The sequence below is a fragment of the Sphaerodactylus townsendi genome, linkage group LG08 (assembly GCF_021028975.2).
Source record: "Sphaerodactylus townsendi isolate TG3544 linkage group LG08, MPM_Stown_v2.3, whole genome shotgun sequence".
Taxonomy (NCBI): Eukaryota; Metazoa; Chordata; class Lepidosauria; order Squamata; family Sphaerodactylidae; genus Sphaerodactylus; species Sphaerodactylus townsendi.
Genome location: NC_059432.1, coordinates 47778580 through 47908967, shown reverse-complemented (window position 1 = coordinate 47908967; position 130388 = coordinate 47778580). Strand labels below are relative to the sequence as shown.

The window sequence follows — 130388 nt, the reverse complement described above, 5'->3', positions numbered from 1 at the left end:
ACAAGGAGGGGCACCCAGACATGCAGGGGTGCCGTGCGGACATGCAGCGGGCGTCCAGTCTCGAAGGGGGCGTACGGACACGTGGGGTGGCGTCCGGACACGCAGTGAGGCATCCGGTCACACTGGGGAGGCATCCGGTCACACAGGGGGCATCGGGACATGGAGGGGGTGTCCAGACATGCAGGGGGCGTCCAGACAGGCAGGGGGGCATCTGGTCACGCAGGGGGGCGTTCAGGAATGCAGGGGGAATCTGGACATGCAGGGGGCATCCAGACATGCAGAGGGCCATTCGGTCACATGGGGGGTCATTTGGAAATGCAGGGGGCATCTGGACAAGAAGGGGGCGTCCCGACATGCAGGGGGGTGTCCGGTCATGCAGGGGTGAATCCGGACACGCAGCGGGCGTCTGGACATGCAGGGGGGCATCCGGTCACGCAGGTTGTGCGTCCGGACATGCAGGGGGCGTCTGCACACGCAGGGGGTGTCTGGTCATGCAGGGGGAGCGGCCGGACATGCAAGGGGGATCTGGACATGCAAGGGGTGTACAGACACGCAGAGGTGCCATCCAGTGATGCAGGGAGGGAGTCCAAGACACGCAAGGGGGAGTCCGGACATGCAGAGGGTGTCCAGTAATGCAGGGGGGCTTCCAGACATGCAGGGGGCATCGGACATGCAGGGGGGTGTCCGGACATGCAGGGGGGCATCCAGACAAGCAGAGGGGTGTCTGCACACACAGAGGGGCCGTATGGACATGCAGGGGGGCGTCCAGACATGAAGGGGGCATCCAGACATGAAGGGGGCGTCTGGACATGCAGGCGGGTGCTCGGACACACCAGGGGGTGTGCAGACACTCAGGGGGAGCCCAGACATGCTGGTGGGTGTCCAGTCACACTGGAGGGGACATCCAGACATGCAGTGGAGACATTTGGACATGCAGGGAGGCCATCTGGACATGCAGGGGGTGTCCGGACATGCAGGGGGGCATCCGGACATGCAGCGGGTGCGTCAGGACATGCAGGGGGTGTCTGCACACACAGGGGGTGTCTGGACACACAAGGGGTGTCTGGTCACGCAGGGGGAGCGGCCAGACATGCAAGGGGGGTCTGGACATGCAAGGGATGTACAGACACGCAGAGGCACCATCCAGCAATGCAGGGAGGGAGTCCAGACACACAAGGGGCAGTCCAGACATGCAGGGGGTGTCCAGTAATGCAGGGGGGCTGTCCAGACACTGAGGGAGGCATCCGGCCATGCAGGGTGGCCCTCCGAATATGCACAAGGGCCATCCGGACATGCAGGGGTGCCATCCGGACACACAGGGAAGCTTCTGGACACACAGGGGGCATACGGATATGCAGGGGGCATCCGGACACGCAGGTGGGCTGTCCGGACCTGCAGAGGGGCCATCCAAACATGCACAGGGGCCGTCCGGACACACAGGGAAGCGTCCGGACACGCAGGGAGGCCATCCCTGGACATGCAAGGGATCATCCGGACATGCAGGGAGGCCATCTGGAAATGCAGGAGTGACGTCTGGACACTGTGGGAGGCTATCTGTACACCCAAAGGGGGGAGTCCTGACAATCGGAGAGGCATCTGGTCACGCAGGGGGGGTGTACGGAAAAGCGGGTCCAGACGGCCCCCCTGCATGTGCGGCCCCTGAGAGTATTCGGACAGCCCCCATGCATATCTGGACGCCTCCCTTAGTGTATGGATGCCTCCCTCAGTGTCTGGCGCCCCAATGCATGTCCAGACGCACCCCTGGGTGTCTGGACAGAACCCCTGCATATCCGTATGCCCCCTGTGTGTCCAGAAGCTTCCCTGTGTGTCCAGACGGCACCCCTGCATGTCCGGATGGTCCCTGTGCGTGTTCCGATGGCCCCCCTGCGTGTCCGAATGTCACTCCTGCATGTCCTTCCACCCTGGGTTTCCCCCTGCGTCTTCCGACTCACTCCTTGCATGTCCGGACGTTCCCCCTGCATGTCCGAACAGCCCCCTTATGTGTTCGAATGTCACTCCTGCATGTCCAGATGCCTCCCTGAGTGTTCAGACACCCCCATTCCTATCCGGACTCCCCCCCTGTGTGTCCAGACAGCAACCCTGCATGTCCGGATGGCCCTTGTGCATATTCGTCTGAAAACACAAGGGGGTGTCCAGATACAGAGGGAGGGGTCTGGATACCCAGGGGGAGTCCAGACACTGAAGTAGGATTCCGGACATGCAGGGGGCCATCTGAACATGCACAGGGGCCGTCTGGACATGCAGGGGAGCCCTTCGGACACTCAGGGAAGCGTTTGGACATGCGGGGGGCAGACACTCGGGGCGGGGGTGGGGGTGTCTGGACACGCAGGGGGGCTGGGGCAGTCTGGACACACGGGGGGGGGCATCCGGAAATGCAGGGGGCGTCCGGATATGCTGGGGGAGTTCAGACATGCAGGGGGGTGTCTGGACATGCAAGGTGTGTACAGACATGCAGGCGGGCCGTCCAGGTACACAAGGAGGCCGTCCAGTCACGCAGGGGTTCCTGAGCTGTCCGAACATGCAAGAAGGCTGGGGCTGTCTGGACACGAAGGGGGGCATCCAAACATGCAGGGGGCGTCTGGACAGTCCCCTGCATGTCCGGAGGCCCTCCCTGCATATCCGGACAGCACCTGTGTGTCTGGACGCCCCTCGCGTTTCCGGACGCCCCCCAGTGTGTCCGCATGCCCCCCTGCATGTCCGGACGCCCCCTGCATGTATGGACAACACCCCTGCAGATCCGGACAATTCCTCTGCAGATCCGGACGGCACTTTTACATTTCCGGAAGCCCACATGCACATCCGAACGCCCCCTACGTCTCCGGATGGCCCCCCTGCGTCTCCAGATGGCCCCCCTGCATGTCCGGATGCCCCCTAAGTGTCCGGATGCCCTCCTCCGTGTCTTGACACACCGCCAGCATGACCGGACACCGCCCTGCATGTCTGGACACCCCCATGTGTGTCCAGATGCCCTCCGAGTGTCCGGACACCCCACGGCATATCCAGACGCCCCGCTGCATGCCCAGATGACCCCCATACATGTCTGGAAGCCCCCCTGCTTGTCTGGACGCCCCCTACATGTCCGGACTCCCCCTTGAATGTCTGGATGCACCCCCTGCGTGTCCAGAGGGCCCCCCTGCGGGTCCAGAGGCACCCCTGTGTGTCTGGATGCCCCTCTGCTTGTCCAGACGCCCCCCTATGGGTCCAGAGGCACCCCTGTGTGTCCAAACACCCCACGGCATATCCAGACGCCCTGCTGTGTGTTCGGATAACCCCCATACATGTCTGGAAGTCCCCCTGCTTGTCCAGACACTCACCCTGTGTGTCTGGATGACCCGCTGCGTGTCTGGACGTCCCCCCAAGTGTCCGGACACCCCACGACATATCCAGGCGCCCCGCTGTGTGTCCGGATAACCCCCATACATGTCTGGAAGCCCCCCTGCTTGTCCGGACGATCACCCTGCATGTCTGGATGACCCCCTGCATGTCCAGACGCCCCCAAGTGTTTGGACACCCCACAGCATATTCAGACGCCCAGCTGCATGTCCAGATAACCCCCATACATGTCTGGAAGCCCCCCTGCTTGTCCGGACGCTCACCCTGCATGTCTGGACGGCTCCCCTGCATTTCCAGACAACCTCCCTGTGTGTCCGGACGCCCCCATGTGTGTCTGGACGCACCCTGAGTTTCCAGACGCCTGTCCTCAGTTACCAGATACACCCTGCATGTCCGGACGCCCCCCAGCGTGTCCGGATGCACCCCCTGCATGACTGGATGCCTCCCTCCATGTCTGGATGCCACCTACCTGTCCGAACGCACCTCCCTGCGTGTCCGGATGCCCCCCTGCGTGTCTGGACGCCCTGCTGCATATCAGGACGCCCCCCTGAGTGTCCAGACACCCCACAGCATATCCAGACACCCTGTTGCATGTCCAGATGACCCCCATACATGTCTGGAAGCACCCCCTGCTTGTCCGGTTGCCCCCCTGGGTGTCTGGATGCCCCCTGTGTGTCTGGGCGGTTCCTCTGCATATCCAGATGGCACTTCTTCATCTCCGGAAGCCTTCATGCGTTTCCAGATGCAACCCCCTGCATGTCTGGACACTCCCCCCAGTGTGACCAGATGCCCCCTGCATGTCCGGATGCCCCTTGCATGTCCGGACACCCCATCTGCGCATCCGGATGGCCCCCCTGCATGTTTGGATGCCCCCTACATGTCAGGACACCCCCTGTGTGTCTTGACACTCACCCTGCGTGTCTGGACAACCCCCTGCGTGTCCGGACGCCCCCGAGTGTCCGGACACCCCACGACATATCCAGACGCCCCGCTGTGTGTCCGGATAACCCCCATACATATCTGGAAGCCCCCCTGCTTGTCCGGACGCTCACCCTGTGTGTCTGGACGGCTCCCCTGCATTTCCGGACAACCTCCCTGTGTGTCCGGATGCCCCCATGCGTGTTTGGACGCACCCTGAGTTTCCAGACGCCCGTCCTAGGTTACCAGATACACCCTGCATGTCCGGACGCCCCCCTGCGTGTCCAGATGCACCCCCTGCGTGACTGGATGCCTTCCTCCATGTCTGGATGCCAGCTACCTGTCCGAACGCACCTCCCTGCGTGTCCAGACAGCCCCCCTGCGCAACCACATTGCCCCCCTTCGTGTCTGGATGCCCCCCCTGCGTATTATGATGCCCCCTTGAGTGTCTGGACACCCCACAGCATATCCAGACACCCCGCTGCGTGTCCGGATGACCCCCATACATGTCTGGAAGCACCCCCTGCTTGTCCGGATGCCCCCTGCGTCTCCGGATGCCCACCTGTGTGTCCGGGCGGTTCCTCTGCATATCCGGATGGCACTCTACCTGTCCGAAGGCACCTCCCTGCATGTCCAGACAGCCCCCCTGCGCAACCACATTGCCCCCCTGCGTGTCCGGATGCCCCCTGCGTGTCTGGATGCCCCCCTGCGTATTATGATGCCCCCTTGAGTGCCTGGACACCCCACAGCATATCCAGACACCCCGCTGCGTGTCCGGATGACCCCCATACATGTCTGGAAGCACCCCCTGCTTGTCCGGATGCCCCCCTGCGTCTCCGGATGCCCACCTGTGTGTCCGGGCGGTTCCTCTGCATATCCGGATGGCACTCCTACGTGTCCAGAAGCCTTCATGCATTTCCGGATACAACCCCCTGCATGTCTGGACACTCCCCCCAGCGTGACCAGACACCCCCTGCATGTCCGGATGTCCCCTGCATGTCTGGACACCCCACCTGCGCATCCGGATGCCCCCTGCATCTCCGGATGGCCCCCCTGCATGTCCGGATGCCCCCTACATGCCTGCGTGTCTTGACACACCGCCAGCTTGACTGGATGCCCCCCTGCGTGTCCAGATGCCCTCATGAGTGTCCGGACACCCCCCGAGTGTCTGGACACCCCACGGCATATTCGGACGCCCCCCTGCTTGTCTGGATTACCTCCCAACATGTCCAGAAGCCCCCCTGCTTCTCTGGACACCTTCCTGCGTGTCCGGACTCCCCTTTGAGTTTCTGGACGCACCCCCTGCGTTTCCAGTTGGCTCCACTGCATGTCCGGATGCCTGCCTGCATGTCCGGATGGAATCCCTGCATGTCCAAACGCCCCCTGCATGTCCGTACGCCCCCCCCCCGCGTGTCTGGACACCCCCGAGTGTCCGGACACTCCATGGCATATCTGGACACCCCCCTGAATGTCCGGATGACCCCCCCACATGTCCAGAAGCCCCCCTACTTGCCCGGATGCCCACCCTGTGTGACTGGATGCCCATTTGCATGTCCAGACACCCTCTGCATGTCCAGACGCTCCCCCTGCATGACCGGATGCCCCCCTGCGTGTCCGGATTGTTCCTCTGCATGTCCGGACGGCCCCCCTGCATGTCCAGACATCCCCTGCATGTACGTGTTACAGCGCTTCCAGGGTCACTTTTATACTTCCAGACCAACCAGCTCTCGGCAGCGCAGAGGAACAGTAACAGGACCCAACACAGCGAGTGTAGTAAAATAATAAAAGAATTTATTGAGATGCTGACCTAAGTGTCAGCACCTCCGTTCCACAGCAACTGCAACTTCCTAGCACCTTTACAACACACTTTATACACTTTCTCCCGCCCGGGAATCCGGGAGGGTACAGGACACCTACAACCATTCATTCACAAATACACAGGAACCAATCAGAGTCCAGAGGGCAGTCCCTTCTTGAATTCCACGGTGAAACCCAGAGCGAGGCGATGATGTAGGCACAGGCAGGAAAAACACAAAAGAGTCCTTTGGGTGCTTGAGATCAGGAAACAAAACCTAAAGACGACGGCACTGTTATCTGCCTTCTGATGGGATTAAGGCAGACGGATGTGCTTCTTTCAGGGTTCCCTTTGTTAAATGTCCATTCTGGCTTTGTAAATGAAAGGGCCATACCCAGGTGGAGCAGGGGTGGTTTCCTGCCTGCGTTCCTGACTTGAGCAAAGGAGATTCCATGCAATTACAAATGCAAATGCAAATACAAATATAAATCCTATCCTCTAGCTAACACAATTTATTCCTACCTAACTTATAAAGAAATAGAATGTCGTTTCATCATTATTTAGAAAGCAAAAATCAGATATGGAATAATTTATTTCTGACACCGCTATCAACCGGACGGCCCCCCTGTGTTTGCACGCCATCCTGCATGTTTGGATGCCCCCTGCATGTCCGGATGCCCCCGCTTGTCCGGAAGCCCCCTGTGTGTCTCCGGACCCCCCTGTGTGTCTGGACACCCCCTGTGTTACTGGATGCCTCCCTGCATGTCCGGACGCTTACCCTGCGTGTCTGGATGGCTCCCCTGCATTTCTGGACAACCTCCCTGTGTGTCTGGACGCCCCCATGCGTGTCTGGACGCACCTTGAGTTTCCAGACACCAGTCCTCCATTACCAGACTCACCCTGCATGTCCGGACACCCCCCCCCCCGTGTGTCCGGATGACTGGATGCCTCCCTCCATGTCTAGATGCCACCTACCTGTCCGAACGCACCTCCCTGCGTGTCCAGATGCCCCCCTGCGCATCCAGATGTGTGTCCCGATGCCCCCCTGTGTGTCTGGATGCCCCCCTGTGTGTCTGGACGCCCCCCTGCGTGTCCGGACACCACCCCTGCATGTCCGAAAGCCCCCTGTGCTTCTCCGGACCCCCCTGTGTGTCCGGACCCCCGTGTTACTGGACGCCTCCATGCATGACCGCACACCCCCCCGTGTGTCCAGACATTCACCCTGCGTGTCCAGACAACTCCCCTGCATTTTGGACAACCTCCCTGCGTGTCTGGATGCCCCCATGCGTGTCTAGACGCCCCCTGAGTTTCCAGACGCCCCCCTGCCTGTCCGGACCCCCCCCCTTGGGTGTCTGGATGCCCCTCCTGCATTACTCCTCCCTCTGTGTCTGGATGCACCCTGCGTGTCCAGACACACCCGCTGTGTGTACGGATGCCCCCCTTCATGTCCAGACAGCCCCCTATGTGTCCAGAATCCCCCCGGCATGTCCGGAAGCCCCCCTGCTTGGCCGGACACACCCCAACTAAACATTCAAGAAGTGAATTCAATCTCTATTACTACTATACTTACCTGAACGCACTGAAGAAATTACTGCTGAAAACGTGGACTAGCGAGCAACGCGTTCTGCGAATGTGGTGTCTTCATCCATTTGCTGGAGCTGCTGCTGTCTACTACCACGATTGCCTTATGTACAATGTTTATGAGGTCTTATACAATGTTTATGATAATTTGTTACTTAGTACTGTCCCATTACGCTTCTTAGGTTGCCTAAGTGCCCTCATTGTATGTTTTGTTATTACATTTATATCCAGTTGCATATTACTTATAATATAATCACAATATATCTTTATGAATGGTGTATGACTTATCTATTGACTTTATACTCAAATTAATTGCATATACCAATTAGTTCATTGCTGGCCTCAGATTTTCTAGTATTGGTTTGACTGTATATATTTGCTTATCTGTTTGATCTTAAAATCTGCAGCAGCATTCCCTGCAAGCAAACGCCATAGGCAATCTTTCACTGCCTTATATCCCAAAATGGTTTTCTCCTTCTTGGAGAAATGGTCTCCCAAGCACCCTTTTTCAAAACAGTCCTGTCACGGACTGTGCTGAGCTGACTCTGACTTGGTGGCTTCCAAGGAAAAGCCTTAGGAGCAAGAAACATGGCCTGATGGAGAGCAGGAAACTTGGTCCATCTTCTCAAGAACTTGCCCCTGAGAAACCTGCAGTGGAAGGTTCTCCAGAACATGCCCTTGTGGATCTCACAGTGGGAGCTTCTCAGTCCACTCATACCCCAGGACAACTAAGCATTACTCCAAGACTTTGTCCACAAGCTTACCAGAATCTGTTTCCACCCAGAAGGAGCAGCAGAGGCAGAGAGCTTGTGTTATGAAAGCCCTGTGAAGGAGTAGTGCCAGACTTGCAGATTGTGCTTCACCTCCTAGGCTAGATCATGATGGATGTAACCCCCTTCAAGATTCTAGCTCTAGTTAAGCCTGGCAAGATGACTCCCAGAAAATGCTTGCAGAACATATGGAACTGCCGTCCTCACAGCCTATTTAGGCCTTGGGCTGGGAAGGGAAGGTCACTGGCTCCACTAACCCACTAGGTGTCAGCCTGTGTGCCAGTGCCAGCTCCTTACCTCCAATTCCTGGAAGCCAGTTCTCACTGATTCATCCAAACCATGCAATCTAGACCTGAGGACATTCCTCCAGAAGGCACATGACTGGGCATGCCTTGCAGAGCGTAGGAGATGTCCAGTTTCCCCAGAATTAAATGTTTGATGTGCACTGTAGTTTCCCCTCACTATTTACATTAGCAACAGGCTCTGTAAAACCAGTACTCTCAGTTTCTCCAATAATTTTAATGCTGTATATATTTGCCCTGGCTCTAAACCATGCACAATTTGTTACCATGTTGCCTGGGTAACTTTTATTCTCCCAGATCAACCAGCTCTCAGTAGCGCAGAGGAACAAAAACAGAACCCAACACAGCAAGGATTATTGAAAATAAAAATGAGTTTATTGAGATGCTGACCTACGTGTCAGCAATCTCCACCCCACGGCAACTAGCTGCCTAGCAGCTGTACAATAACTTTTATACACAGTCTCCCGTCCGGGAATCCGGGAAGGTACAGGACAACCTACAGTCATTCATACACAAATACATAGGAACCAATTAGAGTCCAGAGTCCCTTCTTGAATTTCATGGCCAAGGCTGGGCAAGGCGATGATGTAGGCACAGGTGGGAAAAACACAAAAGAGCCCTTTGGGTGCTTGGGGTCAGGAAACGAAACCTAATGACAATGGCACCCTTATCTGCCTGCTGGTGGGATTAGGCAGATGGAGGCTCTTCTTCCGGGGTCTCTATTGTCAAGCTTTCATTCATGGTTTTAGCACATGAAAAGGGACGTGCCCATGTGGATCAGGGGTGGACTGCTGCCTTGAGCAAGGGAGGTTCCACACAGATCCAAACACAAAACACAACTACAATTCCTACTTTCTATCTAATACAACTTATTCCTATCTAACTTATAAAGAAATAAAACATAATTTCACCTTTATTAGAAATGTCAGATCAGAAATGGAATAATTCATTTCTGACTCTGCTATCAAATTCACCACAAAAGGTTCAATATCGCCAACACTTTCACCTAAGTTCTTGAAGAATTCATAAAGATTATGAGCCTCCTCACAAATCAACACAAAGTGGATGTGCCCTTTGTGCAGATATTGGTTCTTGAACCACAAAATCGACAACCTTTCCATGTCAGTGTCGATTATTTTTAAGCTACTATGATTGAATGGGTGCAAATCTTTTCACATGCCACAAAATTCAAGTTTTTCTTTACTGATTGTTATACTTATGGAACATTTGAAACCCAGCATTTGTTCTCTATGTCATGGTTCATCCCCCTCTTTCAGTATTTTAGTGTGTCTAATTTTCACTCCGAAAATTAGGGTCCTAATTGCATCACTAATTAAAAGCATCGGTGTGCATCACTAATTAAGATGTCTGAAAACTTTATCTGTCCAGCTGGAGACCAGAGAAAAGGACATTGCAAAGTACATTCACAACATAATGGGCTGTTCCGCAAAGCACAAAAAAGATATCTGTAGGACCTTTTGAAAAGAGGTAACTGCCTCTTTTCACTTCACACACCCAAAATAAGACATCCAGGGGATGTCTTAAAAAGAGGTGGCTTCTGGTTTGCTTTCCAGACAGCAAAGGTGTCAGAGGGCAGAAGAGGCTGTTTCCTTCCTGACCATTTTGCTCTCTGGTCAGTTTCACACTCAGCTTGTGCCTGACATTTTGTGTGATGAAAATTGTGGTGATGAGAATCTCTTTACCGCCATTTGCTGAAGGTTGCCCCAGGACATTTGCTGTGCAGGCTCCACTTCTGGGTGTCTTTTCAGCCCCCAAAATACATAGTTGTACTCAGCTGGTCCAAGTGACTAAGATTCTCTTATGTGTGTCTGCATATCTTCAAAGATAGCTCATCCAAAATTTTAAAAACAGGAAAATTATATATTGGCTGAATCAGCAGGACCACCTGAGTACAACTATGTACTTTTCAGGTCCAGGATCAGAGTCTGGCAGAGCAAACATCCTTCAGCAAAAGGATGCAGGGAGAATATCTTTGACTGCACACAAAATGTCAGGAGTAAGTGTTACCCAAAATGGTGGGACGCAATGACCCTTTTTTGGTTAGACAGACAGACAGACAGACAGACAGACAGACAGACAGACAGACAGACAGACAGACAGACAGACAGACAGACAGACAGACAGACAGACAGACAGACAGACAGACAGACAGACAGACAGATAGATAGATAGATAGATAGATAGATAGATAGATAGATAGATAGATAGATAGATAGATAGATAGATAGATAGATAGATAGATAGATAGATAGATAGATAGATAGATAGATAGATAGCCTATGAGGTTCAGCTCACCATAAGAAACCAGCAGAGAAAATAGATTTCTTTTTCAATGGCTTTTATTGGGAGAATAACAAATGCAATAAAATAAATTCTCACTCACACAGTTACTGGGGTAAAAACACATGCATTCAAGATTTTCTGGCATATAATTTAGAGGTAAAAAATAGGTTTTGGATATATAGAGAGAAGGGATGGAATATGAAAGATTATACTACCAGTCTTGTGGATGTCTGGAAGCAGAGACCTAATGGCCAGCACTAGGCTCTAAGATGATCAGCTCTGATGGCCCAATATTATCAAACAGCAAGGTAGTGTGTGACAATATTGAACAACTGACTGGGGTCTCAGACATGCTTTTTATATGGAAAAGCATGTCTTGGGGTCAAGGAAATCCTCGAACAAAGGATTCCTCCTGCTGTTCCAGGTGAGTTAATGGTCTTGCATCAGACTATTGAGCTGATGGCTGACCCATTATCTTAATGGGTTTTGCCTGCTGTTGAACAATACAGATAATGACCCTTAATGACCCTGGTTCATGTTCTACCTTCTGACAACCCCTGGCCTCCCGTGTCCTCTCTTGAGATTGGGAAACTTATAAGCCAACTTAAACGAGGTAAAGCTGCTGGTCCTGACACTCTTCTTCCAGAGTTGTTTATAGTATTTAGGGAATGGTGGTCCCTTATATTGGCACAATTGTTTAACATGGTTAACCAAACAGGCATAATTCCCACTGTGTGGAGCTACTCAATTATCATCCCTATCTATAAGAAAGGTGACCCTAACAGTCCATCTAATTATAGACCAATCAGTCTTCTCTCGGTCTTGGGAAAACTTTATGCCAAATACCTCCTTGGGAAATTAACTGATTGGATTGTTGATAAAAATGTCTTAGGGAAGGAACAAATTGGATTCCAAAGGGGTAAGTCAACCCTCGACCACTGCCTGGTGTTAAGTTGCTTGATAACCAAATATAAGAGGAAAAAGAGCCCATTGTATGCAGCCTTTATTGATCTCCGGGGCGCATTTGATTCTGTTAATAGAGAGATTCTCTGGAAGAAACTCAGCAGCCAAAGTGTAGAGCCAAGGTTGCTTGAATTAATTAAGATCCTGCACACAAACACCTATTGCCACGTGAGATGTAACATGGAGGGATTGTTAACCCCAAAAATTCAAGCTACTAAAGGGGTGAAACAAGGTTGCGTATTGGCTCCTACACTCTTTAAGCTCTTTATTAACGATCTAGCTTCCACACTAAGTGAGGCCCAAGTACATAGTCCAACTCTGGGCTCAACTTCCATACCCCTGCTTCTGTTTGCTGATGACGCAGTTGTACTTTCGCGCTCACGAGTCGGACTAAGGAGAGCTTTAGAGTGTTGTATAGAATACTGCACACTCAATGATTTGCAACTTAACTTAGATAAATCCAAAATTGTGGTATTTACCCATAAATGGAAAGCCACCAATTGGCGGATAGGCCACAGTAGTTTCGAGCAGGTGCAGTCATATAAATACCTAGGGCTTACCTACCATCATAGGGCCTCCTGGACACTACATAGGAATCAGGCCATCTCCGCCGCTAAATTAAGTGCCTCAGCCATTATACGCTTCCTCTATGGGAAAGGCCGAGGATACATCCCTGCAGCGTTGAGAGCATTTAATGCCAAAGTGAGTCAACAAATCCTTTATGGGATCCCCATCTGGATAGGGGCATGAAGCAGAGAGGTTGAAAGGGTCCAGTCATACTTTCTGTATAAAATCCTTGGCTTGCCCCATTCTATTCCCTATGCGGCCCTGTGCTTAGAAACAGGCCAGCATCGGCTGGAAACTCTGGCCTGGTGCCGTACATTCAAGTTTTGGGCCAGGATTTGTTTTAATCGAGATGAACTGGACTATACATCCCAGGGACGCTCCATCCTCCACACAACCCAGTGGTGGGTTAAAATCGAAGCCAAACTTAATGAGTTGGGCATTTCCTTGGAGGACCTGCTAATGCTAACAGAGCAGGAGGTCTATGGGGCTATCAAGAAGAGACTTTTTGACAGAGAGTTTCAACAGATGCTAGAGGAAGCTAATAAAACCTGTTCCCCGATCTCTCTGGGAATACCTGTGGATAGATTAATTGTAGCCCAGTACCTTTATCTCCTGGTTGAGGCCCGGTGGCGTAGAGCAATCACCTTAGCTAGGTGTAATGCCCTGCCTTCTTCCTTTAGCCTTGGACGCCACCTTGGAATCCCGCATAAAGAAAGGAAATGCCCGTGTGGCATGGGTTCTGTGGAAACAGTATCTCATATGCTGTTGAATTGTCCTTTTTATGAGATAGGTAGGAAGAAGCACATAATCCCCTTCCTGCCTGGAAGTGAAGGCATTACAGATAAACAGAAGGTTATATATCTTTTAAACAGCCACAACTACGAGCTGTTGGAAGCGTGGCTAAATTTTTAAATAATGTTATTTTAACTCGTCAGAAATTGTAAAGTTGTAAAGGCTGTTATTATCTTGCTAAGTTAATCTTAAACAATTTATATGCCATTAAAGGTATTCGAAATCGACCCTTAATGACCATTACAATATAAGATGGTCACAAGGAGATGAGTCACAGGAAAGGTTTAACAAATATAGACAAAAGAGAATTGGCTTTGCCCAGGGTGTGCTGTTTTCCATATTCAAATGTTATTTTCTGAGTATGGGCCAGGCATGAAGTTGTGGGTGTGGGGGCGGGGGCAAGCGTGCCCTTTAGGCATGCTTGCCAGACACAGTCCCAATATTGAGTTTGTGAAACAGACTCTTATGTTTTAGGGCACTGTTATGCCAGGTCAGACAGGGCAGCATTCTGGGAGAATGACCACTGTCTCACCCTCCGCACTTCTACAGGTCTTAGGTTGACTACACAAGCTAAGGGTGAAATTGACCAGAGAGCAAAATGGTTGGGCAGGAAAAATAAGAGGCCTCTTGCGGTCTGCATTACACACAGCCAGGCAAAGGATGTCTTGCAGTCAGCTTGCGGGGGGGGGGGGGGGAGGCACTTTGAAGTGTTCTCCAATAGAGATACCTTGAGCTAAAATAAGGCATCCTGAGGATTTCTTGGGAAGAAAACTTTATGGAGTGCCTTCCCAGGACACCTTTTTTAGCGTCCCCAGGATATTTTATTTAGGCTGTGCAGAAGGAACCAGTTCTCTGCTCCTCTCCCTTTGCAAGCTTCTTGCAAGATCAAAGCCATAATCCCACACATTCACTGAATGTATACTATACCATTTACCAGGCTCACAGCAGTTAACTTGCTGTGATGGCTCTGCCTAGATAAACAGCAAAATACACAAAGCAGAGTCACCACTGGTCACGGGGAACACTCCTAGGGGTATGATGGCCTGGAGAACCATCTCTTCAAAGCTCTCACCCAACCATTCACCCACTCAAAACGAGCTGCTCTAGTCCCAGTGAGTTGCATTACTGCCCATGGATTCATCCAGCTGAAGCCAAGTACAGTGGTACCTCGGTTTTCATTGACTTCAGTTTTTGTTGGTTTCGGTTTTCGTCGACTTTTCCTGTGAAAAATTTGTCTCAGTTGCCTCGGTTTTCGTCGGTGTGCTCTCAGCCATTTCCTGCCTGTGATTTCCTGCTTAGTGTCTCGTGTGAGCATCCAGAGCCTGCTTGTTGACAGTGTGATCTTCCAGAGTGTGGAATCCATACAGAGCCTTAACTTTTCAAGTTTGGTGTTGGGGTTTTAAGGCAAGTGATTTATTTTTTGCAGTTTCTAAAGGAACTTTTCTGCAGTTTGTAAAGGCAAGGATTTGCTTTGAGTAAACCCTCATCCTGCTTATTTTCAGTTGCATGGCTAGGTGGGCTTTCTTAACTGTTTTGCACTTTCTTAACTGTTTTGCACTTTGCAAAGGAACTTTTCTGCAGTTTGTAAAGGCAAGGACTTGCTTTGACTAAACCCTCATCCAGCTTGTTAAATGTTCCTGTTACATGTTCAAATGTTCGGTTATTATGCACAGTAGTAATGAATATCCACTTAATATTACAGTTTGCTATTGTTTCCAGCATTAAACACTATGTTTATTCACAAAAACCATGTTTTTGGCATATTTTTTGAGTGTCAGAATGAATTAATTGGATTTACATTGATTCCTATGGAAAAGTTTGCCTCGGTTTTCTACTGTTTCGGTTTTTGTTGATTCTATTCGGACGAATTATCAACGAAAACCGAGGTACCACCATAGTTCATAACAGTGGTTTCCCTGCCTCGCTTGCATTTCCTGTGAAGCAGATGCTAAAGCACACCTTGGTTTTCCAGTTCCAGCTAGCTCACTCAGCTTCACTTCCAATCCTGCATGCCATTTCTAGGGTATGTTTTAAAGTATGGGCTATTTGTAATTCAGGCAATCACAACTCAGTGACTTCCTGTATGGATATATGCCCCGTTTGGATGATATTTGAATAAATAGTCACCAGGAACATCAACCTTGGTTATCTGTCCTGACACTGGGATAGTGCACCAGGGCTATAACTCTGAATAGAGAGGCTTTGCTGAATATTATAATGAATAGCCATTGTCTGATGCTTTTCTCCTTCCTTTTTTGTCTCTATTATTGTAAGAATATTTGTTTAGGGCTTTGGGGATGGTGGAAAAATAAAGAAATAGTATGGACTATTTAATCTAAACATTTAGATGAAGTCTTTGACAAAGGATTAATTTTTCTGGCATACTTGAGTAGGCCCAGTCACAACAACTGAGGCTCTTTTGGGAATTAATCTGATCTCTGTAAACATCTCTGACCCTAAGGGGTAGCCATAAGTCAACTGTGCTTTAAAAAAAATTCAATATTCATATAAAGCCCAATAAATGTCAAAAAAGTTGAGAAATGTAATTAAATCAAACATTTCCCTGTCAAGGAAGGTTTGCAACATAAACAAAAAAAAATTTCAGGGATATTCCCTTCTCTTTACTCCTTCCTGGTAATGAAGTCCTGGTAAGGAAGCACTTTGTATGATGTTGTGCCAGTTTAACTCCATACCTTGGGTGGCTACTATCCATCTTACTGCAGACATTGCTATTAGTGACACAGAGCTGATGGTGCTCATTTCCTTATCAAAATCTCATGGAACAACTCAACAGACAGGGCTGATACAGTGCAATACTCCTCTCTGCAAGGGATGCATAAATATTGGTTTAACAAACATATCATACTACCCAAGGGCTGCATCTCACCATGAAGAAACCCTAAAGGGATGGGGGAACTGTGAGAATGTCATGTCCCCAGTTGCTGGAACTACTTGCTGTCTGAAACATCATTCATGGTTATGGTTGTGTCATCCAACAAGGATAGACGCCAAGATGGACTTCACTGAAAATGCAATGCCAACCCCTTGCCAGATTTGCAACATTGACTTACAACTGCAGTGCCCAGAGAACATTTAGTTTCTTCTTTGAGGTTGCCAGATCACTTTATCTGTGTTGTTGCAACATTGCCAACTGTTTAATGGACAGTTGCCTAAACTGCACTTGTATCCCTCTCAGGGACATGCAGTGATAGGAACAGCAGTCTGTCAATGGCGCTTGCCATGGCACAGGAATGTAGCTGCAACAATGGGGAAAGAAATGGCCTTATGGTTCCTGTTTGGCACATGGATACTCTTCCCAGTGAGGTATTGGATATAAGACAGGATTGCTCTCTATTAAAACACCATTGTGTATTCTCCTATTGCTGTCCTAATAACTGCATCCTCTTTGCCTTGCAAAAGGCTGCTACTCCTTCCTTCTCTACTCTTGGATCGATGTTTTTGTTTGGGAGAGGTCTTTGGGGTTCCACCATCATGGTTCATGTCACGTGAGCTGTAGAAGCATGTGGGCCATGTGACTGGAGTGGCTGTGTTTCCTTCCCTGTGTGTGTGTCTCATGAAACAGAACATGATTGCAGATGAAAACTCAAACCAACATCTCTGGAGCTTCCCGGTCTTCTACTGGCTGGGTAGAAGACATGTGTCCTTGCAGCAAAAGTTGTTTTCTTCTCTTCTGTGTTCATTCTGCATAGGACAATGTGAGTACTGTTTTCTGGAAATAAGAGTGGGCAAATTCCTTCATTCTGAGCTAATAGTGAATATAAATGGCAGCCACAATGTACTTGAGAATGAATGCAAAGCCCTGAAGTAATTTACAGATATAGGGTAGAAAATGCTGTAACAAAAATGTTTTTATATTATCTTAGTTTAGTGACATATGTATGTGATTTGAAACAAGCTATGCAGCTTTAAAAAATCTCTAAGTACTCAGGGTCAACTTATCTCACATTAGAGCTGCTGCCAGTTACTTTGTAATAATATTCTTTTCATTGAAATATACCAATTATTATTCCAATGTAAGGCCCCTTCTCCTGAGAAAAGTCCTTTCTGCTAAGGTCAGCTTGAAGGGCCTGACACTGCTCATCTAGTGCTGCTGGCAATTGCCAAGTAACCATGGATTGAAACCTATGGTGCTCTTGCTGAGCAGAAACGACATTGGTCTTACCTGTGAAGGGTAATTCTCCATTGAGCGATTGGGAACATCTGGGTTCTTGCTAATCCACCAATCAGGGAGGCAGGGATTTGAATAAATTTCCCAGAATCCCTCCGTGCCTTGTCCGACTCCTCCTCTAGCCAGTTCAGGTTTCTCCCATCAGTAGTTTCAGACGTGTCGACTTGTAAGAACAACATGTTCTCCCTTAAGAGGAAAAAACTCAACTCCAGGGATAAAAAACAGTTAACTATAACTAGATGAACGTATATCAACAATCCCATCTTGATTCTGAAACAATCCAACAAGGGAGAAGAGTGGACGATCAATACGGAGTGACCATGTTAAAACTGGGAATTCAACTTATCTTGTAAACAATAAACTGAGGAGAGGATGTATGTTTTGAGATCTCCTGGGGGGGCAGATGTTCCCAATCGCTCAATGGAGAATTACCCTTCACAGGTAAGACCAATGTCGTTTCTCCATTGAGCGAGGGAACATCTGGGTGACCTCCCATAGCAGTGTCACTGTTGTTTAAAGGGTGGGATCAAAATCCTCTCCGATGATATGCTGTAGCACTCTGCGGCCATAATCTGCGTCTGCCGTGCTAAAAACATTCAGTCTATAGTGTCTTACGAACGTAGAAAGGGAAGACCACGTTGCCGCTCTACAAATCTCTGTGACTGAAATGTTGTTATTGAAGGCAGCGTTCGCAGAAGCATTGAGAACCGAATGTGCAGTGATCCCTACAGGCACTGTTAATTTTTGTGTCTTGTACGCTTCCCCTATACAGTCTCTAAGACATTTGCTGATGGTCTGTGAAGATAACTTTTGCCCTTTGTTATGGTTGGCAATGGAAATAAAGACTCTGACCGTCTAAAGTCCTGAGTTCTAATAAGGAAAGCCTTCAGCGACCTCCTAACGTCCAACTTATGCCAGTAAATCTCTTTGGGATGCTTTGGTGTTGGGCAGAAGGTGGGTAGGAAAATTTCCTGTCTCCTGTGGAAGCTGGAATTGACTTTAGGTATGAATGTAGGATCAGGACGTAAAACTACCTTATCCTTGTGAAAGATGCATAAAGTAGGCTTAACTGAAAGAGCAGCTAGCTCTGATACTCTTCTGGCCGATGTAATGGCCACGAGGAAGACTATTTTCATTCTAAGGTGTTTTAAGGAAATGTCCATTATGGGTTCAAAAGGAGGTGCTGTGAGTGCATGTAAAACAGTGTGTAGCCTCCATGTAGGGAAGTGGTGTTGTACCGGTTTTCCTTTCAAGGTTGCTCCCCTCAGAAATCTAACTATGTGTGGATGTATGGATGTGGGGTAAGACTCCAACCTAGGGACGACTGACGCTAAGGCTGCTACTTACCTTCGAAGGGTGTTGGCTCTGAGGCCTGAGTCCAGGCCTTCCTGTAAAAAACCAAGGACATCTTTGATAGCAGGCGTGGTCAGAGGCACACTCTTCCTCCAGCACCATCTTACGAATGCCTTCCAAGAAGTGTTGTATATTCGTTTGGTAGAAGTCCTTCTGGACGCAAGGATGGTGTCCATGATTGCCTGACTGTAGCCTTGAGCCTCTAAAAGTAGCCGTTCAACCGCCAGGCAGTCAAGCTCAGACGTTCTGGTTCTGGGTGTACAATGGACCCCTGTTGAAGCAGATCCCGTGGAAGAGGTAGGCGGATTGGTTTGCGTACTGACATCCTTAGAATATTTGCGAACCATGGCCTCCTCGGCCACCAGGGAGCCACAAGAATTACTTCTGCTCTCTCTTCCCTGACTTTCCTCAGTACTCGGGGTAACAATGGGAATGGAGGAAAAGCATATAGAATTCCTCTCGGCCAGGTGGACGACAAGGCATCCGTTGCTTCCGCTTTGGGATGGCTGAATCGGGACATGAACCTGGGCAACTGATTGTTGTGATTGGATGCAAATAAGTCCATCACTGGATGTCCTAAGGTGTGGGATATCATCAGGAAAATCTCCCTCTTCAGCTGCCACTCTCCCGGGTGAATATACTGCCTGCTCAGCCAATCCGCCTGTATGTTTAACAATCCCTTTATGTGTTCCGCACGTATGGACAATACGTGTGTCTCCGCCCACTGGAAGATTAGGACCGCTTCCCTCTGGAGCATTCTGGATTTGGAACCGCCCTGTCTGTTTAGATACGTTTTGGCGGCTACGTTGTCTGTCCGTACCAGGATGTGAGTTCGTTGCAACTGACGTTGGAAGTGCTGCAGAGCTAGTCGGATAGCTCTCAGTTCCAATACGTTGATGTGGAGTTGGGATTCCGCCTCGGACCATACCCCTTGGATGGGAACACTCTCCAACGTTGCGCCCCAACCGATCAGGCTCGCATCTGAGAAAATCTGCTTGGTCGAGCTGATCCAAAAGATTCTGCCCTGGTTGAGGTTGCATCCCTTGGTCCACCACAGTAAGCTGGACCTTACCGTTCTGGGTACCGTTACCTGTCTGTTGGATTTGTTGGTAATTAATTCCTGGAATGGACGGATGAATCTCTGTAACGGCTTGGCTCTGAACCTTCCCCATTGTATGGCCTCGGAGTATGCCACCAGTAGCCCCATCAGACTGGCCAGGGTCAGCACTGGGCATCTGTCTCTGGACAGCACTTGTCGAATCTTTTCCCGTAGAGTTCTCTGCTTCTCTGGTGGGACTAGAATTTTGCAGGATTTGGCGTCTATGAGGAAGCCAAGATGTTCTAGCCGCTGAGACGGTTGGAGGGAGCTCTTTTTCCGGTTGACTAAGAAACCGTGCTCCTCCAAGGTCTGGATAGTGAGACGACTGTCCAGTATGGCCTGATGTTGTGAGTCTGACCTTATGAGAATGTCGTCTAGATAAGGATGTAATCTGATGCCCTTTTCCCTTAGTAGTACTATCAGGTTGACCAGGACCTTGGAGAACACACGGGGGGCAGTACACAGCCCAAAGGGGAGGGCTCTGAACTGAAAGTGCTCTTTCCCTATCCCGAATCGTAGAAACCTGCGATGCCCCTCGAAGATGGGAATATGCAGGTAGGCCTCTGAGAGATCTACTGAGGTCAGGAATTCTTTGGGGTGTAAGGAATCCGCGATGGACCTCAAGTTCTCCATCCTGAAATGTCTTAATTTTACAAACTGGTTGACATATTTTAGGTCTAGAATGGGTCGCCATTCTCCGTTTTTCTTGGGAACTGTGAATAGGATGGAGTATACTCCTTTTTCCCTTTGTTCCTGTGGAACGGGTTCCACAGCTTGGATCTGCAATAAGTGGGCAATGGCTTGTGACTTCCTTTTTCTTTTGTCTGGGTTTAAGGGAAGAGGGGACAACAGGAATCGGCTGGGCGGCAGGGATGCAAACTCTATTACATAGCCTGAAGACACTATTTCTAGGGACCAGGAGTCTACTTGGGATGTTCTCCAAATGTGCTGGAACCGTAGAAGCCTGCCCCCCACCGCTTCGCTTATGGCGTCAAGCTTTGTTGTTACGTGTGTCCTGAAAGGAACGGTCAGTTCCCTGTTGTCTCCTAGGTGTGAAGCCCTTCTTATATTGTTGGCGACCCTGGTTTCAATAAGGACGTCTGAAATCTCTTTTGGATTGATTGAAATTCTGCTGAAAGGTTTGTCCCTGATAGGGACGAAAATTGGAGCCGGGATTTGTTTTCTTATCAAATCTACGAAAGGACTTAGGCAGCTGTTTTGGTTTTTCTTTTGGGTCTACTAAGAACTCATTAAGCTCTTCCCCAAACAACTTATGCCCCTGAAAAGCGCACTCTGATACTAGGGCCTTGGACTTCCAATCTGTTTGCCACGCCCTTAACCATAGGAGCCTGCGCGCAGCCACCGATGATGCCATAGCTCGGGCTGCAAAGGTCACTGAGTCCAGTGTTGCGTCTGAAGCAAAACATACTGATCTTAACATTCTATTAACTCCTTCAATTGATCTAGTCTCACTTTCTGGTAACAGCTCTAAAACCTTCCTTGCCCAGGCAATAGATGCTCTACAAACAATGGATGCTGTGGCAGAGGCTCTAATGACCATGGCCATGGCTTCATGGGCCCTTCGGCATAGTTGGTTGGCACGCCTGTCTTGCAGGTCCTTAATTTGTCCTCTACCATCCTTTGAGACTGCACCTGTAGATTGTAAGGCTGCCACGGGGCCATCTATGATAGGTACCTGCAAAATATCATTGGCATATGCTGGCAATGCATAAAGCTTGCGTAGAAAATTTGGACACCGCCTGTTTGCAGCTGGTTTGTCCCACTCATTAATGACCTGTGTTTCAAAATATTCAGGGAATGGAAACACCTTCTTTGAGTGTGCATCAGATGGAAAATACTTCCCATCTCCCTTATGTAAGGAAGTGGACTTTCTCTTAGATGTCCCCTCACTGCTCTTTGCTTCCCCTAGGTGTAATGCAGAAACTACCTTAGACAACAGATATTGGTAGTCCTCAGCCTTGAAAAAATGGGATGACTGTTCAGTGACCTGAATCTCTTCCAGGTCCTCAATGTCAGATAAAACTTCCCCCTCCTCTTTGTTTAAAGATTCTGCATCAGAGGAATCATCTGCGCAGAGCGCTGGACTCAGCCTAGGTTTTTTAAGGGCTGCTTTGGTTTGCCAAGTAGGATTAGGTCTCTTATTTTCTCTAATTGCTTGGCGTGGAGGGGAAGCCCTGGAGCTATTAGGGGGACTGGATGGCTGGTACATCTGCTCTCTATAAAGGGCTAACATTTCCTCTTTCATGGAGGCTTTTTCTTGTTGAAAAGCCCCTTTAACATAACTGAAAATCTCGTCCTTGAGATCTCTCAGTGAGAGCTTACCCTCCACCTGCGTTTCGCTCAAGGTTTGTTGATCCTCTGAGGGTGTTCTGGCAAGCTCTGCGCCCTGGCCTGGGACACCGAGGCACAGCGGGCTTCCCGGAGCGTTTTCTGCTCCGTCGCGCATGGCGGCGGCCATTTTGCGCGCCTCTTCCTTCTGGCGCGAAACGGCGTCTTTTTTCCCGCCCGCCTTGAGGCGCGAACCTACCTTTGTTGCGGCGGAGGAACGAGCCCTTTCAGGGCTGCTGCTCTCCTCCCCTGCTTGTTTGTCGGTTAGTCGGTGGCTGTTGGAGGTTCCGTCGCTCTCCTCCTCTGAGGAGAGCACAGTAGCGGCTTTGCGCGGCATCGCGCTTGCCTCCCTTCCCACTCGCTGCTTGCCTGCAAAGAGGAATTGCTGGGCAGAGCGAGGAAGAGCCGCCTCCGAGGCTTAGGCAATAGCTTAGCCTCAATTTGTATCAGTAAAGAACGAACAAGAAGAAAATAATAAAAGCTACCAGTGGCAGTTAAAGCCACTGCGACTGCTCTCCCTAAAGGCAGGGAACAAACTGGCTAGAGGAGGAGTCGGACAAGGCACGGAGGGATTCTGGGAAATTTATTCAAATCCCTGCCTCCCTGATTGGTGGATTAGCAAGAACCCAGATGTTCCCTCGCTCAATGGAGAACATACTTTCACTCAAAGAAGATGTCCACAAATTGTTGCATTCAATCTTGCTGCCATGGTTAGTTGTCATGGATCATTCCAGTGTAGCATGGTAAGGCGAGCCCTCATCAGATGAGGGGGATAACCCATATGTAAGTCCCTCCTTGGCAGACCCTTCCTCTGAGGCTGGTGTCTCAGGGCCTCCCTGAAGTGACCCCAAGCCAGCATTAGAATTGTCCCTGAGCCCCAGGATAGACCCATTCATGACTAGATCTGTCATGGTGTCCCAAAACATCTCTGGAGAAGAGGAAGCAAAGATCTGAGACATGGTCCAGATGCATGAGTGCATACCTGGTGCCCTAGGGCCTCCCCTCTGCTAAGGAAATGCTAGAGTCCAATAAGTCACCACAAGATCTGGGCCCCAATACTCCTCATAAGAACATAAGAACATAAGAACTAGCCTGCTGGATCAGACCAGAGTCCATCTAGTCCAGCACTCTGCTACTTGCAGTGGCCCACCAGGTGCCTTTGGGAGCTCACATGCAGGATATGAAAGCAATGGCCTTCTGCTGCTGCTGCTCCTGAGCACCTGGTCTGCTAAGACATTTGCAATCTGAGATCAAGGAGGATCAAGATTGGTAGCCATAGATCGACTTCTCCTCCATAAATCTGTCCAAGCCCTTTTTAAAGCTATCCAGGTGAGTGGCCATCACCACCTCCTGTGGCAGCATATTCCAAATACCAATCACACGTTGCGTGAAGAAGTGTTTCCTTTTATTAGTCCTGATTCTTGCCCCAAGCATTTTCAATGAATGCCCCCTGGTTCTAGTATTGTGAGAAAGAGAGAAAAATTTCTCTCTGTCAACATTTTCTACCCCATGCATAATTTTATAGACTTCAATCATATCCCCCCTCAGGCATCTCCTCTCCAAACTAAAGAGTCCCAAACGCTGCAGCCTTTCCTCATAAGGAAGGTGCTCCAATCCTTCAATCATCCTCATTGCCCTTCTCTGCACTTTTTCTATCTCTTCGATATCCTTTTTGAGATGTGGTGACCAGAACTGAACACAGTACTCCAAGTTCGGTCGCACCACGGCTTTATATAAGGGCATGACAATCCTTGCAGCCTTATTATCAACTCATTTCCTAATTGTCCTCAGCATAGAGTTTGCCTTTTTCACAGCTGCCATGCATTGAGTTGACATTCCCATGGAACTATCAACTAAGACGCCCAAATCCCTTTCCTGGTCTGTGACTGATAGCACTGACCCTTGTAGCGTGTATGTGAAGTTTGGATTTTTTGCCCCTATGTGCATCACTTTGCATTTGCTACATTGAACTGCATTTGCCATTTCTTAGCCCACTCACCTAATTTATCAAGGTCCGCTTGGAGCTCTTCGCAATCCTTTGTGGTTCTCACCACCCTACATAATTTGGTATCATCTGCAAACTTGGCCACCACGCTATTCACCCCTACTTCCAGGTCATTTATGAATAGGTTAAAGAGCACTGGTCCCAATACAGATCCTTGAAGCACACCACTCCCTACATCTCTCCATTGTGAGAACTTCCCATTTATACCCACCCTTTGTTTCCTGTTCCTCAACCAGTTTTTAATCCATAGGAGGACTTCCCCTCTTATTCCTTCATTGCTGAGTTTTCTCAACAGTCTCTGGTGAGGAACTTTGTCAAAAGCCTTTTGGAAATCCAAGTAGACAATGTCCACTAGTTCCCCCTTATCCACATGCCTGTTTACACCCTCAAAGAACTCTAGTAAGTTTGTAAGACAGGACTTGCCTCTGCAAAAGCCATGCTGACTCTTCCTCAGCAGGTTTTGCTTTCCTACATGTTTAATAATGTTATCTTTAATGATAGATTCTACTAATTTACCGGGAACAGATGTCAAACTGACTGGCCTGTAATTTCCTGGTTCCCCCCTAGACCCTTTCTTAAAGATTGGTGTGATATTGGCCATCTTCCAGTCTTCAGGGATGGAGGCAGATTTCAGGGATAAGTTGCATATTAAAGTGAGAACATCAGCAATTTCATGCTTGAGCTCTTTAAGAACTCTTGGATGAATGCAATCTGGGCCAGGGGATTTGGTAGCATTTAGTTTATCAATGACTGCCAGAATTTCTTCCTTGTCTACCACTATCTTTGCTAGTTTCTCGAATTCATTTTCTAAGAAGCTTGGTTCAGGTGCAGGAATTTTCCTCACCTCCTCTTGGGTGAAGACAGATGCAAAGAATTCATGCAAAGAATTCATTCAGCTTCTCTGCAATCTCCCTGCAATCTTCCTTGTGAGGAAGAGCCTAACGTGGAACCCAGCAACACAAGCTGCAGCCAGTGTGGGAATGGCTTGTTTTCACTCTTGCTGATGATGTCACCTGCTGACCTGCTTGGTATTGGTTCCTGAAACCTTGCTATTTGACCCTTGGACCAATTGTGATCGTGCATCTGGAATATGTGATCTGGACTGAGGCCTGGGACTGCCTTCTAACTTTGCTTTTAGATTGTGTTATCTGAATATAGACTTGGACTTTGAACAGTAACCTGAGAACTTGGGCTGCAACTGGGGGGTGAAGGGGGACACTGACGCACAGCATGTGTAGGTGTGCAAGAGAGAGGAAGAATGAGACTAGGCAGCTGAGACATGCAGGAAAGGAGGATTCAGTGAGTTGCAGCTGGTGCTGAGAAAGGGTCAAAGGGCAGATGGGGAGAGGACAATTGGTGGGAAAGCAGCAGCAAGTGGAAGGTTTAGCTCAAAGCAAAGGCGACAGACTCTGGTGCCACTGCCATGAACCTCCAGGTCACTCTTAAGGAATGAGTAACCCCATAAGATGCTAGTAGGGTGGATGAACTCAGAACCATTTTGGAAATAGTGTCAGTTTGCAGTATGTGCCTTCACCCTGGCATTGGTCCCTGTGCTGCCACTGCTCTCTCCTGCTTCCCCTACCTGCTCCCTCCACTACTGCCATCACAACTACTCTGTGTTCTCCTGTGTTCTATACCACATGTTGTGTGAGATTCCCTGATGGCAGGATTTGTGAGTATTTGCATGCATATGAGAGAGAGTGGACCATTGCATGTTATATTAGAGACACATGGGAGTGGGAGTGGGGGTGGGGGTGGGGGTGGGAATGGGGGTGGGGGTGGAATGTGTCTCCAGTTCTTCCACATCGTTATCTGTTTCCCCCAGATGTTTGCCTGCTACTGCTATTCAAGGTCATAGCTACTGAAGGGGGGGCAGGGTGATGAAACATCAGCACTAATAACTTGACTTCCTATCATATTCTGTCATTGTAGTCGGTACTGAAATTCTAGGGAAGTTAAAAAGAGTTTAGGACGCCAATTGGTTGGGAAAAGTTCAGTGTACCCTGCAAATCCTCCTCTCTTTATCCTGATGGGTGGGGAGAATCTTTAGCTCCCTGTCCTCTTCATTTGCCATAGTCTTGCCTGACTAACAGCCACAGCTTCTGCCTTACCAAGGGCTGGGACTCCCCTGTAAGTCCCAGAGTCCATTTCTCTTTTCCCCCTCACCTTCTCAGAACAGCCTATTTGAAGAATGGGCATGTACGCTGCAGAACAAGCCATCTCTGCTGGGCAATTGAACCTCTCCCCCAGTGGTGGGATTCAAATAATTTAACAACTGATTGTTTACAAGCACCATTTTAACAACCAGTTCTGCCAAAGTGGTGCGAACCTGCTGAATCCCACCACTGCTCCCCCCCCCACTCCCACAGCCTCCCCCTCTCTGTCTGCTGCCCAGAGCACTGCACTCCTTCACCCCACCCCTGTAGATCTGGTCTTGCCCGGCATGTCCTAAGGAGTACAGAGCATGTTCAGACTAAGGGATTAGTGGTTACTCTGTAGTACAGCTTTATATATACAAAATAATCACAGGGATATACAGACAGACTACTTTTTCCTCCATAGGAACTACCAACTGAGCCTATTAAAGGCCTTTCCGCATTCGATGACAAGGTCAATAAGAGATAATGCGTATGTTCCAAAGCAGCTTTACAGTCAATCTGTTCTACCATTATTTGGATTGCACTCTACACAATTGATTCTTATCTTCCGTTCCAAGAAAAGAAGACAAGAAACTATACTTCTGGACCAGGAAATGAATTTTTAAAAGCTTAAAATAACAAAACTGTAGTTTTAATGTAAGTAGGGAATTAACCGGGGAGAGGGGGGAGTGATCTCACACAGTACCTCCTTTACTCATTTATATTTAGGTAAAGAGATCAAATTGCATGGAAAACCCCTTCACATCCTTAACATTATATATTGTGAGGTATGTTCCATTAACTTTGCAGATAATATAATAAAAATGGACTCCATTCTGACTCTTAGTTGTTTATTACTGTTGCATGGAGGACGTCTATATGCATCAGGTAATGTTAATCTGCAATTTCTCTTTTTCTTTCTTGCAACCAAACAAAATAGCTTGTCCTGATTTAGTACCAGTTCATTTTTTTGAAAGTTAATTTAATATGGTGGAGTAATCTGCTTGTCCCTCTTTTCACTCAAATTAATGCTTCAGGAATTATTCCTGCAGTTTACCCCCAGGATTTAGGAGGGGTTTTTCAGTTTTGGATCATTGCCTCACACTCTATCATTTAGCTGACAAATACTCCACTTTCCCAGAAGAGTCTGTTTTTATGTAGCATTTGGGGATCTTAGGGCAGCTTTTACTCAGTTCCAAGTTGTTGTGCCTGGGCTAAACTGGCTTACACAACAATAGATAAAAGGCACCTGCGGCTAATTTGTAAAATGTATGAGAACTCAATGGCACGGTTTCATTGCAGATTGGAAGGCCAACTGGCCCCATTTCCCTATTAAAAGGTGTTAAACAAGCCTGTCTTCTAGCCCCTCTGCCCTTTATCTAAATGAAATGATTCCTTGTATCCAAAAATCAGCATTTCATGCACCTATATTGGCTGGCCATACAACCTCTGTTCTGCTGAATACAGATGAAATGGTGCTATTATTTAGATCTGAAGCTGGTCACTGTTAGGCACTAAATGTATTTATTGATTACTGTACTTAGGAGGATGGGCTATCTGTCAATTATGATAAATTCAAAATAATGCTCTTTAAAAAAAATGTTTTGCTTTAGGCAGGAAGGCTCGATTTCCAAAAGAGTGGAGATCAGATGTCACAATTTAAATACTGAAAATGTTTAGTTATAATTATATTTGAAAAGCTCATGGCCACTCAGACACGGAAGTTGCTAGGATTGATATAAATGCACATTTAATGGTGGGCGCGGGGGGGGGGGGGAAGGATTAATTCAAAAGGTGGCCAGTGTGTATCTGCAATAATTCAAGCTTTTAATGCTAAAATAATTCTTCAGGTTCTGTTGGGGGCAGGCTTTTGGATAACTGGAGTTTCTGAATCCAGTTCCTGCAACAGATGACAGGAGTGCCAAGTTGTTTTGCAGGAATTGCACTTACAGTGGAATTTGTGCAGCACTCTTTTGAGTCTAGAGCTTGGATTGTTGTTTTTATTAGCTAATGCAAGTTCTCTTTGCAGTACCCAATGTCCAAGGGAGATTCTTTCACCTTTTAAAGGAAGACAGTTTTAGAAGTGTCTAGCAGAGCTATGTATATAATAGGATTGACTTCCTTAGCCTTTCCCTAATAATGCTTAGAAGGCATAAAATAAAGAATGGCAAGACAGCATTATGAAATGAAAAGAGATGCAGAATTTCCCCCATATTGAGGAATGTGCCCTGACATTTTCATAATCCAAACAGCTGCTTTAAAAGAACCCTGTCTTTTTTAAAAAAATAGACTCCACTACCATATGAATGACATTTTGAAAATTTAGTGGTGTGCAGCCCCATCCAACAGGCCAGGCACCTGGCTATGGTGCTGCAGCCACACTGGCCCGTCACTTCCATGGAGGCTTCCCAGTGGCATGGGAGGCTTAAACTGAAAAAAAAAAGCCTCCCTGGTATCAGGAAGCCCCCACTGGCTTAATGAATTTATCCCACCTTTTCAGGGGCATAAGTCTAAAGCCGCAGGTGCTGCCACAATGAGGCCAATGGTAGGCAGGAAGCTCCTCCCCTGGCCACTCCCCTGGACCACTCCTACTGTGCTGGTGGTGGAGGTACAGGGATGCTGGTGCAGCATCCCACCCCCGGTTAGGGATTCGACAGCCACCGATGGATTTGCGCCCCCCCCCTTTGGATAGGACAATTAGTGGTTCATTCTGTGTCATGGATAGCCTCTACACTCTATTAAGAATCATATTTATTCATAGCCTGCTTGGTTTTGTGGATTAAGTGACAATATTCTTTAGTTTTTGTCCTATGATATATGGTTGAACTGCTTCAAAACTTAGCAACTTCAAATATAAAATAATACCTAGTTGACTCTTATAATATATAAAGGAATACTTAGTTTACTACTCTCATTATTATGGAGGGGGAAAGAGCCTGCCCACCCAGCCCCATACTATGCAGCTTGGCCAAGAACCACAGCTACCACATGGGCCAAGGCTGACTGCCTCCTTCTCTGTCTAATACAAAGAAGGCTAAGATGGGCATTTGTGGGGCAGGGCCAGGTGCATCCTTCGTTATGCCAGGTTGGGTGGGCCAGGGCTAGGGGTGTCCTTTTTTATGCCAGCAGGGACAACGCCAGACCAAGCATGTCCTTCCTCACTCTTCACCAGATGGAGCCACTGACACCTAGTGGTGGCAGATTTTCCCCACTTAATTATTTGGGCCATGGTGGTGCCAACAGGGGGTGGAAAAACTGGCAGGAGCAGCCATCCCGACCATTAGCCTATCCAGAACTTTCTCAGTGACATTTACATCCCAGCAAGACTAATGAACTGTTCATGCCCTCCAATGGCCTCATATTGACAAAAACGTGAAATTTTGACTGTCGGTAAACCACCTTTCATCAATTATTTATAATATCAATCTTCCCATTTTCTCTTCCAAAGAAAATCAGTTGTCGAGAGTATAAACTGTCACTTGTAAAAAGAATGATCTTTTTGCTGTTCGCAGTTGTGGGGGGGCAAGTTGTTTTTTAATTGAAGTTGTTATGGGACGTGAAATACCTGCTCCGTATATAACGTTACTTCCTATGCCGATACAGTTATCTCATGGTCTGATCTCTGAAGATTCCAAGATTAAAGTAAACGCCGTGTATAATAAACGGACTGCGCTATTTTTAAAACCGTTTATTATCGGTTTAAAGTATCGTTATATACAGAGCTTACTTGAATTTTGGAATCTCCAGAGACTGAAACAGGAGACAATTATCGGCATAGGAAAGTGAAACTGAATTAACAAAGAACTGGACATAATGTATTTAAAGGGATACTTTATTGCGACAGTTGTAGCGGAAAGCTACGGTTCTCAATATTAGAGTATAGAGAAAATAATGTTGTAATTGTATTGTATGTCAAATATACACATGCACTTTATTGTTTAATACACTAGATTGAGCACTGAAAGGCGGTGGTTGCAACGCGTTTCTTTTGTTGGTATTTCATAACGTTGCACCAGTTGCTATTGTAATATCTCATATGATATGCAATATGATACACATACCCTGTTTCCCCGAAAATAAGACATCCCCTGAAAATAAAACATAGTAGAGGTTTTGCTGAAGTGCTAAATATAAAGCATCCCCCGAAAGTAAGACGTAGCAAAGTTTTTGTTTGGAAGCATGCCCGTCGAACAGAACACCAGAGCATGCAGCTGTGGGGCGGAAAAATAAGACATCCCCTGAATATAAGACATAGCGCATCTTTGGGAGCAAAAAATAATATAAGACACTGTCTTATTTTCGGGGAAACACAGTAAGTACTATCACTATATGTAGGCTTTCTTATACTTTATAATTTTCTCAATTGGTGCCTACTTGACAACATAAAGTATTGTTTTCAATTACAGTTTTTTTTGTATTTCCCAAAGTAACTTCCTTGAGGCTAGTTGACGGATCCAACTCATGTGAAGGACGCGTTGAAGTATATCATGAAGGCAGCTGGGGAACAGTTTGTGATGATGGCTGGGGTTTACGTGCTGCAGCGGTTGTATGCAGGCACCTTGGATGTGGACAAGCAGTGTCAGCACCTGGAAATGCCGCCTTTGGTAAGGGTTCTGGTCAAATTTTGCTGGATAATGTTCAGTGCAATGGGACTGAACACTCCCTGGTAGAGTGCAATCACGCCCCTTGGAACATACACAACTGTATTCATAGAGAAGATGCTAGTGTCATCTGTGAAGGTATTAAGGCACTGTAACCACTTCATTTCTAACAAAGTACATTATCTTTGTACAGTTTGTTGTAACAGATAATACAGAAAACCTACAGAATTATATATTGCTTTCTGCACTTCTAATGAATACAATCTGTTTGAATTAAGTTACAAAACATTAACTTCCCTCTCAAAGCTTTGTTACTGTCAATTTATCTGAAATCTATCTCAAATTTTGGATCATCATCTGTCAGGGGAATGGAAATCCCCTATAGGAAAGTCTACTAATGTAAACATGAGTTTATCTCAGATTGCCACATTTGCTACACATTTGTATAACTGCAGACTAGAACTGGGGCAAAACACCCTGGAACATAAAGCTTGGCTTAGAGCCTTCAGATTTTGGCTCTGCCTTCACTACCTGCCATCCGAACGTTTCCTTGTCTCATTGACACTACAGGACACGCAGGCTAACCCCTGGTTTTCTCTAATTGAGAGAAAGATTATTTCCATCGGTCTGCCTATTGAATCACTCTACCTAATGTCCTATTCAGAAGCGTACAATAGAATAGAATAGAATAGAATAGAATAGAATCTTTATTGGCCAAGTGTGATTGGACACACAAGGAATTTGTCTCCGGTGCATATGCTCTCAGTGTACATAAAAGAAAAATACATTTGTCAAGAATCATAAGGTTCAGCACTTAATGATTGCCATATAGGTCTAGTAAGCAATCAGGAAACAATCAGTAGTAATGAAAACATAAAATGTAAAATCATAAAATAAAATAAAATAAAATAATATGTCAGCACAGGCTATAATCATACAGTCATAAGTGGGAGGAGATGGGTAATAGGAATGATGAAAAAAGTAGTGCAGTAATTATATAATAAGTATATAATAAATAGTTTAACATTATCGAGGGAATTATTTGTTTAACAGAGTGATGGCATTCGGGAAAAAACTGTTCTTATGTCTAGTTGTCTTGGTGTGCAGTGCTCTGTAGCGACGTTTAGAGGGTAAGAGTTGAAACAGTTTATGTCCAGGATGCGAGGGGTCAGTAAATATTTTCACAGCCCTTTTTTTGACCCGTGCAATATACAGGTCCTCAATGGAAGGCAGGTTAGCAGCAATTGTTTTTTCTGCAGTTCTGATTATTCTCTGAAGTCTGTGTCGATCTTGTTGGGTTGCAGAACCAAACCACACAGTTATAGAGGTGCAGATGACAGACTCAATGATTCAATAGACTCAGAGATCAGCTTTTAGATCTAGAATTTGCAAATTTACATCTAGCAGCCAAACGAACCTGCTCTCCAACACAACTCTTAATTCCATTTGAGTAGAGACATATGGCCTACTACCTCCATACTTTAATGAACCCACGCGCAAGGAGAGCCCTTACCATTGCGCAATTTAACGTTATGCCCTCTGCCCTATTAAAGGGTAGGGTCAGCAATTTAGAAAAATCTGCAAGGCTATGAAGTTGCAAACTTAATGTGGTTGAAACCCTGACTCACCAACTCTTGCACTGCACCAGATTTGATAACATCAGATCTAAATATACCAACTTAATTTTTTCTTCCAATCTGGGCTGCCTGATCTGACTAGGTTATCTCTATTGTTAAACAACTCGGACCCTGGTCTTTGTGAAGAGATCGCCAATTTCATTGCGGAGATAGTTGAGAGTTCTCAGTAGAACTTGTTGTGCTCCCTATGGGGCCTTTTTATCTATCATGTATTCATGCATTTGCTCGTGATTTATGTATTTCTTTCTGACTATGCCAATAAAAGCTTATGTATGTATGTATAACTGCAGACAGAAAAGTAACTCATATCACCTGTATACTAATAGTGAAGTTTGTCAAATCTGAGGATATTTGAATCTTGTGATTGGAGCTGTGAACAGGCAATACAGAGCTTTCTATAAACCTGAAAAATGCCCCAGGTTTTCAGAAAAAGGTGAACTCTAAAAAATAGGACCCAAAAAAGGTGTTTTTTAAAAACACCAAAATGGTAGGAGAGCCATGAAGACTGTGTCCCAGCACCCGCTTTCCTCAAACCCACCTATTTGAGGAAAATAGATTATAACCATAAAATTACGGCAGCAATGAGGGGAAATTCCTGAAGAGTCCCACATTTGTTGTGAGGCACAAGCCAGCTCCACCCATGCCTGGGCGTCTAGACCCCTGGCTTGCTCCACCCCAAACCTCATAAGGAGGTTCCGAAAAGGGGTTTAGCAAGCTGCTTACCCCAACCAAGGCTGAATTCCCTCTGAAAATTTAATGTAGATACAACCAAGTTTCAAAAGAATTGGCACCTTTTTATACAGGTTCATATCTTTTCATACCTTTTCATACATCCTCACTGCTGCATGTTTCTAGTGAAGACGTCTAGACCTGCCCCTTGGGGTGGTACCTGTTGTCAGGGGTGCAATTGTTAAGCTAGCAGCACCAAAATTTCAGAGTATCTTTAGGAGACCCTCCTGATGATATCACCCAGGATTGGTGAAGTTTGGTTCATGGGGGCCATTGGAAACAATGGGGGATGGGGCACCCTCTTTGGGAGTCCATAGCTTTCGACCCCCTGGACCAAACTCCACAATATAGGGTGATTTCCCACAGGCAATTAATCCTGGGATAGTCACCCAAAATATCCAGGTTTCCTCGCGATCTCCCCACTTCCGAATTGCGAAACACAGATCAGTCTCGTTTCTGGCACTCCCCCCCACTTATCACGGGATTTTCCTGGACCTGCTTGTATATGCACCTTTTTGAAAAAAAACACTCAATTGGGAGCTAACAGGATATCAGGGTTACACAATGAACCAAACTTCACCAAACCTGGGTGGTATCATCAGCAGAGTCTGCTACTAATACCACCCAGGGTTTGTGAAGTTTGGTCCAGGGGGTCCAAAGCTATGGACTCCCAAAGGGGTGCCCCCATCCCCCATTGTTTCCAATGGGAACTAATAGGAGATGGGGGCTACACATTTGAGGGTCCATAACTTTGGCCCCCATGAACCAAACTTCACCAAACCAGGTGGTATCATCAGGATGCTCTCCTAAATTGGTGCTGCTAGCTTAACAATTGCACCCCTGACAGTAGGCACCCCCCCCCAAGCGGCAGACCTAGACGTCTTCACTAGAAACATGCTGCAGTGAGAATGTTGGAACCTGGATGAAAAGATGCCGATTCTTTTGAAACTTGGTTGTATCTAAATTAAATTTTCAGTGGGAATTCGGCTATACAAGCAGATCCAGGAAAATCCCATGATGGGGGGGGGGGGTGGAGTGCCAGAAACGGGACTGATCTGTGTTCTACATTCGGCAGTGGGGAGATCATGAGGAAACCTGGATATTTCAGGTGATTATCCCAGGATTAATAGCCAGTGGGAAATCACCCCAAGCTTACCCCAACCAAGGATCAGTTCCCCATGCACAAACTGCCAAAGAGCTGGGTGAAGCCCTGCTCCCACCATACGCCTCTATTCCTTCAGTCAACAGTACAATTCCTCCCGCAGGCTATGAAGGCTTAGGTCCATGCCCCAATCAGACAGATGAACCCCATCCTCCTGATGCAAAGCCTCCATACAGTGTTAAATGTCCCAGTGCCATATTCACCTGCCCCCTATCCTGGATACCCAGCACTACACAGTCCAGCAGATCTTTAACCTGGCTAAGCCCACCTGTTTAGGGGCAACGGCCCCACAGCAGGCCCATCTTTCTAACAACTTGGACCAGAAGAGTATTGTGCCTGGCAACATGCCCATAGAAGCCGTTGCTAGGGTGCACCTGTGGGATGTTAGTGACCATTGAGAAACCCGTGAGGCAGGGCCTGTGCCCATTGAGTACATGACTGGCGCTGTTGCAGTCATTTGCCCCCGTTTTGCCTGAGTGGTTCCCCCCTTAGAGGTGGCAGCGTGGGACTGCACCCTTTTGTTCTTTGGTGCTGGAGCCATGACCGATAATTGTCAAAGCCACAGGGCAGTAAGCATGCAGTAGTGATGTGAAGGGGGGTTGCTAGTAAGCCCCATATAGCCCAACTACCAGACTGGCCACCCAGCCTATGGAGCATGCTCCCACAACCTTTTGGTTGTAACAAAAAAGAAAAAGGGGGTGGAGTTGCCGAGCACTTCCAGTGCCCAGTGTTCACAAAAGAGGCGAGGTAACCCACACACAGTGCTGTCCTCCTACAAGGAACAGTGAGGATGGAACTGGAGTGGCAGAACCAGCAAGCAGTCACCCTACCCCAGAGGTGTAGCTAGGGAAAATGGAGCCCAGGGCAAAATCTGAGTTTTGCTCACATACAACCCCCATATGGGCAACCACCCCACCATGACCAAAGGCTACCCTCCCCCACTACAACCAAAGAACGATTTTTGCGCCAGGTCATCTCAAAGCCACAATCTCATTATAGAACATGTCTCAACTCACAAATCTGAACCATGGGACACAGCAGAGACAAAAAATTGACAACATTTTCAAAATGCTTTCAAAATGTTTAACAACTGTTATAACTTGGGTGCTGTGTGGTTTCCGGGCTGTATGGCCGTGTTCTAGCAGCATTCTCTCCTGACGTTTCGCCTGCATCTGTGGCTGGCATCTTCAGAGAATCTGATGTTGGGAAATCAAGTGGAGTATATATATCTGTTGGAGTGTCCTGGGTGGGTGAAGAAACATTGTCTGTGAGTAACAAAGAAGGCAACCAGGTCAATAGTTGAGGGCATCTGAATAGAAGTAAGAGTAACAATGAAGTCTATAGCATGGGAGTAACAATGGAGATAGCAAGGTCACTGGTGGGAGCATCTGAATAGAAGTATCCTGGCCTTTGTTTCCTTTGTCTATGGTCATCCTGTGTTTGTGTGGAGCTGGTTAGACACTGTCTTGACTCTAGTATTTTTCAACACTGGCAGCCAACTGTTATAACATTTAAAAGTATTCTAAGTGTCATATGACTTAAAATGCTTTCAAAATGTTTTATTACTGCTATGAAAAATGATTTATTACCTCCCCCCAATTAATTTCTTTGCATTTCTCCCAAGCATTGCCAGAAATAATTGTCAATTTGGATTAATATCAAACCTGCCCAAATAAGCCACAGTACAAGCAAACCTGAATTTCCATCTCTTCCTCTGAATGCCTATTTCACACTTGTATCTTCAAGAACTTCAAGCATTGCAGATTCATCCTCTAATTGTTAAGGGTGCAACCCAAAGTAATCCCTGAAAGACCCAAAGGTTCTTCCCAGAAAGACGGGGGGGGGGGGGCGCTTATGTATTCTTTTGAATTTACATGGTACACATTGATCAGCCTGAGTAGTTGAGGCCAGAAGCTGCTGTGAGCTACTTGGGCACAAACTCAGAATCTACTTCCTTGACTTGCTCTTGAAAAATCTGTCTTGAGTGCTGAAACTGCACAGAACTTCCACATCCAGAGGCAGTAAACTTCTGAATACCAGTGCCAAGAGGCAACATCAGATTTTGGCCTCTATGCCTTTTTCTGTTGAACCTCGGGGAGTTTACTGTGGGGGGTTTACTCCAAGCATTCCAACACATCACTCTCTACAATCCCAGATGCAGAGAAATTAAGAACAGCTATGTGTTTGTGTCCCCTGCTCTTTCTTCTAGGCTCCTTTGTTTACAATTTAGACATCACAAACATTGAAGATATAGCTATTATTAAAATATGCTACATTATGTAGAACTAGGGTTGCCTGCTCCAGACTGGGAAATACCTGGAGATTTTCAAGGTGAAACCTGAGGAAGGGGAGTTCAGAGAGAGGACAAATTTCAGTGGAGTGCAATGTAGAATCTACCATACAAAGTTGCCATTTTCTCCTGGTGAACTGATCTTTGTACTGGAAATCATTTGTAATTCCAAGAGATCTCCAGCCATCACCTGGAGGTTGGAACAATATGACTTGCACTCCTTAGCTAACTATCATGTATCTGAAATTCATTCCACTATCTATAGTAAAAAACCACATTATGCACTAACTTTGAAAGTCACAGTATTATAAAATTATATGCCAAAAGTTATACCAAAAACAAAATAGCCACAAGCAACTAAAATAGCAAAGGGGAAGACTGGAAGGTTTAAAGATTGGTCTTTTTCAAGTGGAATCAAGTATGCAACACTTACATCACATACCTATATATGCATACATTTTTAAACTATATGGGTTGTACATAATATAAAAAACTACTAATTAAAACTTTGCAGGTTCAATTGTTCAAGTTTCGTGGCTGGATGCATTCTAGCATTTATCTATATATATAAACACGAAATACCACTCACTCACTGACTCATCAACAGACCTCAAAAACCACCGAAGCCACACACATTAAATTTGGCACACCTGTTCCTTACGTACTCCAGGTGCTCACTAGGAAAGGATTTCCCAGAATATTCACTTTCACTCAATTTATTACCTATTTACTGTTTTCACTGCTCATCTCTGGCCATCTGCGTGAACATTCTGAGGGCAAACCAACTGCTCAGTCCACTGACATGCTGCACCAACATTCTAAGGGTGACAGTTCAACACCACCAGCTTCATGTCCTTCACCAACTACGCTCTACCACCGCCCTCCACAATGCATGTGAACCTATCTGAAAACAAACACATCAGTCCACAGACAGGATTTGAGGAAATATACTGCATGTCACCCCAAAGTTCACAAACAGGCTGCAAAAAAGTATGCTGAATGTTACCCCAAAGTTAACAGACAGGATGTGAAAAAGTACTCCTCCACCCACCCTCACATTAACAACACCGCTACAGCCAAATACTATCAAAACAGATTACAAACCACACTATCACCTTGGACTACTAAACATTTGTCGGGTTTTGCATATGGACATCAGATTGCTTACTGTGGAGACAAGTTCATTACTCTTGGTCGCCGATCACCCTGTGCTTGGTGTCGTGCTCTGAAGTGGTGGGATGAGTCCCCAGGAATGTGCTGCAGTGGTGGTACAGTCCAACTCCCTGCCCTTCAACCCTACCCTGAACCTCTTCACAGCCTTCTCACTCATCAGCATCCAATGGCAGAACACTTCCTTTCTGCATCTCGAAAATACGATTGCTTCCAAATGACATCTTTTGGAGCCCACCAGGTGAAAGAGAGCAATTTCATGCCAACATTCAAAGTGCACGGACAGGTCTACTGAATGCTGAATGTCACCCCAAAATTCATAGAGAGGCTGTGATGAAGTATGCGGACTGTCACCCTGAAATTCACAGACAGGCTGAGAGGAAGTATGCTGAATGTCACCCCGAGGCTAACAGACAGGCTGTGAAAAAGTATTCCTTGACCAACCCTCACGTTAACCAGACCGCTACAGCCAAATACAATCAAAACAGATTACAAACATATTACAAACCACGTAGCGAAGCATGGGCATCCTGCTAGTTACCTTATATACTTGCATATAAGCCCCCCTGGACTTATACGCGAGAGACGGTCCCATTTAATTCTTGTATGGCATTCCCCCTCTCCCGTCTTCACTCTCCTCTGCCTTCTTCTCTGCCTCCCCCATCAGCTGCTTTCTCAGCCTCCCTCTCTGCTTTGCTCTTCTCTGCTTTCTCCTCTGCCTCCCCTCTTTCAGCCACTTTCTCAGGCTCCCTCTCTGCTTCACCCTCCTCTGCCTTCTTCTCTGCCTTCCCCCTTTCAGCTGCTTTCTCTGCCTCTGCTTTCTTCTTGGCGGCGGCTGGCCCCTGGCTCTGGGCAGGTGCAGCCAGTCGACCTGGGTGAGCTGGACAAGCTGCGGGATGGAGAGGTCAGTGGCAGAGACCTTGGGATTGGTGAGAGGCAGAGGACCCCCAAATAGCTTCTGACCATATCTAATTTTATTTTTGAAATGTACCAGCATCTGCTGCATTTCCCACCCTAGACTTATACTCAATAAATTTTCTCAGTTTTTTGTGGTAAAATTAGGTGCCCCGACTTATTTTCGGGTCGATTTATACACGAGTATATACAATAGATGATTTTGTAAACTCCTCGGATTATGCATCTACAAAGTTCATGCTGCCTGTGTGCTGTTTGCATCATACAGTTTTATAGTGCTAAACCATTACCTACAAAGAAATTATTTTCATACTCAATGCATTAAAGATCTCATGTAAATGCAATTCACAGATATCATACTGTGCTTATGCTGGAATATAACAGGTAAAAGCCACAAACTAGCTTTTGTTTTGATTAGCTCCCTCGTGAAGCCTCTGTAAAACTGAAACTAAAAGATAATCTTTTCTTTTAAAACGTACCAATGCAATTTTCAGAAGGGCATGCATGATCTCTTCTCCACTCTCCCAGATTGGCTAGGTCTATCCCAGTCTTTTCTCACCCCCCCCACCCCACCCCACCCTCTGAGGCAAAATAAAAACTAAAAGTGAATAAGAGCAAATGAGAAGAAGGCTCATTTGCATGCAGGCTCTGAGGATGCTGGGGGATAGTTTGGGGAAAATATATTTTTGGAGAGGCAGAAAAAGATGAGAGCAAATTACAAAATAGTGATTTTCAGATGCCCTGAAGATACTGGAAACCTGTGTAAAATGAAATTAGGACTCACCATAACTTGAAAGGTTCACTGATAGTGGAGACATAAATACCAAACTGAGTGAGTTTTTTTTAAAAAAAGAAGGAAACAGCAAGCGAAAGCAGATGAGGATGACTAGAGAGGGAGGAAGACGAGCAGGCAAGGAGGAGGATGAAGAGGACGAGGACAACCCAAAAGAGGGACACAATCAGGGGTGGGACACAATCGGATGATTTTGCGCCCCCAAGTGACTCCCATGGGGAGCGCTCGGGTCATTTGTCTCCGGATATCCCCATAGGAGCTTCGCCACTGCCCTACCCACGTGAATGGGAACAGATGTGATAATCTGCACGTTCTGGAAGGGGTGGGGCAAAGAATGCCTGGTTGTGGCTGGCCCTGCCTTATAAGAAGAAGGGGCAGCGTGCAGCTGACATCAGGAAACTGCATCCTGATGCCGGCCCATGGCCAATGGGCCGGCCCATGCCCAGTCTGGCCAGAGGTTTCACCGCCCCCACCAGCCAAGAATGGGAAAAGATGCACTGCACTTCCCCTGGCAGCAATATCGGCCGTGGTAAGTCACGGCTATCAGCAGAGTTTAAAGCGGAGTCCCTCTGGTAAGATGAGAAGATCTATAGTCTTTTTGCAGTCACTGCAACCTCCTAGCACACTTGGAAAAGAATACTCTCCATGCAAGATGTTCTTTCCATAGGAAGGTTTTACTTTAGCAGTTGCAAGGTTACACAAGTCTATGCTATACAAGACTATAAGACTATATACTTACCTGGCAGGGGAGACACCATGATCACTATAAGACTATACAGAACTCTTCAGCAAGAACAAAGTTGAGCACACGCTGAACTTAATACTCTGAACTTAGACTCAGTCGCTGAGTTCTGCATATACGATGCATTGCATCTTATACATTCATCAAGGATACTTTTTCCCCGCCCCAGCAACAGCCTCTCATTGGTCTATAGTTACAGTTGAACTCACCAATCATGTTAAAGGTTAACTGTAGCTTCTTGTCACTAGACTGACTGTCTCCGGCCTTTGCTGTTGGCAAACTTCTGCTGATTAGAAGATGAACCTTTTGTGAGCCTTTATATATATATATATATATATATCATGACAGCAGCTGCTCCTTTATAGGCTTCAGTTTCTTTCAGTAAAAAGCTCAGTGGGGAGGGCTGTGGAGTAGGGAGTATGGTTGCCAGTTTCAGTTCCAGGTTGGAAATTCCTGGAGATTTTGAGGTACTATCTATGGAAGGCAGGATTGTGGAAGGGGGACCTCAGCCAGATGTAATGCCTTCCTCCTTCCAAAGCAACCATTTCTTATAAGAGCAGGTGAGGGTGTAGATCACCCAGAATTATAACAGCTCTCCAGATGGCAGAGATCAGTTCTTCTGAAGAAAACAGCTGCTTTAGAGGGTGGTGTAACAAACTTAGTCCATGAAATCAGAATCTTCATAGAAACAAGACAATCTTTATTGAAATGGCTAGATTGATTCAGAATGCTTGCGAGAACTGATTATCAAAGTACAGAAAGACTTCAAGAGAACTCTGGCCCAGCCCACTCAGACACATTCACACGCCAGGCCAGTCCAGTCTGGGAAAAGCGCCAAGCAGAGATAACACAAAGTGAAACATTGAAACCTCAGCAAGTGTGAGAGTAATAACCATTGGCATTCCAATCTCCTCTTCATATGCCACCTCCCATAAGGCCCCCCTCCACCTGGTTGATCAGGGAATGCCTTATGAAACGCCTTAACCAAACGTAGAGCTTTTACATCCAAGGCATAAACCCATTGGTCATACCCCGGGGGAAAACCCACCCACGAAATGAGATACTGTAAGCGATTGCGATGCAAGCGGGAATTGAGGATGGCCTCCACTTCATAGTGTTTCTCGCCGTCAATCATCTGAGGAGGCAGGCAAGCAGGAGGGCCATGCCAGACATTTGAAGCGGGAGCCCTCTTGAGCAAACTAGAATGAAAGACAGGGTGAATTTTGCTAAGCACACTAGGCAATTCCAAACAAGCAGTTACATTATTTATCACCTGAACAATTCTGAAAGGTCCAATGTACTTGAAACCCAACTTTGTGGATTTATGAATCAATCTGAGATTCTTATTTATTATTATTATTAGATTTTTATACCGCCCTCCCCCGGAGGGCTCAGGGCGGTGTATTTATTTATTATTAGTGGACAGATAAACCCAGTCATCAACTTTCAGCTCCAAGGGCTTTCTGCGTTTATCAGCCTGCTGCTTTTGCAAGTCTTTAGCCCTTTGCAAGCACGAAGGGTGGGATCCCACCCATCCATGATATTCTGAATCCAGTTCTGTAAATTCGGGGGCGCTGTAGGCGTCACCCCCCAAAAGGGCAGGGCTTAGCAGACAGTCCATTCACCACCTCAAAGGGAGGCTGACCAGTGCTGCTATGCACAGCATTATTGTAGGCATATTCCGCAAAAGGCAAGAGGTCGACCCAATTATCCTGATGGTAATTAGTATAGCAACGGAGGTACTGTTCCAGGGTCTGGTTCATACGTTCAGTCTGACTGTTTGATTGGACGTGGTAGGTGACGTCAGATCTGACTCCACCCCCAACAACGAAAGAAAGGACTTCCAGAACTTAGAAACAAATTGCGGACCCCGATCGGAAATTATCTTATCGGGAGCGGAATGTAGCCTATAGATGTGTTGAATAAATTGCTTCACCAAGGCAGGGGCCAAAGGAAGCATGGCGAACAGAATGAAATGGGCTTGTTTTTAAAAAAGGTCCACCACCACCCTCAGCACTGTTTTGCCTCTACTATCTGGAAGATCCGTAATGAAATCCAAGGAAATGACCTGCCAGGGTTGGTCACCAGCAAGTATCAGCTGAGGTAACCCTTGTGGCTTCCCGGGAGCTGACTTCGCTCCTGTGCATGTAGGGCAACCCTGCACATAAGCCTCAATGTCCTTATGCATAGTGCGCCACCAAAACTGCCAACGTAAGAGATGCAAAGTTTTCACAAAACCAAAATGTCCCGCTGACTTGGCATCATGGCTCAGTCACATGACATCCGAGCACAGCAGAGGTGGGACATACAGGCAGTCACCACACCTCCACAACCTATCCTGCAAAGTCAAAGACAACCCGCCCTCCTCAGCTGGGACTGGCTGTTTACCAGCGTCTTGAAAGGAGAGAAGCAAAGAGTCCGGAGGTGGAGAAAGTGGTGGGGGTGTTGCAGCTTGCTGTAGGTGTGTCTGGGATCTGGTGACAGCCAAACGCAACTGGGCGGGTGTGAGAACACTACAGTGCTCCAAACATAACTCGGGGCCCAGGCCTGCCTTGTCTGGAAGGCGGGACAGTGTGTCAGCAAGGCGGTTAGATTTGCCAGGGAAAAAATGAACTGAAAAAGTGAAATGGGAAAAGAAATCCGCCCGATGGATTTGATTAGCAGAGAGCCGACCAGGAGTGGACAGGGCAGACAAATTCTTGTGATTAGTCCACTCCTGGAATGGATGAGCAGCCTTCTCCAACCAATACCACCAAGCAACCAAAGCTTGCTTGATCGCCCCGCCTCCTTATCCTCCACAGTCCAGTTCAATTCAGGCACCAGATACTTCTTGGAGAGGTATGCACAAGGGTACAGTCACCCATTATCATCAGCCTATAGAAGGGATGCCCCAAAGGCTTTATTGAAGGCATCTACATGCACAATAAAAGGGTCAAATAGGATCAGGGTGCCTCAGGATGGGTTCAGAAGTGAACGCCTTCTTTAACAAGTCAAAAGAGGCTTGGCAGTTAGGCATCCAGAGCAAGGGGGCTCCTGGCCAGGAGGTGGAGGGGTCCTTGCCCTTGGTCTTTAATAAGTCAAAATTAAGCAAACTGAGGAATAAAATCATGATAAAAGTTTGCAAAGCCCAAAAATGATTGCAATTGCTGGCGGGTCTTGGGGGTGTTAGCAAATATACCCGTGGCCAGTGAAAGGCCTGTTACCGAAAGCAAGAATATGCAGACTTGGCACTCTGCTGCAACTCCACGATAGCAAAAACACCACAGGAAGCAGTTACTCTTCTGTGAAGTGAATTTATCTATAGTAAAGCTATATACAAAAAACTAATTACATAATTATAGAATAAATGGACAGCATGCTTCACTTAACTCAATAAACCCTACCAACATACCTGTTCAGACATTTATACAAGTACTGACCAATGAGCAAAAAGTCAGGTAGTCCTGTTAGAACCGGTTTGCTCTGGCTTTGTACAGCTCTCTGCTTCTTGCATCAGCCAGACGAGCTGTCATTTAGATCATTCTGATCTGCCTTAGCACACAATATGCTCAGTGATGTATTCAATACTCTGACAGGGGGCAGGCCACTGAACAACAGCTGACACCTTAGCAGGGTCCATTTCCAACCCAACAGCTGAAACTCTGTAGCCCAAAAAATCCAACTGCTTTTGGTGAAAGGCACACTTGGACAGTTTGACAAAGAGGCAATTGTCAAGAAGTCTCTGCAATACCTTGTGGATCAATTGAACATGATCCTGTTCATTCTGTGAGTAAATAAGAACATAGTCCAAATAGACCACCACCCCTTGAAATAACAAGTCCTGCAGCACTTCGTTGATCAATTACATGAACACCCCGGGGGCCTTGGAGAACCCGAATGGGAGCACTTGGTACTCGTAATAACCATACCGGGTATTAAAAGCAGTCAAATGTTCAAAGCCTTCAGCTATTCGAACCCAACAGTAGGCCTCTCCAAGATCCAGTTTGGTAAAAAACTTCCTTGAACCCAGGGCTGCCAATAAATCTTTGATCAGGGGCAATGGATACTTGTTTGACATTTACACAGCATTCAAACCACGATAGTCTGTACAAAGTCTGTGAGTCCTATCCTTTTTCTTTACAAACAGGACAGGAGCTACAAATGTACTTCTGGTTGCCTTCCTGATGAAGCCCCAAGCCAAATTCTTATCCAGAAACTCCCAAAATGCTTCATACTCAGGGGGACTCATCTGGTACAGTCTACCCTTTGGCAATTTGGCGCCCGGAATCAGCTCAATCCAGCAATCAGTTGCCCGGTGGGGGGGGTAACTGATCACATTCTGACTCCTCAAACACCCTGCTTAAATCCATATATGGAGCTGGGATGGGAACTTCCACTGCAGAGCCTGCCATAGGCAGGTCAGGTGTACCGAGTTCTGGGGGCTGATTTCCCATGTGGTCCCCGCAATGTGGGTCGGTGAAATGAACCAGTCGGTCGACCCAATGGATTGTGAGGTTGTGATCTCTCAGCCAGGACATCCCAAGAACTATGGGGTGTCTCGCAGTAGGAGCAATAATGAAACTATTACATTCCTAGTGTTCCGAGCAGCGCAGAAGCACCTTTTTGGTGTGGTAGCAAGCAGGTGCACCCCCTAATGGGCTGCCATCCATTTGGACAAAGGGGATGGGGCTTTTTAGCAGGAACAGTTCCAAGGCCAGCTTCTCGGCCACCTCGGGTCTCATCAAGCAATATGAACACCCAGAGTCCATTAAAGCACAGGCAATAATCCGAGTATGCTTAGATGGGTTGGACAAGTAGGTATCAAGAATGAGGGGGGGAACACCTTCACTCACCCATCCATTGGCATTGTTGTCCGGACCGACCACCACATCTGTCACTAGCGCTTGGCCGGTACCCCCCTCCTCGGAATCCAAGGAGGATGGATCAGTACCCACTGCAGCCTTGGCGCAACCCAACTTTGGTTTAGAAGGCTTGGCAATGGCAGGCTTGCTTCCAGATTTAGGCGGAGCAGCTGGAGCAGGCTTGGAGGGACAACTGCCTACCAAATGGCCCTGACCCCCACAGTAAAGGCATAAGCCAAGGTGACGTCTACGGTCCGAAACTGATTCAGCTGGACCTGGTGGGCATCTAACAGGCAGCTTTCCGGCCACTGCTGATGGAGCGGGCCGCTGACTCGATGAGGAACAGGCATCCAGCATCTTCAAGTGCTTCAATCATGCTGCCACATCTCTAGCCAGATTGATCCATTTCCTCAGGTTGCGGGGCACAGTGTTCAGCACTATCCAATCACGGATCTCAGCATTGAGAGCTATTTGAAACTGCTCCACCAGCATACGGTCCGGCCAGTCGGCGATCTTGCTGACCAGCACCCAAAATTGGCTGGAGAGGGACTTGCAGCTCTGCTGTAACAACCAAATGTCATGGGGGTCCTCAAAGTGATGGCAGAGAGCCTTAAGAAGATTCCATAGAGAATCCAATTCACCGGTATCACGATTGTGGAGCTCCACATACCATTCATTAGCAGCACCATAAAAACCTGAGCCCCCATCCCAAACCCGTTCCCTTTCCATTTGGGCATCAACCTGGATCAAGAAGTATGGCAACTTGACCGGGTCGCCATCAAAATGGGCCAGGAGTCTTGGGCGGTTGAAGCCAGGTGGGGGGTGTGGGAATGTGGTCATCCCTGCATCACGTCGGCCAAGCAAAGTTTGCAAACGAACCAGTGGTCTTCCATCAAGCAGGACCTGTGGAGGTGGTAGGCGCCCTCCTGGAACATACTGGAGAGCCACCAACCGTTGTTCGGCTGCCACCGCACATTGGTACTCCTGGTGCAGCAATTCTTGTTCTCATTGGTAGTCTTCCCAAGCCCAAAGATGACAACGATCCATTTCAGCTTGACTGTCAAGGCGGCCAAGATCCCTGGCCACCTGCTCATAGTCAGGCATTTCCCAGAGGCGATCATCCACATTGGCCCTCAGGACAAGGGTAGACCGACGAGGGGGAGAAGCGGCCATCTCAGGCTGCCCCCAGCCGCTGCAAGTGGGGGTCCAGCCCGTGGCTCTCATTCAAAGACGAGTGGAGTAATTGAAGAACCATCCCCTCAGACTCCCATCCATCCACATTTGCCAGCAGCAGGGTTGGTTGGTGGGAACCTTGAGCCCTGTATTCCATCTCCAACTCCAACTCAGTGTGGAATGCTCTCAACTGCATCTCATGGAGTTGCTCTTGCAACCGTCAGATGACTGTGGCCTGGTCCTCTTCAGTCGGCTGCTCATTTGGTCGGACCCCGGACTGCAGAAAGCGCTGGAGATCCGCTGTTTCCTTGAAATGTCGGCCGATGGAGCACTCTCTTCACTGACAGTTCCTGAGACCTGGTCCAGGGTGAGGAACTCAGATCCCACAGTGGACGGGTTGAATTTCGGAGTCAACAAGCGATTCTCTGCCAGTTTGTATCCCGCTAGGCCACTGGCTGCAAAAAAGCCTGTTCGTGTAGGTGTTCTGTCCATGGCAGCCCCACCCCTCCGGGGTCATGGTGCAAATTGGCAAAACTCCACAGAGGTTTGTAATCCACAAGCGGCTGAGGGGGGGTTCTCAGGTTCAACCCCCCCCCATTGCATGTCCAAAGATCCGCCCCCCCCCCCCGTTTGTGGCTTTTTTGTATTTTAAAGTGTTGTTTCAGTTTTTGGCCTACAGGGGGCGCATTTTAGACTAGCAGCACCAACATTTCAGGTTATCGTCAGGTGACACACCTGATGATACCAGCCAAGTTTGGTGAAGTTTGGTTCAGGGGGTCCAAAGTTATGGAACCTCAAAGGGGGTGACCCCATCCCCCATTGTTTCCAATGGGAGCTGGTAGTAGATGGGGCTACCCCTTTTAGGGTCCATATCTTTGAACCCCCAGAACCAAACTTCACTAAGCCTAGGTGGTATCATCAGGAGTGTCTCCTGCTGACACCACCCAGGTTTGGTGAAGGTTGGCTCAGAGGGTCCAAAGTTATGGATTCCCAAAAGGGGTGCCCCATCCCCCATTGTTTCCAATGGGAGCTAATAGAAGATGGGGGCTACACCTTTGAAGGATTAGTATGTGGGATGGCACCTGCTTTGCCTACATCTCCAAAACTGGTCTCTACCCTTGCAAGTTTGGCACCTATTTCAGCAGCAGAATCAAGACTCTCCCACAAACAAATCAAAAAAATTGGATGCTGGGGATCAGCAGTGTATAAGGCATAGTTCTGCTCTGACCTTGCATACTAATATGTATCTCCTGTTTGTTCTCCTAGGTCCATGGAGGAGGATACCAATCATCAGGCATAGCATCACCTTTTGAGCCAGCTTGTATGCAGTATCATCCATGTCCCTTAGGTGACATGGGATGTCAACTTGGGGATCGAGGACAAGCAAAAATCTCTTGGTCCTGACTCCAGGTAATGCTCTGGGAAACACTTCTCTCAAACATTGCTGATGAGGTTTTTCAGATGGGCCCACCCCACTCAGTTGTTATCCAGCTCAGCAAGAATGACCTCCCAGCTCAGAAAGGCATCCTACTTTTGCAATGCATGATTGAGAACCTCTGGGGGTTGTGATATTCTGGTCGGGCCTTCTGGAGAGGAGGAAATGGTGGGGAGCCCTGTACCTGGAAAAGCTCAACCTGGCCAGAAGAAAAATATGTAAATCCATCATGTAATTTATCTCATCAATGAGCGGAAAGGTGATCTCTCATCCCAGCATTTCTTTTTAGCAGGCGGGCTTGTACAAGCCAGGCGGTATGCATCTCTCAGAGTGGGGCTCCAACATTTGACTCTACAGGATACAGCATGCACTGGTCAAATGGTTGTGGACTTAGGAGCATTTGTGGAAGTGAGGGAATGCCACCACCCACCCACCCCCACACACATACTCTTTGTGTCCATAATCTATATTTTAATGTACTATGGGATATTTTTGTAAACTTGGAGTTGGGACGTGGCTGTGATGGAACTTACTGGTTGATTGTGGAAAGTTCATGAACATTCTAACTACTAGTAAAGTTCATGAACATTCTAACTGCTAGTAAAATCAAAAAAGGCAACACAGAATGTTCACAGACAGTCCTCCTGAACAAGGCTTTTCATTAGTGATATAAAACAAAGAATATCAGCAGATGCAACTTTGTTTCACCAAATTGCACACGCCAAAATTCCTTTATTATTAAGGATACTGTTGTTAAGGTTATTAGAGTCTTCTCATCTTTTTCATTGTGCCACCCTCATTATAATTCTCTTATAATAGAGAATTATATAATGTTATGTAATGACTGCTAGGTGATTTGATTTCATCCCAGACACAATGATGCAGGGTTAATTACTGAAGCTGAACCATTATGAAAGCTGAACCATTTCATGTTTGAATCTCTGGAACAATATGGTGGGAGGGGATTCTCTTCCTCATGTTGCTGTGAGAAATCCCAGGCTCCCCATGGGCAGTATGCATTTATTAGTCAATAGAAAAGCAGCAGCAAGCCTTTATTGGCATAGACAGCAGTACAACAATAATAAAAACAGATTAAAAAGCATATACAGCAGTATGCATTTATTAAATGACCTTCCTTCTTTGAATTCCAGATTTAAAAAAACCTCAGTGCCATGTTTAAATGAAAAATGTGAATACATTTCAGATAAATAAAAAGCCTCAGTACCACAGTACTAGGCAGGACATTAGCAGATAGGTTTACATAACCAGCAAAATTTATGATGGCATTCACTTGTACAACTGAGCATTTATTATCAATAGCTATGTAAGACCAAGGGTCGCCAAGTCTGAATTGGGAAATTCCAGAAGATTTTGGGGGTGGAGCCTGGGGTCAGTGAGGTTTGAGGGAAGGGACCTCAGTGTGGTATAATGCCATGGAGTCCACCTTCCAAAGCAGTCATTTTCTCCAGAGGAATTGATCTCTGTAGCCTGGAGAACAGTTGCAATTCCAGGGGATCTCCAGTCACCACCTGGAAGTTGGCAACCCTTTGACCAAAGAATTTGCACATTCATGCTGCTTATTAAACCATAGATTAAAAAAAACTGTGGGAGAGAAAATGGTTTGTTTGTTTTTTAAAGAAAAGATGCCATATATTTATACAATACTGGAACAATGTTACACTGAAAGTAAGAAAACAAAGAGAGATTCCTGAGTTATTTTAGCAAAGTAATTAATACCTTGCTGCCTGCAAAACATCTCCTGACTGGCTATTATTATTATTATTATTATTTATTATATTTATAAACCGCCCTCCCCCGAAGGGCTCGATATACCTGACGTTAGAACGCTGCATTTTAATGGGGGCGGTGAACAAACAGTAGATAGAGCCCAATAAAATCAGTAGTCATTAAATAACGGCTCTATATATAGTTAAAACCAACCCCATTAAAATGCAGCGTTCTAACGTCAGGTATATCGATGGCATCCTACTAATACATCCCCTAAAGGGGGAGAGGGGAAGAAGAGAGGAGAGACAGCAGGGTCCACAGATGTTAAGAAGGGGGGGGCCATCAGTGACCCCGGACTCCCCCCAAAAGCCAGGTGGAACAACTCTGTCTTGCAGGCCCTAAGGAAATCATTAAGATCCACTTGGAGACAGCGTAGACTGGAGGTAGGAAGTGTTCCACCAGGCAGGGGGCCAGAGCTGTAAAAGCTCTGGCCGAGGTGGAGGCCAGCCGCATCATTGAAAGGAGAACCAGAGGTTGGCCTCTGCTGAGCTATGCAGAGGTCGGTTTGGGACTGATATGGGGCAAGAGCCGGGGTCCCGTAGGTACGGTGGTCCCCAGGCCGCGCAAGGCCTTAGCAAGGTCAATACCAACACAGCTTGTAGAAGATGATTGGCGGAACTCAACTGGCAACCAGTGCAGGCAAGCAACACAGAGAAATATGATCTCTGGCGGCACCTCCTGTGAGCAGGCTGAGCCGCCGCATTCTTGACCAGTTTTAATTTCCGAGATCAGCGCGAAAGGGAAGGCCCTGCGTAGAGCGAGTTGCAATAGTCCCCAGCCTGCAATTTGAAGCCGTTGCATGGATCACAGTGGCCAGATCCGTTTGGGAGAGGAAGGGGGCCAGCCATTAGGAGCTTACCCAGGAGATGAAAAACGCAGCCAAGTTTACATGGGCCACCTGGGTCTCCATTAGAAAAGGAAGCGAATCCAGGTGGACCCCCAGGCTTCTGGGCGGGAGGAGGCCAGTGCCAATGTAGCCCCCTCCCACACCGGCGGCTGGAAATCCCCCACCCCTCCCCCCCGGCCCAGCCAGAGGATCTCCATCTTCGATGGATTCAGTTTTAACCTGCTCTGCTTCAACCAACCAGAGACCACCTCCAAACAATGCTGGAGAGCTACAGGGGCGATGACTGTTCCCCCCTCCATCAACAGAATGAGCTGAGTGTCATCAGCATATTGATGACAGGTCAGCCCAAAGCTCCGTACCAACTGAGCAAGGGGTCGCATATAGATGTTGAATAACAGCGGGGACATGTAGTGCTCCCTGAGGTACACTACACTGAAGTGGAGCACTTTCGGGAGGCTGAGTCCCCGCACTACACTTGCTGGAGTCCGGTCCTGGAGAAATGAGAACCCAATCCACTGAAGGACAGTGCCTCGCACCCCAGAAGCTGACCAGGCGGTGGGTCAAAAGATGCGTGGTCGACCACATCAAGCTGTGCGGTAAGATCTAACAACACCTAGCGCCGATCCGCCTCGGTCAAGAGTTGCATATGGAGCATGTCTGTGACGGCGACAAGAACGATCTCCGTCCAGCATACCCAGCACGGAAAGAGCCGGACTGGAAGGGATCAAAGGCCGATGTGTCCTCCAGGAAGCCCTAGAGCTGCTCCAACACCACTCTCTCAATTACCTTCCCCAGAAACGAAAGATTCGAAACGGCAGGCGGTAATTGGTGTAGATCTGGGATCTAGCGATGGTCTTTTCAAGAGTGGGGCGGGACCACTGCCTCCGCTGGCCCACCCGGAAAGACTCCTTGCTCAAGGGAGCTATTGATGATGTTCAACAGGTGGGGTCGTAGCTCCGCCCGGCATGCTTTAATAAGCCAGGAGGGGCACGGATCCAGAGGACAGGTAGTAGGTCTAACAGCAGCCAGGGCCCTGTCGACAGCGGGGCCCTGTCGACAGCGAGCAGGGAAAACTGGGCCAAACAAGGGCCAGAAGACGGCAAGGGAGCCTCCAGTTCACTCATTGTCTCTAAGGTGGAGGGAAGGTCCTGGCGGAGCGACGCGATTTTGTCTGCAAAAAAGCTCATAAATGCCTCACAGCTGATAGCCAATTGTTGATTTGTAGAGTCCTCAGACAATGAGGTGAGTGACCGAATGATGCGAAATAATTGTGCTGGGCAAGAGCTAGCAGATGCAAGAGAGGAGGAGAAGAATGCCCTCTTCGCCTCCTTCGTTGCCATCTCATAGGCCTTCATAAACGTCCTATAAGATGTTCGCGCGGCTACAATTGCGTCGGCTCAATTGCACACCGTCTACAGAGTGCAGGTATGCAGGGATGTAGATCTCAGGAGCTGTCTTATGTTTCCCACCCAATCATTTTGCCCTCTATCTATCTATCTATCTATCTATCTATCTATCTATCTATCTATCTATCTATCTATCTATCTATCTATCTATCTATCTATCTATCTATCTATCTATCTATCTATCTATCTATCTATCTATCTATCTATCTATCTATCTATCTATCTATCTATCTATCTATCTATCTATCTATCTATCTATCTATCTATTTTTTCGATTTATAAACCGCCCCATCCCCAAGGGGCTCTGGGCGGTGCACAACATCGATATGTAAACAATTAAATAGGGTTCACAATAGTGACCACACAACAATCAATATAATAACTAAAATCCATTAAAAACTATTAAAACAGCGGTTAACATAACAATAACAGGCATCATAAGAACATAAGAACATAGAGCAAGTAGCTGGATCGGACCAAAGAGTCACATCTAGGTCAGCTCTCACTGCTACTAGCAGTGGCCCTGGGGTGCCTTTCTTGGGAGCTCACATGGTAGGATGTGAACGCAATGGCCTTCTGTGGCTGTTGCTCCCGATCACCTGGTCTGTTAAGGCATTTGCAATCTCAGATCAAGGAGGATCAAGATTGGTAGCCATAAATAGACTTCTCCTCCATAAATCTGTCCAAGCCCCTTTTAAAGCTATCCAGGTTAGTGGCCATTACCACTTCCTGTGGCAGCATATTCCAAATACCAATCACACGTTGCGTGAAGAAGTGTTTCCTTTTATTAGTCCTAATTCTTCCCCCCAGCATTTTCAATGAATGCCCCCTGGTTCTGGTATTGTGAGAAAGAGAGAAAAATTTCTCTCTGTCAACATTTTCTACCCCATGCATAATTTTATAGACTTCAATCATATCCCCCCTCAGCCGCCTCCTCTCCAAACTAAAGAGTCCCAAACGCTGCAGCCTCTCCTCATAGGGAAGGTGCTCCAGTCCCTCAATCATCCTATAGCCCAGTTCATTAAAATCTCCCCAAAAAGAAGAAGGAGAGGCCAGACTCCTCTCTAGGAGAGTAACATAGATGGAACCAAAATTAAGATGGTAAATGAATGCATAAAGCATGAGGGGGGTTCCACTCTAGTCAGTTCCACTCTCAGCTTGCACCCAGCATTTTGTGTGCAGCTGAAGGGATTCTCCCTGCTACTATTTGATGGTGGTTGCCTCAGGAAGTTTTGCTCTTCAGGCTCTGATGCTGGTTGCTTTTTTAGCTACAAAGTTCATAGTTTTACTCAGCTAGTCCTGCCAATTTTGGCAATATATAGATTTCCTATTATTATGGTAGATTTCACAGCTGCCAGATCTTTAGCTGGTTGTTGGCCTTCGTTACAATTCGAGCCTCACCCAGAGGCCTAGGAAGTTGTAATGTATCGGCGTAGTATTCGTGCGGATCCCAGCAGGGCTGCCTTCTGAATTTGACAGATGTTAATTGTGTCAATTCGAAGATGTTTCAAGTGCTGCCCTAGTGTTTTTGGGATGGCGCCCAGCATGCCGATTACCTCTGGGACAGCCTCAGCTGGTTTGTGCCATAGATGTTGAAGCTCAATTTTCAAATCATGGTATCTAGTGACCTTCTCATGTTCTTTTTCAATGCCCCTGCTGTCACCAGGGACTGCTATTTCGGGAGATGATGGTCCCACTTTCTTGTCCCTCGGATCACAAGTGACAAGTCTGGTGTATTGTGTTTCAACACTTTGTCCGTTGGTATTCGAAAGTCCCACAGGATCTTGACCTTCTCATTTTCCATTACTTTCTCTGGACAATGTTCCCACCAGTTCTTAGCTGTTCTTATGTTGTAATTCTTGCATAAATTCCAGTGGATCATCTTGGCCACTGAGTTGTGTCTCTGTTTGTACTCAGTCTGGGCAATCTTTTTGCAGCAGCTGAGGACATGATCTAAAGCAGGGGTCGGGAACCTTTTCCCCTCAAAGAGCCATTTGGCTCAACCCCCCCCCCCGCTCACCCCCCCCACTCACTCGCACGCCCCCCCTCCGCTCCCCTGCCCACTTGCTCACTTGGGACCCGCCCCCCCGCCTGCTCACACACACCCCCGCGCCTGCAGGGCAGGCAAAGATGGGCCCGGCGGCTCGGCCTGGCCGCCCGCCGGAAGAGCACCCGCCTCGCAACCAGCGGGGCGGGCAGGAGGCAAAGCCTGCGGCGCGGCCTGGCCGGCTGCCGCCGAACGATGCGCCCTGCTGCTTGCAGGACGGGCAAAGACGGGTCCGGCGGCTCAGCCTGGTCAGCTCGCCTGGAAGCGCCTTCGCCTCGCATAGCCAGCGAGGCGGGCGAGGAGCGCTAATGAGCCCACGTGGCCAGCTGGGTCTGGCCGGCCCAGCGGAGGGATGAGCCCGCCCTGCTGCTTGCAGGGCGGGCGAAGACGGGTCCGGCGGCTCAGCCTGGCCGCCCGCCGGGAAAGCGCCTGCCTCGCAACCAGCGAGGCGGGCAGGAGGCTGGGCCCACGGCGCGGTCTGGCCAGGCGCGGGCGAGGGATGCGCCCGCCCTGCTGCTTGCAGGGCAGGTTAAGACGGGTCCGGCGGCTCGGCCTGGCCGGCCGCCGGGAAAGCGGCCGCCTCACAACCAGCGAGGCGGGCAGGAGGCTGGGCCCGCGGCGCGGCCTGGCTGGCCGAGGGCGAGGGATGCGCCCACCCTGCTGCTTGCAGGGCGGGCGAAGATGGGCCCGGCGGCTCGGCTCATGGAGCCGCAGAACAGCGGCGGAAGAGCCGCATGCGGCTCACGAGTTGCGGGTTCCCGACCCCTGATCTAAAGTTTCATCAGCTTCTTTGCACAATCTTCATTTTGCATCATCTGAGGATTTTTCAATTTTGGCCTTGATCAAATTTGTTCTAATGGCTTGCTTTTGAGCTGCTAAAATCAGGGATTCAGTTTCCTTTTTCAGAGTTCCTGTTGTTAACCACAGCCAGATCTTTTCATTATCCACCTTGTCCTTGATTTTCTCCAGAAATTGGCCGTGCAGTGCTTTGTTGTGCCAACTTTCAGTTCTCATTTTAATCACATTTTTTCTGTATTCTTCTTTGGTTTTCTGGGTCTGCGGCAAATGTCTGTTCTTCAATCAATGCCTGTTCTTGACTTTCCTTCACATAATCAGCCAGTGCATGCTTCTCCTCTTCCACTGTTTGCTTTACTTGCAGTAAGCCTCTGCCACCAGATCTTCAGGGAAGGTATAGTCTATCAGTGTCACTGTGTGGGTGTAAGGCATGGTGCATTGTCATAAGTTTCCGAGTTTTTCTATACAATGCTTCCAACTCAACCTGTGTCCAGTGGATGATTCTCACAGTGTACCTGATGACGGGTATGACCCAGGTGATGATGGCCTTGATGGTATTCCCGCCATTATTTATCATCATCATCATCATCATCATCATCATCATCATCATCATCATCATCATCATCATCATCATCATCATCATTATTGAGATTCTATCTTCACAGCTATGCAGACTCACAGAAGAGAATCTTAGTCACTCAGAAGACAGGTCTACCTCATTGAAAAGCATTGGGTTGACCTGCCCTCCACAGACCAACTAAATTTTTCTGTGCAGTTGAGAAAAAACAAAGTTAGTCCATGGAGGGCAGGTCAAGCCAATGCTTTTCAATAGGCAGCAGACCCATCTTCCAAGCAACTAAGATTCTTTTCTATGTGTCTCCATAGCTATGAAGATAGCTCCTCAATTTTTTTAAAAAATAGGAAAACTATATATTCCTGGAATTGGCAGGACCAGCTAAGTACAACTTTGTACTTTTTGGGGTGAAACAGTGCCCAGGATTGGAGCCTGCAAAGCAAACATCCTGGGACCACCTTCAACAAATGGCAGCAGGAAGAATTCTTTCAGCTTCACACAAAGGCTGTTTCCACACGGCCGAGGCAGCGGCTGTCCACTGACTTAAAGTAAGCTGGTAGAGCATCGGAAACCACTCGCACGGTCCTGATGTTGCTGCTGCCTGCAGGGGCGGCTCCACACAGAGCCACCCAGGGTGTGTGCAAGGGACTTAACTTGCCTTCCTGTGCAGCTCGGGACGACTTGTTTGTGCTGTGCAGAACAGAACAGAAGTTAAGGAAATAGGTCTTATCAGTGATATGGAGAGACATCTTCCAACTTTGATGATCTTTCATTTTCATACATGAGATGAAGTAAGTCCTGACCCGCAAAAGATTTATTATGATGGAATGCATTTTGTAAATGCATAAAGTACCACTGGTCTCTTGTTTTCTGTAATGTACTAAAATGGCTAACTGTCTAGGTGGGAACAGTGAGTCAAGCCATGAGATCATTCCTTCCACATAAGTAACGTTCATAGTGCATTCAACAACAATATAAATGTATGTTATGATAAGAGCAAATGTTTTGCAGGTAAAAATGAGAGACATAATCTTTAGATGACTATGCAGACAGTGGGGAATCAAACCCAGTTCTCCAGATTAGAGTCCCACTGCTCTGAACCACTACACCACACTTGCTGTTACTAGTGGCCACAGGGTTTATATAACTGAATAGTTTGGGTTATCACACTTAGATATGATGAATTTGCACAAATACAAAGTGTGATCTTTATATTAAAAAGGCAAGGAAATGTGTACTAGCAACTGTATTCCTTTTCCAGTTCACAAAATGTGTTTTATGCAAGGTGTTGAAAGGAAAGAAAGAACAGGTAGTTCTGAGAACTTCTGGTTGTCAGCAATACATACTTGCCAATCAGTTAAATTTAAACCAAGCTCTCTTTGTTTCACAAAGAATCTAGTGGATATTTTGAAAAGAAATGTTTTTACAGGAAACATGTTAATGATCATGTCAGGTTTACAAAGGTCAGCCTTAATGTCACTTGTTCAACTTCCCACTTTTGCTGTTTTAAATTAATCTTTCCATTATAATGACTAATCTTTCTTTTCAATAGTGATTCCAAGACCTAGGGGAAGCAGCCGCTGTTTATTGTTTTTCTAGTTGTGAATTAAAACCTTTCATTTCAACTAAATTGACAATGACCATCTGTTCTTGGTGCCACGTTCCAGCACATTCAGCCATAACACCCTTTCCTGAGAGACTGATGGAAAGGCTATAGCACCAGTATCCAGATCCAATAAATTCACCAAATCCAATATGTAAGCTAACATTTCCACTTCTGCAGGAAGTCTGGAAGGCTGTTTTATTCCTTTTATGTTATTAATTCCAAAATGGGTTGTTTCATTATTGCGTTGTTTCATATAGATTTGTTTTTTTATTGCTTTGTTCATTATTGTTTTCTTTTCATAATTCTATTTCATTATTATTTCCCATTCATTTCAGAGGAAGACACTCCCTCTCTTTTTTGGGTCTTTACCTCCATGTTTAGCTATTCCAAAAATTGGGATTATTGTTGTATTCTGCCGGGTCACTTACACTGCCAAATTTCAAACAGGTAGAATTAAGCTGCCCCTAAAAACTAAAATGACTAAACAAAGGCTGTCATACTTTAGTCACATAATGAGACGACAAGAGTTGCTGGAAAAGATAATAATGCTGAGAAAAGTATAAGGCAACAGGAAAAGAGGAAGACCTAAGATGAGGTGGATTGACTCTATAAAGGAAGCTACAGCCCTCAGTTTACAAGACCTGAGCAAGGCTATTAACAGTAGGATGTTTTGGAGGACATTGGTTCATATAGTCTCTGTGAGTCGGAGGCAACTTGACAGTACTTAATACACTACAGGCTGGAATCAAGCTGCTCTCCCTTTTGAGACAATGAAAAGCACCCATACGAAAAGCATCTATATTTAACATTAACATCTGTTGGAGAGCTAATGGGAAAACTTCTGAATAGTAACACAGATATTACTGCTGCCACTATGCTAGAAGAACAATAATGTGAGGAAGAGGCAGGCTGGCAAGGCAAAGAAATTTAGTGACTCAAAGAGGGTAATGTATTTGGGCAGGCAGGCAGGAGGAGGAGGAGGGAGACCTTGAGGTAGATTCGCTTGGATGTGGGTTGGAGAGCTGCAGGCAAATGAAACTTGAACAATCTTAAGCAGGTCTGTTCCGAGACCAACAGAAGTCTACTAAGGGGTTTACTGCCAGGACAGTGGTCTTAGGATGGCACTGTTGGAAGCTCAGATGTCTGTTGCCAAATGTGTGATCCTCCATTGGCCATCCTCCATGGTGAATTAGAATTAATGAATTTTTGCATGTTCTGTGTATTGCAATAGGACAGGGGTCTGAAACCTGCGACTTTCCAGATGTTCATGGACTACCATTCCCATCATCCCCTACCAGCATGGCCAATTGGCAATAGGATTTCTGCATGTTTGCTTCCTATGCTGCTCAATTCCAGTCATGAGGAAAGAAGCCTCCTTGTGGAATAACTCCCTTCACAAGCATTGTTAGGTTTCAGACAATAGAACATTCTCACAAGTAATCAAATAACTTCTGTTCTAGCATAGTATAATGGTTCATGTGTCAGATTAGGAACTTGTAGTCCTGGGTTCAAGTCTCCATTCTGTCATCAATCTTGCTGGATTCAAATCCAGTAGCACCCTACAGACCAACCACAATTGGGGGGGTATAAGCTTTTGGAAATACAAATACTAGTGGGTATTTTCTTGCCTTTTTGTGTAGGTCACAGCTCTGTGTTTTTGCCAGTTCATCCTATCAATGTGCAACAAGCCAAACTGTTCAGTTATATAATCCCTAAGACCATTACTGGAAACTATGTATGATCTACAACATATGAATGGTCTTGGCTAAAAGAGACATGTCACTCGGTGTAAAATTTTGGGGAACTCAGAAATGCCATATAAGTTAACTGATTTGCAATGTTTTGGAGCTGACCAACAATTCCTTCGCTACTGAGTAACTACAATATCCTGCCTCCCAATACATTTAATTATTCAGAAGCAGGTTGTTCCTATATACGGGTTTAGGCAGAATTTTCAGATCTATTACACCTTTTCTCCCAGAGGGGGGACCTCCACTCCTGATTTTCTCTCCCCCTCCTCCCTTACATTGCCCACTAGCCCTTCAAAGGCCAGCATGGGTGGGCAGTGCTGGTGTGACATAAATGATGCTGTGAGTGTGCGTGCCATCCAGTCACAACTGATTCATGGCGACTCTGGAGGGTTTTAAAGGCAAGAGACATCCAATGAGGAGGCTGATTTTCAATTATGTGTTTTTCAGCTGGATCAACAATTTTACATTTAAATTATAAAAACAATTCAAGCGGTTCATATGTGTCAAATTCTTTTCATCCCAATAATATCTGTAGTTTGCCATTGCCTGCCTCTACACAGGCTGAGTTCTGAGTCCACACAAGAAAGTGAAACACATGTTTACTAACTAATCTGCTGGTTTTGAGAATCATAGCCCCATCCATAAGCAGGGTGCCCGGCTGCAGCACTGCAGCTGTGCCCAGCCACTGCCTTTAAAGAGTCTTCCCAGTGGCGTGGGAAGGTCAAGAAGCCAAGAACCCCCAGTGAGCTGCACCGCACTTATACCAGCCAAAAGGCAGCCTTAAGTGTGGGCTATGGCCCACAGGTGCAACGAGACAAAAGATCAGGAGGGAACTGACTAATGTCAGCTCCTCCCCTGGCCACACTCCTGCTATGCTAGAGGAGGCAGCAGAGATGCAGGGACACTGTCACAGCGTCCTGTGCATTGTCCCAGCACCAGGGGAGGGCAGTGGTGACTGCACACTGGTGATTTCGCTGTGCATGTGAAATTCTAGAAATAAAACTTTTCATTTTAAATTATTTAATTTACTATTGACCTGTCTTACAGGAAAGAACAAACATTTGCCTGCTATATAGGATAGAACAAATATTTTTGAGATGAAAAGAATTTCAGATCTATGAGCCACTTGAGTTGTTTTTTATAATTTAAATGTAAAATTATTGATCTAGCTGAAATATACATAACTGAAAATCAGCTTCTTCATTGGATGTTCGGAAAAAAATAATCTTCACATCAACTTTAACCAGTGCTCAAGTGGTGAACCAGGACATTGTAGGTTTCTTCAACTAATGTGTCTCCGGTAAATGAGAATGAAAGGTTTTTGGAGTTTAAAAAGAACTTTGTTGTACCATTGGACCTAATACCTGCTTGTCTGACTCTTCATAGCTACATAAATTGACCAAGGGGAAGCTGGCTGGTCTCAGAGGTAGGTCCCACACAGCTGAAATAAGACATCATGAAGATGCAAAGAAAGGTGTCCTAGGAAGGCACTGACTCTGAACAGACTTTTTCCCAAGGTGTCCTTAGATCACCTTATTTCTGCTCAATACGTCTTTTTAAAAAAAGAACACCTTCAAACTGCACCTTCAAACTGCATAAGCCACCTGAAAGACATCTCCTGCCTGGCTGTGAGGAATGTAGCGCCCAGGAGGCATCTTATGTTTCCCAACCAATCATTGTGCTCTCTGGTCACTTTCACCCTCAACTTGCACCCAACATTTTGAGTGCAGCTGAAAAGGATTCTCCCTGCCACCATTTGCTGACGTTTGCTCTGCAGGCTCCAATCCTGGTGCCTATTCAGTCAAAAAAGTACATAGTTGTACGCAGCTAGTCCTGCTGATTCTGGCAATAGTTTTCCTATTTGTTAATCATTGTTAGTTTCAAGGAGCTGTCTTCATAGCTATGCAGACACACAGAAATGAATCTTAGCCACTCAGAGGACGGGTCTGCCACCAATTGAAAAACATGGGGTTGAAAACACTACATGTGAAAGGGATCTGGGAGTCTTAGTAGACCACAAACTGAACATGAGTCAGCAGTGTGATGTGGTGGCCAAGAAAGCCAATGCAATTTTGAGCTGTATTAATATGAGTATAGTGTCAAGATTGAGGGATGTAATTGTACCTCTCTGTTTTGCATTGGTTAGACCTCACCTGGAATATTGTGTACAGTTCTGAGCAGTGCAGTTCAAGAAGGATATTGACAAGCTGGAACGGGTCCAGAGGAGGGCAACCAAAATGGTAAAAGGTCTGGAATTCATGCCCTACAAGGAGAGACTTAGGGAGCTGGGTATGTTTAGTTTGGTGAAGAGAAAGTAAAGAGGTGACATGATAGCCATGTGTAGATATTTGAAGGGATGTCATGTTGGTGAGGGAGCAAGCTTGTTTTCTGATGCTCTGAGTAATAGGTTCAAGTTGAAGAAAAAGAGATTCCACCTAAACATCAGGAAAAACTTCCTGACAGTAAGGGCTGTTCGACAGTGGAATGCACTACCTCGGATTGTGGCAGAGTCTCCTTCTTTGGAAGTTTTTAAGGAGAGGCTCAATGGCCATCTGTCAGGAGTGCTTTGATTGTGTGTTCCTGAATTGCAGGGGATTGGACTTGATGGCCCTTGGGGTCTCTTCCAACTCTATGATTCTAACCTCTGCAAACTGACTTTAATAAGCTGCAAAGATAGCCCCTCAAAAAAAAATTAGAAAACTATATATTGCTGGAATTGGCAGGACCAGCTGAGTATCACTATGTACTTCTCAGGCTGAAAAGGCACCCAGGATCAGAGCCTGCAAAGCAAATATTCTGGGGTTATCTCAGAGGCATAGCTACCAGGGGGCCGGGGGGATGCACGTTGCACTGGGGGCACGACTGGGGGCACAAAAAATTCAGGGTTTTTTGTGGGGGTTTTGTATTTTTTAGTGTTTTTCAGATATTGGCGTGCAGGAGGCGCAGTTTTTAGGCTAGCAGCAACAAAATTTCAGAGATTTTTTGGGAGACACTTCTGGTGATACCATCCAAGTTAGGTGAGGTTTGGTTCAGGGGACCCAAATTTATGAGCTCCCAAAGGGGGTGCCCCATCCCCCATTATTTCCAATGAGAGCTAGTAGGAAATGGGGGCTACACACTTGAGGGTCCATAACTTTGGACCCCCTGAACCAAACTTCACCAAACCTGGGTGGTGTCATCAGGAGAGTCTCCTAAAGATATCCTGAAATTCTGGGGCTGCTAGCTTAACAATTGCACCCCTGAAAGCAGGCACCTCCCAAATTTCCCCATATTCTTCTTTTAAATCCACCCCTTTGGTATGGATTTAAAAGGAGAGGTCCCCAGTTTAAACATTGAAAGGGATGCTGTTTAAGGGTGGGGGAAACCCACCCCCAAACAGTATCACTTTCAGTGTTGTTTTAACTGGGGACCCCAGATTCTCCCTTTAAGGTGGATTTAAAAGGAGAATCTGGGCTCCCTAGTTTAAACACCATTGAAAGTGATGCTGTTTGGGGGTGGATTCCAGCATCACAGTGGCCACCCATGGGGGCAGGGGGGGGCGTAAAACTCAGATTTTGCACCAGGCTCCATTTTCCTAGCTATGCTTCTGGGTTGTCTTCAGCAATCCTCAGCTGTCATATAAGCTTTCCCAAAATCATGTAGGCATTTCCATGTAGATAATGTTAAAGAAGAAGAAGAGGAAGAAGAGGAAGAGGAGGAGGAGGAGGAGGAGTTTGGATTTATATCCCCCCTTTCTCTCCTGCAGGAGACTCAAAGGAGCTTACAATCTCCTTGCCCTTCCCCCCTCACAAAAACACCCTGTGAGGTAGGTGGGGCTGAGAGAGCTCCGAGAAGCTGTGACTAGCCCAAGGTCACCCAGCTGGCATGTGTGGGAGTGTACAGGCTAATCTGAATTCCCCAGATAAGCCTCCACAGCTCAGGCGGCAGAGCTGGGAATCAAACCCGTTTCCTCCAGATTAGATACACGAGCTCTTAACCTCTTACGCCACTGCTGCTCCTAGCTCCTAGCTAATCCATTTATTTGTTTTGTTTCCTTTTTACCTTTGTCATTTCATCTGCATCTTTCTGACTCCTCAAGTCAATATGTATGCATTCAAACTGTCACCCCCATTTATTCCAAGCTTTTACTTGGAATAAGCTGTTTCTACTTTTTTGTTCATTTGTTTGTCTGCTTTGGCCTGACCCGACAGCCTGGAAATCCTCCCAGCATGGCTATAACAAGGAAGCATGGAAAAGGTTAACTTTCCATACTTAGCATCTTCTGTTTCTCCTTTCTCCAAGCTCCCCATGCACAACTTATGGTTATCTCCACTGTGGGTGGTGCCCAAGAAGGCACTGGGTGAATATAGGTTGATTCATCACCTGTCCTATACCCAAGGGTCATCAGTGAATGACAGCATTGACCCGCAACTCTGCTCAGTCAGGTATGCATCCCTAGATCACGCAGCAGCTATGACACAGTCCTGCGGCCCCCGAGGCACTGCTAGCAAAGTGTGACATACAGTCCATCTTCTGGCTACTTCCCATACACCCTGAGGACTTGTGCCTATTGGGCTTCAAATTCGGGGGCCACTGGTACATGGAGAAGGCCATGCTGAGGGGCTGCTCCGTGGCCTGCACCGCATTCGAGTCATTCAGCACCTTCCTGGAATGGGTTGTGAGGGAGAGGGCCTCCACCCCACACATTACACATTACCTGGACGACTTCCTGTTCACAGGCTAGGCTGCCTCTTCCGAATCCGGGAACAGGTTGTTCCAGGAGACTGCGGCGAAGCTAGGGGTCCCCCTGGTGTAGGAAAAAACTGAATACCGCTTCGCTGGTGTTCCTGGGCATCATCCTGGACACTGTGACTGGCAGCTCCAGGCTACCACCTGGGAAGGTTGCGTCGCTCTGCTCAATCATGTCAGGCATGGGCGCAAAGAAAAAGTGCTCTCTGATAGAGTTGCAGACTGTACTGGGCCATCTGAACTTTGCATGCAGGGTGGTAGCTCCGGACAAAAGAGGATTTGGTCCTTTAAAGTCTCTGGCCACCCTCCCCTTTCTCAACGTGGCCGGCACTCAACGGCATGCTGGCGCTTGCCCTGGCCCAACATGGGCACTCTCCTGTTTTTGCCCTCCTTGAGGTCAGAACAGGAAAACTCTGCCTTGCCCACCCCGATCAGCAACTTCTGCCCGTGGTGATTCACAGCCGTCTTTTATCACAGTTACCATATCCATCTTTCTTCAGACCCCGAGCCAAATCTTCTCTTGAAAAGGGGCTTCTCCCAGAAGATTAAAATGTATTTGTTCTAAAGCATGACTTTCCCAATTTCTAGGAGTTCTCTTCCTCTTAGCCCCAGCCCTCAAAATCATTTCAGCTGTAATTGTACAAGATGGGAGGAAAATAACTTCAAGTCACTTTGAGGCTGAAAGTGTCCACTGCAAACATGCTCTCCACCCACACTTGGCTCACTTTTGTTCTCTGGGGCCACCATCATTATCATACAAATGGCTACTCTGCCAATTTCTTTGGTGTGGCCTTTAGAAGCAATTGAGATGGGGGAGAGCTAGCTATTTTCTTTTAATCAGACTACTCGTCAGGGCATGTTGAACTTAACTTATGAGCATTCACAGAATGTAAATTTAACATTCACCAAGAAAAGAAGACCATTCTTGCATAAATACTTAGGCGAAGTGTCATTTTATCACACCCTCCACAGCCAGCATATCCTCTGACTCCACCCAGGTTATATATCTGTTACCTGAAGTGGAGGGAGTCTCTCTCTTTTAGAGTAGGGAATTCGAGAGAGCAGATTCTTGGCTAGCAGAAGGTCAGGCAAGATATCAACCTTAATGCCATTAATCTAATAGGTGGAGGCATCAGTTTGATGGCCCAAGCTTGGGAGTGCCTGAAAGGAGGAAGGTACCTGATGAAAGCACAGGTATAAAACAATGACAAATAAATGAGGTGGACATTAAAGGAATTAGTCAGAGGAAGAAGCATTGGGTTAATACAACACTGGACAGGCAAGCACATTGACAAACCCATTGTCTTCCCAGGGCTTTATGGTCCAGGGCTGAAAATGGAAATGTTATCCAGGGCAGGAGTACTGTGTTCTCTTAATCCTGTCTGGAAGGGTGTGAGAAAGGCATCCAAGGCAAAGTGGGTGAGGGGAAGTCTGAGCCAATGCAGAGAATGGGTTTCCTATTTTGGCACTGCATTGCTAGGCACCTTAAGGGTTGGCAGAGATGGGTAAAGACACAGCTCTCTTTTAAGAAAGGGTACTCCCGAGTCCCAACCTACCATAGGTCAGTCTGGTAACACCTCAGTTGCTGCTAGATTGCAGCAGCTAGCCAGCAGGATGTTGATATATAGTATATATCTTAAAAGATAATATATATTTACTTATGGTCTTAGACCAAAACATTTAAAATACAATTTAAAAAATAAACCAACTTAAAACCTTAACTAATATAAAATACAATCAACTTTTTATAAAGTTATAGCATGAAGAAAGTGGATTTTTTCCCATAATGAATTTAAGATTACTCTGCCTGGCCAACAGGATGCTGGACTAGATAGACCCATATAACTCTTTTTATCTTCTTATGTTACTATTAATGCCCCACAATGATCCATAAATGGCTGGCTCTCTAGTAGTCTGTTTTTGGACATGCATATTTCTGATTCAGATGGGGACAGATAAAGAAATACCATAAAGTATCTTCAGAGATACAGTCATTTAATAGAAAGAAATGTTTAGCAATCTTCCATATGTTCAAGTACATTTCAGAATAGGTAAGATCAAGCCAAAAGACATTTGAAAAACAGAATACATGCATTTGCATTTCCTGGAGCAGTTTCATCAAGTGGAATTATATGTGCTCTCCACGTATTTCTTCAGTGTTTAACACTGACCTTCCAATGGAACCGCCAGAGCAATAATCTTCAGTAACTCTATTTCCGAGATAGATTATGAAATGCAAATACTCCAGACTTCCTTGGCATAGAGTTGGGATTTCAAAAAGAAAGATTAAATTGCATTAGCTCATGCCTTTCGGTACAGGTTAGAGCTTGTATAAATTCTGAAACTTGCCATTCCTTTACGTATACGGAAAGCATGAGTTCCCCAATATTTTTCATTCGGATGTTCTTAACATATGCTGCTCTCCTTCATAAATCAGGTATTGTGTCTGTATTGCCTAAGCTATTTATTGGGAATTGCCTGATTACATCTGAAGTAGAATTTAGTTTGAAACTAGTAGCCCATCAGCCTAAGTAAAATAAATATTGAGGAAATAATTTCATAGGAAAGCACTATAAAATTAAGATTTTGTCTGTTAATGCCATATGCTTGATGTACAGGGGAAAGGGGACAAAGATCCATCAATTTTAAAAGTATAAAAATGTATTATTGTTGTTGTTGTAATGTGTTTTGCACATACTTTTTATTTACAGATCTTACTTAGGAAAAATATGTCTTGATTAGCAGAAAGAATATATTTTTCTCTGTTCCATTGGTAATTCTCATGAGAGTATTCAAATATAACACAGCTAAGGAAGTTTTTTTTTAAAAAAAACCCAGCATATTTCAGATACTGACATTTTGAACATGTGCAAAATAATTGACAAATCGAGACTTAAAGGTTACCTTTCCCTTTCTTCATGTTTGGACTGCTGTTCTGTTCTCTAGCACTTGCACATGGTTCTGGGCTCTCCAACTTGCACAAGGAAACGTGTTCAAATTTTTTTGTGGATAAAGTCAGTCCTCTCAGTTAAAACATCATAAAAATTGTATGCACGCATTACCCACAATTGCCCCTTTTGTAGATGTGCAAACATATCCAAGTCTTGCCAAAATATTATGGCTTTGCATTCTGGAAAATATAGCACAATATTTGATGTACCGTATTTTACTCATAAATGCTTTTATGTTTTGGAAAGGTGCACAGGAACTGCGTCTTGCCAATGGACAGAACAGTTGTGTTGGGAGAGTAGAGTTTTTAAATGAAGGAGAATGGAATTCAATTTGCGATGACGGCTTTGGAATGAATGAGGCGAATGTAATATGTAAGCAACTTGGTTGTGGATACCCACTCGCTACCTATGGATGGGCTTATTTTGGGAAAGGCTCGGGATCAATCATGCATTATTTACACTGTAATGGGAGTGAAACCTCCATATGGAACTGTTCTCATTCTGCCTGGAACGAAACTAATTGTGGACACCATGAAGATGTTGGTATCCTCTGCTCAGGTAATATCATCTGTCTGCTTTCAAATAATGCAGAACTTTTTCAACTGCAAACCAACATCAGATATGTCAAAATATGATGTTGCAATCAAAACTACTCTAAACAAAGCAACTATTGAACATGTACAGCCTCATTTATTTAACTGAATAAGAATGGTATTAAAAACATTTAAATTATAAGACACTGGATAAACAGGAAAGCCATACAGAACAGATTAATTTGGATGATCAAATAACAAGTAAGGGTCATAACAAACATAACAAACAAGTAAAGATCATAACAAACATGTCAGGGTCATAACAAACATGTTCAGAACTATAGATTCAAATATTTCAGGTTATAAAAGTTTGAATAAATCAACAAAGCAAATGTATTGTTGTTGTTGTTGTGATGTGTTTTGCACATAGTTTTTGTTTACAGCTCTTACTTAGGAGAAATATGTTTTGATTAGCAGAAAGAGCATCATACAGCCCGGAAACCACACAGCACCCCAAAGCAAATGTAGTTACACATTATTCAGAGGATTCATTCGTAGGAATCTCACCATATCTTGAACTGTGCAGTTGTGTGTATGTGTTGCTTCCAACATATGGCAACTCTCAATTAATGACCTTTAAAATGTCCGATCATTAACAGTAGATCTTGCTAACTGAGGGCTATGGCTTCTTTGATGGAGAAAATCCATTTCATATTAAGTCTTCTTTTCCTGTGGTCTCCAACTTCTTGTAGTATTAGTGGATTTTCCAGTGATTCTTACCTGCTCATGTTGGGACCAAAGTACAGTAGCCTCAGTTTGGTCCTTTATGCTTCTAGGGAGAGTTCACTCTTGATTGGACCTAGAACCTACTTATTTGTCTTTTAGGCAGTCTACAGAGTGCATAAGACTTTCCTGCAACACCACATTCCAAATGAATCAACTTTCTTCCTACTACCTTTCTTACTTTACTGTCCAACTTTCACATCCGTATAGAGCAATGGTAATACTATAGCAAAAATTATTCAGATCTTAGCCACCAGTGATACAAAACTTCATGGCTGCCCTTCCCAGTCTCAAACTCCTTTTGATTTCTTGGTTGCAGTCTCCTTTTTGGTTGATGAGGGAGCCACAGAATGGGAAATAAACTATTTCTATCTCTTCACTGTAAACCTTAAAGCTATGTAATTCTTCAGCAATGCAGTAATACTTTTATCTTTGTAATTCAGTTGCAATTCTGCGTTGACACTCTCTGCTTTAACCTTCATCCAGAGATATTTCTAGACTTTACTATCTGCCAGTAATGTGGTGTCATTTGAATATCTCATACTGTTAATGTTTCTTTCACCAGTTTTCACTCCACTTTCATATAAATCTAATCCAGTTTTCCTTATGATATATTCTGCATATAGACTATGTCAGGGAGACAATATATATTCTAGGTGGATTTTTGCACAGCATAAATACAATGTCCTGAAGACATTATTAAAAGTGTTTTGGGGAAGAATTTTGCACAGCTTTCTTCCCCAAAATGACTTCCGCCTGTTTTATTTCTCTCAATCCAGGTTTTTCAAAAATTTTCCTGCAACCCAGGTTGATGTTTCCTGCCTGCTGAGTGAACAAAAGCAGGAAGAAAACATTTTATTTCTCTCACCCAAACCTCTTACTTGCATTTTCACTGCTCGCACCTGCCATTTTGTGTGCTGCAATTTGAGCATACTTGTGTCACCGCAGCATCGCAGACATTCCCCTCAAAACAAAAAAAATGAAAACACACACACGCGCAAAATCGCTAGGCAAAACAAACTTTATTCATTTATTTTTACAGTGAAATTGCACATGGATGAGCTGCAAGCAGAGGAAACCTTCGTGGAAAACCTTTACCAATGACAGAGGCACAGAGAATCTCTGCAGCAGCACACAAAATAGGGGGCACAGCTGTGAAACTGACAAGAGCTCCATGCAGCAGGTGGGGGAAAAAGATCCATTTTGGCTGGCAATGCTTGTGTTCTCTTGTGCTGAGAACACAAAATGCAAAATGGATCTTTTTAAACTGCCTGCAGGATATTATATTTCTGTTGTGCAGAATCCACCCTTGTTTCACACCTTCGCCAATTGGAAACCATTCTATTTATCCATATTGTGTGCTATTACATACTAGATAATCTAGTATCACTTTCTATGACTGAGAACTTCTTAACCATTCATAAAGGAGAGCGGGTAAGCAAGTTAACAGCTTTTGAAATGTTCAGCAGCATGAACATTCAGCCGCATGCCTGATTATTATATAGTGCTGTTAATCTCGGCATCAATTGTACAACTATTCACCAACACAATTTAATTCCTCAGGATACAGTATCAGATAGACATGTGAGATGGCAAATTATCTCCGGGCTATGTGCTTAACTAAGAGGGTTCCCATAAAAACCTGTATGGACACAATCATTTGTACAGAGACATAATTTTGTAGCAATACAAATAAATTTCTGTTTTTGAATTTACAAAAGCAGGACCTCGGCCAACAGGTAAGCATGTTTATTTATAGAATATCAAGAAAAATATACTTACAGTATTGAATTGTCTTTTCTAAATTAAAAGCCAATGTGATTCCAATCACATCTAAGGGGATATTAATCATCCATATCCCATACTTCCTTTTGTTTTGCTGCTAAATTCTCACATGTTATTATCTCTGTCTTATGACAGGTTCAATCAACCTAGAAACAACGACATTAAGTCCAGAGTTAAATGAAGGTATGAATCTTAAAAAATAATGAGCATAAAGAGTTAAAAATGTATGATAAAAAAAATCAAAATCAGCATCTTATTTTCAGACAATATCTAGCTCCTCAAGAAAAAAGGGGCTGGATAAAAACTTTCCACACCACAGTGGCAACTTCCACTGATTCAAGAAAATATCTCTTCTGTCTGAGTGGCAGGAGGATTCACAGTGGAATGGAACTTGGGATCCAATACAATGATTTGTAGGTATAGCCCTTCGGGGATCGGGCGGTATACAAATTAAATAAATAATAATAATAATAGTAAGAATTTGAAACCAAACAGATTTATGGAATCATTTGTAGTATTACAGAAGCACTATTATACCATATCACACAAAGTGTAGTGTTGACGTTGGGAGGTTATCTCATTTCACACCTCAGTCCTGATTAGTTACAACCAACACCATTTTGAGAGTGGTGGTGGTTTTTCCAGGCTGTGAAAGCCTTTGACAATGCCATTTTGAGAATCTATACTTCATATAGTTTCAGTTTTTTTGTTCTGAAACAAACTTACTCATTCTTCCCCAGCTATTTTATCTTCAAGGCATTTTAAGCCCCTGATTGAGAAAGCAAGGGAACCTGTCATATCTTTTCAAGCACTGCAAATGACAAGTTAAGAGTGCCAAAGCACTTGCTTCACAATAGTCCTTACAATCGTAGTGTAGGTACATCAGTATTATTGTGTTCCAAAATTAGGACTACCTACAGAAAAGCCACCACTGAATGTTTCATGCTCATTTTTGAATTCTGATCTTCCAACTTTCCCCCCTGCTCTTTACTGTTGCAACTCACCTGCTCTCAAATTAATCCATCCAGGACCATTATTATCACTATCACCACATGGAATCAGACTCCATATGAAGTTTTGTCCATTGCTCCGTTATGTTCTGTGTTCAGTTGTGTGTACTTAATTGGTTAATTACTAAAACAATTCCCTGATTTATGTGGAAATTTAGGGATACCCTTAATGAAAATCACAGTCTTCACCTCTGACTTTTCTTATTCCCCCCCTCCCATAGTTTTCTATAAACAGTAGATGTAGAACACTGTTGCGACACCGTGGGGTTTTTTTGGGTGGGTAGAGTCATGTAGGATAAGTGCTTGCAATGGAGTTCACGCCCCCATCGGTGAAAAGAGTGCATCGCCCTGAAATCTCAATAGCAAAATTGCAATATGAATTGAGATATACCTAGCTATATAGGATATTTGAATTATTAATACTATTGAACTACTAAGATAAGGTGATTTTTTTCCAGGGGCAGGGGAGGGACAGAATATTCAATCACATCCAATGGGAACATGTATGCGGCTGGACTGGATTGAACAGGGTGGAGCTGTCAATTCAATTAGAGGCAGCAGTGAATCTGAGGCCCCAAACTAGACGTTTGACAAGGCTCCAGAATTGCTAAGATTGCCACTGGAATGCCAACTGGGATGAAAGGGATACTGTTATTTTGTCTATTTTCAGACAGGATTTTTCAGGCATTTTAAGCCACCACTCATATTACCCTCCCCTCCACCCACCAAAAAAACCCCCACGGTGTCACAACAGTGTTCTACATCTACTGTTTATAGAAAACTATGGGAGGGGGGGAATAAGAAAAGCCAGAGGTCTTTTTATTGTCCACCTTGTCCTTGATCTTCTCCAGAAAGTAGTCATGCAATGCTTTGTTGTGCCAGCTTTCAGTCCTTATTTTAATCACTTTTTTTCTGTATTCTTGTTTGGTTTTCTGGGTCTTCAGAAAATGTCTGTTCCTCACTTCAATTAATGCCTGTTCTTGACTTTCATTCACATAATTGGCCAGCACGTATTTCTCCTCTTCCACTGTTTGCTTTACTTGCAGTAAGCCTCTGCCACCAGATCTCCAGGGGCAAACATGTTATTGGACTGTAGTTTTCAGGCATTGTTCCTTTGGCTGGATCTTTCTGAATCAAGTATGCCTTCCCAGTTGTTAGTCATTTATTGATTTCACTATTTTGCATAGTTAAACTGAACTACTTGGTCATTGTCAGGTGCAAACTGGTTAGGTATTTGAGCCAGAAGCCATGCAGTTGATCATGTCCTGATGCCATCCAGTTTTTTACTTTATTGATTCGATGTTTTATCATATCAGTTGTATTTCCAGCTCTTGCATTTGTTTTTGGCCAACATCTTTCTCCAAATCTTTTATCCACTGCGCCTTCCTGTTGTAATCCTTCTTGTTTTCCCACAGATCATTCCAAAACTGAAATGTTGCATTTTTCTCTGGTTTTTTTTTTGCTTTTAACATTGCTCTTTGCATTGAGGCTATGGTAGAAACTCCTTTAGACTGATCAAAATACCTAATTTTGTCTGTACAGAATGTTTTTTTCTTCATAACTTTAAATTTATTTATTTATTTATTTATTTATTTATTTGTTGCATTTATAGGCCGCCTCACCCCCAAAGGGCTTGAGGTGGCTCACAATGTCTTGCTGTGGCTGTTATTTGTTGTTTGGTGATCTCCAGTGCTTCTTCAATTGAAGGAGCAGCTGGGCAGGGAGCCTGCCACAGGCCCACCAGGCACCCCTTGGCCTGGCCTCACCAGGCTGCTCCTTCAACCAGTGGGGCCAGGCTGAGGGACAGCCCATGGTAGGGAGCAGCCACAGGCCTGCCGGGCGCCCCTTGATCCGGATCCGCCAGGTGGCCCAGGACCGCCACCAGCTAAGGTAAGTGGGGTATGGGAAGCATGGAGGTGCACGGGGGCACCTGGAGGGGGTTTTACCCCGAGCACCATTTTTTCCTGGTACATCTCTGCCATGCTGCCTTTCCTCCCAGTATCTGTAAATAAACATCTTTAAAATGTTTACTGAATACATTGCAACATGATTACAGCAGCACATCATCTGACCTCTGTTTCTTATGAATCTGCCTGCTGTAGTGATAGTTGCTGTTTGCAGAATATGTCAAGAACTCTGTTAATTCTCCTTCTTTTTATCTGATATGTTAAATTATGGTAGAAGTATGAGTATTGCTACATTTGTGAACTTTGTCTTTAATTTTAAAGTCTTAAAAGTTTTATTTCATTTGCTCCTTCCTTTCCCTCCATTTTCCCTCAATTACCCATAACACCACTTGAAAAAGCAAACTCAACATCATCCCCAAGCACTCTAGCAGATTCTGGACCTACCACAGTATTTACCACTGAACCACCTACAAGTGCTCCGGCAGGTATGAAACGTTAAGAACATTCTTAATTTGCATAGAATTAACAATTATATAGGTCAAAGTAGAATAAAGTGAGAAGGAATAAGTGACATTGAATATTGGATTAGTTATTGAAGAAGAAACTTATAACAAATATGCAAAATGATAGAAGTAGGCCACTGCAATTTTTTTAAATACACAATGGACTATATTGTCTAGGTAGAATAATAATTTTAACATCAGACCATTGTACACTTTTGTGTTCATTATTTTATTAATTGTGATAATCACAAAAACTACATATTTCTCATACAAAAAATAGAGTTTTGTAACAATATGCTTAATATGGAAACAAAACAGATTCCTCATGTAAATTTCCAATAATGAAAAATGTGGTTTACTTTTGATCTGATTTCTTTCATTATTAAACTCTTTGCCTCTTTTGATCTCATTTTTTTTAAAAAAATGCCGTCAAGACAGTAGAATATTCTTACAAGGACAGGGGAGACAGACTCTTGACCTTCTTAATGGGCTGCAAACAGTAGCTATTAGGATTGCACACATGTTGTAGGGCTGCCATCCCCAAGCTGCAAAATTCATAGAGCTTTGGGTGTACAGCCTGGGGAGGGCTGGGTTATAGAGGAGAGGGGCCTCAGCTGGATATAATGTCATAGAGTCCACCCTCCAACTCTGCCCTATACTTCAAGACATTAGATCCCTGAAGTCTAGAAGTTAGATATAATTCTGAGAGATCTCCAGCCACCACCTGGAGGTTGGCAAGCCTACCTGTATTATCGCAATCCTGAAAAATATTGGTTGGAACTTTGTCTTTCTCTCTCTTTCCAATGTTGTGCCAAATTTTGCCTTGCAGTCTGCATCCCACTGCTTCGCTGCTGCTCTCCTACATCTTCCTCCTGCTACTTTCTTCAAGTGCTGCTTGTGTTACTGCTTGGAACCTTCCCTATCAATGCTTCTTCCCTATCAATGCATCAATGACATTAATTGCTTCAAAAGGTTGGGGCGGGGGTGGAGTTACCTTTTCTGTCTGAAATTTGTCAGTGTGGGTGTCTTCAGGAAATATTACAATCCAACTGTGTTTTGTCCAGTTTGAGTGGAAAACAATGAAGTTGAAACCCAAGAAAACAGAGAGGGAATCTACGATTAAAACCAACAGGAAATAGTAATGAAGATAAAAAGATGAAACAATAACATTACCCCTTAAGGGGATGGGTAACCTATAAATGTAATAACTGAAATGAAATTAAAACCAGGTGAAACAACTAAATAACAGACCTTTAGGAAGTGATACTACAACCAAAAGGGGATGTACAATGAAAATGAAAAGCTTATATTTAAAATCTTATGTTAAAATGCAAGCGAAATCCATACAAGAGAAAAACAAACTTCCAAACTTAAGCCTGTTATCACCAAAAAGATTAAACAACTGCAATCTGTAAAAAAATCTGCTTGTACAAAAACTGCTTTTTATATACATGAAGTTTTTTACAGAACCAGTTGTTTAATCTTTTTGGTGACAACAGATGTAAGTTTAGAAGTTTGTTATTATTGTTATTTGCATGGTTACTGGTCTGGTTTTATCTTCTATTTTAACACAAGATTTTAAATGTAAGTTTTTTAATTGTCACTACAGATCTCCCGAGCAAGTGCTGTGACTCAAAGTGCCTCAGGGTCATCCTATTAAATTGTATTCAAGAGACTGTAGGCCTTTTGCATTTTTCACATTTTGCAATTGTAGTTGTTCGAGTGTCAGATGGAAACGGGTGGCCCAGATACAAACCTCCACTCTGCTATGAAAGCTTACTGGGTGACCTTAGGCGAACTAGTCTCTCATAGCATATTGTTAGGATAATATGAGGAAGAGGCAAATGATGTAACCTGCTTTATGTCCCAGGGGAGGGGGTATAAATGAAGTAAATAATGCAAAAGATGGCAAGGCGGATTAAAAAAAGGTTGACTGGTGAGTGGCAAGGATGAATGGAAGCAGGGATAATGGAGAGAGTAGAGGCGTGTGCTGAACAGAAGATTACTGTGAGGAAGGGAATATAGGGGAAGATGAGTTAGGGGTGCTAGCCTTCAAGTGGTACCTGGGATCCCTTGGAATTACAGCTCATCTCCAGATTACAGCAATAAGATCTCTTGGAAAAAATGGATGCTTTGGAGGGTGGGCTCTATGGCATTAAACCCCACAGAGATCCCTGTCTTCCTCAGGCTCCATCCCCACATCTGCAGGAGCTTTCCCACCTCATTCTGGCAACCCCATCCCCCACATCCTCTGCTGGTGGCCAAGGGGGACCTGGCAACTCGGAGATTAATTAACCTCCATAAGTCCTTGTTGGTTCCTGGTTTGTCTAACATAATTGTAAGAAGGGTGTCCCTGTCCTTTTAGCAAACACTTGAGATTTTGGTATGCATGTTGAAGAGATCTCTTTGAGTAGTTGGGTCTTTCTCATATTTCTCCCTGGCAATAGCTACCATAATGAGCTCATGAAATAAGAAGGGGGTGGGGTTGAGGGTGATTTGTCAGCTGTAAACAAAGGCTGCTGGAAATATTGACAAGGAAAAGTTTCAGAAAAGTAACAGATTTTACATATATGTTTCTGGTGATTATAGACGAACTAGTCTCTCATAGCATATTGTTAGGATAGTTTTTTATTTACACACTGTGATCAGTATTTTCAATTGATGTTTATGTGCTCTTTGATCTAGCACCAACATCTTCACCTGAAAAAAAACCAGACTTTACTTCGGGTAAGCCTTCAGGATGAAATTCACATTCAGCACCTTTTAAATTAAATTTTAAATTAAATTTTAAATTAAATTTTAAATCTGATATATTAATAATTTAACTAAGCAGTTTCTAGCTCACAAATGAAAATCCTGTGAAGACTGTTTGACTGAGTCTTTCCTTTTCCTTTGCTCCTAGCTGCCCTAGTTACTACATCAACACAAACTACAGCAGGTACATATTTTTTTCAAAACTTTTGGAGTTCGTAGGGTGTGTTTTAACATAGCCTTACCTCAAAGTATAAGTCTACACTCAGCCATTATGGTACAAAGAAAAGTGTCTGCTATAACTGCTTTGGTAGACAAAAGTGGTAGAAATGCAGAGCATTTGCAATACTACCATAATTCAGGCAGCATGGTATTTCATATGCCAGCAAGCAAGAAAGCAGGCAGACAAGAAAGACAGCTCGTTTAGGTCCTAATACGTGGGGCCAAGTGGTAACTCTACCTCCCTCTCTCCTCCTGTATTATTACTCATCATGTATTTAGACTTCATTCACATGTAATCAGTGGTGGGATTCATATACTTTAACAACTGTTTCCAGTGGTGGGATTCAAATAATTTAACAACTGGTTGTTTACAAGCACCATTTTTAACAACCGGTTCTGCTGAAGTGGTACGAACCTGCTGTATCCCACCACTGCATATAATGCAACAATGTGATTTGATAGTATATGAACAGACTGAGGTTTCGTACACAACACTTCCTTTACCTCTAGGCCCATTAAAACCTTCTTTCTTATTGTCTGTAACAGCTCCTGCAGTAACTGCTGAGGCAGCTTCAGATCCTGGTAATCTTGTTATTTTTTATTCTGATGTTATTCTTTATTATGATTATTATGAAAGTACAATAAAATATTTACTTTGAAAATCAACCATGGGGAGCCTACACTGGTAGGTTGCTGGTATTCTTTAAGAATGTTTGTACATTAGATTTTTCATTCGGTGGCAAAATAGCCTCCACAAAAGCCAGCACTCGGAATGTTTCTAAAATCCATTTTTATTTAAACCTCAAAACCAAAAAGGAATCCCAGTCCCTTTGCTGTCACAGCTGCTGAAGGCCATGATGAATTGTGAAAAGGGTAACACAGCCCTCCGATTGGCTTGAACTGTCCTGCAAGAACAAGAGCGGGTAGAAATGAATAGGAAAGAACCTGTCCCTCAAAACCTTTCTGTCTTTTTTTCTGCTAAGAAAAGGGAGGTGCCAGCCCTACATTCAAAATCATTGAGGTATCTCCATTAATTGACTGACCCTCAGTTTCCATCATTTTTATAATATTCTGGCAAATATCTGCAGATGCTGCCACCACAGACCCCCAGAAAAAGACTCCCTTGGTCCCTCTCATTCAGAACATACTTTCAAAATACTCAATTAGAACAGGTAGGTTGTTGCTGTCCCCCACCAATGGCACAGCTTTTGAGATTCCAGAGTGCACTGGAAATTGATTGCAGCCTGGCTGGAGCTGTGCCAGCTCTGCTCCACACTCTAGGCTGTGGAGGACTACAGATTGCAGTTTGGCTAGGACTGTATTGCCTCCACTATATTCTCTGGAACTGCTGAGGCTTGTTCTTGCTGTTCAGGCTTTCTGGAGATCCCTGTTTCTTGTGTTAAGTCCAGGGCTGTCAGTTGTAGGGTGCTCCAGGGTCCCTGGGTGGGCATTTGTAACTAGGAGCGGGATGGAGCCGGCTGCCCAGTGCTAGGAGGCAGCCCCGTTCTTGGACAAGAATATATTTGTTAAAGAAACAATACTGTAAGCACATATTTTATGTTTAATTCTTAACAATTCGGCGGAGTTATGGGCTCATTCCATCTCTTCCTGTTCTCCAATTTTTCTTGGGTTAATTTACAATAATTCGTTTTGTCTAGCAGTATTTTGAATTGATTTCCATGTGTTATTTGACCTAGCACCAACATCTTCTCCTGAAAAAAAAGCGGCCTTTACTTCGGGTAAGCCTTTAGGATGAAACTAACATTTGGCAACTTTTAAATTAGCAGTTTCTAGCTCACAAATGAAAGTCCTGTGAAGATTCTTTGACTTTCCTTTTCCTTTGCTCCTAGCTGCCCTAGTTACTACATCAACACAAACTACAGCAGGTACATATTTTTTCAAAACTTTTGAAGTTCATAGGGTGTGCTATAGCATAGCCTGATCTCAAAATATAAGTCTATACTCAATCATTGAGGTATAAAGAAAAGTGTCTGCTATAACCGCTTTGCTAGACAAAAGTGGTAGAAATGCAGAACATTTGCAATACTACCATAATTCCGGCAGCATGGTATTTCATATGCCAGCAAGCATGCAGGCGGGCAGGCAGGCAGGCAGGCAGGCAGGCAAGAAAGACAGCTGGTTTGGATCCTAATACGTGGGGACAAGTAGTAACTCTATCTGCCTCTCTCCTCCTGTGTTACTACTCATCATGTATTTAGACTTTATTCACAAATAATGCAACAATGTGGTTTGACAATTATATAGGCGTTTGGGGTTTCATTGCAAACACTTCCTTTACCTCTAGGCCCATAAAAGCATTCTTTCTTTTTGTCTTTAACAGCTCCTGCCATTACCACTGAAGCAGCTTCAGATCATGGTAATCTTGTTATTTTTTATTCTGATGTTGTTATTATGATTATTGTGGGGCAAAATAAAATATTTACTTTGAACATCAAGTGTGTGCAGCTTATACTGGTAGGTCTCTGACATTCTTTAAGAATGTTTGTACATCAGATTTTTCATTCGGTGGCAAAATAGCCTCCACAAAACGCTTACTCAGAATGTTTCAATCCATTTTATTTAAACCTCAAACCAAAAAGGAATCCCAGTCCCACAGCTGCTAGAGGCCATGATGAATTGTGAAAGGGTAACACAGCCCTCAGTTGGCTTGAACTGTCCTGCAAGAACAGAGAGGATAAAAATGAATCGGAAAGAACCTGTCCCTAAAAATTTGTCTGTCTTTTTTGGGGAGGGGGATATGATACTTTTGCTAAGAAAAGGGAGGCACCAGCCCTATATTCAAAATCATGGAAGTATCTCCATTAATTTTTCCCCATCATTTTTATGATATTCTGGCAAATTTCTGCAGATGCTGCCACCACAGGCCCCCAGAAAAAGACTCCCTTGGTCCCTCTCATTCAGAACATACTTTCAAATTACTCAATTAGAACAGGTAGGCTGTTGCTGTTCCCCACCAATAGCACAGCTTTTGAGATTCCAGAGTGCACTGGAAATTGATTGCTGCCTGGCTGGAGCTGTGCCAGCTCTGCCCCACTCTCTAGGCTATGGAGGACTGCTGATTGCCATTTGGCTAGAACTGTATTGCCTCCACTATATTCTCTGGAACTGCTGAGGCTTGTTCTTGCTGTTCAGGCTTTCTGGAGATCCCTGTTTCTTGTGTTAGGTCCAGGGACAGGGCTGTCAGTTGTAGGGTGCTCCAGGGTCCCTGGGTGGGCATTTGTATCTAGGAGGGGGATGGAACCAGCTGCCCAGTGCTAGGAGGCAGCTCGTTCCTGGACAAGTATATATTTGTTAAAGAAACAATACTGCAAGCATGTATTTTATGCTTAATACTTTAATTCTTAACAATTCGGCGGAGTTACGGGCTCATTCCATCCTTTCCTGTTCTACAATTTTCCTTGGGTTAAGTTACAATAATTCCTTTTGTCTAGCAGTATTTTGAATTGATTTTCATGTGTTATTTGACCTAGTACCAACATCTTCATCTGAAAAAAAAGTGGCCTTTACTTCGGGTAAGCTTTCAGGATGAAACTCACATTCAGAAACTTTTAAATTAACTAAGCAGTTTCTAGCTCACAAATGAAAGTCCTCTGAAGACTGTTTGACTGTATTTTTCCTTTTCATTTGCTCCAAGCTTCCCTAGTTACTACATCAACACAAACTACAACAGGTACATATTTTTTCAAAACTTTTGAAGTTCATACGGTATGCTTTAACATAGCCTGAACTCAAAGTATAAGTCTATACTCAGCCATTATGGTTCAAGGAAAAGTGTCTGCTGTGACCTCTGTGGTAGAAAAAAGTGATAGAAATGCAAAACATTTTCAATACTACCATAATTTTGGCAGCATGGTATTTCATATGCCAGCAAGGAAGCAGGCAGGCAGGCAGGCAGGCAGGCAGGCAGGCAGGCAAGAAACTCCATCTGCCTGTCTCCTCCTGTATTACTACTCATCATGTATTTAGACTTCATTCACATACACCGTATATACTCAAGTATAAGTCAACCCGAATATAAGTCGAGGCATCTAATTTTACCACAAAAAACTGGGAAACTTATGGCCTCGAGAATAAGTCTAGGGTGCGAAATGCAGCAGCTACTGGTAAATTTCAAAAATAAAATAGATGCCAATAAAATCTCACTGGTTGTAAGAAAAGTTGACTAAAAGCAATCTTCATGATCAGAGGATGAACAGGATGAAGGCAAGAAGGGAGACTACAAGACTGTGGCTTTATCAAAGCTGGAGAATTTACCAGCCTAGCTTTACATAAAAACACAAAAGGGAATGGTGAATTTAATACTCAAAGTTGGATGCAGGCAAAATGCTCCTGCCACAGCTGATGTAATCTCCTTTCTCGGTGTGCCACAGCTCCAGTGGCCATCTTGGAATTACTGTATATACTCGAGCATAAGCCGAGGGGGGGCTTTTTCAGCATTTAAAAATGTGCTGAAAAAGTCGACTTATACTTGAGTATACACGGTAATGCAACACTGTAGTTTGACAGTATATGAACAGACTGGGGTTTCTTACACAACACTTCCTTTACCCCTAGGCCCATTAAAACCTTCTTTTTGTCTTTAACAGCTCCTGCAGTTACCACTGAAGCAACTTCAGATCCTGGTAATCTTGGTTTTTTTTTTAATTCTGATGTTATTCTTTATTATGATTATTATGAAAGTACAAGAAAATATTTACTTTGAACATCAACCGTGGGGAGCTTACACTGGTAGGTCACTGATATTCTTTAAGAATGTTGGTACATCAGATTTTTCATTCGGTGGCAAAATAACTTCCACAAAACCCAGCACTAGGAATGTTTCTAAAATCCATTTTTATTTAAACCTCAAAACCAAAAAGGAATCCCAGCCCCTTTGCTTTCACTGCTGCTGAAGGCCATGATGAATTGTGAAAAGGGTAACACAGCCCTCCTATTGGCTTGAACTGTCCTGCAAGAACAAGAGCAGGTAGAAATGAATAGGAAAGAACCTGTCCCTCAAAACTTGTCTGTCTTTTTTTGGGAGGGGGATATGATACTTCTGCTAAGAAAAGGGAGGTGCCAGCCCTACATTCAAAATCATGGAGGTACCTCCATTAATTGACTGACACTCAGTTTCCATCATTTTTAAGATATTTCGGCAAATGTCTGCCGATGCTGCCACCACAGACCTGCAGACAAAGACTCCCTTGGTCCCTCTCATTCAGAACATACATTCAAAATACTCAATTAGAACAGGTAGGCTCTTGCTATCCCCCACCAATGGCATAGCTTTTGAGATGCCAGAGTGCACTGCAAATTTAGTCCCACTCTCGAATATCCCTGAAAATAAGAACACCCCCACCCCATCCCCCCATCCCCGAAAATATATCAGGAGAGGAAGAAATGCAGTATGCTGGTCTTTAGAAGACCTCTTGATTTTTAAATAGAGTGGAGCTCAAGCTCAAGCATTCCTAAAAAGCCCTCAGCTTCCTGTTCCCAGTTTGTTCTGATCCCTGAGGTAGAAATAAGAAGCACAGACAGAAAGTCTCTACGTAGGAACAAGTTGCACCAATCTGTGCCAACGCCAAATAGTACTACTGACTAATGAAGAATTGAGTGGCTTTAGGTGTCAACATGGCAGTGGCAGTCATTTATTTGCAAGCATGGTTTTACTTGGGGAAGAATACATGCCATTTATCTCGATTTACACTTATATTAGGCATAAAGGATATACACTGGAAAATGTGAATAACCTTTCAGGTTCGACAACAGGCTTGCATTCACTGATATATTAACTCTCATAGCTTATTTTAGATTCACATGCTATTCTGTGGCCACAAACATCGTCAAAACAGGTTCTGGTGGGTTTTTCGGGCTTTGTGGTCGTGGTCTGGTGGATTTTGTTCCTAACGTTTTGCCTGCATCTGTGGCTGGCATCTTCAGAGGTGTATCACAGAGGGAAGTCCGTTATACACTGTGTCCAGAGAGAAGGGAATGTTTGTGGTATATACTGTCCATGTCCCAGGGTGGAACATTAAGTATTTGGGTGGAATTTGTTATGCAAAGATGTGGTTGATAGTATTGTATATATACCCCAAACATTCCCTTCTCTTTGGACACAGTGTGTAACAGACTTCCCTCTGTGATACACCTCTGAAGATGCCAGCCACAGATGCAGGCAAAATGTTAGGAACAAGATCCACCAGACCACAGCCATACAGCCCGAAAAACCCACCAGAACCAGTTGAATCCGGCCATGAAAGCCTTTGACAATACATTGTCAGAACAGGTCACATTATAGAACAGGCAATATCAGATTTGCCTAATAAATAATTACAATTTTAAAATTGGCACTTATATTGAAAATATGTAATGGGAAATTGAATGTTCCAGTTGGGTACACATGTACATACTCAACCCCTCAATTACAATTCCGTATTCTTTGCTTACCTTTCCCAACAACTCTTTCTTCTTCTTCACTCAGTTACAATGACATGCTGGCCAGAAAAAATGATGGCTGTTATTAGCAAACTATATATTCGTTCAAAAGGCTGTTCTCCAACGGGTTTGCTTGTGAATAACCGACGTGTCAGGTATCAGGTAAAAGAAGACCATGTTGTAATCCCAATGTCATATAAAGCCTATGAGACAAGAACAGAGGTAAGAAACAGAATATCTGAAAATGCCACATATGATTTTGTAATTTTTATTTGTATGTAGGAATATATTTAATTGTGATCTACTGACCAATTACATATGAAAGAGAGAATAAACAAACAATTTTGATAAGATAAAAGCATACAGAACAATTTCAAAATTTATAATTTGAAATCAGCATCATTTATCAAACTTAAACTTAAGTTGCTGGATCCTTACTGCCTCTGAAAGGAACTTAGCTACAGCAAAGGTAGTTATTTTGCTCTTATCCTCTAAGAGGATCTTAGTAGTAAAGATGATTGGCTCTCCCACCTCACCACCAATGGTATTCATCCTCAACAAAATAGCAAAATGTGCATCAGTGATTCTACCTCTATGCCATTACATGGACAGATTCATGAAGAATAGGGGATGCCCACAAATCTACCACAGAGCACGTCTGAGGGAAACATGTTGAATTTCACCTTAGTGAAAAGCATTTGTTAATGTGGAATGATCAAATTATTAAGATAATTTGCTAGACAAAAGGAATTATTGTAACTTAACCCAAGGAAAATTGGAGAACAGGAAAGGATGGAATGAGTCCATAACTCCGCCAAATTGTTAAGAATTAAAACATTAAGCATGAAATACCTGTTTACAGTATTGTTTCTTTAACAAATACATACTTGTCCAGGAATGGGGCTGCCTCCTAGCACTGGGCAGCTGGCTCTGCCCCCCTCCTAGTTACAAATGTCTACCCATGGACCCTGGAGCACCCTACAACTGACAGCCCTGTCCCTGGACTTACCACAAGAAACAGGACATCCAGAAAGCCTGAGCAGCAAGAGTAACCCTCAGCAGTTCCAGGGAATATAGTGGAGGCAATACAGTCCTAGCCAGCAGTCCTCCATAGTCTAGAGAGTGGGGCAGAGCTGGCACAGCTCCAACCAGGCTGCAATCAAGAAGGAGAGTCAGGAAGGCTGAAAAGCCAAGCCAGCAGGACAAGACAGGCAACTCGCTAGCCCCTAGGAACATCCTGAGAGGGGGGAAAGGGAGGCAAAGCAAGAGGTTGGGTTTTGGTGTGGTGCAGGGGCTCAAGTTTGTAGGAGTGTTGTTAACTACTTGACAGAAGTAAAAAGAATATGGGTAGAAGCTAGAGTTATGTCCAGAAGGATAGTTGAGCTCCTGTGAGTCCAATGTGGCCTAACCTGCAGGGGTGGCTGGTAGAGGGGGCTCTCACAATACTAGTGGTGTATATGATGAAAATGAGGTTAATAAAGTGCTTGTTCTACCGCAGTGAAAACATAGTCAAAGGATAGTATGACATATACAAACAACTTCTGACATTCAAGAAAATCCCAAGTAATAAAGAAAATTTTACCACACATTGGGCACAATGTGTTAACCAAAGCCACCCATTATTTATTATATCCAGAATTAAATAGGGTTAATATCCTGGGATATGGAATGGTATGATATAGCCCAGGGGTAGGGAACCTGCGGCTCTCCAGATGTTCAGGAACTACAATTCCCATCAGCCTCTGTCAGCATGGCCAATTGGCCATGCTGGTAGAAAACATGAAATTAGGAGTGCTGGATTCTATCTAGGCTACCTGGAGTCCTAATATAACTTCTGATGTTGTTAGATCTCAGAAGCTAAGCAGGGTCAGTATGCAGAGATAGGCATAATCCCAGTAAGCAGGGATAGGAATACTCTAAAGTTGAAGGCAATTACAAACTGCCTCTACGTCTTACTTTCCTTGCTGGGGTTACTGTAAGTCTAGTGTGACTTATAGCCCAATTGGAGGGGGGGGCGCAAATCTACCTATGGAGGCAGCACAGATCCATACTGGTGGGTTTGCTCTTCCTGGGACACTTAACCCAGCAAAGGAGAAAATCCACTGGCAGGTGTCTGCTCCTGCACCCCCACCACCTCTGCTGGCATAGCAGGAGGGGGGGGTTCAGAGGCATGGCCAGGGGTGGGGCTGACATTAGCTGGGCTAGTCACACCAGCTGGGTGACCTTGGGCTAGTCACAGCTTCTCGGAGCTCTCTCAGCCCCACCTACCTCTCAGGGTGTTTGTTGTGAGGGGGAAGGGGCAAGGAAGTTACAAAGCCTTTGGAATCTCCACAGGGAGAGAAAGGGGGGATATAAATCCAAACTCTTCTTCTTCCAGTCAGCCTTTGCCTGCCAGAACGCCAACACACAGGGTTGAACTTATGTCCCGTAGAACCCAATGGAGGGCTTTTCGGCAGTGGGGAGGCTTGTTTTGTTTTTTGCCTCCCTGCACTACCAAGAAGCCCTTTTGGAGGTGGCATGCCAGCTCCTCACCAGTGCTGTGTCCTACTGCTGGGGGCTCTGGATTGGGCTGCCCATGGCACTTAACATACATAATATATCCTCCAAGTAAAGGTATTGTGCCCTTTGCTTGCATATAGTCTGTATTTAATTTCTAAAATGAAAGACAGAAGGTCCCAAACATACCTGGACGTCATGTCCTCTCCTTTGGAAGTAATTACCCCTCAGTGCTATACATGTGCACACTAGTTGTGATTAACTATCTTTCTTTCACAACAGCCGGTTTCATTCTTCATGATGACAGACTCTCCTTCCCACCACCTCACCCCATATCTTTACTATTTCATATGTTCCATGGTTTATACAGTGCTCACAAAACAGATTCCAGGGAAGAACCCAGTTGAGTCTGAACACAATTCAAGATTTATATTCAGCATACAAAACAACACCCCTATCTAAATCAGGACCATATGATAAACTTAGATCTATTCTGCTCAAAACAAAAAAGCTATTGGGGGACGTCTTAAAAAGAGGCTTCTTTGCACTCCGCACACCCAAAATAGGACGTATTGGGAATGTCTTAAAGAGAGGTGGCTTCTGGGTGTGTTTTCTGAACAGCAGAAGGGAAAAGAGGCTTTTACCCACCCAACCATTTTGTTCTCTGGTCAGTTTCACCCTCAGCTTGTGCCTTACATTTTGTGTGCAGCTGAAGTGATTCTTCCAGCTGCCATTTGCTGAAGTTTGCCCCAGAATGTTTGCTCTACAGGCGTCGATTCTGGGCACCTTTTCAGCCCAAAAAGTACAAAGTTATACTTTGCTGGTCCTGCCAATTATGGCAACATATAGGCTTCCTTTTTTATTTTCGAGGAACTATCTCTGTAGCTATGCAAACACAAATGTGAGAATCTTAGCTACTTGGAAGACGGGTCTGCCACCCATTGAAAAGCATTGAGTTGATCTTCCTTCTACAGATCGACTTGGTTTTTCTGTGCTATAAGAAAAAACTAAGTCGGTTGCGGAGATGAACCCATCTTCTGAGCGGCAAAGATTCTCGCATTTGTGTCTGCATAGCTACAGAGATAGCTCCTTGAACTTTTTTTTTAAAAAAGAAAACTATATATTGCCGGAATTAGCAGAACCAGCTGAGTACAACTATGCACATTTGGGCTGAAAAGATGCTCAGGATTCGAGTCTGCAGAGCAGCTCATCCCTGAGCAACCTTTCAGCTACATCTAAAATATTTGGGAGCAAGCTGAGGTAAACCAGTAGACAGCTTCAGTCAGGTGGGGAAAGTAAGATGCTTCCTGAGCTCTGCATTCTGCACACCCAGGCAGGAGACATCTTGCCTGGCTGTGGTTTAGGGGGGAAAGTTGCACTTTAAAGCATTCTCAAAAACAAAAAAAAGCCTTGAACAGAAATCAGGCATCCTGAGGACATTTTGGGACAAAAGCTGTGCAGAATTCCTTCCCAAGATGCCTTTTTTAAAAGATCCTCAGGATATCTTATTTGTGCTGTGTAGAACAGACTTTAGTGTATCTAACTTGCTGGGGAGGTTGTAAAAAACCACAAGTGTTTAAACACAGTTCTCTTCCTTAATCCAACAGTAAGAGATGCATGCACACCGCTTTAGGAAAAACGGATATCCGGTCACAATGATAATGCAAACACTGAAAAGCATTATTTTTTAAAATATGAAGCTACTGAGCCTCTGGCAAAATGAAGGATCTGTGAACACGCTGTAAAAAGACCACAGAATCCTCGATGTAGTATTTATTAATATTTTGAAAATGTTTAAACCAGGCCTTTGCACCAAAAAACAAACAAACCACCCATGTGTCAAGATTTCAAATCATACCCCTTGGCCAGAAGCATAATAAATGATATGTTACACTGCTGAAATGAAACCTGTTTCGTTTCACCAGTATTGGAATTGGTGCAATCCAAAAGAGAGCTACACCACTAATATCAGCAGGAATTGCTTAGGACTACTCTGCAACCTGCTAGTTTGGTGAAAGGTTATCGTTTGGGGGTGGGGGTGGGGGAGATATCAAGGCACAGCCTATGGGCAACCCCATAGTGTTTTCAAAGCAAGAGACATTCAGAGATAGTTTGCTGCTGCCTGCTTCTGCTGTTTGCTGTTGCCTGGAAGGTCTCCCATACAGATAATGACCAGGGCTGACCCTGCTTGGTTTCCAAGATGTTACAAGATCAGGCTAGGCTGGACCATCCAGATTAGGGCAAAAAGCAATGCATTTAACTATTTTTCTTTGTGTGTTTCTTATAATATTATACTTATGATTTGTGTAATGTTTAACAGAGATCTGGAAATGTTGTCAGCTACTCGAACACTGTCAGCTGCTCTGGAATGAGTGATGGAAAGATGAGAACTGTTCAGATTCGTTTTATCTGCAAAATAAACCAGAAGACAAAAAAAGAAGAAACACACATAGTTGATGAATCTGACTACACAGGAAAAGACCAGATGCAAAGATAAGAGCATGAAAAATTATCCTTTTATTCTACTACTTGTCCATTTTCCATTAACTTACGTCCCTTGCCCTACTTCCATTAATTCGAATCAGAGAATGAAGATATCCGAGTCCACTTCATCACCTGCCTATTCTCCAAGTAGTGGCCCATTATTCCTTTAGCGATTTCTTGTGTGGCTTCTCTCACTGATCCTAATGAGCTTCTCCAACTAACTTACCCCTTCGTTATTTTAATTTAAAGAATGGGTAGGAAGCAACGAACAAAAAACCCTATTTTTTATTTAACAACCAATATTTTCCTGTTTCCTGTGTGTTTTTCAATCACAGCCCCATTTTTGTTCAGGTTCTTCTCCTTTTTTTTGGTCCTAACCAGATAAAGGTCCCTTTCGCACATGCTAAATGATGCACTTTCAATGCACTTTGTGGCTGGATTTTACTGTGCAGAATAGCAAAATCCACTTGCAAACAACTGTGAAAGTGGATTGAAAGTACATTATTCTGCATGTGTGGAAGGGGCCAAATTTTACCTGTACTTTCTTCTTCCTTCCTAGTCATTCCTCTTGCCAGTCCTCTACACTCTCCGCCCATCTTTTCACTGTTTTTCTGGGTACCAAACACATCTGCAAGCCACACTTCCTCTCCCACTTCACCCTAGTTGGTTTATGCCATCTTCTGTTCTGGATCACTTTAGTCTCTCCACTTCCTGAGACTGACTGCAACATTCATCCCCATGAGCCCCAGTGTCTTTCACTTGTTCCAGTCTTTCTGATCATACTGCACATCTCTGACTTCCCAGGAATCCACTATAGTAAGTTAAACATTGGGAAGAGAATGTGTATGAACTGTATGTTCACCTTGGAAGGGATAGCTAGTGGGACTGAGCTGAACAACTTTGAAGTTACCATCCACCACCCTTGCACCCACCACCTTTATATCTTAAATATAAACATGAACTTATGAAACTGTTTATCTAGTTGGCTGGAAGCATATTCAAAAGCTTCCTGTGGTCAAGGGTTCAGCCTTCCTCTCCCCTCACACAGAAGTGGTGATGGCCACACTCCCAACCTCCTACCTGCTTCCTCCCACTTCCACACAGCAGTAGTGGCTCTCCTGGAATCACAATGGATCTCCCAACTACCGAGATCCATACTGATCAATTGAAGATCAGTTGTAATTCCAAATTACCTCCAGCCCTCATCTAGAGGATGCCAACCCTAATTCCCCTAGAGGCAATCACCTCTTTGGAGGATGAAGTCTGTGGTATTATATCATTCTGAAGTACCTCCCCTCCTCAAACCCCACCCTCCCCTTACATTGCCAGGAATTTTCCAACCTGGAGTTGGCAACCCTAACTCCTTTTCACCCAATAGCCAACCTACCTTAATCTGTTCTTCTGCCTTAAGTTTTCCATTTTCTCCCCCTCTGCAGCATCTACCTAAGAAAACTAATCTTCCTCTACTGTGGGGACTAAAGCAGCATACATTAGTCTTCTATTTTCCTTTTTATCCTTGCAATAACCTAGTGAGGCAGGCTAGGTTGAAATTAAGTCAACACATTGTTATAAACCTTCCCAGCAGGGCATTACCTTTCTAGTACTAAACAAAATATCCAGATCAAAATGTAATTAAGTCTAAAATTGGCCTGCACAACTCGTCATCCATTAAACCAAGGTCTCCAACTATGGGCTGCTAGATGTTCATGGACTACAATTCCCATCAGCCCCTGCTGCCAGCATGGCCAATTGGCAAAGCTGATGAGAATCATAGTCCATAAATATCTGGTGGGCTCTAATTTAGGTATCCCTGAGTAACCCTAACCACAAGCCCCACCAGCCAAGCATTGCCAGTCTAGCCAGATATTTGAACTACCCACATAATTCTGTTTTTTTTATTACCTGCCTGTGATGACAAAGCCTGCGGAAAATTGGATTTATTAACCACTAATGCTGTTACATAGGGCTTGTGAGCATGGTAAATATCAAGGTGTTTATATATTCATTTTAGGAAACATGACTTCTTAAGTACTAAAAGTGAGTTACAAAACATTAACAATTAAACACAATTTTAAAGACAAAATAAATAAATGTATATATAGGAAAGTATAGCTTTTGAATAACTTTAAACAGATACTTTCCCAAAAGTTCTTATTTTCAAAGACTTGACCTCCTTATAGTATTCTTTCTAGTTTTATTGCCAAATCTATTAAATTTATATTGATATTAAAGAAAACCCATCAAAGTTGTATCCAAAGCAATGTTATCAATATAGCACAGATATATAACATAATATAACATAATACAGTCTCTTGTTTTTGTACAATGGATAATGAAGAATAAAGTGCTTGTTCCTTTTATTTCAGGTGTCCATATGACTCTGCTTTCACCAGTTCTCATTCAGTAACTAGAAGAACAATTCAGTTCAGAGTATTCGCCATTCACTTCAGACAAGTTAATATACGATGCAAGATTCTGGTGTGCCGCAAATATGATTTTCGATCCCGATGCTACCAGGGTTGCCAACGTAGGCATAAGAGAGAAACAAGTTTTGATTTTCAACACGAGCACGTTCTTGGGCCATTTACACTTGAGTAATCTGAGGAAGTCAAACCTGGAATTTTATATGTGATTCCTAGGAATTCCTATCAAGTACAATACTTGGATAATAAATCAGGTCATGGTATATTTTTCCTTTATTGAATTACAGAATAATCACCAATGTGCAGTTAGAGATGTTATGACTGTATGATCCTGGAAAATCCTCCTTTTGTCTGGCATCATTCCTTTAAATCTCATGTCTTTTAATTCAACATGAAAGAACAGTAAAACTTTTTGTTGCGAATCATCTTGATTAATTTTCTCAGGAATTTAACAAAATAAATCTATCTGGAAAAGCTTCATGTTACAATAATGTGACTTACCTGTCACTGTCACATAGTTAACATTGAAATTTACTATATCCTAGATACGTTTTCCAGAGCTGCAGCTTTGGAATTACCCAGGCCGGCTTTGCAGCTGCAGAGCCTCATGTGGGCAAAAGCATCCATGTCAGACTCGGAGGTGGTCCTTTAAACGGGCCAATCTGGGACCCTCAGCAGAAGGGCAGTGCCTCCAGGCAGACCTGGTGGTTAGGGTCTGCCTGTCTGGTCCACACCCCTCTTATTTACTGGGCTGCTGCTGGACCTCTCAGCAGTTGGTACCAAAGCAACCATGGCACCTTAAAGATAGCGGAATGTTTCATTCTAGTCTCCAGTCTAGAAAGTTTTGTGTTAGTATATATACCTTTTAAGTTGCCACAAAACTTCTTTGTTTATATATTCTGGGAATGAAGAATTGGGAAAACATGAGCCCTTTCCACATGGTGAATCATCAGAGGAAATATTCCCTGCATCAAGTATGTATAGGACAGTGTTGCCAGATCAAAACTCAACTGCAGTTTAGAAAAAAAAAATTCTAAGGCTCACCAAGCTCAAAAGAACCAGTGGTCGTAAGGGATTCTCATCCATCAACAGAAATCAATTCCATCTAGTTCAATTTAGGCAACAGAATACAACAGGCAGAAAGCAGGTGCAACCCAACCAGATCAAGGCAGAGACAAGCCTAGATCATTCATGTAAGAGAGCCAGTCCAGATTGGCATATCTTAGGGAAAGGAGGGCCAAATCTGACCAGTAGAAAAAAGTATTTCTTTATTGGGCAGTCATATTACTGAACATGAGCAAAGGCTCCTTTGGATTGGCCCATGGGACTGTCTGGAACCAAACTGAGAACAAACTAGTCAATATAAACCTAAAGAGGAGTTAATATCATGCTTTCCCATTATAGAGTAAGTGTGGTTGGCAATGGGTTCATTGAGTTTTTGTGTTCTCCAAGGGGAGTTATTGTAATTATGTAAAGCACCACACTGTTAGTTCTACCAGAATCAACCAACACAAAGCAAGGGAGTTTCACTTTGTCCTTGAGTTTTTTGGTCAAAGTATTTTCCTGTAAAGAACAATGATCCCGAGTTCTTGCTATGTTTTGGTTCCAAATCAATGCTGAGAACCTTGTTGTTTGAACTGGTACTAAATCCTGCCCTTGAGTGATGTGGCTGCAGAAGCATGAATCATACACAGCCCTTCCTGCATTTGAAGAATTTCATATTAAATATTCTAACAGTGCAATCTTATGCAGAGTTACTCCAGTCTAAGATCATGGAAATAAATTGGCTTTGACTGGAGTAACTTTCCTCAAGATTGTACTGTAAGGCTGTGTTAGAGGATGAACTAGATGTCAGTTTTCCCAGGCTATGCATATTTACACAGCTGCATGTACCTTTCTAATCACACAGGCTCACACTTTATACCTCCTCTGTGCCTTGAATATCTATTTGCACACATATACTTCTAGTTTTTGTGTTGTAGTTTATGCTATGGGTAATACTACAGCTGTGGTTCTGTGAAGGTCATTGACCGATGGCATGGAAAAACGTAAAACAGTTACATTATAGTATTCCTATCCCCATGATTTTCTGTTGTGTGTTCTATTCCTTCTCTTAAAGATAAATACATTAAAGAACTTGTCTCTCCTGCTAGATCTTCATGTTCCTTTTTGTATATTTCTAACATCTGCTTTACCATTTCCCTCTCCCAACCTTTTCACAGTGATCAAAGGTCTACAGTATTATGTCACTCCTTGTGAAGTGGGTCTCAAAGGCCTTAATAAGCCTGGCAGATCCTGTTTGAAACACTCCAGCTGCTTTACCAGTTGGAGAGGGGTGGGGGTGGGGGTGTTGTGAATCTGAGTTTGCTAGATGTTCAGATGTCTTGGTGTTGTAAACAAGCTTTGAATATCTCTGACTGTCAATTTACAGAGTGTATATTGACAAGAATCAGTATATCTAATTCTCAGTGTGGACACATCTGTAGAGACTGCAGTCATGTAGGAATGCACAGCGAAGTAAAAGTGGCCCCCCAAGTGTCCCCTGTAGTACTGCTATCTAATGCTATAAACATCATTCAACTTAGCAGTGCAAACAATGGTTACTGACTCATCCATTCTTCCCTCCTAAAAACTGGAAGCTACATGGGAAAAGACAAATGATGGACTGACAAATGATGGACTGCCAATGAGGAACTGGAGCCAAGTGACTCCTGAGATTCTGGTAGATTTACTAGAGCTTGATTACAGTTGCTCCTGGCCACCAGAAATTCCCCTGTAGATTAAATAGTTCACCCCGAAGCCATATGTATAGCCAGTCTTTCTATAAACCTGAGAAAAGCCCCAGGCTTGCAGGCAAAAAATCTAACAAAACATTTGGGTTAAAAACACCTGTATCTTTAAGAAACAAATTGTCAGTGGCCCTCACTAGGCAGTCACATTGCTGGCCTTTGAGTCTTGGTTTCTGTCAGTAAAATGTAGAGGAAGGGGCAGTGACCTTTCCCAGGTGGCTTTTGGCTTTCACACTCAACAAGACCAGGCCTGCCAACAACCACTGGATAACGTGATATTTGCATGACTCACCAAGGACAAGCCTATTGCTAATGTTCAATGGCATCTACTTCATGAAAGTCAGTGTGGTACAGTGGTGAAGGACGTAGGTAATGGGGGGTTTCTCAGGTTCAACCCCCCCATTCATGTCCGAAGCTCCGCCCACCTGTTTGTGGGTTTTTAAAACATTTTAGTGTTTTTCGGTTTTTGGCCTGCAGGTGGCGCATTGTTTAGGCTAGCAGCACCAAACTTTCAGGGATTATTTGGGAGACTCTCCTGATGATACCACCCAGGTTTTGTGAAGTTTGGTCTAGGGGGTCCAAAGCTATGGACTCCCAAAGGCGGTGCCCCCATCCTCTATTGTTTTCAATGGGAGCTAATAGAAGACGGGGGCTACACCTTTGAGGGTCCATAACTTTGGACACCCTGAACCAAATTTCACCAAACCTGTGAGGAATCATCAGGAGAGTCTCTTACTGATACCAGCCAGGTTTTGTGAAGTTTGGTCGAGGGGGTCCAAAGCTATGGACTCCCAAAGCGGGTGCCCCTATCCCCCATTGTTTCCAATGGGAGGTAATAGGAGAAGGGCCATCCCTTCGGCATGGATTTAAAGAGAGAATCTGAGGTCCTCAGTTTAGAAGAAGAAGAGTTTGGATTTATATCCCTCCTTTCTCTCCTGTAGGAGACTCAAAGGAGCTTACAATCTCTTTGACCTTCCCCCCTCACCTTTGAGGTGTGTGGGGCTGAGAGAGCTCCGAAAAGCTGTGACTAGCTCAAGGTCACCCAGCTGGCATGTGTGGGAGTGTACAGGCTAATCTGAATTCCCCAGATAAGCCTCCACAGCTCAGGCGGCAGAGCAGGGAATCAAACCCGGTTCCTCCAGATTAGAATGCACCTGCTCTTAACCACTACGCCACATTGAAAGTGATGCTGTTTCATAGTGGGGGATAAGCCACCCCAAAACAGCATCACTTTCAATGTTGTTTAACTGGGGACCCCAGATTCTCCCTTTAAGGTGGATTTAAAAGGAGAATTTGGGCTCTGTAGTTTAAACACCATTGAAAGTGATGCTGTTTGGGGGTAGATTCCAGCATCACAGCGGCTGCCCGGGGGGGGGGGGCAAAACTCAGATTTTGCATCGGGCTCCATTTTCCCTCTATGCCTCTGCCCAGAGGGGAGGGCAGAAGGAACTGCCAGCTGCTGGCTAGGAGCCCAGCTGGTGGGGTGCAGGGTGGGGGAGTCTGCCATCCCCGGCCTTGGAGAGCTGCTTTTATATGCGCTAGGCCGGGGGCGGGGCTTGGGAGGCGCTCATGTGGAGGAGTGAGGAATCAAACCTGGTTCTCCAATTTAGAGTCCACTGCTTGTAACCACTACACCAGTGATGGTGAACCTATGGCACGGGTGCCAGAGATGGTACTCAGAGCCCTCTCTGCGGGCACGAGCACACAGAGTTCATCATGTAGGGGATGGAAAATCACACACACCCCGACACACACACACATTTAGGCTGGCCTGGGCCACTGAGCACGACATGCGCGCACCGCGGTGAGCAGGGAGGACTCGGCTGGCAGGCCTGGTGCCTGTGCTCTGGGTGGCTGCTGCCCGAGGCGGGGGGCGCAGAGGAGGCAGAGATGCTAGAGAGACACAGAGCGGTGCACACGGGACATTCTGGAGGCTAGAGCAGGCTAGCCCCTGCTCAAGTGGGTGGGGCAGAGGAAGAGGGAGCCAACCAGTTTTTTCTAAACTAAAACCTCAGCATTCAGGTCAAATTGCCGGGTTGGCACTTTGTGATAAATAAGTGGGGTCTGGGTTGCAATTTGGGCACTCGGTCTCAAAAAGGTTCGTCATCACTGCAGTACACTGTACTAGAAGAAAGGAAAGTCAAAAACAGGAGAGCAGGAAAAGGTATATATGCTGGTTGGTGGGAAGGAGATAAAGAAGCTGGGAAGTGGGAAGGGCTGTGTGGTTACAGGGAATGAAAGCCTTGCAGGTCCCCCATTTCTTTAATTATCTTCTGTAGCCTGCAAGCATTCCATTGTTATGTATCTGAAGGTTTTCTTTTAACGTACCTGCACCATTTAGTAAGCTTTACTCTTATTATGTAACAATAATTGAGTTATGTTTGCATAAATGAATAGTAATTACTTTCATAAGATAGGTGTGGAAGGCCTCCATGAAATTCTGAGTAGATGTACTGCTTGATGAGTCTAATAGGATAGTTAGATGACTTCAGTTTAGATTCATTCTAATAAAACATTTTGTGGTTTACATACAAAATAAAGCAATATCCAATTTGTTTAATCGTGACTAATCTAAAAAATGGAAAATTATGCATTGGCTCATTTTTTTGATTTTGAGTAATATGGTCTGTCCAGGTAAGTGGCACCTGAGACTGGTTCCTGACTGGTAAGTATAATCAATTTCATCTGACATTTCCCAGATATATAGAACATCTGCAGCTTTCTCACCTATATCTCCTTTTAAAGCACTGGGAAAATCTAAAAGATTGCACATGCTATCATGGGACTTTGTGGACTGAGCTGACAGTGAAATCACTATGATATGGGTAAAATATATAAAGGTCAGAACACGTGAGAACCAACTCTTTACCAAAATGCAAGCATTCCAACAATATCTTCTTCTGGTGCTCTTCTTTGGCTGGACTCTTGCAGAAAATAATCTGGTAGAATTCCAAGGTATTGAAGAATAAATTAAAATTTTATACCCTTTATGTGCAACTGTAGTTAAATCACCATAACTGCTTTATAGCTTGATGCTGACATGTTTGTGTTGCATATATGCAAAATTAGAAACCTTGATATTGTAACTCTGCCATCCACTGAAATAAGCTGTGCCTAATTCCCACTGATAACAACAAAGTAAATTAGTGATGAGTTATTTAAGTCTTTTTCATTTCCATGGAATTTAAGATGATTAACTTTCTGGACAGGGATCTGTATGTCAGAAACTGAAACTGTGAAATACTTTGAAGTAACACCCATTTGATTACAGCTGTCTTTGAAATAGGAAATAACATTTGGCTGAAATTATAAATGGTTGCAAAAACCTGGGAATAGTGTGTGTGTGGGGGGGGTTATAGCTGGAATTTGCAAGTGCATTTTGCACTCTAGTCTGAAGCATATATAGTAAAATTATTAAGTCATCGTTTAAATGTTCTGTGAAGTTAATTGGTATAGTTACATCCAACTGGTCTCCGAATGTTCAGGCCAAATTCTTCAATAGAATCTTCCTAATATTAACCAATGATTTGCTGATTTTCTAAAACCAGGAAAAGCTGAGTGTGGTGGAATCCTGAGTGATCCATACAAAGTAATAAAAATTGATGTCAATGCAAATGAGACTTGCACATGGTATATAGACAAAGATGTGGATCAAAACATCCGACTAGTCTTCTCTTATTTCCAGTGAGTATTCTTTAAATGGATTATGGACCAGTATAACAGAAAAAGTTTTGATTTGTTAGCTGCCTTGTTGGCCCTTATGAGGGCAGAAAAGCAGGATATAAATTTTGTAAATTAAAAAATAAGCATAAATACACAATAGTGTAGAAGTTTAGGATCATCTTTTCAAAGCTTTGGATTTAAGAGTGTACAGTATTAATTCAGTCTTCCAGATTAAACTTCCAGTCTAAATCTTAATGGAATTCCACTCGTTCAATGGAAATATGAGATTTTCCTCATGGGTTTTCAAGGGACACAGCATGATGCCTCTTTAGCGAACCATGATCTATGGCACTACTTTTTATAGGAAATTTAAGCTATGATGTTACTTTTTTCTATCTCTATGTGTCAGGCCAGAGACCGTCTCTGGTCCTGGACAGCTACATTTTATAAAGACTGGTAAGGAAATAATACCCAAGAATCAGACTTTAAAACAGAAAGAAAGTTTTTACTGTGCAGAATTAGGTATTTGACACACAGGGTGAGCTCTAAAGGAGAGTCATACCTCACCATACAAAAGACCTCATCTTTTATAGTTTTCAAGAATATATACATCATATTTCATAATCATACCTGCATACATAACCCATACAATCATTTTTCCCATTCATGCTTTCTTCTTTAGCATTAAAATCAAATTTGGCTTGTCTGCCTATTTTGTGTTACACAAATGCTGCACTTTTCCTCTGCTCTTCGGCAGAGTGTTTGTCCCTCCCATAGGCGGGGCAAAAACTAAATTCTTTCTAGTTTTCAATCCAGCTAACCAGTTCCCAACATTTCTAAGTGTGGGTTAGAATCATAAAGTTCCCTTTCACAGGGTGAAAGGTTTCACATACAACTTATTCACTTTAAAATATTTAAAAATTATTTTAACAAATATAATTGATTCTAGTAGAATATTTACAGTAGAATACGTAGATATAAATCTCTCATTATCATTTTCAGTGTTCATTAAAATATAGAAAAACACATTTTCAATTATCTTATTAGATTCCTTTCTATTCTAATCTCTGATTTCTTTATTGCTATGTTTATTTCATGTAGATCATCCCATATAGCTAGTTTTGACAAACAGGTCTATAAGCTATGTCTTCTGTCACGTCTTAGCCCTTAGTGACCATCTTTCTTATAGATATAATGTTTTGCTTGCCTGCATGACTGCTATGAAACTGCTGACAAGCTGGCCTTTTTAATCCTTTGATTCCATAAATCCCTTATTTGTTAATATCAAATACAATTTTTGAACATTGGTTCTCCAATCTCACATATGTTTTGATTGATCAGAAAAAAACACAGTACATTTTCATAACAGAGGAGACTTTTAAAAACAGCTTGTGATCTGGCATGAAGGTCTGCTTTTCAATAACTATGATACTAGATGCCTTAGTTCCTCTAGGATAGTGCTTCCCCTCCTGGGATACACGTACCCCCAGGGGTGCATGCCAGAGAATTTGGGTATACAAAAAAAATTACCGTATATACTCATGTATAAGTCGAATTTTTCAGCACATTTTCAATGCTGAAAAAGCTCCCCTCGACTTATATGCGGGTCATTAAATTTTTTTGTGTGTTTTTACTTTGCCGGCCAGCAGGGGGCGCAGTTTTTATGCTAGCGGCACCAAAACTTCAGGGTACCCTCAGAGGACACTCCTGATGATACCAGCCAAGTTTGGTAAAGTTTGGTTCAGGGGGTCCAAAGTTATGGACCCCCAAAGGAGGTGCCCCATTCCCCATTGTTTTCAATGGGAGCTATTAGTAGATGGGGCTACCCTTTTGAGGGTCCATAACTTTGGACCCTCTGAACCAAACTTCACCAAACCTGGCTGGTCCCATCAGGAGAGTCTCTTTATGATACCAGTCAGGTTTGGTGAAGTTTGGGTCAGGAGATCCAAAGTTATGACCCCAAAGGGGATGCCCCATCCCCCATTGTTTACAATGGAAGCTAACAGTAGATTTTCCATTTCTGATAATATTCCTCTTAAAATCTAAGTTGGGTTACATTTGGACATACAGATGATGATGAGGAATCCAGTTTTGAAGGATTTTAACTCTTGTGTTTTAGCTTGGTTGCTGGTTGAGCTAAGGTTTTTGTACTTTTAAAGTTATTGTTGATACCATATTGTTCTTGTTGACCCTCTTTTCCACTTACAGAGCCAGTTTACTGTTTTTCTTTGAAATAAATATTCAAAAACATTTAACCTACTGATGCCTCAATTGATGTAATTTTATTGGCATCTATTTTTATTTTTGAAATTTACCAGCAGCTGCTGCATTTCCCACCCTCGACTTATATGCGAGTCAATAAGTTTTCCCAGTTTTTTGTGGTAAAATTAGGTGCCTCAACTTATATGCGGGTCGACTTATACACGAGTATATACGGTACATAATGGGTTCAACAACAACAACAACCTTTATTAGGCATTTAAAATAGGTTCTAGAGCGCTACCAGACATTTATGAAGTATAAATCAAGAGTACATTCAAAACGCAGACAGAAAGACTGTATACAGCAGTATACATTACTTAGAAAGTTCTGTCACTTGTAAAAGAAATGTTGCTACTTTTTCCAAGAGCATGACATCTGTATTATTTAACAGAAGCTCCACAACAGAACCGTCAGAGTCTCTTTCAGATTTGTCTAGGGCCAGCCTGGGAGAGAAATTCCTAATGCCCACATATCTCGGACAGTCAAGAATAATGTGAGCAAGAGTCTCCACTTGGTTTTTACAGTGTGGACAAACCTGATCCTGGAGAGGGATGGATAAGTAAGGACCCTTTGTAATGACTGATGGGAAAGTATTGGATCTGGCCCTTGTGATAATCCATCTCTGTTGGGTTCAGTTAATAATTCAAGATATTTGGCTATGTGCCCCTGTTCCGGTATTATTCCGACAGAGATGGGTGAGCATGATTTATTTGCTTGCCCCAACAGGATATGGTATTTCTGTTCTAAAAGTCGGCTTTTTAAGGTTTGGAAAATCTCTCTGGGTGACAGCATACAGAGATCATTAAGTAATAAACCTATTGAGTAAATTTTTATTTGAGAAGTAGGTCTGGGCGAGCAGTATATGTTAAACTGCGCACATCAGAGTTAAAACATAATTTGATCCAATACTTGAATGTATTCAGCCATGCTCTTGTTTCAAGTAGGTTCTGACCAGTTTCTAAGCATAGTACAGCATATGGTACAGAGTACGGTACTCCGAGTACTCCCAAGCCAAATTGTATTCTTTCAACGGAATTGTTCCATGCAGTTATCCATAAAGGAACTCCATAGAGAAGTTTCCGAACTACCTTGGAGTTGAAAACCTTTAGAGCTGCTGGGACATATCCCCTTCCCCTGGTGTGAAAAAACATTACCACTGCTGAAGCAGTGTGATAACTTCCTTTTATAGCAATGTCATAATGGGTTTGCTAATATGGGGTACAATTTTAGGCAAATAGGTTACCAAGAGGTTCGTGAGTGCAAAAAGGTTGGGAACAACTACTCTAGGACATCAGTCTGTGTCTTTTATCATTTAAATAACCAACCCATAATTTTATAAATGCAAAATGCATATTGTGTTATAAATAGCACATTCAATAGTGTCATTTTTTATTTTCTAGATTGAATCCCTCATCAGCCTGTGACAGAGAAAATATTGTAATATATGATGGTCCTTCAACTAATTCATCTTTTCTTGGACTAGTATGCAATAACCATGATTCTGTTCCTGTATTTGAGTCATCCTCAAATGCTTTAACATTTCGCTTATCAACAGACTCCACAGTTTTCCAAAGGAATGTCTTTGCATTTTATTATTTCATTTCACCTGAATCAGGTAAGTTGTTATCAAACCCCCCTCATGGGTGACAGTTCTGGCAACAATTGAAGCACTAATGAAGCGCTAATCCAACAATTTGGAGCGCTAATCAGAACCTATACAATTTAGAACTTTTATTAATTTTATTTTATTTTATGCTTTATTTTAAAATGCATGCAGCTCTATGAAGTGGTATTTACTGAGCACCTGATTCAAGTACAAATTTTAAAAATGTGGAGGCAGGTTTAGCAATAGTAATTGTAATGCTAAATATCTGTGACTTCTCAACAGAATTTTTTGGAAGGGAAGGTATTTGAAGATAAGTTTGAATACTTCTCTGCCTATGAATCTTCAAAGCAGGATTAACAAGTCAGCTTCTTTAATATGCCATTTTAAACTAAGGACAAGACCCTGCTACTCATGAGTCTTTCTAAAGGATCTGATTTTGAAATGTCTCCATGTTGTATCCAGAGGTGGGATCCAGCAGGTTCTCACAGATTCCCGAGAGTAGATTACTAATTATTTGTGTGTGCCGAGAGGGGGTTACTAATGGGTGATTTTGCCACGTGATTTTTGCCTTAGTTACGCCCCTCCTCTCAGCAGTAGCGCGCAGAACTTGAAGCAGTCTAGCAGGAGGTGCACCAGCATGTGTAGCAGCCTGAGCCTGCGTGCATTCGTTTCCCGCCCAAGGACTGGCGCAGCGGTGGCGTCCTTGCCACAGCCCCGCCCAGCAATGCCCTGCCCCCGGAATGCCCGGCCACGCCCATGTCATGCCCTGCCTAGTCCCATTGGTGCTACACCACTGTTTGAATCCCACCACCATGGGAACCTGTTATTAAAATTTTTGGATCCCACCACTGGTTGTATCTATATGCCAGTGGTGGTGAACCTTTGGCACTCCAGATGCTATGGACTACAATTCCCAGCAGCCCCTGGGAATTGTAGTCCGTAACATCTGGAGTGCCAAAGGTTCGCCACCACAGCTATATGCTCACATTATTGATTCTTGTGACAGTAATAGCTTCTGAAAACTATATGCAAGATAGTACCAAGCCTTTCTAGAGTATTTTCACATATAGCAGTTCCATCTTGTCCAACATTGTTCTCAAGCAGGTGATTAAGAAGCAGGTCTAGGAATTAAAACAACTCCCCATCAACACTGAAGACCAGCTAGGTTTACATTGTGGGATAGGATGGCCACCTTACTTAGGGCCAAATTCTGTTATTTCAGTATCACAAAAGTTGCTGCCTTAATAATGTAGAAACCTTGAGGTCACATGGAAGAAATCAGCTACCACCATTTGGTCACACACACAGACATAAAAGGTAGACACAGAAGGTGAATTATTCTAAGAAACCTATTGATTACATTTGTTATTTCTGCCCTTTAACATTAGCTTTCTTTTAAAGCCTCAATTAAAAACTGTGGAGGTAGACTTCACAGCCCAAATGGATCATTCACCAGCCCTAACTACCCAGGATCACACCCACCATTTGCCTATTGTGTCTGGCACATACAAACGGAAGCAAATACAAGGATAAATTTAACATTCAGTGAAATTTTGTAAGTATATTTTTGTTCAGTGGTTTACATTTCAGGTTACTTCAGTCATGGTGTGTCACAGTATGTGATTCCACAATAGACATACAACTAAATAGTTGTTATTCATGTGTATATTTAAAATGTACTATAACATATGATGACATTTTAAAATACTGTGGGTCAAATCAAATGTCACATTGCTGTGATTGAACTCTCAACATGCTATTTAGCCCTAAACAGCAGCAGGTAGGGAGCCTGATAGACATCTGGGGCATTCACTAAAAAGGAATGGAAAATTTAACTCTTGGCCCTGAACTGACTGAAATGGTATTTTCAGTCTGCTTTGAACCCCGGTAGGGTTAAAAAACAACAACATCTATCTGTATTGCGCTAGCCTTTTCACTGCTAAGGCTAAAAACAGCAAAAAATATTCTTGCTTAAGTGGAAATGTATTTCTATGACAGATGTGTTAGTTTTGTTACAGTTTGTTTCCTGCCACAGGTTATCTATAAGATGGTTTATGGTTGGTTTATGGTTTATTAAATTTGTATACTGCCCTACCCCCGAATAGCATGTTGAGAGTTGAGGCACAGCAATGTGACATTTGATTTGATCCATAGATACTGGTTTGTATCCAAAAACTCATGAAAGTAGTTCTATGAATCCATGACCATGATGACTTTAGGAGAGCCAGTGGGGTATAGTGGTTAGGAGCAGTGGGTTCTAATCTGGAGAACAAGGTTTGATTCCACACCACCTCACATGAGCAATGGATTCTTATCTGGTGAACTGGATGTGTTTCCCTACTCCTACACATGGTGCCTGATGTGTGACACTGGGTTAATCACAGTTCTTCAGTACCCTAAGAACATAAGAACATAAGAACAAGCCAGCTGGATCAGACCAGAGTCCATCTAGTCCAGCTCTCTGCTACTCGCAGTGGCCCACCAGGTGCCTTTGGGAGTTCACATGTAGGATGTGAAAGCAATGGCCTTCTGCGGCTGTTGCTCCCGAGCACCTGGACTGTTAAGGCATTTGCAATCTCAGATCAAAGAGGATCAAGATTGGTAGCCAAAAATTGACTTCTCCTCCATAAATCTGTCCAAGCCCCTTTTAAAGCTATCCAGGTTAGTGGCCATCACCACCTACTGTGGCAGCATATTCCAAACACCAATCACACGTTGCGTGAAGAAGTGTTTCCTTTTATTAGTTCTAATTCTTCCCCAGCATTTTCAATGAATGCCCCCTGGTTCTAGTATTGTGAGAAAGAGAGAAAAATTTCTCTCTGTCAACATTTTCTACCCCATGCATAATTTTATAGACTTCAATCATATCCCCCCTCAGACGTCTCCTCTCCAAACTAAAGAGTCCCAAACGCTGCAGCCTTTCCTCATAAGGAAGGTGCTCCAGTCCCTCAATCATCCTCGTTGCCCTTCTCTGCACTTTTTCTATCTCTTCAATATCCTTTTTGAGATGTGGTGACCAGAACTGAACACAGTACTCCAAGTGTGGTCGCACCACGACTTTATATAAGGGCATGACAATCTTTGCAGTTTTATTATCAATTCCTTTCCTGATTATCCCCAGCATAGAGTTTGCCTTTTTCACAGCTGCCATACATTGAGTTGACATTCCCATGGAACTATCAATTAAGACGCCCAAATCCCTTTCCTGGTCTGTGACTGATAGCACTGACCCCTGTAGCGTGTATGTGAAGTTTGGATTTTTTAGCCCTATGTGCATCACTTTGCATTTTGCTACATTGAACTGCATTTGCCATTTCTTAGCCCACTCACCTAATTTATCAAGGTCCGCTTGGCGCTCCTCGCAATCCTTTGTGGTTCTCACCACCCTACATAATTTGGTATCATCTGCAAACTTGGCCACCACGCTACCCACCCTACTTCCAGGTCATTTATGAATAGGTTAAAGAGCACTGGTCCCCAATCTCACGGATCCTTGGGGGACACCACTCCCCATATCTCTCCATTGTGAGAATTTCCCATTTACACCCACTCTTTGCTTCCTGTTTCTCAACCAGTTTTAATCCCATAGGAGGACTTCCCTCTTATTCCTTCATTGCTGAGTTTTCTCAATAGTCTCTGGTGAGGAACTTTGTCAAAAGCCTTTGGAAATCCAAGTAGACAATGTCCACTGGTTCCCCTTATCCACATGCCTATTTACATCCTCAAGAACTCTAGTAAGTTTGCAAGACAGGATTTGCCTCTGCAAAGCCATGCTGACTCTTTCTCAGCAGGTCTTGCTTTTCTACATGTTTTATAATTGTATCTTTAATGACACATTCTACTAATTTACCAGGAACAGATGTCAAACTGACTGGCCTGTAATTTCCTGGTCCCCTAGATCCTTTCTTAAAGATTGGTGTGACATTGGCCATCTTCCAGTCTTCAGGGATGGAGCCTGATTTCAAGGATAAGTTGCATATTAAAGTGAGAACATCAGCAATTTCATGCTTGAGCTCTTTAAGAACTCTTGGGTGAATGCAATCTGGGCCAGGGGATTTGGTAGCATTTAGTTTATCAATGGCTGCCAGAACTTCTTCCTTGTCTACCACTATCTTCGTTAGTTCCTCGGATTCGCCTCCTAAGAAGCTTGGTTCAGGTGCAGGAATTTTCCTCACCTCCTCTTGGGTGAAGACAGATGCAAAGAATTCATTCAGCTTTTCTGCAATCTCCCTGTCATCTTTTAGCACACCCTTTGTTCCTTTGTCATCTAACGGGCCTACCGCTTCCCTTGCTGGCTTCCTGCTTTTGATGTACTTGAAGAACTGTTTGTTGCTGGTTTTGATGTTTCACAGCCATCGTTCCTCATAATCCTTTTTTGCCTCCCTTACAGCTAACTTGCTTCTCTTTTGCCACCATTTGTGTTCTCTCTGGTATTCTTTATCAGTTAAGTTGGACTTCCATTTTCTAAAAGACATCTTTTTTTCCCTAATAATTTCCTCAACGTCCCTTGTTAACCATGGTGGCTTTCTTTTTGGACTGGGCGCTGCCTTTCCTAACCTGTGGAACACATTCCAGTTGAGCTTTTAAGACTGTGTTTTTAAATAACCTCCAAGCATCTTGGACATTTTTGACTCTCTTGATTTTCCCTTTCAGCTTCCTGCACACTATCCCTCATCTTTGAGAAATTTCCCTTTCTGAAGGCGAATGTAACTACATTAGTAGTTGTCACTTGTTAAGCATGCAGAGATACTGAATCCTGACAGCATTGTGGTCGCTGTTCCCTATCGGCTCAACAACACTGACTTCCCGCACCAGGTCCTGGGTCCCCACATAGAATTAGATCTAGGATCACATCTCCCTGGTTGGTTCTACAACCATCTGCTCCTAAGCCACAGTCATTTTAGCATATCCAGGAATGTTCTCTCCTTACTATGACCTGAACATGCATTTTTCCAGTTTATATGGGGATAGTTAAAATCGCCCATTACCACGACATTTTTGCTTTTGTTGGCCTCTCTAATTTCTTTTTCCATCTCAGAATCCTCTTGTGCGCTTTGGTCAGGGGACGATAATATATTCCTAATGTTAAACTATGCTTCACCCTGGTATTGATATCCACAGTGCTTCTGTAGAGGAATCAGCTCCCCTGCATTGTCTATTTTATGTGACACTATGCTCTCTTTTGATGTAGAGGGCCACCCCACCCCAATCGCCCTGTCCTATCCTTCCTGTAGAGCCTGTAACCTGGGATAACAGCATCCCACTGGTTCTCCTCATTCCACCATGTCTCTGTGATGCCCACTATATCAATGTCCTCCTTCAAAACTCTGTACTCCAGCTCCCCCATTTTAGATCGACGGCGTCTACTATTAGCATAGAGACACTTGTATACTCTGTCTCTGTCCCTAACCTGGGATTTTATGTGTTTTGCCCTCTAGCCTTTTGTAGACACTATCACTTATCACATTGCTATGTTCCTCACTTGTATGTGGTTGATTTAAAAAAACCTCCTTCTCTGTCTGCATCCCCATGGACTCTGTATTCCGAACCGAAGTCACCTCAGCTCCTGTCGGCTTTCCCCAGGGATCAGTTTAAAAGCTGTTCTGCCACCTTTTTTAATGTTGAGCGCCAGCAGCCCTGGTTCCCTCTTTGGTTAAGATGAAGCCCGTCCCTTTTGTACAGGCCTGCCTTATCCCAAAAGGTTCCCCAGTTCCTGACAAATCTGAAACCCTCTGCCTTGCACCACCTTCTCATCCACGCATTTGAGACCCTGTATCTCCGCTTGCACTAGCTTCGCCCTGCGTGTGGAACAGGTAGCATTTCAGAGAATGCCACCTTGGGGGTCCTGGATTTTAACCTTTTTCCTAGCAGCCTAAATTTAGCTTCCAGAACCTCCCGGCTACATTTCCCAATGTCATTGGTACCAATGTGGACCACAACTGCTGACTCCACCCCAGCACTGTCTAACAGCCTATCTAGGCGAGGCGTGACATCCATAACCTTCGCACCAGGCAGGCAAGTCACCATGCGGTCATCACGCCTGTCACAAACCCAACTCTCGATATTCCTGATGATCGAATCACCCACTACAAGGAGCCCCCCACCTCCCCGAGGGGTATCCTCAGTGCGAGAGGATAGCTGATCACCAGTTAAGGAAGGGATCCCATCTAAGGGAGCATCTTCCCCCACCTCAGACTGGCACCCTCTGTCACCCAGACTCTCATTCTCCATGACATCTGAAGAGATGTCACCTTGGGAGTGGGACCCGGCTGCTTGGTCCCTGAAAGCCTTGTTTGTTGCCCTCTCTGCCTCTCTCAGCTTCTCCAGGTCTGCCACCTTGGCTTCAAGAGAACGGACACGTTCCTTGAGTGCCAGGAGCTCATTGCAGTGAGGGCACACCCACGACTTCTGGCCTAGTGGCAGATAGTCATACCCTCTCATCCCCACCTGCCTCACAAAGTGCCTGTACAGGGAGAGGAAGGGAAATGAGTTTGTAAGTTGCCTTGAGACTCCTTACATGAGAGAAAGATGGGGTATAAATCCAAACTCTTCTTCTTCTTTTCTTTAAATACGTTCCTCAAACGGTAGATCTCTATGTCAAATGCTGAACTACTTGTACAATTGAGGGAACTTGAAAAGCAGTTTGCTGTCCAAGGGTGGACCTACTTTGCGTGAAACCCTTTACCAATAATACACACCACTACAGCAGTGGCGCAGTGGCTAAGAGCAGGTGCACTCTGAACTGGAGGAACCGGGTTTGATTCCCAGCTCTACCACTGGAGTTCTGGAGGCTTATCTGGGGAATTCAGATTAGCCTGTGCACTCCCACACAGCTGGGTGACCTTGGGCTAGTCACAGCTTTTTGGAGCTCTCTCAGCCCCACCCACCTCACAGGGTGTTTGTTGTGAGGGGGGAAGGGAAAGGAGATTGCAAGCCCCTTTGAGTCTCCTACAGGAGAGAAAGGGGGGATATAAATCCAAACTCTTCTCTTCTTCTACATTGCTGGGGTAATAAAATTGGCCATAGCCATTTTATTGAGCAGAAGTGTGAGGCTAAGCATGGGTCTGGATCGGATCATGTGGGTTGAAGCTCTGCAGGGTGGATGCCCCGTACCTGAGCTTCGCTCTGCTCTGGGGCTCTGCCGGGCGGCCGCTCATGGCAAGAGGTGTTACCCTTTTGGCCCTGTTCGGCAGGATGGTCGCCTCTTGCCATTGTCGCCATTCCCAAGGGGAAGGCCTAGCTCCCTAGCTCCCTTTCCTTTGCCCTTCCAGATCAATACCCATGTGCCAAACCGCCATGTATCTAGGCTATGACAAAAGAAGCATGTATTAACACACCAGAAAGTTAGGGAGAGTGGGCAGTCAAATCGACAGCCGTAGAGCACATGGCTGACACAAAAGATGGCAAGCCCCTTTAAAGGCTCGTTCGCCCCTCCTTTGCTCCGGTGATGCAAGCCCTTGCCAGTCATGGCTCCTTTCTCCCTTCCGTCCTCACTTGGCAGCATCTGCTGGTTTCGCCTCCCCCCATCCCGAGCAGCAACCGCAGCCTGGGGTAATTCCCAGCCGTCTTTATCATATAGAATAGGCTAGGTATGAGCTATTCTAAGAAAGAAATCAAATAATCCACTTGCTAAAATAAACCTCTGTGAGAAGCCTAAGCAGCATTTTTTAATTCTGGCCAATGCACTCAACTTTGCAAGCTACTTGCAAAGAAAGTCAGCATGGTGTAGTGGTTAAGAGTGGTGGACTCTAATCTGGAGAACTGGGGTTGGTTCCCCACTCCTCCACATGAATGGCAAACTCTTATCTGGTGAACTGAATTTGTTTCACTTCTGGGTGACCTTGGGCTAGTCACAGTTCTAGAAACTCTTTCTCAACCACATCTAGCTCATAAGGTGTCTGTTGTGGGGAGAGGAAGGGAAGGGGTTTGTAAGCTGTTTTAAGACTTCTTACAGGAAAGGCTGGGTATAAATCCAAACTTTTTTTCTTTTTCTTATTGCACTGTATTATACAGGCCCTGTCATCCCAATTCTTTCTCTGAAATTATTTACTCCTTTGATCCATAGCCTAGAAATGGATGATAAATGCAGATATGACTTCATTGCCGTCTATGATGGTTCAACAACCAACTCTGGTTTAATCAAACAAGTATGTGGCCTTATCAAGCCAACATTTGAGTCTTCTTCCAACTTTATGACTGTTGTGCTATCTACAGATTATGCCAATTCTTACAGGGGCTTTTCTGCTCACTACACAAGTTTACGAATACCAACACCACAGCCCAACAGTAAGTCTAATTCTATTGGTGTGTGTCATGTCAGTCCCATAGCTGAATGTAGAAGCTAAAGATTAGTTAACTAAATATTTTGTCTTACTTTTCTCTCAGTCTCAAAATGGCTTATAAAATCACACATGCAATTTAAATAAACACACACAGACCAACTGCTGCCCAATACAACCTCAAAGAAGGGGATAAGACACAAGTTTCATCCCAGGTTACTGTTGTTTTCCCGAGCATGGGTGAAGGCACAGGTTAAGAGCTGAGGAGAAAACCCCTCTACTTGCACCTCTGGCCAGTAACACTGTAGAGATGGTAGTTTTCAGCTCTGCAGTATGTTACAAATATGCAGAGCTAATATAATGCGTCAGTATTCTCTAGTATCTAGAAACATTTCAAGCAGTGGCCAGATTTACTCTTCATATTCCTCAACACTGGAATTCTGTAAAACTATGTGCACTAGGGTGCAAGCTCTGTGCACAGTTAGATGTTCACAGAAACCAGCTGTGCAGTTTAACAAACATGTATTCTGCAATCAGTTTCACAGCTTAAAGAACAGCATGTGTTTTAAACTAATAAGTATTTACCTGTCAGGTGCCTCTGTGACTACAGGAGACTTCACAGCCATCTGCTAGAGCAGCAGTTCACTCTCACAATTTGAAAGGCTGTGGATCTGTTTAATATTAGATCAAATTATCCAGTGAAGTAATTTAAACCAGATTGACAGTTACTGATATTAACCAATAGATAATCAGTTGCTCAATCCTAATTTTCAGTCTTTTAAAAAAATTATGAATTTGATTTCCTTTATAATCAAAAATAATTAATTATAATCTAATTAACAGACTTCTTGTGCTGAATAAAGCATCATTATTAGCTACATGGATCCAAAGTATCATAACACTGGTATACTATATGTATTCAAAAGTCCCTCTCTGGCAGAGGAAAGGGGCAACATAGAAATCAAATCAAATAAAAAGCATTAGATCAAAATTAGTAAAAAAGTAACTGCAAAAAATAAGTTATTGAAAAGCAGAACAGCAGTTATTAAAAACTCTATATAGTCCCAAGTTAAAATAATTCTGTATTTGTGGGACTTCTCTGCCCAGATGGTTTTATTTGTATACATTCAGGTTGCCTGTCCCTTCTATTTAACATGTGGTCTGGAAAATAATTTGCAAATCATCTGCACAAAGATTCTAGCAGTAACTCCATCTCTTCAGAGAGGCTGTACTAGAGCCCACTAAGAACAATTTGATAAGAACAATTTGATAAATAATAATAAAATAAGAACAAAGAGGGCATTACCCTAGTGGTTTCTTATTTGGATGGTTATACATTCTTTTTCTTTTTCATTGTTAGTATTCCTCACATGTTCTTCAGACATGATGACAGTCATTCTCAGCAAGTCTTATTTGGATTCACTTGGCTTTAACGAAAATGACTTAACACTGAATGATCCAAATTGCAAACCTAATGCCTCAAACCCAGTGACGTTTTCATTTCCATTCAACAGCTGTGGAACAATTAAAGAGGTAAAAAAATAAAGAAGTAAGCCAAAACTAAAGTAATCTAAAACTACTGTAAGTCTGTTGTCTGCCTATTTTCTAACACTTTTTCTCCAGCCAGTTTAGCCTGGATTTCCCTGGACCTGCCCTCATTTTAACACTGCCCTTTATTCCATTCCCTTCACCATTAATGATCAATTCAATCCAAGATTTATCTATCCAAGCCCGAACTGGCAAGTTAATGCTTATGTGCTAACTCACAAGCACTCAGTGGCACTTTTCATTTTTAATTTCTCTCAATGTGAATTTTCTGTGTAGATAGGCACTATCATAACCAATGATGACATATATTGTTAGGAATAGTATGGGTATACTGGGGAGGGGGGGACATGTATGTCACAGTGCAGATGGGAAAAACAGAAAACTGAGAAGTATACCTCTATTCTAGTGGTGGCGAACCTATGGCATGGGTGCCAGAGGTGGCACTCAGAGCCCTATCTGTGGGCGCGTGCAAACAGAGTCCCCCCCCCCCCAACACATCTAGGCTGGCCTGGCTGCCAGGCTCGATTATTAGCATTAAACCTAAGACCTAGTTTTGGGGAAGCAGTGTAGGTAAGCCTGTTAAGCATTGTTAAACCCCACTGATTTTCATGTGAAGAACTAAAGCGTGATCCTTTACATGGGAGTAAGCTTGGTTGTTGGCAATGGGGCTTGCTTCTGAGTAAACTCTCCTAGGGTCGTGATTCACCCGTTGGAAGAGTTGCACAGTTGCTTCAAAGCAAAGCCACCGACTACCACCAAGCTTACTCCCGAGTAATGCATGCCTCGGAGCCAACTGTTTTTTTCTAAATGAAAACCTCAGTATTCAGGTTAAATTGCTGTGTCGGCACTTTGCGATAAATAAGTGGGTCTTGGGTTGCCATTTGGGTTCTTGGTCTCGAAAAGGTTCACCATCACTGCTCTATTCCTTCAGTCGATAAAGGATGCTGTTGTGCCTTAACCTGTAATTTCACATATATTTAACGATCCATTGAATGAGCCCTGTATCACCGTGTAAGATTCTATTAGATACTAATTCCAAGATTCAAAGAGCATCATATGGTTTTACTATTTTTGTACCAATGGGACATACATCTATGGTAATGGTTCATAGAATTTGAGCCCTAAGACCCCACAGCACTTTCTAATATGCAACAGGGCACCCCTGCTTTCTTTCCAATTGCATTTCTTCATGCTGTGATGGAAATTACTCATGAATCCTGGGAGCAGCTTGGTAGGAAGTTGGCAACTGGTTTAGCGTGTCATCGCCTTCATTGACGGCAGTTTGCTTCATTAGATTTGATACAATATGCATTTGTTTTTCAAGGATTCAAATGAAAATTGTTATGAAGAAATCTTTCTCACGTATAAATGAAGAATTGCCAAATATCCAAGTCTGAACTGAAAAGGCTGTATCAGTCAGTCTTCAGTGAACCAAATATTTGTTGCAATAATGTAAAAAAAGTTATTGCTCTTTTTTGTTTAATTCTAAAAGTCTACAACTTGACCACTCTTTGATAATACACTTCCTTCATCTAGAATGGTGTTTGTACTACATGTTTTTCCTTGTTTTTTGCAGAGCCAAAATCACAGCATTTCTTATACCAATACCATCACGGCCTTCCCAACAGGTGATGTGATCACCTACCAAAAGAGTGTTGAGATTGTTGTGAAATGTATAATGGAAAACAATTCAACTGTAGAAGTTGCATACATTACAGAAAAGGATGTTGCAGAGAACACAAGTTCCCTGGGTAGATACAACCTCAGCATGTCTTTCTATGAGTCTGATTCATTCTCTAGCCCCATACTTGATTCTCCATACTATGTAGACTTGAACCAGACTCTCTATGCGCAAGTCAGTCTGCATTCCAGTGATGATGATTTGTTAGTGTTTGTGGATACATGCACAGCATCACCAAACTCTGATTTTGGATCACCAAACTACGATTTAGTCAGAAGTGGGTGAGTAATATGACAGTTCACTAATAATTATAATTTCATTCTATGTAGAACAGAGAAATGTTCATGTTCCCACCTAGAGAGAGAAACCACATATTGAAACATGTCAAAATTTTATCCCACCACCCCTCTGAAGAAGTCAGGGTGATAAATGTTGTTCTCCTCTCTTCCATTTTACCCTCACAACCATGTAAGCTAAGATGGAGGGTTTGGAGTGCTCAGTTATAAATGACATTTAGATGCAGTGGGTATTTCATAAATATGGTAGAATGGGAAAAATCAATGAGATAAGTAATCACTGGTTATATGTTCTATAGATGGGACAGAGAAGAGTTGCTTTGTATAGCAAGGAGGGCACAACTTCAGTTAAGCTAGAAAACATTTGGGGAATGAATTTGACAACATAATTGTTATACTAGGCCAATAGTCTTACTTAAAAGCAGGTGTACTGTTGCCTTCCTGATCAAACCTTTTGAGGCTGATCTCAAGATGGAGAAGTAAACAGGGGAGATGACTAAAGCAGCTAATGGTGTGATGCTGGGTGACTTCAACTATCCTCACATCAACTGTGGAAATGTAATCAACTCAAACTGCAAAAATGAGGTTCCTAGATATCATAAATGACTGGGCACTGGAACACTTGATATTGGTGTTGGTGTAATTTATTTTGTTCCTAAATGATTTGGAATTGGGGGTGAAAAGTGTAGTGCCCAGGTTTCCAAATGACACAAAATTATTCAGGATGATGAAAAGCGGTGCCAATTGTGAAGTCCTCCAGGAGGATTACCACAAATGGAGTAGGTAAAAATGTGGCAAACAAGCTTCAGTGTAGGTAAGTTGGAACACAGAAAATTCCAGCTAAAGTATATTCTTATGCAATATGAACTTGCAGAGACTGAGAGGGAAAGAGACTTTGGGGTCATATCAGATACTTCAGTGAGTGTAAACCCAGCGTGCAACAGTAGTAAGAAAGGTAGACTCTGTGCTGTATATTCTTAGGAAATTATTGAAAATAACACAGCCAGTGTTATACTGTTATACTATGTGTGCTGTATATTCTTAGGAAATTACTGAAAATAACACAGCCAGTGTTATACTGTTATACTATATGGATTTATAGTGCAGCCGCATTTGGAATATTATGTGCAGTTCTAGTTACTGAATTTCAAAAGGGACACTGCAGAACAGGCAAAGCACGAAGGAGCAACTTTCCTATGGGAAAAAAACTAAAGAATGTGGGACTTTTCAGTTGAGAAAAGAGAAATGATAGGGATTTACAATATTAAGAATGGGATGGTGAGAACTTGCCTCCTAAAATGTTAGAACTCTACAGCATCTACTGAAGTTGGTAGTTTGTATACTCAAGGAGGACAAAAGGATATATTTCTGTATATGAGAGATCAAAATGTGGAATTGGCTGCCAAAGGATGCAGAGATGGCCACAGATATAGGTACTTTTAAAGGGAATTAGACAAATTCCTAGGGGTTTGGGCTATCAGCGACTACTAGCCTTGGCAATTTAAGGAAATCTTCATATTCAAACCTCCAAATACCAGTTTAGAAGGCAACATCAGGGAAGGGCCTTGGCCTATATGTCCTGTTGCTGTCCCTCCAAAGGAACTGGTTGGCCAGTGTGAGACAAGATGCTAGACTACATGGTAAACATCTTTCGTATGTTAAGTCAGGCTGAGAAATAATGGCCCCTTCCTCACAGACAAAGTACAGCGGGTTGCAGTCGGGGAGAAAGCAACCCGTGTTGCCAACGGGCATTCACATGCCTCCAGCACTTCCCGGGGCAGCTGTTTATTCATGAGCGGCTGCTCTCCGCATTGAAAAAAGTGCAGATAGCGCAATTCTCGAATAACCCATTTCGGGGGGGGGGGGATGCGAGGCAGGGGCAGGAGCTTTGCGAAGTGTCCCCCCCCAAAATGGGTTTTCCCTGTCCTCAGCCCGTGTTTATTGGCCCGTGTGGAAGAGGCCATAGACTGCCCCAAGGTTACCAACCACACTTCATGGCGAAGAGATCCCAGTTAAACACACTGATCTTTCCATCATGTTTGCTTATGAGTGGGGAGTGGAAAACCGGAAAGATTTTGCTACAGAAATTGTCTTCAAGAGAGAATATGGAAATTGTTCTACAAATGTAAACAGCATATTTGCTTTGGACATAGGTGCCAGCATATGGCAAGATACTGGGATGTGACTAGGTCAAGGAGACAAATGAAACTAAAATTTAGCTACATGAAAGTGAATGAAAGAGAAGGATTCATTTAAGATAAATCTTTGTTATTTAACTTGGTTAACTTGGTTATTGTTTTCACTTTCAACTACCACAAATCATTCCCTTTGTTTTAAGAAACTATCCTATCAGCATGTTGAAACTTCTGTTCAGATATAAATTAGTTCTCTTGGTCTGATTTTTCCTCTTCTTTTTCTTGGGATATAGGGGTACTTAAATTTAAATTTCTAATGCAGGAAGCAGAGTGCCCAAAGAACTCCCACCCCCTCCCCCACCCCATATTAGAAAAAGGGAACACAAATAATTTATATTTTGGTTGTGGTGGGCTGTGTGGCCATGCTCTGGTAGATCTTGTTCCTAACGTTTCGCCTGCATCTGTGGCTGGCATCTTCAGAGGTATATCACAGAGGTGATACACCTCTGAAGATGCCAGCCACAGATGCAGGTGAAACGTTAGGAACAAGCTCTACCAGACCATGGCCACACAGCCCGGAAAACCCACCACAACCAGTTGAATCCAGCCATGAAAGCCTTCGACAATACAATTTGTATTTGTTTTAACTGTATCTTGCAGTAGAATCTTGGAGTATTCTGGAATTGGTATATTATGGCTGGATGCAGGCATCAGAAACCCTAATTCACAGTGGGCTCACGTATGATTTGTTATTCTACTTGCACACTCCCATTCTCCACCTTTTGTACACAGATGGGGATTGAATGCTTCCAGATTTTGAAAGCTTATGAACAAAGTTCAATTTGCTGTTCGGATGCAATCTGGTAAAATTGAAGGGAATTTCTTTACAGAAACCAGGACTTAGAAATGTCACAAAGACTGTTTCCGCACGGGCGGAATACAGCGCCCCAGGGATGCTAAAAACTGAGTCCCTGGGGAGGGGTTCACACGGCCTCGCCACCCCCAAGTGGCACAAAGAGCGAGGTTTTTCAGAAGCAGCGTCTTCCAACTGCTGCGCTGGAAGGCGCCATTTCCCCCACACTGTCCCTGAACGCCGTACTTTATCTCCTGGCTTCTGGCGCATCGCAGAGGCCAGGGGACATGCCCCCCTGGCCTGCGACTCCAGAGCCGCCGCTCCAGCCTATGTGGGAGGGTGTCCCCTGGCCTCTGCGGTTACGCCAGAAGCCAGGAGACAAGGTACGGCGTTCAGCAACGGTGCAGCCTGTGTGAAGGCTGCGCCGCCGCCTGCAGCCCTACTGGGACCGTCTGTGCAAACGGTCCCGGGGGGATGCGTCGGCATTGTTTATGCCAACGCACCCCCGCACAGCGCCCGTGCAGAAAGGGCCACAGAATCCTAATTTGATGGAAAGAATCTCCAATTTGTCCAGGCCCCAAATGGGACCTTGACTGAAACCATTTAATACTTGCAAGGTTTAATTCACTCTGTGAGCAAGGGAAAGGGTGAACAGGAACAAGGAAGCATGGTACCAACAAATCTCTGTCTGTTCACTGCATCACCTAAATGGAGTGCAGGCAAAAACAGACAAATGGCTTAACCCACGTAGAACTGCTTTTGTGTCAGCACCTGCAGTACACTTATGGTTTTACAGGTTCTCTCATCTTGAAACATTTGGGAACCTATGCATAGTACTTTCATTTATGGTAAACACCTCATGTCATTGCATAACAGGATGTAGCTACTCTGTTCTTGCTAAGCTAACCACAAAATTCTATTACAGCTGTGCCAAAGATAACACATACAAGGCCTACCCAGTCCTTGAACATTATGGGAGGTTCAGCTTCCGTTCTTTTAAATTCCTGCGAAGCCATCCATCTGTTTACATCCACTGCGAAATTTTAATTTGTGACAGCAAGGACCATAATTCTCGCTGCACTAAAAACTGCATGTCTCGCCATAAGAGAGAGATTTTTTCCTACAAATGGAAAGGGGATGCTATGGTGGGACCTCTCAAACTGAAAAGAGATCATAGTTCCATGGATCGCTCAGGTAGGCACAATGCAAGGCCTCACTAATTCTACTTCTTATTTTACATATGCAGATTTCACTGTCTTTCTAACCAGTATTCAGAACGAAAGATCAGCTGTAATCTAGTAATTCAGTAATTTAGTCAAATAACAAAGGTTAAAAAGTAGTGTTGATCACAAACCGGGATATGCTTGTGTTACAGCAGTGTACATGACTGAGGAAATTTTAAAGTACAATGTTACTTTCAATTTATCATCTTTTTTTCCTCCATATTCAGGTTCTTCTGCTCAGGTATATCCTGAAAAAAGCCAGGATGGGCAAACCAAGAGCCTGAGTATCCTTACCTCTCTTGTCCTGGTGACCAATGCTGTCCTTCTTGCTGGTCTGGCAGTAAAGCATTTCATCAGTCGGCAACAAGGATACAGATATCAGAAACTGCAGAGCTACTAACAGAATTTTCTACCAGCTGCTTCAGTTTGAAACCCCTTCTTTGCAAGCTGCAGAATGTGTTTCATGGACCTATCTTTCCATTAAATATTACTTATTTCAAACAAAGAATGTTAGGAACTGTAGTGTAAGAGAAACAATGGAAAAGTGAGCTGAAACAGGAATTAAGGGGAGAAACGTGCATATTTGGAAGGGTGGATGGGTCAGAAACGACTAAAACACCTTTACTTCTGTGGGTGTACCCATGAGGATGTATGCATAAGAGCATTGTGATTTCTGTAATTTTTTTCTAAGCACAATATAGATTAAAATATTTTATGAACACAAAAGAATTAAGTTCCTTGTTCAGACTGCATCTTAGCTTGTTTCACAATGCTGCAGAAAATCAGTGATGAACAGTATTTACATTAGAACATCATACTCAATTTTTACAGACTATTGTAATAAGAGATGACCAAATCAAGAGACAGGGCATTTACTTTCAGAACAAGTTAAGTTGCATGGTAATTTATCCATGGTGAAAACATCCTCATCCCACACCCATCATGCCCTCCAATCTAATGTTTCAGCATTACTTGGAAAGGATGATACACTATTTAAATAACCAAAAATAATGGATTTAATTTAAATGTGTTGCTTGTTACATTACAACTAGGAAACTAGTTCAGATATAATGCAGCAAACTTAAAAAAAAAACCAGAAGACATCTCCCATCTGTTTAACAGGAAGTTGACAAACATTTTAAAAAGTAATTTTTTGGAAATGTTTCTGAATAAATATATATAAAGTAGATGTAGAAAAATTCTTTCAACTGTAAAAAAAGTATTTTGCAGGGTACAGGTATAGAAACATTAGTGTGCAATACTGGGGGGAAATGCAACAAGTACAAATACTAAGGATTCAAATATCTGCAAGCTTGTAACCATGAACTTTTGAAAGGCTAGCAAAATAAATACTTGACATTGGAAACTACATTAAGATCTTGCATTTTTCAAGGACTGCCTACGTGTTACCACTAGAGTTTCCTTCTTTTGCAGGATCATGATCTCGTGTGATATTTTTAGAATTCTGAAGTAAACCCATTATGGCAGCCACTTTAGTATCAAGCTGTTCTTGAAGTTTCTGCATGCGCAGATCAATATAGTTTGTTAATTTCTTCTCCATCAGTTCCATACGTTTGGAGATTACTTCTTCCACATAGAGGCAAGCAGGTTGTTGTTCCACTCTGTAAGAAATAGATGCATAAATGTTACAAAGACAAAATAGGGTTTTTTTTTTTTAACGCACACATTCTTTAGTATATATTTAAGATGCTTCAATGGAAATTAAGGCACTGGAGAATCAGGAAATTAGATCCAAAGTTCATTTTCGGTTAAATACAATGTCAATGAAACAGAACTTTTCCACTTTCCACTGTGGCTCACTTAGATCCCCAAAATACCATTTATGGGGGAGAAACAGAAAAGCTCCATTCCATTGACCAAGGGTGTCCAATTAATGGAAAATGTAATCTGAATTTAGATTAAAAAGCAAATGTTACCTAAAATATACTATTCCAAATTGCTAGCCAATGCAAGCATGGAGATACCAACCATTTTTTTTTCATTTTCAGAACCAATTAAAGCACAGAGTCTAAAAACTTGCATTGAAATCATTGTCATACCAGTATATAAAACTCAGCGACACAAACATTTAGGACTAGATGCAAGTTTTAGTAAGTAAAAGTAATATGAAAATATATGGAAAAATGTGCTCCACTCAGAGCTCACCCTTGCAGGAACTTGCCTGATGTCCTTGTTTAAAACAAGGCTACACAACAGATCTGAGTTCAAGAAGTTAGGTTTTTGCAGAATTCCTGTATTTAAACCTTAGATGGATGGATTTGTTCCTGACCCTTACATTCTCCTGACCCTTACATTCTAAGCTACCATTCTGAGAATCTAATTACTCAGTTCGGTGCTCAGTTCTCAAACATGTATAATAATCCAGCAGTCAAAGACTGGGGTTGGAAGAAAATTACTTTCTGCTTATTATTTATCTGGTCTGTTGGTCTGTCAAGACCAACCATCAAGATAAAAAGTTGCATACCATACTAAGGCAAAAACTAACCGAGCAGCTTCAGCTGTGTGATCTTCAGATCCAGAGTTGTTCTCATGGTGTTCATTCGTTTCATCTATTCGCAAGCGATTCACTTGTCCGCATACAGTTTGAAGAAATGGAAGGAAAAATGTTGAACTGGATGCGTTTGAGGTTTCATTTGCTTGCTCTTGTAAAAATGATGACACCAAGCCTTTAAAGTCATTTTGAGAAAGTATGGAATTATGCTGTGATGTGAGGACCAACTGAGATTGCAAAGCACTATCTGTGCTAGATGTTTGCTTGTTTATATTACTGTAGGTTTTTAAATCTTCTGGAACTTCCCCAGCTGTTGAACTAAATTTAAGAGCAGCGGGTCCACTGGGCAAGTGGTTTAGTCTTCCAAGATCAGATGCCTTTTGCAATCCATCAACAGCATGATTGTTTTTAAACCCAAATCCTGTTCTCTCAAAGATATTTGGTAACTTGCTTCCAAAAGAGAGACCATTCTAATGGAAATAAATTGCATGAACTGGTTATATATGAAACCGTATAAACAAATCTGTGAAGAATAGTGAATACACATCTGTTACAATTAGCCCATCTTGAACTGACTCACCAACTGATTCACTGCATTTTCGTCACTGCTTTATCACCCCTCAGTTTGGTGGATTATTTAACTATTTCCCTCTGCCCTCAGTTCTTGGGTTTCTACAAACCACAATAACTATCAACATAATCACTGACACGAGATGAATGAGATAGACCCTTTTATAGAGTAAAATAAATATGAGAATAAATATGAAGAAAAGGAGAGGAAGAATACTTTATCTTAAACGTGTGATGAGGGAGATAGTATATTGATTTCCATCAGTTTTTTTCACTACCTACTTGTTTCATAATCCTAGATATGGTTTAAAAATACTAACTTGTATCTTTCTTACTTGAGCTGTTCAACAAGACTAGGAAGTGAAGAATATACTAATAGGGACTGACTCAGTACACAACAGCACCAATTTAGTATTACAGTCTTAAACTACATCACACTTAATGGAATACTCTTGAATCTAGACATTGGGTAGGCCAGTTCGTTGGTGGGAAACTCACAGGGAATACAATGGGTGGGCTAAGCACATAGAAAATGGGGCTGGGGGGGGGGGGGGGGGGAAGAGAGAGAGATCTGGTTATTTTCATTTAAAACCAAAAATAAAATGACTGTGTTTTAACTATTATTGTGATAAACCGCAAGAAAAGCCTGTTATAAACATTTTAATAAATGAACTGTGGCTTCCTCAGAGGCTTTTCAATACAGAGGCCCTTCCTCAGTCATCCAGGAATTTCACTAGTATTTTATAAGCAGCACCTTACCTTTTGTTGAAAGTGAACCATATCCAGGAGCTGCTGAGCACCAGGTGACAATTTTGATCCCATAGATTCCATTATAGATTGCACTCTGTCCAAGTCAATGCCAGATCCTATTGCAGAAAAGTCTGGAACAGGTTTCATAGAAACTTGAACTAAGATTCTGCTGATCAGTACTTTATGTTTTTCTTTGATGGACAGTAGCTAGCAAAAAAAAAAGTACACACCATTGTAGTAAAGACTGGTGAAACTGTTAGATTAGTTTGTTACTTTTTTATACAAAACAATCCAGAGTCTAAAAGACAACTCTTAAAACTCAGCAAAGACACAAACTTCTTCTACAGCTCTGATTATTAGCTCCAATTGATGGAGGGCCCTCTGTCAGCACACGGAGCCCAGAAAATACTGGGTCATCACTAAAATTGCTATTAAGACTGATACAACAATAAGTATATAAACAGCATCATAAAGATGAAGTAGGATGTACCATACTAAAACTTATGCTACATTAAAAATTGTCTTTAAATCCTGTGGATAATCATTACTCAAAGTCTGGTTATTCAAGCATAGTTTATATAAATTGTGTGACAAATGGCAAATGTACATACCAACCCAGTAAAAATGAGTTCCAAAACCAATGTTTACTGAATAATGAAAGGCATTATCAGGGAAGAAATTACGGGCAGATGGGAAGAGGAGTGTTGCTGAATCCTTTGCCCCATAACATGCACGTAGGTAAGGGGGGGGTTCTCAGGTTTGAAACCCCCCCATTCATGTCCGAAGCTCCGCCCACCCGTTTGTGGGTTTTAAAAACATTTTAGTGTTTTTTCGGTTTTTGGCCTGCAGGGGGCGCATTGTTTGGGCTAGCAGCACCAAACTTTCGGGGATTGTTTGGGGGACTCTCCTGATGATACTACCCAGGTTTGGTGAGGTTTGGTTCAGGGGGTCCAAAGTTATGGACTCCCAAAGGGGGTGCCCCCATCCTTCATTGTTTCCAATGGGAGCTAATAGAAGATGGGGGCTACACCTTTGAGGGTCCATACCTTTGGACCCCCTGAACCAAACTTCACCAAACCTGGGATGTATTATCAGGAGAGTCTCTTACTGATACCACCCAGGTTTTGTGAAGTTTGGTCCAGGGGGTCCAAAGCTATGGACTCCCAAAGCGAGTCCCCCATCCTCCATTGTTTTCAATGGGAGCTAATAGAAGATGGGGGTCCCATAACTTTGGACCCCCTGAACCCAACTTCACCAAACCTGGGTGGTATCATTAGGAGAGACTCATAAAGAAAGACTCATGAAAGTTTGGTGCTTCTAGCTTAACAATTGCACCCCTGACAGCGGGCACCCCCCAAATTTCCCCAGATTCTCATTTTAAATCCACCCTTTTCGGCAACGATTTAAAGGGAGAATCTGAGGTCCTCAGTTTAGAAGAAGAAGAAGAGTTTGGATTTATATCCTCCCTTTCTCTCCTGTAGGAGACTCAAAGGGGCTTACAATCTCCTTGCCCTTGTGCCCTCACAACAAACACCCTGTGAGGTGGGTGGGGCTGAGAGAGCTCCGAAAAGCTGTGACTAGCCCAAGGTCACCCAGCTGGCATGTGTGGGAGTGCACAGGCTAATCTGAATTCCCCAGATAAGTCTTCACAGTTCAAGTGGCAGAGCAGGGAAACCCGGTTCCTCCAGATTAGAATGCACCTGCTCTTAACCACTACGCCACATTGAAAGTGATGTTGCTTCAGGGTGGGGGATAATCCACCCCAAAACAGCATCACTTTCAATGTTGTTTAACTAGGGTCCCCAGGTTCTCCCTTTAAGGTGGATTTAAAAGGAGAATTTGGGCTCTCTAGTTTAAACGCCATTGAAAGTGATGCTGTTTGGGGGTGGATTCCAGCATCACAGCAGCTGCCTGGGAGGGGGCAAAACTCAGATTTTGCACCAGGCTCCATTTTCCCTCTATGCCTCTGCCCAGAGGGGAGGGGCAGGGCAGGGCAGGGCAGGGCAGGGCAGGGCAGGGGAGTCTGCCATCCCCGACCTCGGAGAGCTGCTTTTATAAGCACTAGGCCAGGAGCGGGGCTTGGGGAGGCGTGGCCATGCCCTAGGGGTGGGTGGGGGTGTGGCCCCCCCGAACCCCCTCATAAAAAATCTATACCTACATCCCTGCCCCATAATCTCCTTCCAGACCAGTTTTTCCACAGCTGGGCTCAAATCCAGGACAAATACAGATGACCCAGGGATAAAGGAATGCTCATATCATCTGCGCTTAGTAACTGAGGAGAATGAGAAAGGAAATATTCTTCCAGAATAGACTAGCTGCGGGCTCTGAAGACTGTGGGCTTTCTCCTGTTGCATGAATTGCTTCTGCCATCTGTCTGTGATATACAGAAATTACTCCTTATCCAACAAAAATTCTTCTGACTTAAAAAAAAATAGAATATGGTATTTTAGAGGAGGATATTTGCTACATCAACAGGAATAAGAACCTAATTGCCAAAAGGCATTTCCATATTAAAAAGAGAGGAAATTTATCTCTTCCACCGTCTTCCAGCGTAACCTAAAGCACTGTATCTTTCTTCCAGCAATAATATGTTAACTCAGATATAAAATACATAATATTTGAAAAACATTATTTCCAAAGTGAAGTAACAATTTATGGTACTTCCTACCTTAACTTTACAAGAGGTTGTGGGGCACTCCAATTTTAGATGTTTTTTGTATAATGTAACCTGGTCATTTTTGCTAGAAAATAAAATAAATAAGCTGTGATGCTTCTATAAAACAATGTTATATAAATGAATCAAAACAAAAAAGGCACTGGTTAAGTCTCATGTCTGTTTTTTAAGGTAATACTTGCATTTTTCTAACATGCAATAAAAAGTATTTCTAGAATTATAGATGATTGAACATTTCAGCATCTTTGATGTTCTCTATGTGATTTGGGTAAGTCCAAGTGCCTTATCAGCATCAGGCATGAAGAAAAACTGCTTTCTGTTTAATATTTTTAGTTCCCAAATATTTATTAAAGTACAACATGGAACTGATATAGGCAAAATTCAAAGACAGACAACAGAATTATTATAATACATCAAATATACATGCTTAAAATTTATTTCACACTACAGCTAGGAAAGCATTCAATTCGCCAAATTTATCAGACATTTGGCCATGTGATAAACAAATCAGTTTACATAGATGAGTACATTCTGTTAATTACACTAACCAATCCTCCTCCTTCAGGGTTATGGCCTTTTTCCAATTCTTGGCAAAAATTAGCTTTGAAGATGTTTCAGCATTAAGCACAAATTCACAAACATTTTCAGAACAGAATAATCCAAAAGGACAAAGCTGCTAACCTGCCATTTTGGATACCAAGAACTTTTTCTCCTCTACCAGTTGCATAATATTCTTCTTCTATATATACTTCCATATTCCGTGCTTCACTAATAATGCCAAGACTCATAATTTCTTCAGAACCGTGGGGATCACAGTGCAAATAGAGAAAACAAGGAGCTATGTTTTCATTACTTAAACATCCTTCCAGAACCACAACATTCTCACTATTAAAAAAGGAGAGACATCATATTTTTAGTCATGTAGTTTAAATGTAGTAGGTCCTAAAAGTAAAATTTTCCACTCTTCAGTATAGTTCACAATAAGCTGTACTTAACAGTCTAACTACATGTATTCAATGTATCTATAAGTTGTAAATATCACTTTCAAGTGTTACCAGTGAATAATCTTATATTTTAAACTGAAAAGCAAGTCTGTATGTTCAAATTAAATATTATATAGTCTGAATCCCAAACCTGCAAAATGCTAAGAGTAGTGATACCTCACAGACCTGTAACTGAATAAAAGCAGCACTATATTGATATGTTTGATGATTGAGCAGCTCATTGAAAAATTCTCAAGTCAGAAGTAGACTATAAAAGAAATTCAAGTCCTTAATAAAAAGATTGCATTTTTAATTGTTTACATATGAGTATGGGCTGAAAAGCATCTGAACTATCAATTCATATATTAGATTTAGACATCCAAACTTTCAGTTTTCACAAAACTGTCCAATTAACTTGTTTTTAGAGAGGGCCTTTAAGCTGGTATAGAAATAGTATCACACAATTACACAATTTAAAATTCCAACTATATGAATGCAATTTCTAATATTCTGCTTTTGTCATGAATTTATGTGAAATTTTCTTGGACACAATTTGGCACAAGAGTAATCTTTTTCATGAGGGCAGGTACATTACTCATAACTAAGCAAAATGTAGACACCGAGGAAATGTTCAAAGAACCATATAGCACCTTCTTCTCCCTAATGACATAGAACTGCTGGACATTGTACAGATGACACCAGTCAAGTACATATCTTAATGGGGAAACACATCCTTTATATAAGGTGACCAGATTTTAACATTGGTAAAGTGGGACACCATTGACCGGGTGTCTTGATTAAAAATTTGGTTTATATCAGTGGTTCTCAAGCTTCCTAAAGCCGTGACCCTTTAATATAGTTCCTTATGTTGTGGTGACCCCCATGGCCTCTCTAAACTGTTCATGAGTTCATCTGGGGAAGCGTCCCTCCATGAGCCTACATTAAAGGCTCTGTTTTCCTGGCCTTTTGAATTGGAGGAAAGAATGGGGGAGGTAGCCCTGCCCACCCGGCTGGGGGTTGCTCTGCTCTCAAGATCCAGGGTTGCTCTGCCCTCCGGGGATTGTGTTGCTCGGGGGGGGGGGGGGGGCCTGCACCACAGTGGTCCCCAAAACCTGCTTCAAAAACATGGATCCTCATGGATCCGCCTGGTTTTTTCGCTTGGTCACCCCAAAATCACCACCACACCACACCTCAACCCCTTTGCCACGTGTCTGAACACAGCAATCGCTCCTCCCACACTCCCTGGTGCCGCAGTGGCCCCAAAACCTGCTTATAAAACATGGATCCTCATGGATCCGCCTGCTTTTTGCCCTGTCACCCCAAAATCATCACCACACCACACCTCAAATCTATTGCCACATGTCTGAACACCGCAATCACTCCTGTTCAGACAGATAGGCAACAGCAACAATCCTTACTTGAGAGTAAGCCTCACTGAACTCAGTGAGGCTTACATCTGAGTAAATACACTTAAGGCTTGCACCAGAAGATAACACAGGGGAGAAAGAACAGGCTGAAGTTAATTATAACGAGAGAGAAGGGACGGCGACAATGAAGGAATGGGAGATCAAGGAGCAGACAAGAGAAGCACTAGGAAAAATCAGAGAGAGCCATTTCAGACTGGGATGGAGGAGGGGAAAGAAACTTGCTGGCAGTGTTGGGAGGGGAAAAGTTAAAATTGTGAATCAGCTGAGCTCATGCAAGCAGCCAGCCTGGAATTCAGTGTTGTTCAGTAGAATTCAGCTCACCCATTCTGCAGGGAAGGTAGCTACTGAGTGAATTACATTTCCCAAGTCGCATTGGGTCACACAGTCGCATATGGGTCCTCCTCTCCCCTCCCCCTTTCCATGATTTCTCTCTGCTTTACTCCCCCTTTCCATGATTTCTCTCTGTTTACTCTGTAAACAAACTGAAAAAGGCAGAAACCCTGCAGGAGGCAGAGAGAGCGGCTGGAGCCTGGATCCCAAGGACAGTGAGTCTCTCGCCTGAGTCGCCTCTCTTTGAGTTGCGCAGAGCTCCGGGTTCAAAAGCAGCTTTAGGACAGAGAGCAGAGGGGTGAGCCAGCTGTAGCCAGCGGGGGAGGGGACACGGAGTCTCGCCTCGCTGAAAGTGCTCAGGAGCTCCTGACAAGCAGCTTTGCAAGAGTCGAGGCAAGAGACTTTCAACTTGAAAGTCTTGAGAGGCAACGAGACTCACTGGCCCAGGCTGGCTCCGGGTGGCTCTTGCCACTTGCAAGTGGGCAATGCGGGCTGGCTGTGCCCGTGTGCAAGAGGAGCAGCCCGCCCGCCACCGCCGCTGCCGGACATACAATGGGGGGGTTCAGTGTGCCCGTCTGCAGGAGGAGCGGCCTGCCCACCGCTGCCGGCAGACATGCAATGGGGGGGTTCAAACCAGAGAAAACCCCCCCTTACCTACGTCCCTGGGAGCAGGGAAGCAAGCCGCAATGGGCTCTTGCAGCGGACCAATGGATTACCACCCGCAGCAACCGCTCCAAGTTTACAGCTTCAGTTTGCTCGGCTTGGCTCCCTCTGCGCAGAGTGCACTGTGGAGGAAAGAGTGAGCGAAGCGAGCGATTCTTTGCATGATGGAGGCGACGCGTGCTCCTCATGTGCTGCTGAAGGTGGGAATGGCGAGGCGGAAGCGGAAGCGCTTGCAGACTGACTGGCGCGCCACTCAAGCCACTGGCTCTGGATCCAGGAGCATGCGCACTCCTTGCCCTTCCCTGGCAAAAATCGGGACTTTTTTGAAACGCAGCGGGAAGCGGGAAAAAGTGTTCAAAATCGGGACAGCCCCGCCAAAAGCGGGATGTCTGGTCACCCTACCTTTATAGAAGATCGGATGTTTACCCCTATAATCTCCTCACAGTTAAAAAAATACCTCTTCCTGAAATGGAATAAAATAGAAGTGGCCCCTATAAGAAGTGAGTTTGTTCCAGGATAAACTTTCATGAGTCAGAAGGAGGAGATGATGAGTTGTATGATAGAGACCTGTTGTAAATCACTGTGCGAGCCCCTGTGTGAGTTGGTGAACAGATACAGCTGTAATATGCAACAAATGAAGAGAGAAGTCAAAAGCTGCAGCTTATCAAGACAGGACAGTCTTGATAAGCTGTCTTGATAAGACAGTCCCAGTCCCACAGTTCTCAGGTCACATTTCCAACGAGGTCCTTGGAGGGGGAGCACCTGCCTGGCAGGATGTGCTCAAGCACCCCATGGTGTTTTGGCACATGTGACAGCCCCAAAAACCAGTTTGCCCAAAACACCCTACAGCCCTCCTCACCAGCAACCCCTCCCCCCAATGAAGGGGGCAGCTGAAATGGAATGTGTGTGGCTCAAAGCACAATCCTCCTCATGCCCCACACACGCCTGGTGCAATATCATCTGAGATGTGACATGAACTTGCAGACCAACACCATGTTTCCATGCCTAGAACGCTGTTTAGCACCAGGGTGGTGGATGGCTAGGAGCAGCATCGCCCCACCCACACCAACTGACTCGTGCGAAAGAAATCAGAGTATTTTCTCCAGGCCTTTACTCGATTCTTTCAATGGAAACGGGCACCCATGCGAAGGGAGAAACCAAGATAAAACAGACCAAGATTCTAAAATACCAAATGTAACCTGTTATTATTATGCTGTGCGGAAACGACCTAAGGCGCTACTGAATTAGAATTAACCTGCAGAAAACAGGTGAGCAAAGAGCGAATTCGTTTATTTCACAACATCAACAGATAATGTAGGCGCAGAAGGCATAAGAGGAATATACTCTGCAAAAGCAAAGGTTTTCTTTTTGCCCCCCATTACTTTCTTTCTGTAATGGGTAGTTGGCAACCATGATGCAGCTGAACAAAGAAAAATGCAAGCTTGAAAATGAAGGTCTTACTGCTCCCAGACAGATACCTTGGATTTGCCCTTCTTCTAGTGACAGAAGAGAGAAACATGAAAATGTTTAGGCTTTTTGTCTAAGGAGAAGGGCAACAAAAGACAATATAGATTAGAAAGAAACAGGGCCCTAGTTCAGGGGTCGGGAACCCGTGGCTCGCGAGCCGCATGCGGCTCTTCCGACGCTGTTCTGCGGCTCCATGAGCCGAACCGCCGGGCCCATCTTCGCCCGCCCTGCAAGCAGCAGGGCGGGCGCATCCCTCGCCCGCAGCCGACCAGGCTGCGCTGCGGGCCCAGCCTCCTGCCCACCTCGCTGGTTGCGAGGCGGGCGCTCTTCCGGCGGCCGGCCAGGCCGAGCCGCCGGACCCATCTTCGCCCGCCCTGCAAGCAGCAGGGCGGGCGCATCCCTCGCCCGCGGCCGGCCAGGCCGCGCCGTGGGCCCAGCCTCCTGCCCGCCCCGCTGGTTGCGATGGTAGGTAAGCTCTTTCAGCTGCCGGCCGAAATCGAGCCGCCGGACCCTTCTTCGCCATGCCTGCCAGCAGCAGGGCTGGCGCATCAATCAACCGCGAGTCAAAGAACCAGGCTGCGCTTAAGGGCCCAGCCTTCCTGCCCACCTAAGCTGGTTGCGCGGTGAAGGCGCTCTTCCGGCAAGGCAGTCGCCAGGCCTAATGCCGCTTAACAATCTTCTTCACCCGCCCCTGCAAGCAGCTAGGCCGGGCGCATCCTTCGGCAGCTGGCTGCCGCCAGGCCGCGCCGATGCGGCCCAGCCTCCTGCCACGCCCGGCTGGTTGCGCAGGCGGGCGCTTTTCTGGCGGTCGCTGCGGAATCTGGTCAGCCGGCCCCATCTTTGCCTGCCCTGCAGGCGCGGGGGGGTGGGGTGGGGGTGAGCGGGCGGGGGGGCGCGAGCGAGCAAGTGGGCAGGGGAGCGGAGGGGGGGCGTGCAAGTGGGTGGGTGGGTGAGCGGGGGAGGGTGAGCCAAATGGCTCTTTGAGGGGAAAAGGTTCCCGACCCCTTTCCTAGATTCCATCAACGTCAAAGAACCAGGTACGGCAGCATCTTCCAATAAAGAACTAGTTTGCCCCACCGTTTCTAAATGATTGATTGATGATGATGAACTTTGGGGTGTATTCTTTTTACTGCTATTCTGATGTAACCTATAAAAGTAAGAACACACTGTCATTTTACGTGGTTCCCCTGATGCTGTTTTGCCCGTCTGTTTGGCTTAAATATTTTGAACCCGTTACCCTGTTGTAACAATAAGGGTGACCAGAGGGAAGCAACGGAGGACCAACGACAAAACCCACAGATCTTTAGGTCCCTCACCCCACGGTAACGAAGGAGGCAGACTTCTGGCCTGCGATTTCTACCCTTCCGACTCATCATGGCCATAAGGCCTCTCAACGCGCCCCTCCTCGCTGTTTCCCCCCAACACCCACAGTTATTTCTTACCATCCTCCCCGCCCCCACCTCCTAAATCTAGAGAAACGAAGACCTCCAGTCTAGACCTCCAGTCTAAGGCAGTAAAACACACGCGCGCGCACACACACAACACAATTCACGCCCCGTCCTCACCCGTTTAGCGAAGGGCCCCAGAGCTCTCCAGCTCCGAGCTGCTCCTCTTCCGCGACGAGGCGCAGGACAGCGGCCAGACCCCCGCGGCATTTCCAGGAGGAGGAGGCGGAGATTCTGGGCCGGCGAGGGACGGCGCCGGGGGTCTTCTCGGAGGAAGAGGTCGTCGCCAGGCCGCCACTATTAGCCATGATAGCAACAGCGGGCATGGAATCCTTCGGGGTGGAACTAAGGTTCAGGGGAACGTATTTTCCGCCGGACGTTATTCACGCCGGGAACGTTCGCTGTTGTTGATTGGCTGCTGCCATCACGGATACAGGACGTGCGGTACAACATCGATTCAAAACAAAAGCCTCTCTTCCTGTATGAGGAAGTGTTAGAGCGATAGTCGCTTTTCATGCAGACCGGATTTCCTGGTGGCTTTTGCCATTATGTTGGTGATAGTAAGAGCTGCGCATAGAGAGTCGCTGGAGAAATCCGGGGCTTGATGGTTACGGAGAACTGGCAGCCCTGTATCTCTCCCCCATCCCCACAGAAGCAAGGGCAGAGGTTTATGCTCTTTCGGACACAGGTCTTCTTGTGTGGTGTGGGTGTGCTTTGCTTTGACTTTGTGCACAATTGCCTTGTAAATAAAGTCTCAGGGACTGTTGTTCCCACAACGCAGACCCGTGGCGGGGGCGAGGAAGGGGGGTGGGAGGTAAAGAAATCACATGCAGACAAGAGGGAAAATTGATTGCCATTTAGTTCCAATATCTGAATGTTGGGAGAGGTAGTCTGAGGGAAGAATATTTATTTATTCATTTACTTACATTATTTATAGCTCACCTTTCACTCCAAAATGGCTTACATCTCTCTGCCAGCATGGTGTAGTAGTTAAGAGCAGTGAACTCTAACCTGAATTTGAGTCCCCACTCCACATGAGCGGCAAACTCTAATCTTGTGAACCAGGTTTGATTCCCCACTCCTCCACATGGGCAACGGGCTCTTATCTGGTGAACTGGATTTGTTTCCATGCTCCTACAAATGAAGTCTGCTGGGTAATTTTGGGTTAGTTTCAGTTCTTTCAGAACTCTCTCAGCCCCACCTACTTCACAAGTGTCTGTTGTGGGGAGAGGAAGGGAAAGGTGTTTGTAAGCTGCCCGAGTCTCCTTACAGAAAAGAAAGGCAGGGTATAAATCCAAATTCTTCTTTTCTTCTTTCTTATCCTTACAGTAACTCTGTGACATAGGTTTGGCCGAGAGTGTATGACAGGCCCAAAGTCACTCCGCAAGCTTCCATGACACCAGTGGGGATTTGAATCTGATTTAAGATCCTAGTTTG

General features: G+C 44.4%; 3 protein-coding genes across 3 annotated transcripts; 2 read left to right on the top strand and 1 right to left on the bottom strand.

The window, feature by feature from the left end:
* The first annotated feature begins 65824 nt into the window (after nucleotides 1-65824).
* Nucleotides 65825-91947, top strand: LOC125437747 (deleted in malignant brain tumors 1 protein-like). Its single transcript, XM_048505681.1, has 16 exons — nucleotides 65825-65946; nucleotides 66707-67018; nucleotides 69697-69744; nucleotides 72877-72963; nucleotides 75667-75708; nucleotides 75884-75919; nucleotides 76501-76536; nucleotides 77652-77693; nucleotides 77805-77840; nucleotides 78296-78331; nucleotides 79446-79487; nucleotides 79610-79645; nucleotides 80562-80597; nucleotides 82439-82614; nucleotides 87209-87626; nucleotides 89739-91947. Exons 1-15 carry the CDS (start codon nucleotides 65883-65885, stop codon nucleotides 87383-87385), a joined length of 1206 nt encoding a protein of 401 aa, XP_048361638.1. The 5' UTR covers nucleotides 65825-65882; the 3' UTR covers nucleotides 87386-87626; nucleotides 89739-91947.
* Nucleotides 91948-95205: 3258 nt separating this feature from the next.
* On the top strand, nucleotides 95206-116856 carry CUZD1 (CUB and zona pellucida like domains 1). Its single transcript, XM_048506885.1, has 9 exons — nucleotides 95206-95218; nucleotides 96133-96268; nucleotides 99910-100124; nucleotides 101517-101670; nucleotides 108181-108401; nucleotides 109755-109927; nucleotides 111519-111904; nucleotides 115833-116101; nucleotides 116358-116856. Exons 1-9 carry the CDS (start codon nucleotides 95206-95208, stop codon nucleotides 116528-116530), a joined length of 1740 nt encoding a protein of 579 aa, XP_048362842.1. The 3' UTR covers nucleotides 116531-116856.
* A 266-nt stretch (nucleotides 116857-117122) lies between these two features.
* LG08H10orf88 (linkage group 08 C10orf88 homolog) lies at nucleotides 117123-129293 on the bottom strand. Its single transcript, XM_048505680.1, has 6 exons — nucleotides 129072-129293; nucleotides 123318-123521; nucleotides 122631-122703; nucleotides 119972-120169; nucleotides 118637-119112; nucleotides 117123-117752 (listed from the first exon to the last, which is right to left on the bottom strand). The coding sequence occupies exons 1-6, from the start codon at nucleotides 129275-129277 to the stop codon at nucleotides 117530-117532; spliced, it is 1380 nt and encodes a 459-aa protein (XP_048361637.1). The 5' UTR covers nucleotides 129278-129293; the 3' UTR covers nucleotides 117123-117529.
* Between the last annotated feature and the right edge of the window lie 1095 nt (nucleotides 129294-130388).

Excerpts from the sequence above, each read along its gene's own strand:
- LOC125437747 (XM_048505681.1), top strand. The coding sequence starts at position 65,883 with ATGAGTTCCCCAATATTTTTCATTCGGATGTTCTTAACATATGCTGCT. Across the intron at positions 76,537-77,651 it reads TGAGGCAGCTTCAGATCCTG|CACCAACATCTTCTCCTGAA; the intron begins GTAATCTTGTTA and ends TATTTGACCTAG. Across the intron at positions 80,598-82,438 it reads TGAAGCAACTTCAGATCCTG|TTACAATGACATGCTGGCCA; the intron begins GTAATCTTGGTT and ends TTCTTCACTCAG.
- CUZD1 (XM_048506885.1), top strand. Across the intron at positions 111,905-115,832 it reads TACGATTTAGTCAGAAGTGG|CTGTGCCAAAGATAACACAT; the intron begins GTGAGTAATATG and ends ATTCTATTACAG. Across the intron at positions 116,102-116,357 it reads TAGTTCCATGGATCGCTCAG|GTTCTTCTGCTCAGGTATAT; the intron begins GTAGGCACAATG and ends CTCCATATTCAG.
- LG08H10orf88 (XM_048505680.1), bottom strand. The coding sequence starts at position 129,277 with ATGCCCGCTGTTGCTATCATGGCTAATAGTGGCGGCCTGGCGACGACC. Across the intron at positions 122,704-123,317 it reads CTTGGTATCCAAAATGGCAG|CAAAAATGACCAGGTTACAT; the intron begins GTTAGCAGCTTT and ends TTTATTTTCTAG. Across the intron at positions 117,753-118,636 it reads CACACAGCTGAAGCTGCTCG|AGTGGAACAACAACCTGCTT; the intron begins GTTAGTTTTTGC and ends TATTTCTTACAG.